At 39.5% G+C, this 144,179-nt stretch overlaps 3 protein-coding genes across 3 annotated transcripts; all 3 read left to right on the top strand.

Annotated features, from left to right (window-relative positions):
* Positions 1-12,947: 12,947 nt before the first annotated feature.
* sema3ab (sema domain, immunoglobulin domain (Ig), short basic domain, secreted, (semaphorin) 3Ab) lies at positions 12,948-35,428 on the top strand. Its single transcript, XM_085412065.1, has 17 exons — positions 12,948-13,736; positions 21,942-22,102; positions 22,545-22,607; positions 24,514-24,633; positions 25,460-25,550; positions 26,328-26,447; positions 27,170-27,312; positions 28,443-28,557; positions 28,654-28,723; positions 28,840-28,984; positions 29,092-29,311; positions 29,437-29,528; positions 29,633-29,674; positions 30,127-30,284; positions 31,706-31,773; positions 32,493-32,638; positions 33,592-35,428. The coding sequence occupies exons 1-17, from the start codon at positions 13,619-13,621 to the stop codon at positions 34,117-34,119; spliced, it is 2,400 nt and encodes a 799-aa protein (XP_085268191.1). The 5' UTR covers positions 12,948-13,618; the 3' UTR covers positions 34,120-35,428.
* A 10,905-nt stretch (positions 35,429-46,333) lies between these two features.
* On the top strand, positions 46,334-66,877 carry sema3e (sema domain, immunoglobulin domain (Ig), short basic domain, secreted, (semaphorin) 3E). The gene is made up of 17 exons (XM_085412067.1): positions 46,334-47,489; positions 55,170-55,330; positions 57,831-57,890; positions 58,172-58,291; positions 59,807-59,900; positions 60,174-60,290; positions 60,938-61,080; positions 61,165-61,279; positions 61,709-61,778; positions 61,856-62,000; positions 62,325-62,550; positions 62,772-62,863; positions 63,281-63,322; positions 63,557-63,726; positions 64,098-64,168; positions 64,447-64,580; positions 64,884-66,877. Exons 1-17 carry the CDS (start codon positions 47,357-47,359, stop codon positions 65,382-65,384), a joined length of 2,394 nt encoding a protein of 797 aa, XP_085268193.1. The 5' UTR covers positions 46,334-47,356; the 3' UTR covers positions 65,385-66,877.
* A 15,766-nt stretch (positions 66,878-82,643) lies between these two features.
* Positions 82,644-142,455, top strand: pclob (piccolo presynaptic cytomatrix protein b). The gene is made up of 39 exons (XM_085411756.1): positions 82,644-83,456; positions 89,419-90,270; positions 91,404-92,234; positions 92,392-92,737; positions 93,529-94,067; positions 94,236-95,213; positions 95,880-96,821; positions 97,128-97,970; positions 98,119-98,973; positions 99,088-99,456; positions 99,550-99,913; positions 99,965-100,311; positions 101,133-102,110; positions 110,205-111,062; positions 111,531-118,269; positions 120,468-122,023; positions 122,114-122,379; positions 122,768-123,578; positions 123,872-124,910; positions 126,215-126,283; positions 126,613-126,639; positions 127,713-127,801; positions 127,933-128,008; positions 128,126-128,251; positions 129,513-129,621; positions 129,845-129,912; positions 130,015-130,247; positions 130,929-130,976; positions 131,098-131,228; positions 132,177-132,203; positions 132,656-132,749; positions 133,541-133,612; positions 133,903-134,197; positions 134,517-134,711; positions 136,712-136,853; positions 136,993-137,051; positions 137,632-137,769; positions 137,872-138,017; positions 139,140-142,455. Exons 1-39 carry the CDS (start codon positions 82,644-82,646, stop codon positions 139,281-139,283), a joined length of 22,614 nt encoding a protein of 7,537 aa, XP_085267882.1. The 3' UTR covers positions 139,284-142,455.
* Positions 142,456-144,179: the final 1,724 nt, after the last annotated feature.

The raw sequence follows: 144,179 nt of genomic DNA, 5'->3' as shown, positions 1-144,179 counted from the left end.
TTACGCTGAAGATAGTTCTTAATCACTTTGGCTGTATGTTTGGGGTCATTGTCCTGCTGCAGAATACATTTGGGGCCAATAAACAATCAATTATATTTCTGAAAGCATTCTTTGTTTACAACGTTTTTCACACCCGCCTAAAACTTTTGCACAGTACTGTATCTTAACTGTTTTTGAAATGTGTTCCACCTTTTAACATACACCACTGTAACATTGTACTGACCTGTAAACATCTCCAAGGTTATCCTGAAAAAAGAAACAACAACCCCACACCAGCTCAAATTTCCTTTAACTCACTTCCCGACTAATGGCTTTACGTTAAACTGTGGGCTACACGGCAGTTCTCTTTAACAGCAGCTTTTAGTACAAACATTTAGTAGTGTGTTGCTGTATTTACTAAACTGCTTTCCTCAGAGGTCCTTTTGTATATTCCTATTTAATCTCCATCAGTTTCTTTCTCATCTTGCTCATCACTACCCTGCCTTTCATTTGTACTGTTGTTTGCTTCATGTTTTGCTCGTAACACTCTTCAAATCTTTTATTCTCTCTCCATCTTCTGTTACACCACTCACTTCTTTTCATGTCAGCCACACACCATCTCTCAAACCAAAATCCTCCTGGTCCTGACACAGATGGACAATTTGCTAGTTCATGCTTCCTGACCCATTAGGCGAACTTCTCTGCGCCACCGGACGCTTCTGTTTGCAAACTGTGACAAAGTATCAGCATTACCCCTTTCTCTAGATGCACACAGCGTGGAAGAACAAGGGATCTCGGTATGTTTATATTACCCATTATACCCCCACCACGCATTATACCCATTTACTGGTGCATGCAGACAAGCCTGCGCATGCTCTCTCACACATTCACCAAACAAACAAAGGAAAACGTGAGTGCTTGTCTTTATCTATAGTAAAACTTAGTCTGTGACAGTGAAGGACACAGCCCTGTTACATTAACTTAAGTGATGACTTAGCACTTGCTAAAGTTCCCTCAAGGCAAATAATTATAAAATGCAGTCTGTTTCAGTCTCACACAGATTTCCTATTAGCTTAATAAGTCATTAATTTTAGTGGAGTGTTATTAAGATAAAGTTAATGAAGGTAAGACTAATTAAGACATGATAAATTGACATGTCGGTTACACCCATTTACATATTATCTATCGCCTCCGACTTATCTGCTTTTACTGCAGAATGCTTCCTAAATTAAAATGACATCCAGCTCATTTATCTTGGAGATTGACATTTGCAGGAAGTTTGCAGTTGGTTTCTTTGGCTGAGCTCAGTACTTTGACAGATCAGCATCTTCGGGCTTCTCCAGAACTGCAGAAATACCAGCGTCTGACTTGCTGTTTGTAATTAGCAATGACATTAGCGACACTAGCCAAGATGATGAGGAAGGAGAAAAAGGCGAGGATGTCTCTGAAGCAGAACAAATGATGAAGTGATCAGAAGATGATTAGTCTACTAGCCTGCTAACTGCTGTGTAGAGCAACGGAGTCAATAAGAAAATACCAGTTCAAATGAGAATAAGGTGTATTATTAATATTCAGATAAAACATTTTGACTTAAAAAAATGTAAATGAGTACAATTAAACAATAGTTAAACTGTTTCGGTTAGTACAAAAGAGGCAGTACAGTGGGATTTGCCTGCAAAGACGATGTAATAATCACCAAAAAATTGCTTGTTACCATAGATAAGCAAGCATGTTCTTTAAACCAAAGAACACTGCATTTCATTTCTCTTTCAGCAGCAGACATGGTGTCAACTGAGTTCAGCTTAATGTGACTCTTTTAAGTTATAATATGTTTGACCCTATGTGACTCCTTAGCCAATGCCTTCGTCAGACATTGTGGAAAACAGGGCCTAAGGGAGTGTCCCTTTTTTAGGAAAGGAAATTGACACGTTGTTTTAACGACTCTGATGTCCTGAGGTGAGCTTCACTTTGGTTGGAGAACCCTTCTTAAGTGTGCCATTAATTTTCACTCCTCCCTCTTATATTGCTCACCTTCTTCCACGTGGAGTGCACACTCAAGGAGAAGGTTAGGGTAATCCTGTCTGTGCAGGTGTGAGTGACAGCAGTCATTTCAAAGAGTTTCACTTACACCTCAGAGAGAAAAGGAAAATGAGAATAGAAGATATAAAGTGTAGGACTTGTTAAAAACATTTTTTTTTTTCATTTGTGGATAATGTCCTGTTTAGCCCAGCTGTACTTTCTCATCTACCCCTGTGTCCGAACTCAAAACAGTATATTATGCAACAACATGGCTCACAGAGGGTGAGCCAAGGATAATTCACTGATGTGTGTTTGGTTAATTGCACAAGTTAACAATTAAGCTAATGTTGTGTTCTCAATTATGCTTTGTTCACTGTGTCCTTTTCCCACTCGATTTGATTATGTCAAACAAACAAGGCAAAATATTAGCAGCGGTAGGATGACTGGCACTGGATTAGCTTGTGATGCATTAAAGGAAAGCATTTCACTATTCCTAGACTGCCAACTTTTATGCAGAGTGTTCATGCACATAAAGATGACTGTATTGTTTCCGGTGAAGGGAATGTTAAAACAGTGAACGCTGTACAGACCACCCAAAGAAAACAAAAAGCTCATTAACCACCATTTAAACCACATTACAATGCTCACAGTATCATATTTATTTACTTTACCACAATAATGAACACAACTTGCATCAATACAACTTTTGCCAGTTGGACAAAAATTGCCCTTTTGTGCCATTAGGCTGGACGCTTCAACCTTGTGTGATCATGGGCAGTGAGGCAGATACACTGGATGTAGGGGCCATAGGGGCACAGGCAGAATTAGGGTGACTGTGCATGTTGGGATGGCTTGCTGGGTTTCTTTGTTTGTGTTTGTATGGAATCAGCAGTATTACCAGAATGTGTTCGCTCACTGTAACAGTGGTTGCCTTCATCTTTGTTCACCCATGGGCCACTTAAAACTATACATCTATGGGAACCATGATGAGGCAACCAAGCAGAACCACATGAGGCTTGGAAGAGGATGAGATAAAGGGATTAGAGAAAGGAAGGGTGGCTAAATGAGATTTTAGACTTGGAGAGTAGTTGCTGTGTTGTGTTTGATGCCTTGGCAAAGACTGGGGCCCGGCTAATGTGGCGTGATACACTGGGTACTGAAAGCAGGGCCAAGGGTTCCTTCCTGGGCATGAGTATCTGGGTTGGAGCATAATTGGACAGCTGGACCCTTTCCTTGCATATTTTTGCAAAAGAGGATGTTGTAAGCTTATCTTACTTTCTCCTCTCTCCTCTTCTCTAATGTACTCTTCTCCCAGTATTGATTTTACTTCAGCACAGAGAGATTGCTTGTGATCAGTGTTGTAATCGAAGATTGAAAAATTGATTTTTTTTCCCTGTTCCCTCCAAGAAACTGTTTCTCACTTGACTGTGACAAGCTCAGTAGTTACTGATACTTTAACGGGGCGTCATACAATAATACCCCCTTCCCTTCCTGCATTTTGTAGAGGTTCTCTTTAGGTAATGAAGAGCAGAAGCTTTTGCTAGACAGTGAGTGCACTATATTAACTTACAGGAATGCTGTCTTTCTACTTAGAAGTGAAACTAAACACACTACCCATTCATAATGACTTGTTTTTGTCTGCAGGGGATTCGTTTTTAAAAAAAAGCCCCCTTTTAACCAGAAATTTGATCTGTTAAAAACACAGTTTGTGTAGTTTGTGTCTACATCAGTTAAATAATAACACAACTGAAAGGCTCTGATTATGGGGAGGCATTCGTAAAGTAGAATCCTTTTTCTAATTGCTCGCCCCATCATAAAACTTATTTACAAGCAGGATGTTGAGAAACCAGTTAAAATTACATTGTTGCAGCTGGAAGAAGTTGAAGGGTGTATGTCCTACAGAATATCAATGGATGAAGGTAAATTTAGGACAAAGAGTGCATGTAGAGTGTGAGTGCAGGTCTTGCACAGAAACATGCAGGATTTGTTTTAGGCAAAGAATCATTTTCCCTTTAATCATAAAGCATAAATAATGGTAAAGGACTTGTTCCATGACACATTTAGAGTCATCACCTGGGCTGACTTGGCAGGGTGACAGTCATTCAGCCATAAGTTAAAATGAGGCGTAATTTCCTCTTGACTAATGAGCTTCTTTGAGCTTCTGACCTGAGTTATAAAATGCCAGAAGGTGTCTGAGGCAATGGCAGTGTGGGCTAGAGGAAAAGCCTTTTCTACATCACTGGCAAAACAGCAACTCATAATAATCTTAGAGAAATTCTTCTCATTGTAGGCAATGTTCAGATTAATAGTGAGTCCTTGACTGAGCCAGGCTTGTAATGGGATGCTTTTTTTTTTGCACAAATCAGGTGAAATCAGTGCTAACTGATGATTTGACAGATTATTCTTTCTTCGGACAAATATAAAGCTGATTTTAGCTTCTAACACCAAGTAAACAAAATGATCAGCGTTGTATTTATTTCATTTCTTTATTTCTTTCTTTATTTATCTTTTGGTGTCTGTTTTGTTCTCTCTTCTTTCTTAGTTCTTGTGTCACCCTCAGTGATTTAAGGTTGATTGTATTCAAGGGCTGAATGGTTCTACGTCCAACAAGAAACACTGAGTTCATGTCAGAGTCAAGGTTCTGACTGAAAATATAAATCTGCGTGGATGGACGGAGGTTCACGGATCCATTTTGTTTGACCTCGGCATAATACCAGGCGCTCCATTAAAGAAGATGCTCCAAATGGATCTATCAAGGGCCTTGCTCCCTGAGATAGTGTTGACTAGGTCAGCTAATTCAGAAATGATGCTGCTGATGTGCACATTGAGGGGTCAACTGCAAAGGCATTTTGATCAAAATGTATAATGCACTACATAATCCATCAACATGTAGACAAACCAAGGTTAATGCAACTATGTAATGTTTGCTTGGTAATGAGTACTTGGATGCTCTATCCATACAAATGACATGTGGACAACCAATCACTCATCAACAATCAGTACATTTTTTTAATAAAAAAGATTACAGAAGAGGTATCTCAAATGAGTTGTTATTTATCCATCAGACAATAAGCATCAGTCTATTCTTTGAGCATAATTTATTTGACAGATTTGCAGTGATCATATTAGTGGAGAATGTTTGCTGCTTACTTTAAAATATTTCAAATGTTTTAACTTCAGTGCTGAGAGATTCTGTCTTCAGACTGCTGGAGCTACAAACATGGATGTTAGACTTAACCCAGAGTGACACGTGTTGTTGACCCCCTTCCCTTTTCACCAAAGATTTAGCAGGGGCATACTCCTGTTCAGTATTGGTTTTTAATGAAATCTGACCTTTAGCGCTAAGTCTCAGCCTCACCACACGATGATAATGGTAGCTGAGTGGTGACTGAATTTGGCTGTCATGTTGAAGCTAGAGTACATTTTCTGAGTAAAAGTAGCTCAATTCTTGTTTTTTTCCCTCATGGAGAATAAAACCCACTGGAGAATATTGAATGTTGATTATTTTTTCTAGACTTTGTGTGAGTTGGCAGAGTTGTGTAAATGTGCTAAGAATAATGTAACAGCAGGTTGGAGGAGAAACAGTAGCTCTTATGTGTTTCACTAACCATTTCGCCACTGGTACTACCCACAATGAGTGGAAAAATGTTTGGGTTTGTCACATGTTAGCTTGGAAGAGGTTATTGTTATGTCTGCTTCCAGAAGGTATACCATTACATGCGGGGCTATTACTTGGGGCCTTATGGCTATTTTTCTTTTTCTCTTTCCTCATTTTCCCTTTCTATACCATAAACTAGATAAGGTTCAGTATGTTAAATACCAGGAGTGTGCCAGAGGCAAAACTTCAAGTGCATATGGGAGTTCAGTTTGCAACGGTGTCAAGGACATGAGCCATGTGATGTTGAAATGACTATCCTTCTGAGTAAAGTCAATAAACCGCACTAGTGATGAGAATCAGCTCGTCTGTCTCCACCATACAAATGCACAGAAACATTCACTGACATTGTAACTCATTCTCCTGCTCTTTCTCTCAACCTACTTCCTTTCTTTATTTGCTGAAGGAAAATGAATGTGACACATCAGGTTTTTAAATGTGGGTGTTTTATGCTCAAGAGTTGTTGTTTTTTGGGGTACAGTAAATCTGCAAAAACACAACCTTTCAAACCTTATATATAATTAATGTGATGAATGATAGGAAATAATTCTGGAAAGTATTTCAAACAACACAAGATACTGTAATGTTTCTAGAAAGTGTAGACTTTATATTTGGAGGTTGTGAAAAAAGAAAGCGTAAATCCAAAACAGACTCGTACTTATACATGGGTTGTTTGTCAGTGCACTATAGCGAAAGGACACCTTGCAAGCATCTTTTCAAGACTTCATCTTACAGTATTTGCAGTATTTGACCACCTAAAATGAGAAACGCTACCATACCGGTGGTTCTCAGCCCACCAGTATTACCTGCACAGGGCTGCTTCTCTAAAAATGTCTCACACACAAAACGTTTTGTAAGTGTTTTCATGCTCGTCCTGCATCTAATAAAATGAACACCCAGTGGATTGCTATTTATGTTGATAGTTACTGCTCACACAACATCATGAATTCATTGTATAAGTATAATGCACGGCTAATGTGGCCACATTACCATTAGCGCTGTATACAAACAGGCCAGAGCTGTGTTAAAATTGTAGCCTAATGATTAAGAACAATCAGAAATTGTGACAATCCTAAAAGATCAATTTGAAACAAGAATGGGATGTGGGTTAGTGTTTTCATTTCACCCTTTGTGCCGTTGTGCAACCTAAATTCAGCTTGCTTTTTTGGATATTTTTTTCTAATGTATTAGTTTTTTTGTTTTTTCTGTGGCACACATCTAGGGGACACAAAGAGCTCATCTTACACCAAGAACAGTTCTCTATTTTGCAATAGAGAGACTGGATCCAAACTGAAATTTAATGGCTTCTTGGTTTGACCTGTTCTCCCTCGTCATTCATGACATTCCACTCAGTAGTTTTTTGGTGATAAAGAGTGTTCAAGTCACACATATGTTGTTTTAAAGTGGATTTTTCGTTAGAGGAAAGGCAGTATTTGTGTACCAGAATCAGTTCTGATCATTATCAGTGATATTTTCAGTAGAAGAACAGTTTACAGTTCCCAAGTTTATTTAAGTATATTTGAAAAAGTATTACTGGATCATAGAGCATGATAATGTTTTTCCTAAGCAATAACACTAACATTATTCTCCAGTTAATGCATTAATAGATAACTAAAACAGAAGTGGTGCATAACTTAAGCTGCACTGTTATGTCTGTTTTTTAATCTCTCAGCTGTAAAAGCTTCGCTGGGAGAAATACAGTTTAGAGATGAAGCTGATTCACAATGATAACAGATCACGGAAAAGGAAGACCAAGAGTGCTAAATATTGGCAAGAAAATGAAACTTGTTTGACATGAGGTGCTGCACAGCCTTGCCAAGGACCTTGGAATTGCTATAGCGTTAAACATCTCACATATGAGAAAAATTTGAATATTTTCTATTAATTGACTTAAGCTGATGCCTCAAAATGTATTAACGCTAAAACATTAAAGAAAAGCAAGCAAAAAAACAAAAAAACACAATCAAATGAACAAACCAAAACAAAAACTAAAAGTCTGCAGTGTGCTAACCCTTGTACTCTAACCTCCTGAAAGCAGGGTAATCAAAAAGTAACACATTACATTAAAATGCTTCTAGGCTATTTGTGAAGAAGTCATGAAAATCCTGCTCACAAATATCACACACCATGCTGCTATTCATTTATCACTGTCTGCTCTCTGTGTGACTACATTATGCATGTTAAATGTAATAGTGCACTCAAAAGATCATGATAAGAAGATTTTAGGCACAAATATATGTTAATGACTTCTGCTGCATATTTTAACCCTCCTCATGTTTACTTATCCGAAAGTGTCAGAAACCAAAAAATCTGAATAAACATTGTTTATATCTCACTATTAACTCCATTACTAACTATTTCAATTAATATTTGGTGTAATGGTGCTCTTTACCTCTCACAGATCATGGTTCAATGAGGATAATTCACTTGCATGCATGCATTTTAAAACTTTTTTAATGTGCGTTTGAAAGACCTACATATAAAACACAATTGTTTTACATGGCATTGATTATTTACATTTTTTTTTAAAATAATTTTAATTTTTTTCTTTTTATGTAGTGATATAGATAACATGTGACATCTCTTCTGTTCTGGGTCAAACTGACCCGCTGACTTAAAATCAAGACTAAGCCTCCTGTTATGATGCGGGTCAAATTGACCCATTTTAAATTTTAAAAATCTAAAAAAAATAATTCAAAGTATTTTTTCAGCATGAAGCTTCTTCTACTTGGCTTAATAAGGGTAATCAACATATAAAATAAAAGCAGTTCCTTTCACATATGTGCAACCCCCTCTGCATGTTTATATTACACAGATACTGTTTGGGTCAATTTGACCCAGCAGTCAAAGTGGAGGTTAAAGAAGCTCAACTAAATAACAGTAAGTTTCATCAGCTTTTGACGAACAACTCAATCAAGACACATCAACGAAAAAACTCCTCAAATAAAAACAATTTGAATCCAGGAAGCACTGCTTCTGAGCGTAAATACAACCACTGTCTTTTTGATTGCAACGTAATTAATTGTGGAAATGTATATTTCAAAGTTCTCTTTCACAGAACGTTGTCTTTCTTTCAGAAGTTTTGTATGAATAGAATTTAATAATGTGCCTTTATCTTTTAAGTGTGCAATCTGAAAGCTGCAACCAGTTTTATGGATCTGCCCCTGCCCCCAGTCCATGTGTGTATTATTGGTGGGTATGTGCATGTGATTTAGAAAGAGACTGTGGGTTTTTTTGTTTGTTTTTTTGTCCCTGTGGACATGCAGGTAGGCCTAAAGGCTGAAATATTGATGGATGATGATAAATTCATGTTTTTGTTAACTAAAAAACAAGTTTTCATTGTAGTGTTTTCGTCATCTGGCAAATTGTCTTTTTCTGCATGCTGAATGTTTCAGATGAATTAGAGATTAAATTCTTGTTATTTTTTGTCAAGTTCTTAAATGCATAAACCTTTTTTTAATATCGCTGCACTCACAAATGCTGTTTATCCCCTACGAGTGAACAAATTCAGTTTTGTCATAGTAGAGCCTCTGCCACCACAAAAAGGGTGTGGTCATCACAGGGATGAAGACAAAACCGTTTCAGTCACTTATTCATACAGTAGCACCAGCTCAGAGTTTTTGTTGCTTTATTTTTTCATCCATATTTTATTAAGAAAGAGTCAGTCACCAACAGCATGTGGTTTATTCCATCATAAATAGTGTATTGCGTACGCTGTCTATTTATGCCATGCTCTCATGAGTCTGCTTACATGGAAGAGTCAAAGAAGAAAATGTTTAAAACTTTTTGTGGTGACAAATATACTGAAGTACAATTGTACTCTGTCCAAACTTGTGTTTTAAATAATACTACTAGTGTTCAGCCGTGGTTCGATCTGTATGTGTTTTTCTTGTCTCCAAGATGCCCCTCGGGTAATTTTGGTGAGGACCTGAACTGATTCCAGTAGCTTCCAGAGCACTGGGATCAGCTTTTTCTTTCATACCAAGACCTGCAGCTCCACACAGCTGGCTTCCATCATTGCATGTTTGTGTATGTGTGTATTATGTCTGCAATAACCGCAGTTTCAATACATCATGCATGAAAAAGGCAGCAACCCAATATCTATGTCAGTGGGGTAAACGGCATCACTGCATTGTCTCATTTCATTTGGAACACGAGAAGACAGTTATTAAATACATTTTAATTTTCCTATGTTAAAATTTAAAGATGTGAAAAACAAATGGTAAATGAATCCTTTTCTAAATCAATACTTTAACTGGCAATAATACTTTTAAAAAGATTTCTTCCTTTATTCTGGATCTCATGTATGCCTTGCAGGCTGCCCATTTATATTGCTTACTTGTATCTGGTGTGAAGGGAGTCTCGAATAAAGCTGGATGCATTGATCTAGGGGTGCAGGCTGTTGTTGTTAAAGGGTTGTTAAAGGATAGGTGGGAGGCAGATGTGGTTGCCTTTTACTTGTGGTTTATTTTGCTGAGCCAAATCCTCTCTTTTGGGATCATGCACTCTCAGGTTCGAAGAGTGGGTGGAGGTCTGAAACGATGAATAGACAGGAATGAAGGAAGTGATTGAAAGGGATTTTTGTGGGCTTGCTTTCATGTCTTCCACCCTACTGCACCTATACACCCATCAAAAACTCTCCCCATCCCTTCTTTCCTGAGTCCATTCATGCTTAATGTATATTCTTGTCCACTTGGGGAGACTGGGGGAGCTCATGCCTAGAGAGAGGCCGAAGAGGAAAGCATTTTGTAAGTGGAAATTTGTGACGATTAGGGGTGTACTGCGTAGGCGGGGGTGTGTGGTGAGAAGGGAAGTCCATTATTTGAAGAGGGTGAAGTGAATTCTGATGGGGGGGGGCAGCTTTCAAAAAGGGTATTGACAGATCTCTTCAACTGCTGTCCCCACTTCACAGCCCTCATCAGCCCCAATTCTAAACATACCAATGCCCCTCCACAAGTTAAAGAAGTCCCCCCTCCCCTGCTGTGCCCACACGTATGAGTTGATGAACTGATGGTCAGGGTACTCTGAAGCTTCTGTCTTACTGAATACAAGTGCTGCTTCAGAACAGGCTCATTCTCCTTGAAGCACACAACTCCTTTGGGGTGTATAAACCTATCAAGGACGAGTCTCTCTTTTTATTGGACCCGTGATATTCAGTGCACTTTTCAATCATAGCTAGATTTTAACAAGTCTATAAAGCTCAATAACATGTCAACACAGATAAAGAAATGAAAAGGGTAAGGGCTAATGTTTGGGAACATGCGTGGAAAGTATGAGAATTGAGAAAGATGAGGAAGATGAAGCTTTAACATGGAATTCTCAAGTCTTCGTGACCATTTTTGGGAAGAATTCATCTGAATTTTAAAAATATTCAGTAACTTTGAGCTTTAAAAAAAGCACTGCTGATGACGCACACTGTATGAGAAAGTTACTGTTACTGTTACTCCTTTAAGAATTAACCATCAAATGCACTAAAATCTTCATCTTATCAACATGCGAGAAGTATGGCCCCCTAAAGTTGGAGTAAAATTCCTAAGAGGGCCATTCCTTGCTATTTCACCCCCAACCATCGCTCTTCCTGGTCTTAGTTATGGCAGATTGGGTTGCATGATCCTTGGAATATTAAACTACTACATCAACACTGCCAATCCCAGTAGAAAAAAGGAGAGAGAGAGAGAGAGAGAATCTGCCTCTTCCAGCTTCTAATCCAGTCTGTTTGCAAAGCACAGGCTTTGGCGTGACACTTGTTCCCCATAGATTCTAGTGTTCTCACTGGAGAACAGCTTACATTAGCATAACCGTGAGGCCCATCCCTTCACTACAGGATTAGTTCAGCTCTCCTCCCACTGTCTGATGGCTCTTTATCCAGATGGATACAGCCTGTTAAAGGTCTTAACCACACTATTGCCACCAAAGTCATTATCATTCACCACGAGAAGGAATCAGCTCACTGAGGGCCTGCTGTTTAGACTGAGAGTGACATCTCATTTGGGATGGTTTGAAAGAAAAGACAGGGAACTCCCCTTCAGTCTCTGATGGAGTGACCAATAAATGAAGTAACTATTTTAGATGGCTAATTTGGCCCTTAAAATTTTCTTTTGAAAAGTGTGTTTATGTACATTAGGCATTGTTTCTGGGGGACGTAAACAGCTTTTCACCAAGACCGCGACGCTATGTTTGCTCATAGTGTCAAAGTTTATTCCCACCTCGGTAAAATCCCTGGATTCCATCCTAGGACCAATAGGTTTTTCAAAGGTTTGTATTTTTTCCATATTTTATTCTATAAGAAAGTCAAAAGTTTAGCTTGATGTTCATTTGGATTCTTGGTTTCTCTTCTTTATTTGTAAAACCTGAGTTGTGACATCACTAATCAGACTGACGTGATACGAGGTATCTGTATCTGTTTGTTCATAGATATTGTTTTTATCTAAACACGGAAACACTGCAATCACATCTTCATCACTAATCAGATCATCATCATCAGACTGAATCATCTGATTCAAATGAAGCTGATGATGTTACATATTACAAATGATCCAGTTAAATGATGTAGGTGGTTTTCTTCTGTGATGTAAATCACAAAGTAAAGAGGATATAAGTATGTAAAAGTGTATTATACAACTGGCTGCCTGCGAAACTGATTATACAATGAACGAATGCTTTTTAACATGTTGTAGATTCTCAGAGAAAGATAGCAAGAACAACGCAAGAGGGTTTGGTTGATTTATACAAAAGAAACAAACAAAAAAAACCCAACAACTTATTCATACATCCATGAGTGATAACTGTAAAAATATAAGTACAGACCTTTTGCAAAAGACAATATAAGTAAAATAAAAAGAGTTAGGGATTATCTAAAATGTAAGTTTGGGCATAAATAATGCCATGTTTGACCAAAAGGGTAATAGATCTACAAACAGTTTTGCGCTCACCTGTATTGAACCAGGGCTTATTTTTGTAAGGTGTTGAAGATGCCATATTATTCTAATCTAAAAGTCTTATCTGTATAAAAATACAGCAGTTAAAAATGAACAAAGCACAAAAAATCATTTTAAAAAATTCTCACAAAGCAGTTTGCTCAAAACACTGCACTGTAATAATCAGCTGTGTTTTGCTATTTTCTCACTCTTCATAACCTCTTGGCTTGCCCTAACCTTTTCTCTACTATCCAACTCACAGTTTTCATTTCTCTCATGCTTTCTTCACTTTCTCCCGCCTACACCACACTCCCCTTATTTCTCAATCTCTCTCCTCTCTCTCTCTCACTCCCTCTCTCGCTGTCTCTCGCTCACTCTGCGCTGTCTGCCTCAGCTGTTCTCAGTTGCACTGTGTGCCTTGTGCTGTGGGGACAGGGCAGAGCTGCGCTGAGTGGGGCTGAACTAGTTTAGAGGAGTCTTAGGTAGAGTGGCAGACAGGATCACAGTGGACAGGAAAAGAGAAAGCCACTAAAGATTATGATTATCCGGCAGACAGGCTTAACAGTTGAAACAAAGTGGAACTGTTTTTCTTTTTTTTAGCTAAAGGTAGCTGTAGAGGTAGATAATGCAGATGGCTGTTTTCACTGGGTTACATACTGGTCAGGTACCAGGGCAGAAAAGTATGGCAGTCATACCTGCTTGCTCTTCCTAGCATTTAGTGTGGGCCTACTTTGGTTAACTTTAGCATTGACTTATCGGTGTGGGAAGCTCACTTGCAGTAACACTGACCCATAACCCCCAACTCTGCTTTGCAGGTCTGAGCTGGACTCTAATTTTGTCTTTTGACCCCTGGAATAGGAAAGGGTTTTGGATCTGGCAGTGAACGAGACCTGCTGTGAATCAGCCTGGACTGACCCGTCAGCATTTTTTCACAATTATTGGAAAACAATTTTTTTCTTCTTCTTACCAGAACTTAAAGCAGATCTGAGACTTTCGGCACTGGAGTTTGGTATTTAAAGGACTCTCTGGCCCCTATAGCCCCAGGATCATGGGCTTTTTCTGGGGCAGCATTATGCTGCTGTGTGGGGTGGCTTTGCTCAATACGGGGGGCAGCGGAGCCCAGCAGACCAAGAACAACGTCCCCCGGCTAAAACTCTCCTATAAAGGTGCGTTTGTGAGTTTTTATTGTCTTCAAATGTTATTATTTTAAGTGATTTGCCCTTAAATTTTTTGTCTGAGGTAGATCTTATGTCTTAGACTCTTACCTCCTTCTTACGCAGGTTCCAATCCTTTCAGCACGTATAGTGTGCTGGTCAAGCGACTGAAAAAAGGCAGTGTCTATAGAAAGTTTCAGTAACTGTGAGTCCCTAGATGTCTGTATGAGGCTTTAGTTATGATTACTTCTGAAAATGCTATATATATAAATTAAACAACAAGTACATAAATTCTTTACAAGGTTGTAAACTTTATGACTTATCAGGTTTAGGCTCTGGCTTTAAGAGGGTTGTGCATATTTGTTTTATATGGTTTCAGTCTTTTTACAGACCTGCATTCATACTATTTGGAGTTTTTTATATCCAATTATGTTTAATTTACCTGTAGCCGGGAAACTCTGGTGTTGTCATGGAAAGCTTTTGCACCATTAAAAATATTTCTGTCTTGACTCAGTAATCAGCTGAGACTAACAAATAGGAATGAGTATAAAACATATTATATGATATAAATCCAGCGAAGAAAACAGTTTAATAAAATTAGGTAAGGTAACTTTGCCAGCTTGTTAGTAAAAGTCCACAAGTCTAATGCACATGCATAAATGAACTGGTTATTAGAGAATGCATTCTTTCTTTCTGCCTCTCTGTCCTTGTTTTGATCAACTGCTGTTGTCAGTTTTGAAATAAAAGTAGTGCCAGATATGGGCTCCCCTGCAACTGAGCTTCATCTATCCTTCTCTTGCTTCCTTTTTTCCTAAATGTCATTTTTCCACTCAATTCTCTCCTGCATGGCAATTATACTAAGGATGAATGGTGCAGGTCTGTTTCAGCAGATGGCTCTCCCAAAGAGAAATGTTTCTCGCTCAGCACTGGGGGATCCATAATTATACACACAAGTATGCACATACATAAACACACACACATGCACACACATGCAACGATGCTCGCACACTTGCGCACATAAATGCATGACCATCTGTAGATAGCAAATGATACCTGTGAGGGTATCAGTCATTTAAAACCGCATGCTGTCAGACTGGTGTAACACGCCCATGTGGCGATATCTCTATTTCAAGTTAGATCCTCAGGTAGCAGTCTGGCAAGCTTGTTTTTTGCAGTCACCTCTATAATTATTATTTCTATTAGTACTAATTTGGATTTTGCACCTCTCCCATATGAGGAGTCAGTGCTTCATTTTTTGTATTTAGTGCTTAGCATGCACTTAATAATAGGAGAGTGAGCAGGTATCATTTTCATGCTTGCACTGTGGTTGAAACATTGCTCCTGTAATACTGCAGAAAAATTTTAACATTATCCACTGTAGGTCCCATTAGGCAAGTGACATGGGATTATTGAATTATGAATAATGTATGCCATAATATAAATTATGTATTACCCCTGTGTAGGTGAAGTACATTTACTCGTGGAGGAAATCAGATTGTTCACTGTGGTGATTAAAGAGCAGTACCTGCCTAAACAGTCTGAGAAGTTGTCCAGTCCTGAGGAAGCAGTGTCAGATCAGTGAGATACTGCTCTGTGAGGTGAAGAAAACCTGACCCCTACAGGTCTCCGGGAACAAGGGGTGAATCTGTTTATGGTCAAATTAGATGCATCTGATTATGCAGGTCTCACATTGGCACGTGTTTTGGGATTTCTTGCAGACTTCATTCATTTGAATGTAGAATGAAAGTTTTATCTTGGAATGGTGTAGCTATACAGCAGCTTGGCCCACCACAGTATGAACCCCCCAGTGGACAAAGTTAATTACTCTGAGACACACCTACCAATTCCTACCACCCACCCCCACCCCAAGACACACACACACACACACAGACACACACATATACACATTGCTGAAACTTCCAACAGATCTTTAAAAGCAAGGGTTCAGGGGCACAAGGGCAATGGAGCAGGGGGAAGATAACAGTGGTACCCCATGGCTACCTAAACATGAGCTGAGGTCCAACTGTATCAACAACTAAGTGACTAGTTGATGATGAAGAAGTAGGAGTAGAAGGCCATGGACCCTACAGTGCTGGCAACACCATAAAGCACCATGAATGTTTTACATATGTTATACTTTGGCATGAATTGATGTTAGATCGATTCACACCCTCTGGGTAAATGGGCCCTTTAGGGATTAAACATATGGCTCTCAAGTTTATGGGTCACAAGCAGCAGAGCACATGTTGTTTACTGTCCAGGGAAAGAAAAAAAGAAGGTACTTGAGTTTTATAGAATGTGGGTGTTCTGCCAAAAGTACTCTTTTTTTTTTTTTTTTCCCCGACCTGTCCACCCCTTTCTTTAGCTGAGCCAACGGCTTGAACAAAAGCACATACACATATCTGCAGCCACACGTACAGGCAAATGCATTCAGAGGAGCACAACAAAGTCCTGCTTTGGATAGCAAGACAGAAAAGGAGCAAAGAACTGAAAAATGATGCTACACTAGAAACCATTTAGTTTCACTAACCACAAAATATCTCTTCAGCATTCATACTTCATCTGTTTTTTTCAAATGGTGTTTTTCTTGTTTTCACTGTGGTGTGACTTTTAATCAGAGTTGGAGAATGGAGAAGTTCTCCTAAAGGCCTTTAATCCATAAGCATGTTAAGAATCTTCGGAGTGGAGTTGGGTTTCTTGGGGTGTGTACAATATAAACTCTGACTGGCCTTGAATGGCCATGGAAGGTATCCCATACATTCAGTTGAATGTTCTCAGTATTCTGTTCTAACTGGATTTGGATGATTTATTCTGCAGTGTTCATTTAGCTTAATCTATATCTGAAAGATTAACTTGGAAGATGTCTGCTTGCAAAATTTCCTGTGTCTACTGACTTACATGTGTCTGTAGTGAGATATAGAGCTACAAAGTAACTACCATCTTAAAAGGGTGTGGAATTATCAGTATGAACATGGAGGGTCTGAAGTTGCTCATATTTTAGTAATTTGGGGTCCTTTTATTTCTAAATTGTAAATACAGAAAACATGCAGAAAACTCAAATTGGGTGACCAAGACAAGCCATTCGTTCAGTTTACTGGGCATGTGTTGAAAGTCTCAGAAACCAAAATGGACTAAGAGAAAGAGGAAGAGCTTGGGTTTTAGTATTCCAGTGATATGAAGGGAGTCACAGAATCAGTTTAGTGGCTGCTAATTCTGTTTAATCAATATTTCTGGATGCAGTTCCAAAACTAAATCATTTATCAGCTAGACCAGAGGTAAGCAACTCCAGGCCTCGAGTGCCGGTGTCCTGCAGGTTTTAGATTTCACCCTGTGTCAACACACCTGAATCAAATGATTAGTTCATTCCCAGGCCTCTGGAGAACTTCAAGACATGTTGGGCAGGTAATTTAGGCTACGTTCACACTGCAGGTCTTAATGCTCAATTCCGATTTTTTGATCAAATCCGTTTTTTTTTGTCTGCTTGTTCACACTACAAATAAAATGCGACAGCAAACGCGCTCTAGTGTGAACCCTCAAAGCGGCCCGCATGCGCAAAAGAAGACGTCACACACAACGCACTCTGTTTAGACCCAGAGCAAACAATATTGTTTGACTGATGGCCCTTAATATAAAGACTTGTTTCGGACTTTACGTTTCCCAATTTTGCTTTAAGTTATAAAGTTATTTTGTTATTTACATGGCCTAATAATTATCATTATTGCTGTTTTAGAGAGGAGCGGTGCTTCAAAGGATAGTTGCAGATTTCTGTCAGAATCTTCAGATTATACAGTACAAATAAAATGTTTACGTTTCTCCAACGTTGTCTTCCCAACAATTTCACTGGATGGCCAGGAAGTGTTCGCGATGTCTTCTCCGGCGCTGATAATTGGCGTCTGTGTTGTGACAGTGACGTAAAAGATAGATTTAATGCGACCTGACCATTCACACAGCAGTCGCTTTCTAAAACATCAGATATGTATCGGATTCAATACCACATACGAAAGTGACCCAGATCGGATTTGAAAATATCGGATTAAACTAAAATTATGTTCTTTTTTCTACAATATGCTACATTCTACAGAATTGCATTTGTTTTCATGTTTACTTGAATGTTTAAATTTAATTTTGCAAAGTTCTAACTACAAAAACAACATATTACTACATTTGATTTTGTTCAGCTCTGAAGAAATCAGTCTTGTCAAGTTTGATAAATAACTTCATTGGCAGTTCAAAACCATTTTTCTTTCAGCCAACAACAATAAAGCAAGACTAAGTGTCTGCCTTCATTTCTGTTTGACACTGAGCAAATTTCTTGACTGAAGCTGTGTTTTTTTACCCTTGGGCATAGGTGAATCAGTAACTGTATACACCTGGAGAGTGTATATGATATGTTGGGATTTGACAGTGTACAACAATACAACAAGTCGTGCGAGTAAGGAACATCAGTGAAGCTACTGAACCGGGGCCAAACATCAGTGTGTTATGCTGCCATGTGTGCGTTATTATTAAGAAGTGTATTTTTCTTAGGAAGCACTTAGATAACACTCTACGTGCCCTCCAGTTGAGAAAGATGGACAGAATGTAGGGTAAAAGAGTTTATTTTTATCAGTCTCACATGGGACTGTTGATTTTTCGCATCTATTCCATCTCTCGCTCTCCCTTTGTGTCTGTTACTTGCTTGCTTTCCAGTTCCCTAACTCATTCTTTTGCACTCCCCGTCCCTGACCCAGAAGAGAATAGTTAGTACATTTGTCTTTTACCAAGCAATGTTAAGGAAGAAAAAGAGAGAGCAGGAGGAAGTAGAAAACTGCTGGAGAAACAAGAATTTATTTTTATTCTTTTTTAACTAATCTATCTGTCAGTTGTAACATAAAATCTCTAATAGGCCACACATTCTAAATAATTTCCCCCAGGGATCAATAAAGTATTCTGATTCTGATTCTCCTTTTTGCATGTCTGTCTCTTTCTCTCTGCTGTTCTATTGTTCTGCATCCAAACATTTTTTGTATAGCACAGTATCAAACTCTAAACAGGAAAGAATAAAAAAAAAAAAAAAAAAAAAAAAAACAAGTGCCGTTTAATGTATACATAAATTTGACCTGAGGGGACACCAGTTCAGACATGTATAGGCTACTATCTCCGGTGTGGCTCGTAAACACATTTTTCTTTCCAATAACACACAGCACAGTATGCTCTATAAACATACATACACACACAGATCCACACACAATACCCACAGAGTATCTGTCTCTGGATGATTAGCTTTTAATAACTTAGCTGTAGTCTCTGTTGAATGGTCTGTTGCCATGGACACGACTCCCATAGACAATTTCCACAAACCAAAGATGTGTGCGTGTGGGTGTCTGTATGTATCTGGTGGGTGGATATTGTGATGCCATTCCCTTTGCTGTCAAACAGTGATGTGGTTTAGGGAAAAGTGAAGAGTAGTTTTCCTACTGCTACTGCTAATTATTAATGACAAATAACACAGACATCCTTTTGTGCTTTTTTACATTGAGAACGAGAATAAGACTTTGTCTTTGTCATCCCCCACACGAATGTGTCTACGGTACAGGTAAAAAAGGGTCAGAGGTAGCAGGCAGATGTTATTGTGCAGTGCAGAGTTTACAGTTGATCAGCTAATGGTTGCTCACCATGGTTACAGAGCGGGCTCGACTGTACTTTTTTATGACTTTAATCTTCTTTCCAACTGTGTTTATGAAATAAATGTCTAATATTTCAAAATAATATGTTCAATAAAATTCAACTAGATCAATCTTGCAACAGAAAACAAATGATTTACAAAGATATGTTTCACAAACTGCAACAAAAAGCATTTATTTAACAAATAATTATGACTGTAAGTTGAACACAGTGGTTTGTATTAAAGCTTTGTGTCATTTGGGTTTAGATTCAGTCGGTTATGCACCAGAAAATATCTGTTCTCTATAATTTAATGGAAACTCATGGGACTGTTAGATCAAGGTTAGATTTTTTTTAATAAGACTGTGGAGTGGGGAGTGGAGTGAAAGATTAGTTTATTATTATTTATGATTTTTCCAAATTTCTCACAGTTTGCATTAAGGAACAGGAAACAAACGAAATTACAGAGACAGCGATAATGACAGGGTGTCAGTCTATTTGTATTACCATCCAATGAGTACTGTTATTTGCATGTGTGTGCATGTGCGCGTCCATGTGTGTGTGTGTGAATTAGGCACATGTTTATAAAAATGCCATGATACATAAACCAAAATCACATAAGGACAAGTAAGTCTTCATGTAACAGGCTACTGGATTGTCTGTTTGTAGCATTTCTTTTTCACAGGTGTCTTTCAGCACCTTTTAATACTATTTTAAATTCTTCAAACCATTCGTCCATTCATTTTCTTCTACTTATCCAGCACGTGTTGGTGGATAGCCTATCCCAACTGGGGTACGGCCTGGACAGGTTTGTCGGTCAGTTTGTCAAACCAATCTATTGTTCCTGTGATGTAGATATTGTTGCCCCCCTATCAAGAGTATACCCATAAATCCACCCCTCCAAACCCCCTTAATGTCAGCCATCTGGCTTCTTCTGTGATACAAAATATTGATTGAATTTGCATTTAGGCAAATATCTCAGACATATACACATATGGTAATGTTTCCATTAAATTTAAACTTCATACTGTACGAACCCATGCAGCCTTGGACTAGGTGAATGGTAAATAATGTATAGATTCCATAGCACAATATTCATGACCATGTAGGTTTTAACCTAAAAAATCTTAATAAAATTAGAATTTATGATTGAGAAAAACACCCTAAAAGCATTTAGTGTAATGCCCTCTATTCTTTGATGTTTTTCTTCTCGTACCAGTTTCCCTCTAGCTTGTGTCTTCTCACTCTCTTGGGTTCTGACACACTTAAGAGAAGGGGCATTCTCCCTGCTAAAGCATTCATGAGAGTTTTTTGTTGTTTGCCTCACCGAGGATGAGAAAGCAAGAGAGAGTGAGAGAGGAAGGCACCATTTCTCCTCTGCTCCCATAACTCTCTGTCCTTTTGTGTAGGTGGTCAATGGGAGGGGGGCCATGGTGTGGTTGGACTTTGTTGGTGAGAACAAAATGTGAGAAGGAGAAAGAATTAATATGTGCATGTGTTTGTGTGTGTATCTACACAGATTACACAAAAGGTGTTACAATACTACAGTCATAGTGCCACCTTTAGAGGTCGTTACAGTAATTAGATCCTCAGTGTTTGTGTCAAGTCTGGCTTTCTGCTGGGAAACCAAATGTCGCTGCTAGACTTGGCAGACCATTGCGTTAAGGTCCAAAACGTGAGCTGTAGCCTGTAATAAAGTCTGCTAATAGTTTATGTGGTTTAGAGTAGTCTTGCAGTTTGGTTTATGAAATATTAGCAGAGTAATATGACATTATAAATGCTCCACAGTTTTCCACTCTGAGTGTACAAAGTTCTGCTTGGCTGCTTTGGTGAAGGTCACTTCTCAGCGCAGACTGTCTGATTATTGGCTCCCAGATTTGGCTTTACCTGCCGAGTTCAATTTGGCTTGGCAAAGGCTCTAAACCAGGGGTGCCCAATCCCGGTCCTCGAGAGCTACCGTCCTGCAGCTTTTAGATGCATCCCTACTCCAACACAGCTGAATCAAATGAATGGCTTGTTATCAGGCCTTTGCCAAACACGATGGCATGCTGAAGAGGTAATCAAACCATTTGATTCAGCTGTGTTGGAGTAGGGATGCATCTAAAAGCTGCAGGACGGTAGCTCTCGAGGACCGGGATTGGGCAGCCCTGCTCTAAACTATCTGTCAGCTAGGCCAAGCTGTATAGTCTCTAGTTATGAGAGCAATTTGTGAAGGAAAAGGGGAAGCAATAACATTTATGTAAAAAATCAAAACATATAAAGAAGTGAAAAAAAGGGGTTGATAAAAATGGAAACAGCATTCTTAGGTGATACAAGCACAAACAACTCAATATCATTTGATTAAATTGGCTCAGTGTAGCTGTGGGGAATAGAGGTATAGCAGCAAGATTTTAAGATATGGAAAGACATGCAAGTGGTCAAGCAAAAAGATACTGAAAATGTAATAGAATTTCAGAAAAATATACTGATCTGGAGAATTAGATTTGACTTTCATGCAACACAAATCCACAAACCCTTTATTTCGATGAATATTTTATGCTGATTCCTGCTTTTCTTTCCATTTTTTCTTTGCAGACATGTTGGAGTCTAACAACCTTGTGACATTTGAAGGCCTACCCAACAGCTCGGCTTACCACACCTTCCTGTTGGATGAGGAGAAAGGAAGACTAGTAGTTGGAGCCAAGGACCACATCTTCTCTTTTAATCTTCTCAATATCAGCAAAGAGTTTGCACAGGTAGCTGAAGCCTATAATTTATAGACTGCATGACTGGTTTCATGCATTCTGCGACAGACTCCATGTGTGTTTGCTGTTTCTGACCGACTTATTACCTCACTCGTATCCGTGCATCTCCATCCAGAGTGCCAGGCAGGGGCGCAGGTGTCTTGGGAATCTCTTTTCTGTTCCTACCGAAAAGTGCCTCATGAATATTTCAGAGCAGGGCTGTTGCACACGATCACACACTGTGCCAGGCATGTAAGCTGCTCTCTGCACACCTGGATGAATAATAGAATAAACCGAAACAAAGTGGATAACAAATCGCAATGTGACCCCTTCAACTCTCATATATACACATCCATGCACACAAGCTGTTCCTCTTTCGACTGACTCTGTAAAATTGATTTTGTGTGGGGGTAATTCTTTTCTAACATGTGCAGGAACTGTGTTTATGTTGCAGATCCCTTGGCCAGCTTCTTCCACCAGAAGAGATGAATGCAAGTGGGCAGGAAAAGATCTCTCGGTAAGAGCTAAAACCATCCACCTTTTAAGTGGGTGTCAGCAGTTTGCCCCTCTACTCCCACTAATTTTTTCAAATGTCTTTGTTCTCTCATACGATGAAAAATGTGCAGTTCTGCAGGTCTCAAAGCAAATCACCCTTGGAGTTACACTGGGGTTATATGAGCTTTTTTTATATGGCATTTTAATCATAGATTATATGAGATTTTTTTCTTTTTTTCAGTTTGTTTATAGCAGTTTGTTGACAATATGTTATATGGACAACTCAAAGACTCGCTATAGATCTGATAATAATCTCAGAGCCATATTTGAGACCATAATAATTTCTCTCCTCCTTAAAAGATCTGTTTTAGCCTATAAAAACGTACTTTTAGGTATAACATTTCTTTGTTATTAATAACTACCGGTACTTCCATATATTCAGGGATCACAGACAGTAGTGTTCCAGTGTTATTGGGCTTTGTTTTTCCTCTGTTTCTGCTTTAATATTTGACAGACTAACCTCAAGGGAGGCCTTTGAAGCTGAAAGACTACTAATTTGCCAAATTTAAATAAGACAAACTAGTGTCACCCAATCCCATTACATTACTAATATAATTTCTGTGGGACTGTTTTTTTTTAAACTAGCACATACAAAACCACAGAAACAATACATTAAATCACATTATTCATATATTGAAACCTACAGTAGCATAGTTGTGGATAAAACACAACATTTCATAATTTTAGATTATAGAGTTCTCTGGATGAAAATACTTTCTAAAATTTTGCTCCCAACTAAAGCTGGTCTTAAACAAATCCAAGTTGTTCTGGCATTTACATTCAGGGCCTTTTTTTTTTTTTTTTTTTTTTTTAACTCTGTACATCTTTCAGAGCTTTGGCAAGTCAAAAATCACATTTCTCTATGTCTGGCCAAGTGCAGTTTTAGAATAGCTTTTGTGATGTGGTGAAACTTTGTGCCCCTGCTCTCTGTAAGCTATGTTATGAATTTTATCTCTAAATGGGCCCTGAAGCAAAAGGCTGGAATGTAAAATCATGGAAATGCTGGATGTGTATCAGCTGTACCTGTGATCATCAGCCCTTCTGTGTGGCTGATTTGAAGTGTACTAAAGTCTTTTGTGTTATTTTATTCTATAAACATTATGTCATGGATATATAGGGTATCCTGAGGGGTGGTCTCTGTGTTATATAGTTGGAGGAGAGTAAGAATTAATGGGAGATGAAGAGTCTGTTCACTAATCTTATTTAATGCAATCAAAACAAACAAGATGAAACGGAGAGTCAATGAGAAGCAGGAAGGTCTGATATGTGTGACAGACAAGTACAAGTTAAAAAGCACAAGTGTTACGAGTTTATCACAGCAAATGTCAGGTCAGTCAGGGTCATAGCAAAACAGTGCTGCTTCCTGCTCGTGACCTAGTATAACCAGATAACTTAGTCATGCATAATTTGTGGCAGTATTCTATTTTTTTACATTTTCTGTTGTGAAAATGTGGTGACACATTCAGCTTTATTTGAGGTCAGGCTCGCTCAGGCATGTGCTGCAAGAACACGAGGAAATGTGGCATATGGCTGCAGAGCAATGCAATATTTCATATACAGTTGTGCAACACAACAACACACACACACTGTTTTCTTCGACTTTTGAGTTCAGTATGTAATAAAAAAAAACAGAATCAGATGACAGTGTTTAGTGGGCTCTTAATTTTATTTCCAGATTTATTACTCGGCACACTGATAGGGTTTATGGGTCACTCTCTCGGGAAATACAGCAGATTACTTTAAGCTTTGCTCTGTTTTTGTCTCCAGTCTTTTTTATGCAGGCACTGGATTTTTCTGAATGACACTCTGTTCTGAATGACACTTTAAAAAAATAATAATTTTACCGTTTTCTGTCTTTGCTACATCAGAGAGAATGCTCAAATTTTGTGAAGGTGCTGCAGCCATTCAACCAGACCCATGTCTATGTGTGTGGGACAGGAGCCTTCCACCCTGTGTGCTCCTACCTGGACGTGGGCAAGAAATCAGAGGTACAGGCACACTCTACACCTCCATTGAAGTTTCCAATTTCAATTTCTATCAAACACATAATCCCTTAGAATATAAAAGCTGAGTTTCCTGACATAACAAGTATAAGTATTTAAAGCTCTCAGTGGCCATGAGGGTTAGAGAATTGTCTTTCTAACAGATGATTATATAAGTGCATAAAAAGTGGTTTTCATTCAGCAAAATGAGGTGGAAACGCAGGGTTTCATAGTCTGACGAATTTCCAGTGCATCAGTCTAATGCGCGCTCTTTTCTCCTCCAAATGTCACTGAGTCTGACTGATGTGAATTTCCAATTCATTAAACAGCTATTTACAGATAATTAGATGCAGGAAATCCATCTATCTCGTGTGTAGAAATCATGAACAAAATATGAAATTCCTCTGTAGGGCGTCCTTTGGTGTCACAGAGTTAGAGAGAAATGAAATTTATTGTTTTAATACTTGTTCTGTAAAAATTTCAAAATGCTTCAATATTTTAAACTGAACCTATTTTACATAATGACTAACATTGATATTATATATTATATCTACAGTCTCTAACATTATCACACAAGTATTTGTCAAAAACAACTTTTGCATCGTGTCGCAATATTTCCAAAATAGTTTGGACTAAAAAACAAAAAAAAAACAAACAAAACATAAATACTATCCTGTGGTCTCTCTAGCTTTGCCGTTCTGGAAGTTGTGAAATGCTGACAGCAAAATGACTTTCCCAGAAAACTTTCACTTAAATGGAAACTACTTTTTCCAAAAGCTGATACTTGATGATATACTGAAGGTTCTGTGCTTGTCTGTTCAACTATGTACAGGACAGTGTTTTCAGACTTGAGCCCCACGTGGAAAATGGGCGTGGGAAGAGTCCCTATGATCCCAAGCTGCTCACTGCATCCATGCTAATTGGTGAGTTTAAGAGCGGATACCCTGCGCTGTCTGTCTGTGTGTGTTAGAGTGAGGTCATATAAAAACAAGTAAGTTAAGATACACCCACTGGTTTGCTCTGTCATTGCAGCAGATATATAGGGTGCAAAGTAAAAGCAAATAACAGAACACAGGCATTCTTCTCATTCATTATAAGTGGACCAGCTTTGTATTTAAGCACTGGGAACCCCTCATTGGCACGATTGTAAACTTCTTTTCACCGTGACTATACATCATTTAAGTAGTGGGTGTGGGGTCAGTGACACTTTATTGAGTTTTTTCTTTGCATAGAATCTCATTTTTTTGGCAAGTGAACTATGTGAGCATGCCTTTTCTCTCTTACTCCAATCATTGCCAGTCACATTGCGTTACATCTGAGTGTTTAACCTAGCAGATGGCCATTTTCCAGCCCATCACCCCTAATCCCTGCTCCCTTTTCTCTTTCCTTTCTCACCAGCTTTATTATGTACTCGTCCTATCTCACACCTCTGTCCTGTCCCTCCTCCTCTGACCTATTCATTCATCCTTCTCTCTCCTCCCTTCTTAGCCCTGCCTACGGTGTTAATGTCAATTTCACACTCCTGATGTTCATCACATCTGTCACTGTCTGTTTTCTCTCAGGACTCCAAGTTTATCTATACTGCCAAGCCCCTGTACAATCCCTCAGTTTTATGCCTTCATCATTGGGGAAAAATCCCTAAAGATTGTTTACTCATCTGACATTACTAAGCTAACTCAGTTTATTCCTCTTAATCTCAGATGGAGAACTGTATGCAGGAACATCAGCTGATTTCATGGGGCGGGACTTTGCCATCTTTCGCACTCTTGGAAAGCATCACCCAATCAGAACAGAGCAGCATGACTCCCGATGGTTAAATGGTGAGAGAGATGAGGAAAATCCCTTCTGATTATACAGTACTTTTCTTGTTTTTAATTTTGCAAGCTGACTCTTTGATCCCAGTTGTGTTTTTGTTTGAGCTCAGCTTCCAATAGATATGATCAGAGTTCATCACTGATCTCCTCGTGGACATGGATCTCAATGTATCATCACCTGATTTACATTTATCACAGTTTGGTACTACAAAAAAAGGGGTTTGACCTTAAAACAACTTTAAATTAAACTACCCTGAGTGCTAATATATAAGAAAAATATAGAAAAATATACAAGAAATACCTATAATAACCGGAACTATCATCTCTGTTGATGGAATGGCATACCTCAAGTTTTCAAATGTAGGTTTTACTTACTGTTTTTCACCAGTTAATATTATTCCAATTCATCATATTCTGCTTCAGCTAAGGTGCTGCAGCTTGTCTGCTCATGGCTCAAAATATTGCAGTCCAGACAAAGAACGAGAAGCACATAATTCATTTAGCTGGCCCGTCTCCAGTGGAGTTGTGAAATTTAATATTAAGTGTTGTTATTGCCTTTCAGGCTCTATAGAGGGAAGTCCCTGAGTACATGTCTGCTATTTCACAGCATCTTTAAACTCTCACACAGTATCTAGCACTTGGTTTAAAACTAGATACAGAGCAGTTTTTTCCAGATTAAGAAACACAAAAACTAACATTGACTTTGTGTGTGTCTTTGTCGCTTGCAGATCCTAGGTTTTTAGGCATTCATCTTATTTCAGAGAGTGACAACCCAGAAGATGACAAAATCTACCTGTTCTTCAGAGAAAATGCTATAGACGGAGAGCATACTGGAAAGGCCACACATGCTCGCGTCGGACAGCTCTGCAAAGTACGCACGCACACAGAGGACATGCAGGATGGCCTTTACAAAGGAAAATCCCAATATACACAATAGCAGAGAGACAAAGGCACACACACGTTCACACCAGCATTATGTGAAATAGCTCCTGTATCTGGAAAAAACACTTGACGGGTGTCTGAGTGGCTTTCATAATGGTAGCTTTCAGGAGCTGTTATCTGTGATTATTTTTAGCCTGGAGAAGAGTGGGCTTTGTTTTGCGTGGTACAACTGCCCCGGAAGACAGAAACCTAAGAGAAATGTCAAATGTCGCCAGAACCTGAGAGGCAAACACACCATCAATGGCAGCACTGTTATCCTAATGCCAAGCTTTGGCACTTTAGCTCCAGGGGATGGTTATGTTAAAGAACTGGCCTCGTATCAAATTTCACAGCCTAAATCCATTTCTTATTCATTTAGCAGGAATTCAGTAAGCTTACTGCAGATCAGTGAGCGATGTCAGCCTCAAACCCCTGTTTAGCTGCACATCATGCCTCCTTCATGACTGCCTGATTATCTAGAATGTCAAGAATCTGCTATCTTCAACACAAGACAAGCCATCCATTATGTAAAATGGGGTATTAACTCCAGCATATGCATGTCTTGGATACACTATAATTTACTGCCATAAATCAACACAAAGTGAAATCCATTTTTATGAGCCAGAGCTTTGTGCGTCTGTGTTTTTGTGCTATGTTCATGAAGACAAACACTACCCTGTAAGGCACAGAGATGCATATTATTAAGAAGTGCACTGGAACAAACAGTTCAATATGTGCTGTCCTCTTTTTGTACAGCATCTAGAATTGCATTATTCACAAAAATATATATAAAAATATACATATAAATATAGAAATACATTTTAAAAACCCAAACATGGATGCTTATTAGACTTGTTTAATATGTTATAGAATTTTTTTGGTAGTTTATTTTGTACAGAGAGTTTACTGTGCATTCACTGAATAAAAAATAGGAAATAGAGAGACTAAATATGATAATAATAATAATAATAACATGAATGCTAGTATTGTGTCTTTAGTATGCTTTAAACAGTGTTAAAAAAGTGAAAATGACAGTATCACTAAGCATAGACAATAAAAAAATTTTGCCATGTCCAACAGAATGACCTGGGAGGTCACAGGAGTCTGGTAAATAAATGGACAACCTTCTTGAAAGCTCGACTTATTTGCTCTGTGCCCGGGAATAATGGAATAGACACACACTTTGATGAATTACGTAAGTGATCGCTCCCAAACCTCCACATATTATTTCCTTAATTTGAAATATTTGCACAATGTCTTTTTACGTCTTGCCTTTTCTTTTGGCTTTCAGAGGATGTTTTTCTCATGAGCACAAAAGATCCCAAGAGCCCAGTTGTGTATGCAGTATTCACTACTTCCAGGTACTGTGGCTCATTTGAAGTAGTTAAATGGTTTTTAGTAGTTCATGTCCATTTAATACACGATTTGTAACTTCAAAATTACATGTGTTTTTCTGTCTCATTCTTTCTTCTATTAGCAACATCTTCAAAGGTTCAGCTGTGTGTATGTACAGCATGACAGACATCAGAAGAGTGTTCCTGGGTCCGTACGCCCACAGAGATGGGCCCAGCTATCAGTGGGTGCCCTTCCAGGGACGTGTTCCCTATCCACGACCTGGCACAGTGAGTACAATATCCTCTTTACAAGAGGATGTACTGAAGCTTGTGAGTTCTTGCTTCTTTACAACCAACAATGTAACAGACACTGTTACCTTTATTTGCCCCCACAGTGCCCGAGCAAGACATTTGGTGGATTTGACACAACAAAGGACCTCCCCGATGAAGTTGTGCAGTTTGCCAGAAGCCATCCAGCCATGTTCAACCCTGTCTACCCCATTAATAATCGACCAATCATAGTCAAAACAGATGTGGACTACCAGTTCACCCAGATAGTGGTGGACAAAGTCGAGGCAGAAGATGGCCTTTACGATGTTATGTTCATAGGCACAGGTAAAACAAATAAAAAGTATAAAGTTTATGTAATTTATAACTAAACATTATCATACTGTAGTAAGGAATCGCTTGGAACTACAAAGCAGTATTGACCTAAAATGTGTACTTTCATTATATCCTAGATGCGGGAACAATTCTGAAAGTGGTGTCCATCCCCAGAGGCTCCTGGCATGACTTAGAGGAAGTCCTATTAGAAGAAATGACCGTTTTCAGAGTAGGCTATTTTCCCATCACCCATATTATTTCGTTTTGGAGAATATCAAATCAGAAAGATCTGTTGTTTGTTTTTAATTATTTTTGTTTTATTATATTTTACAGGAGCCTGCAGCCATTACAGCTATGGAACTATCTACAAAACAGGTAGAGACTGCTTATGATTAAACTTTACACAGCTGTCATATTGTAGACATTCATGACAAACAAGTGACTCTTGTTTATATAAGTGTGTCTGAAAAACCGTCCTGAGAAAGCGTTCTCTTATTGGTGACACATCTTGCTTCAGGGTAAAAAGACAGAACAAAGACATGCTTGTCTGCGCAATTTAAACAACAGCATGTTGCCACAGAAAAATCTTGATTGTTGGGTTTGTTGCAACAGTTGGGTTGTCAACTGAAATTGCAGGATGAGACAAAATGAGCAGGATAATTGATAATTGTAGTAAAATGTATCTATCTTTCTTTTCTTGCTTTACTGAGAAACAACATCTGAGACAAAAGTAGTTAATGAAACCACACTGCCCACCCAGACTTAGTAGCAAAACTAAAGCTCCTAAGACATAAAATAACAAATATTTGAAATTTTTCTGTTTACAGCAACAACTCTACCTGGGTTCAGACATCGGGGTCTCGCAGATGCCTCTGCATCGTTGTGAGGTTTATGGGAAGGCTTGTGCTGAATGCTGCTTGGCAAGAGACCCTTATTGTGCATGGGATGGCACAGAATGCTCCAGATACTTTCCCATGGCTAAGAGGTAGTGAATTTCACAGTCATACTTAACATGTTGCCAGTGTGTTGAAGCTGCTTGAGATCTTTTACGTTGCAGCTAATCAGATCTGTAAGACACAGAGCAAGTTTAGGTTTGCCTACAATGTCCTGGACTGGTACTTATATAGCACTTTTGTACTCTAACTGGGAACTCAAAGTGCTTTTTACTAGCCTCATCCACCCAATCACACACACTCTTTTCCATACTTAAGAGCTTTGTTTAACATTTACATACACAGTCACATGTAGGCATCAGGGGCACTCGGGGTTCAGTATCTGGTCCAAGGATGCTTCAATAGGCAGACTGGAGTGGCCAAGGAATCCATTCACGACCTTCCGATTGGTAAATGGCCTGCTTGACTTTCACCCCAATGGAAATGATGCTCCAACAGCACAATTCACATACATCATTTTATATATTGTCATGCATGTACATAAATACAGCATATTTTATTAGAGCAACTTGCTTTTTTAAAACACAAGTGTTGTCCTGTTAGGGTTTTAATCATGATTGTTTAATAAATTGTGTTGGTTAAATCTATGGTCTATACTTCTTTGAGGTAAAACTTGATTATGTGAATAGACTGAGGACATAGCCGCAATTCAGCACTAGAGCTAGGGTGCACTTTTAGTGCAGGCTTTGCGTATTTGCCAAAATCCCCTGAAGGTACAGGATCCTGTTTCTAGCACAAAACTAGAAATATAAACTGCCTCATGTGTTGACTGCAAATGAGAGCCAGTGTCAGTGATGTCTGGAGGCTGCCTGGGTGAACCAGGGGTGAGGTAGGTTCGGTGGTGGTTTGGTTATGCTGTAGTAGACGTGGACTGATTGATGTGCGCTTGTGTGGTTGTGCTTTTTGTGCAGCCGCCCACTCATAGCTTCATAGGGCTTATTGATTTAAATGCTAGCTCCATCCTGTGTTATATTCGACTCTAATATTTTTTAAGCACCAATATAAAAACTTTGAGTTGGAACATGAGGAAACAAAGGTGAATTATTTTTCCGTTTGCTTTGGTGTCTCCATAGTTGCTTAAATTGTTGTTGGTTGAAATATTCTCATGGTAATGCTTGACAGTAAACATGAAACTCTATCTCTTTTCCATGTGAAACCGACAGAGATGACAGGCTAGAAAGATTTATTAATTTGAATTCCTGTGTCACACACCCTATAATTAAAGCTTTCCTGCTAAGCTTTAAGCTGAATGATGCTTATTTGTTTGTGTTGGCCACCAGTACAGCTGCAAATCTCTGCAAATCTCATTCAGATGCACACACACACATACAAAGTGACTGAACACCTATTTTCTTTAGCACACCCATGCAATCATTGCTTCTTTTGACCTGGGAAAATGTTTATATATATGTGTGTGTGTGTATAAAAAAATTTTGTCTGTGTGTTTTTGCAGGAGAACAAGGAGGCAAGATATCAGGAATGGAGACCCACTCACACAGTGCTCAGATCTGCAACACCATGGTATTTTTTTCGATATATGTACATGTTTTATATCATTCAATTAAGATTTTATGTTGTAATGTAGACAATAACATTTCAATATCCAAAAGAATGTGCTAAAACAAATTATAATCAGATTTAAATGACACTGGCCTTTCCTGACCTGCTCAAAAAGGGTGGAGAAGATAGTAGAGTTGAATGTGTGTGGTGTCGTATCTACGTCTTTTATGTGTTTTCTGGTGGTTTAAAGATTAAGGTCAGTTGACGTGAAGCTTGTAATTAACACATTAAAGAATCCTCCAAGTCTGCTTTCTGTTGCCAAACCCTTCAGTCTAATGCACTGTAATTGTACTTAGTCCAAAAGCAGGACTGGTCTACTATACTTACTCACTATCTTAATTATACATCTCTTTCTTTAATTGAAATAGACAAAAGAAGAAAATGTTAGCAAAAGCTTCCAAGTTGACAAGGTTTAACCAGACACTACAAAAAAAACCTTAATAAAAATTGTGGCGTATATATTTAATTGTATGTACAACCCAGATATTGACTAGTAAATGTCATTGTTGTTGTTGCTGCCTCTTTATATGCTGTTTGTGACTGAGCATGATGAGAAAGGAGAACATTTTGTGAATGTCAGTAACTGAATAACCTTCAGTTAATATTTCTAACTTATTGTCTGTAAATAAATCACATAGCCAAAACCTGCAATACCTAAACAAAATTCATTTCTTTCCCAGATGAGTTAAGTGGGCTGTCAACCCTCCAGGATAAAACTGTGTACGGTGTGGAGAACAGCAGCACTTTCCTGGAGTGTAGTCCAAAGTCCCAGAGAGCTACGACATACTGGCAGTATCAATCCACAACGGATGACCACAAACAAGAGGTGGGCTTCATCACAGCACACATAATGTGTTTCATTTCAGAAAAATAGATTCAGACTGCATCTGGATCAGTTTGACTCGGATACAGTCTGTCTTGATAGAAAGTAAATAAAGAAAAGAAAGAGACACTGCGTTAGGTAACACATAATACAGGTGACAAAAAAAACCCCAATAAAACAACCAGACTAAGTATCTAAGTACTCAGTAAAGTACTGAACTACCATATGCTGTCAAATCAGTGCTGGTATTCCTTGGCTACTGGAACGTTAAAAGGATGGAACATCCTTCTCTTAAAATGTATTTGGTGTTTTGATGTTAACTCTACTTACCATATAGTCACTGTATAGTAAAGGACTCATTCCTTTTCATCACAGATGATTTCTCAAATCTATACTCCATGTGCATTTTCCCCAAAACCTATTATACTGTAAAAAACAAACCAAAAAAACCCCAAAAACTGATGCAGGTATTGACCGTTTTGCAAATACTTTGCACCTACAGAAATGCTTTATGGTTATCAAAAAATCTACTGCAATTTCTGACTGAGGCTCCAGCCCTCCATGTCGTAGTAACTAATTATTTTCCAAAATCACTTACATTGTATCTACATCTATTTGATATCTTGATACAAATTCAGAATCAACTGGGCCTGCTCAGCATTTTAATACATACTGCCAAACTAGACCATTGTTGAATGTTAATTGCATAATTGCAATCATGCAGTGCACCGGTGTAGAAGTACCTGTATCTGTTATATTTCTTATTATCTCAGGTTGTCCTTGAATCACATACCTGTCGCCTACCTTTTTTTTTTTTTTTTAATCAAATACTATAGTTGATTTTTTTGGACAGTATAATATGATAATAGATTTCAGATTCTGAATGCATTTTTTCTGTCTTTTTTCTCTTTGTCCTTCACTCTGCCTCTCTCATCACTGATTCTTTCACTCTTTAGATTAAATCAGAGGAGCGCTTTATCCACACCGAGCAGGGCCTCCTGATTCGCGCACTTAACAAGAAGGATTCAGGCATTTATCTGTGCCAGGCAGTGGAACATGGCTTCATGCAGACAGTTCTAAAAGTTAACTTAGAGGTCATTGACACGGAGCGTCTGGAAGATCTTCTGCATCGTGATGAAGAAGCAGCTAGTGCCCCTGCCCATGAATTTTCCTCTTCTAGAGAAACTCCCAATCAAAGGCTGTGGTACAGGGACTTCCTCTCTTTGGTCAATCACCCAACTCTAAATAGTGTGGACGAGTTCTGCGAGCAAGTTTGGAAACGGGAGAGGAAGCACAAGAGGCAAAAATCTCACTTGGTACAGAAAGTGCAACTACATCAGCAACAGCAGCAGAAGACTGCGACGAGTCCTCGCAACCACATGCATGCTCAAGGGCTGGCAGCCAAGTGGAAACACCTGCAAGAGAGGCAAAAGGGTCGCAACCGCAGGACCCATGAACTGGAGAGGGCTCCCCGCAGTGTGTGACTTACAAACCTTGACTGTTAGCACAGACTTTTAACCACACTCAGTTCTCATTCAGTAAACTCATCCTGTTTTTATCCTCTGTTCTGAGACACAGATTTCTTCCACAAAGAATGGAAACCTCAAAAAGTAGATACTACCCTGAAGTGTCAGCTGGAGTGTTCTGTGCGTGGGAAGCCATGTTTACAGTTCACCAGTATGGAGGACTGCAGGAATCAGGATGTTGTATCACGCAAGACCATTGGAGCATGTTATCGTAGTTGGCTCATGCGGTCTGAATACTGCAGAGTGACATATCCACCCTAAAGACTCTAGTGGAGGTGGATCTGACAGTGGCAGTTACATGGTATGCTTTTAACTGTCAGTGCAGATAAACACCCGATAATTTCTGCTGCAGAAATACAAAACAAAAGTAGCTGAGATTATACGAATAAAGTCTTGAAAATTAAAAGACTCATCATCAACAACAACAACAACATGAAGTTCATCAAAAGGACACGATGCCCGATCACTGCAAGAAATCCAGAGGAGCATTTATCATTCATTAAAAAAAAAAAAAACGAATTAAGTAACTAAAATGTGTAAATACTGTATTCTGTAACATCTGCTCATCTGAAAGGGAATGCTTGTAGTTATCAAGTTGCTTCATGTTGCTTTCCCGTGTAGAAATTTATTTTTAAAAAAATATCTGTCAAAAGCTGTTGTAAACAAGGAGGTTTTGTACATGTCTGTGTCCTACCCCTAGATAATCTTCCAAAACAAAGACTTGTTCTGTTGTTGTTGTTTTTTGTAGTTATCAGATTCCTTCTAGCCTCAACATTTAAAGTTAAGTGTCAGTTCACAGTATATGGATGGCTGCCAACTCTATCGTTTCAGTATGCCAAATCTCATTCTGAGTTCTTCCATATTTATTTAATTATACCTTGTGTACACTTTGTCTCCTTTACTTGTGTATTTATTGATAAACAGTTCTGTACATTGTGTGTTTCCTTTTTTTCATGTGCAGGAGGCTTCCTGGAGGTTAATATTTGGTTTGATTAAGTTGATTTGCAGGACCAATCTAATCAAATAACTGTATTGTCTGCAGTAGAACTAGAAGTACAGTATCACAAGTTTTGTTCAGTGTCAAATGCATTACATATCAAATGTACTGAGCAATAAGCCAGTATCTATACTTTTATTTTTCCCTTTTATTGACTCATATCCATATTCTTCACAGAGCAGTGACAGTCTTTTTTCTGAATATGATGTTAAACGATATCCACGCAAACACAAACCTGGAATGTAGCTGTGAACACCATGTAAATATAAATACTATGGTATATGTTTGAGAAATATGACAGTATGTGCTAGTGCATGTCAGTGCTATTGTAGTGTTGCTGTTTTACTATGGCATTGATAACCAGTCTGATGTTGTAGAGTTCAATTGTTTGCTTATCTAGTGGACGGTAGTTATTATTCGAAAGCTGTACATACTATTTCTGTTAGGACTCTAAATTGTATACTTGATATAAAACAAGAACTAAACATAATCTCTATGGATTGAAATGGCCACAGACCAGTGAACAACAGTAACCAGTTCAACTCTGCAGCACATTAGTATGCCAGATAACATTGTGTGTTTGTGAGCTTCACCTGCTTTTGGAAGCCAAGACAGAGGAAGATGAGAAACAGCTGGGGCCAGCCTCAAGAAATGTGAGGCTCACAAATCAAGTTAAACACCAGTTGTGAATGTGCATATATGATAAGATCATGATTATAAAGAGAAAATGTGGGGGACCTGTAGTGCACATGGAGTGGCTCTGAGGAAATGAAGTGCTGCTCTTGCTGCTTTTTGGCATGATGATGGTGATGCTGATGTATTCTACTGATCTAATAAATGTCTTTTCATAAAATGCTAGCTTCATTAAATCTGTTTTAATATACTATGCCCTGCTGCTTGCATGGTATAGCGAGCTCGTGTAGTGTAGATGATCGGATTAGATCTTGAAATACCTTTTTGGTACATCTGCATAGTAATGAGGAAAACTTTTATTCCCTCATGTAACGTATCCTTAATATTGGGATTCATTTAATGGTGTGCTTGTCTTTTCTCTGTGCAGACAAGAACTGCTGTATGGTACATACAAAACGGACTAATTAATGATTTATAGCTGAAGTAATTAACATAAGAGATATTAAAAATCAATGTTGCTTAAAAAGACAGCCCAAGTGCCTCTTATGGTGTGTATTGAAAAAGTGAAGCTGTGTACTCTTGTGTGCCTCAGGCAGTAGAGTTACTGTAAGTTGATATTAAAACCTTGATGGGTGATGTGCTGTGAATAAAACATTAGACCCCTACAGTCTCTAACTGAAGCCTAGCTGTTGTATTTGCATGCCGACATGAGCTGCAAACATTTCAACTTGGACTCTCGACATATGCAATTCAGACAAAAATTATAAAAAGAAAAAAATGAGGAGGAGAAAAAACAAGTTGCCAAAACTCACCCATGGAGGGTGTGACAGCGTAGCCTGCCACAAAATATTAAGTGTGTTGTACTACCGCCCTCTGGTGGTTATTTTATCACAGCACATATTGTTTTATAAATGGAAAAAAATATCTCTTCTATATGATTGTAAAGCATTTACTGTAGTCATAAAGGTGTTTCTTATACATTTTTGGTCCTGAAGCTGCGTTTGGAAACACAGCAGACTTGTTTTATCACTTTTGAGCATCTGGTGACACCTTTGGCCTGAGGTCAAAGGTCGGTTGGTGTATGTCCCACCTGGGTTATGACCTTGACCTCTGCAGTCAATTCAGCTGAGGCCACGGAAGTTTCAAGCAGACACTTCAAAGGGAGTATTACTATGGCCTGTCTGCTGTATTTCATCTGGAAAATAAATACAGCATATGTATATATATGCTTTTGGACTGTGGAAAGAATATTAGTGCATGTGTGTGTGTGTGTGTGTGTGTGCTATAAATGCTCTTACATTCTCTTTCAGTATTTCAATCACATTTGAACTTGTATTGTTCCATTTGGTCATGTTATCACAGATTCAGCAAAGGGATCAAGAAGCGCTTTCAAAAAAGGCCAAAGAGCCTTGATATAATTGCTTCTGCTATTGTAGTTATACAGCACGTGACTGCCCTCCAGTGGCTGATGAGAGACATCTTTCCACCATTCCAGTCCAGTGGAAAACAGAAACTCCCTCTGACTCGCAGCCAAGGCCATGGTTGAGTGAAAACACCCCTGACACTCACACAAAGGACTACTAAACTCAGTGGAAAAACTGACATAGAAGTGACAAAGTCAGAGAGCAAGAATAAAGAAAACAGAGAAGTTAAAAACTTTCTTGCTGCTGTTTTTACTGCACTGACGATGCTTTTGAACTTCAAAAGAATATTCCAGAGAAGAAATGCATATGTATTATAGAAATGAGATAGCAAGCTAGCTATAATCATGTATAATAGCTATAATCATCTGAAACGGATTTTTCCCATAAAAAACAGATTAGCAATCACCTGGCATACAGCTGAATGCACAGGTAAGAGCACATGTTGCAGAAAACATTATACTCTTTGTAAGACAGACATCAGAAAAGACAGACTGTATTCTCTTCTATCTGGACTCGTGGGAAAACTAAAATGCACCAGAGAGCGCTTATTTTGCACTTATTACAATCTGCTAGACTGATGCTTCACTACACCCAGCAGCTGGAGACATGTAAAAACTTGTATGGATCACAGGTGCTTTCCAGCTGGTCTGTTCTGGATCACTTCAAAATACAACACCTTGGTCTATCTGGAAAATTAACATTTCCAAAAGCAGAAGATTCAGTTAACTTAAGCATAAATGCATGCTTGTCAGTATTTGCAAATCATAAGCCTAACCACACAGAGGCTCCTTGCAATTTATTTTCAAAAACCGAACTGAATATAAGGCAAAGATATTCTGCATAGTTGGAATCTGTGGAGAGAGCCGCATTACCAAAGCATCAGTGCAGCCAAAACCACTCAACCACAGCATGTCTCACATTTACTCAACCAAATGATGGCCCCTGACAGTATCCTGCCTATTAGACAGGCTGCATCAGTTTGACATACCTCAGTTTTGTCACTTCAGTACAAGGTGCTCTCTGAGTGAGGTGATAATCTATTGCTTTCCCTCTGTTACTTATTTGTGGAGTCAAAGACTTTGTAACCCTACTGCTGGGAATAGCACACTTGGAAGTGAAAATGTGAGTGGGATGGTATTTTCCATAAATCTTCCGTTTGCAGGTTGGGTTGAGGGTGGGAAGTTACTAGATCATCGATGGATAGTGCTCTGTAACACGATCGGGTTTTTCTGTCACCATATAGAGTCTGCTTCTCTCGATGAGGATATGGGAGGGTGTTAGATTTTGTAAGCATGTAGGGACATATCCGTTGCCTGGGGTAAAATAGAGGACATAGTTTCTAGCTGTGACAGCTGTGGCAGCTTAGCAACAGTGGTGCCTGGTAGTGCTCTATAAAGTTGGCAGGAATCTTGGGGGCCTTTCTGCTATGAGTGACAGCTTGGCACAAAAAAATTAAACTGGAGATATGACAAGACCTTTAGCTCATTTCCTATGTGGAAAAGACCTGTTCTAATGTTGTAATTATGGTTATTGCACAGGATGCTTATTTTGGAGTCTGCTTACATCTATGGAACTCTTGAGAAACAGGCATCATGATCTTTCCATATATTGACCTTATATCACGGTGTTTATATACTGTTTATTTTAGCACATACATACCAAGTTACTATTTATACATAATAAGTGTTTAGGTTCATATACAGATATAACCTCAAAGCAAAATATACTTTAATTCATTTATATTCATCTATAAATAAAAGAAGCACGCATCATGCGGGTGTACAAACACAACAATCTATGCTAGCTAAGCTGCCATGACATAAAACAGATATTTTGAGATGTTTTATTGGTTTAGTAAATTTGAATGACATTGTAAGCAGTGGATTACCTTCATGATTTGGACGGCTCAAAAGCATAAAACTCAAATCAGACAACGGCTTACAAATAAAGTAAATAAAAGGAGAGTAATGTCTTTTTCATCCTTTAGCATCCACACTTGACTCATAAAGTAATCATCTAAACCTGCAATCACACAAGAATAACTGTCACTAGGGACGGTACATTATACTGAGCCTGTTTGTAAGCACGTTGCATGACATACAAACTCCAGCAAATCAGTGTATCTGTACTCTGTGTAATTCTGTGTAATGTAGTTCCAGACAGTGCTTTTATTGTTTTGAAATGGCATTACTGGCAAAAATGTTTGTGGGTATTATAGAGTTTGTACTGTTGCCAGTGTAAAAATGTGGTGTATTTTTAACAACAACAAAAAAGGGGTAAGAAAAAGAAGAAGAAAAATCTGCAGAGGCTTGAAAGGAAATGCTGTTAAGAAACACTAGAAACTGAAAAAAGTTAATGAAAATAAAAGCATGAAAGCTGAAGATGAGATAGGATTAGACAGTGGGGGAATGAGGCCCATAGCTTGACCTTAGCTGACCCTGAGATGGTTTGAGGGTGCGCCAAGGAGCAAGAGGTTAATTTATCCAGAGAAAAATGTATAGGTACCCTGCTATGTGTTTGACTGTTGCCTGGCTGCTCCCTTGCACACTTCTAATCTGTAACTGATTGAAGTGTGCATAAGCTAGCTTTAGCTCAGACGCCTGCAAAACATTATCCACAAGTGGGACGGTGGGTTCAGCGCTGTGTCATTCTGGCAAGAAACTTAAAAGGAGAATAAAAATATCTGTCTCTTCATAGGAAAGCAACTGAACCTGAAGAGAATATATCAGAAACATAACAGATCTTTGTTCTGAAGTGCACTCAAAAATATTCCAGCGCTTATTCCTCTCCCTGCATAACCCATCACTTAGTCAACACAAATAGCAACCTCAGGCATAATGTTATGCCTACTGTTCCGTGGAATATTTTCTCTTTTATGTTTAGTGGCTTTAATTGTCTTGCTTACATTTTTATTTTAGCCTGGAAAGGAGTTCACACAAGACTGTCAGTGATCAAATGTTGCTCCTTTATTAACTCATTCACTGCCATTGACGTCTATAGCCGTCAATTGCAGTGAATGAGTCAATGGGTTTAACTCATTCACTGCCAATGGCTGGCAGTGAATGAGTTAATGGCCAAACACTTTATTTTGGACTTTGTATGCAAAATTCACTCATGGTTGCATCAAGGTTTTAGTCATACATTTACCAGTAAAACTTAGGGATAAATTTTCCTTCACAGTTAAAAAACGAATTTTTGATCTTGTGCTGTGAAAAAAAAAATCAATCTTTGTGTTTTAACAAAAGTCTATATTTTATCTTGTTACAGCTGTCAAGTCATGCACAGGACAGAGTAAGACAATAGGCATGCCCTAGATGTGACTCACATTAAGCTCACATTCCTGAAGTCCATTAAACTGTTGGGCTGTTTTTTTGTATTATTTGAATTTATTGATTGTGTCGGAATCTGATGGGAAAACAAATTGTGGCATTTGACGGACGCTTCAAACGCAGGTGTGAACTTTGTGATGTTTTCTTGTCTAAATTTAACTATTAGCTAAAGTTTTCATGTGGTGAACATGTGAAAATAACACTTCTGTTTTGTTCTGTTGCCACACTATCCAATTAGTGGTCAAGGGAAGAGATTTTTTCCGCCACCTTATAGTTCATACTGGTTGTGTGAGATGATGCTGATGAGTGTACACTGGTGGCTCAAAATATGTGACCCATAACAAGTGTGTTTTGTTCCAGGAAAAGTGTTTGTCAGTTAACATAAAGTGCAGAAATGAGTGACTTTGAAAAGTCCGGTGTTTATCTCCTGTCCTCCTCTAAGGGCAAAAGCGGATCTTGTGGAATTGTAAGTCCAGTAATTATGGACAGATGAAGTGACAAACAAAGCTGGTGGAGAAACAGCCACGCTGACACAAAACTTACTGGCAGTACTGACACGGTGGCGTCAGCCTGAAACTTATTAATGGATTTATAGCATGAGGGAGTTTATTTTTTATTTGTGAGTATTTCTGTAAAACTTTATTAGTCTGTTAAAACTGTGTGTTTTCTTCTTTGGTTACAGACAGGCGCAAGCTGAAGTTAAAAGACTAGCCTTTTAGGAAGACTGAAGATTGAAAAGATATGTCTAATACCATAGCAAAATCCCTGAAAATGTGTTTATATTATGCTTGTACTTTTGAACACTTAAAGCAAATAAGATAAGATGTGTTCAGTGAGATTTTGTCACACTGGATAGAGCCACTGTAGCATTTTCCACATTTTTAAGTCTTTGTGGTAAGCTTAGAAAACCAGCTGTCTGTGGTAACTTTGGAATGTCTCCATGAATCTCCTCATCTAGCTGGATAAGACACTGAAAATTCCAAAGTATTGCTTTAATGTTAACCCCATTTTTATTTTTCCAAGGTTTTGACGCTGCCTGCCATGTTTCTGTACGTAGGTGTGCGCGTAAAATGTCAACACAATATGTCAGCCTACACTGCATATCTCTGGAATTTGTCTCATAGTGGTCCAAACGACTGCTAACTGTTATTAATCAGTTAGGGAGCAATGTAAACTCAGTGACATCGACAGATGGATTAACAGGAGCTTTTGACACAAATTACCGACAGTGTCTTTTGGAGCAGTCAGTGTGATATAGAGCAGGTTAACAGGTTAACTGATAGTTCTTCCACAATGAACAACACATCTGGAAAAAGCACTAGTGTTCCAACTCACACTTTGGGTCATTTCTGACAGTGACTAATATACACAACTTGTCACTGTGTTTGTTCATTGGGTGCAACTGAAGCACAGTGACCCTGATAGCGCTGAAAGTTCACCTCCCATCTAGTCCCCTTTGATAAGTAAAGCCCCAATTTAGACAACGGTGAGGCGTTGATTTGAAGAGTGCCTGATATTTATAGGTGGCAAAAATGTAGGAAACAGCTAAAACAGTTATTTACTAGAGGAAAGAGGCAAGCCCGAAGATACACACATAGTATGACTCAGACTCTTAAATGCGTGATGTGGATGTGGCATTTGGTCTCAATTAATTTGTTTTCAGTGTTTTTGTCTTTGTATATCAAACAACAGTGGTTGTGCAATTAAAGGAGGGGTTTAAACATAAGAGTTGTGTTTTACTGGTCGCTGACAAAAACTCCAGGAGGACGGTTTTCAGGAACTCTTACTGCTTTTCAGCCATTTCAAAGCACACAGTCAGAAAGTGCTTCTTCTTCGTAGCAACACATGGTGGTCCTGCCCTGGAGCAAGCCTGGGATTACTGATTCAATTAAGGTGTCCCTATTCATATTTCATAAACACTAGGGTTCATGGATAGATGTCCACAGTCATACACACCAAGGAGCAACGATTTTATGCTGAGGGGTTTTCTTTGAGCAAAAGATCTTGTGCATTTTGATGCAGTGCACGGCACTGCCCTGCTGCTTTTCCGCGCATCCCCCTCTGTTTTCGTTTTGCTGCTGACGGAAATGTGTCTGCCATTTCTGTATGCGCTTAAATCACCCACCAGTGAGGTAGAAAAAACAGCAGTAAGTACATGTTGAAGGCAGATGTTTAGTCTGTGCCTCTCACCATTATTATTATATGTATCTGTCAGCCAAAAGCAATCATGGTTAAACATATTTAAAACCAATGGTCAAGGCAGAGAGTATTAAAGAATTTTTTTTCTCAAACGGCCTGATTTAGCCTTATTTTAAACGTGGAGTCATTTTACTGTACAAGGCATTAAACTTTGACTTCACAAACCCATGTAAACAACGCATATGCGTTCACAAAAATTCACCCTCACCCCCTCACCTGTAGGTTATGTTGATGGTTACCATGATGATGGATGAGAATCCAAAAGAGACCAGATGGCAACTTCCACACATCACTCCAGAGGCGTAACCCATTCCTCCTCTTCACAGTCTGTGACCGCAGACCACTGCCTTGGTCTGTATTTCCCATTACTATACCTATAACAAAGAAATATGTCCTGAAAGCTGAATCACAGGAAGAAGAAAATGGTGACCACATAGCATTTTTGATAACTGTTTTGTAACCACCTGAGCTTTGACACATTGTGGTCTTTAGCATTAGTTTTTGCAAAGGGCGAATTCATTTACTACACTTTGGTCCCATAGACATCCATGCAAGATGTACACCCACATAGGGCCTCAGCTGAGGTTTGACAGCACACGGTTGGAGAGAGGTTGAGCACAAATGGGCTGTGACAGAGTATATACAGACTTATTTCCACTTATCTCAAGACTTAGGTTAAAAGTGGTTCCAAGTATAAATTCATATGCATGAAGGTGTGCACAGTAGGTCTTATACTGTAATACTCACACTCAGCAGACACAGCTAAGCCAACCATAACACCCCGGCTTCCCGGTCAGAAAGCGCCCCTGCTTGTCTCTCTTTCTTGGTTCATTTCTCCATGTTACTCCCTTCTCTGCGTGATATCACTCACACTGAAACTTCAGTTCTCTGACGAAATGTAAAAAGTGCATTTATGTGTCTTGCAAAGATTACTCACTCCAGTTATATCATATAGTGTAATGACCGCTGGAGGAAACAAGTACTGATACATGCCTGCAGATTCTAAGTATGTCTTATTGGCCATATGATAACCACCTGTGTAAACGCTTGGAGTGCATCATGGCTCGAAAACACTGGATCCTCAGAGTGTTGCTTCTGTTGCTACGGAAGACCAGAAACATGACCTCTTTGCTCTGCAGGTGGTCAGTAGTAGACATACACATAGGCACAGTTTCATGCATAAATGTATGTATCAATCTATGCATATTTACCCGGTGCTTGATTTTAATATTTTTTATTTCCTTTTGTTTTTCTTAAATTATGACAAAGTGCAGTTCAGTGCGCATTGCTGTACAATACTTAAAAAGACAAAAATGGAGAGTTTGCATGTGTAATTTAGGAGAGCAGTGGGAATGCATGTCAATCTCTGCAGGTCAAACAGGAGGTGCGAGAGGCTCCTGTTGAACAGGGTGCATATTGACACAGCATTATCATGAATGAAAATATTTTCTGTGTTCAGCGGGCATGAAAGGAAAGCCACCAGACATTTTGACATGGCCTGTTCAAACAAACATTAGACACCAGTATTCAATCAAAAACACATTCACCCTCGCAGGCTTCTAAAACAGCAACTAGGAAGGAAGAAGGCATTTAATGATGTGAAAACAGGCAAAAAAAATGTGACCATGAATGTTGCCATCCTTGCAATCTGATGCATTCACAGACTGCAGACATTGCAGACCAAATATCTCTGCAGTGCACTACATACTGAATAAAAATTTCAGGCATTGGTGGAATCCCAGGGACACGTGTAAGAGGACAGAATTTCAATGGAGCTGGTAAGAAAGTAGCTGCTGTTGTTAATATGTGTAGGGGTGCTGCTTTGATGGGCCCTGGGTAAAAAGCTAACAGTGAAACTGGATTCGTACAAATAGCAACATTGAGGGCTGAAATGAAACACACAAATCAAGAAAACGTAAGGGAAGCAGGGACACACTGAATGAGGATAGTACAAAAAATAAAAAAGGAGTGCAGACAGAGGTTATTTGAGCTTTTATTGTTTCTGGATTGAGGCATATTCCTGACTGATTACTGCTGTTAGACAGGGTAGAGGAATTAGATACCCATTCAGTCAATGATGGGATAATGTAAGCAAAAGAATGCATTGCCAGACTATCTACATTAGACTCTTTAAATGGCTATTAATCTTAGGCACTGGCTTAAGAGATCGGAAATGAAAATGTTCTGCAGAAGCTTTCATCTGGAGCGGAGCTAAAATATGTTCTTGCATTAATGCCTGGGTTCAAACTGATGAAACTCTGTGTCACAGTCAATCTGACGGTGCCAGCTCTGGGAACTTTGACGATGAACAGTTGTCTCATGCTCAACAACAGATGAGAGTCTATAATTGCACCAGGCAATGAAATAACAGAGATAGTATATGTTACAAGACCTCCATATACATACAAAGTCCTTCTGTTCTGCAGGGAACAGGTGCAACGTGGGAGTGTAGTCATGATATCCTAGGGTGGTGAAGGGGCGTGGGGTTGCTGGTGCAGCTGCCACGTACAGCCTAATGCAATCATTTCTGTGACTGCATGTCTTTTAATTGCTATTTGTTGATGAGGACATTTTTATAGAATCTGTAATGTTAACACTACTGTATGTGCTGTTTTCAAGCTTTCTTTCTAATTACTAAGTCACATTTGTTTGTTTTGCACTCCCCTTTTTGCTGCTGTTAATTGACTCGGGGATCTCAAATATGAATGAGTACTGTCACTGGGAAATGTACTCATTAAATCCCTGCTTCACAAATTGAAAAGCAATGCAAAGCAGACACAGATTTGAGAATAACAAAACAAATTTATTTTCTTTTTTTCTGTAGTGACTGATGGGTTACTTGGGGTGCTAAGCATGGATCAGCATGACTTAATGTTGATGTCAACACACTGCCATGAGAAAGAACAGAGAAAAACAGATGTATTTCAGAGAGGTTCACAGAAGACAGATATAGATCTGCTCCAGTGGATTGACGTCTATGTTATTTTCTTGAAGGGTATCTGCAGATTCAGTAATGACTCCAATCTCTTCTTGTACTTATTTTTGCGTGTTTCAGTAAGTTTTTGCATGTGTTTGCAAAACATGTTCAGTCAATCTTTTCCACAATGCTGACAAGACCTGGATACCTCAACTTAAACACCGTAACAGATACACAAGGGCTGCGGGAACCTGGGATAGAAATTAACTTTAGACAGACTACAGAAACAAAAGTCCTGGTAGGATAAATCAGAGAAGACGGTGCAGCATACACTAATAACAAGGTTTTAAAGAACTGATGAGTTTGATGGATGGGGAGGAAGATAAAAAGAAAGAGAACCTAAGCAAGAAAGGAAAAATCTTCATGAAAGGAACCTTGTACATGGAAACCCATGGTAACAGTGGTAATGACTATCCACATGGAAACAAGCACAAAGAGGGAAATAATTGAAAATGAAAAGAAGTGCCAGTTAACCTTGGCTGTGGTCCATATTAATGCAGAAGGGGCAGGAGCCAAATGAAGGTAGTGAAGGAGTAGAGCAAGGGTAGAGAAGAAGTGGGGGTAGTCTGTAGAGTGACATTAGAGGAGGGGAAGTCTGCCTGGGAGACACACTGCACTTAATCCAGCTGCCTGGGAGGGAAAGACAGATCCTGAGGCAGTTTAGAGGAAGGAGCAGGCAATTTTCAGCCCTTCTATCTGATACAAACTCAGTCCATTTCTAACCACACACACACAGGCTTTTACTCAAACACACCACACTGTGGCAGGTGGCCTCTGCCCAGATCAGTAGCTGTGGTAGAAACCATCTCAAGTGACTGACAGAGGTTTCAACTGAGGTTTGGAGCCTCCCTGACTGAGCGTGAGCAGAGTTAGGAGCTGGAGCTTTACTTTCTTTCCTAGTGCAGAGAGACCGCACGTCAGGCACGAGGCTCTCCACTCCTCCCCTCTTCTACTCATCCTTTGCTTGGGCTCTCGTCCAGAGAATGACTGGCTCCAGTGGACCCAAGAGGAGGAACACAGACTGAAGACAGAGCACACCAGCTCCAGCTCCAGATCTGCCTGTCTGCCCTCCTACTGGGATAGACTTATACACTGAGGTTTTACAAATTAGCATCTACACCTTTGTGGGATTCATAGATCTGATTTTTCTACCTTCTTTTCATTCATCACATCAGAAAGAGTGGATCTAAGCTGTTCATACAGACAGACAAAAAAAAAAACAGACGGACTGACATATGGACAGAGGACAGTGAGCACTGCGGCGTGAATGTGGCAAGTGGACTTCTCTTCTCCCTGGTTACTAAAACCAAACAAGGATAATACCCAAAGCACTACCCTGTCCACAGAGGTAGTGGGTGGATGCAGCTTTCAGTCGACTGCTATAGGGGAAAGCAGGGGCTATATAGAAGCTGCAGAGATACACTGAGCCAATTCACATTGTTTTGATCATTAGAAAATGGACTGCTACCTCCAAGCAAGCTCTTGTTGGATTGTTATATTAAAGATTGTATCTTACTGAACAGTATTTGCAGAACGCTGCTGAGCAAACACCTGTGGGCAATTTCTTTTTTCCAAAGACCTCGGAGGCTACGTTGAGACTCTGGACTTGCATGGCTTCTAAATAGGCAAATGTAGAATGTTTATGTCAATGATGATGGTAGAGTGCATACGGACTGTGTATCTCTCACTGATGCTGCTGTATATTGCTCTGCTGGGCATGACACACACAGCACACAGCATCAACCCAAGGATACGTCTCTCCAACAAAGGTAAGAAATATCTAATGTGTGTTTCTTTTCATTTATTTTGTCAATAAATATTTATATAGCATGCTTTAAAATGCTTCCTGTGCTTCATTAATATAGAGACAATTTGATTTTTTTGACACTGTCAAAAATTAATCAGCGCACTTTGATTTTTCTGCACAGACTAATAACTGGAAATTGGAAATGAGACAGGTATAATGCAAAATCATTGTCCATACTTAATAGACTTCTGCTCTCTGCCAGTAGTGACTGTAGCATAGTTGATGACTGCACTAAAAATTTAATAGCTAATGTTAGTTTTTATACAGTTTTAAAGCATTATAGTTTCCTGCAGAAAATATGCATAAAGTTATACATAAGCAATGAAATGATGCATCAAATGCTCAGTGAAAAAATAGTGAAGTTAAAAAAAAGTGCTATTCTTTGGACGTGAGTTCAGGATGCTGTTAGTTATCATTACCGTGTAATGAGATGTTTATTGAAGATTTATGTTTTAACCTGGCACTGCGCAGCGTTGGCTCAGGGAAGACTTTGGGAAGTGCACCCTTTTTTTCACCCACTGTTGATATGTAAGGAGCCTCCTTGTAGTTTGTTTTGGTGCCCCAGCCATGGTGGTTGAGAATCTAAAATGTGGCTTTCTCTCATGCTATACTGGTGGTGTGATGGAAACGTTGTTTATTTCTTTTCTTGGTGCACGGGAATGTGCGTGCGTGCACGTGCCAGTTAAAGTGTGTGTGGGAGTTTGCAATGCCCTGGTATGTAGACTGATTTTTGTGTATCTCTTAGACAATAATGAGGGTTTTATCTTTGCAGATAAAACTCTTGAGTAAACACTGGCCTTTTCTCACAGTTTCTTTGATCTCTACAGCAACAGAAGGTGATGATTTCACATAAGCCTGTTAGTCATGGTTGAAAATAGGTGTGGAATTTGGATGGTCAATAACTCAAAAATACGTGTTTGGACTCAGTTATGAAAGCTGACAAGTCTGGTTCATCAGTAAGAGGGTGTGCTGTTTTATGATATGTACTGCACGCGTTATTTTTCTCGTCTTTGCTCATGTGTCAGCAATAGCACAATAACTTACAATGAAAAGTAAGGCAAAGTTCGCACCAAAACAAATGTTAGAAAATCACCACTGATATGCTTAGTCACAAAAAGTAGGTATTAATTATGATTGTTACTTTCGGTTCATTAATTGCCCAAGGGGCGAGCTGAGACACTCACTGACATACCACCTAGCACTCTTTCTTCCTCTCTCTCTCTCTCGCTACATGCTCTGGCTAGCACAGGGGAGCTTGAAATGGCTGCAGTTGGACCCTATCATTATGGAATGAAAAACATCTAAGTCCTAATTTATGCCTCATGGGCTGTTCTGTCAGTGATTTTTTGCACACACCCTAAACTCACACATATGCATAAACAAAGAGAGACACATGTACCGGAGAAAGAAATTCTGTAAATTCTTCACACACTGACAATTTGAATGCAGTTCAGGAAGATGGAAAGAGATGGATGTGGTTTTACTAACCTATTCCTAGAAGTATGACCATATTATCATAACATTTGGTATCAAAGCAGGTTAGAAAAACTAAATTCTTCTATTTAAGAGAAGGTTTAATAATGGGAAAGAAAATATTATAATATCAATAATGAAATACTTGTATTCTGCTTTTGGTTAGATGGGCCGATCCATGATGTGGGATCAATAGAAAGCTCAATAAATGAACAGGTCAAATTTCACACAATCTCACAAAGAGTTTGTGAGATTGAATTCCTCTGGGCCCATTACCATGTGTTTTAAAGATGGCATTACTGCCATACAGTATGGACCTCTCTGCGCTTTTATGTGAGCCATACTTTGCACGTTTTATGGCAGAATTATTCACTATTTCTTTTTTTGATCTTTTCCCAATGTTCTTTTCGAGACTTCTGTTCCAGTGAAGACCTCTTTAAATGCATTTAATTCACTTTAATCCCACTCATTCTTTCATGTGCTTACACATCCAGTTAACTCCGAGCTGTTACCTAAATCATATGGTGTATCGAGTTACAAACACAGACTCTGTGCTGTTTGACCGTAATCTTCTGCTGCAAAGATTTAAAAGACTTTAAAAATAACATAAAGATGTTAATGCATCTCAGTTGCTTGGGCTTTTGCCCAATAAAACCCCCTAAGTCTTGGACTATAGCACAGAAAGCCCCCATTAGCGAGATATGCTGACCATAAAACAAAAATAAAAAGATACTGTTTGTTTTGAAATTTTCGGCCACAGAGCCATGCAGTTTGGATTTGCATCATTCAAGGTGCTTGGCAGCAGGTTGTTTTTTCAGCTCTCCAGGACTGTGAAGTGAAATGAGCTCTTCCTTTAGGACAGCCATCAATTTTGCTGCTAATGAAGCTGTTGCACAGCTAGCATGTTGACAGGCTGCAGATAGGTGGTCAGACTTAGATGTATTCTGCTGCTTCCTCAGCACTTTCACCATACTTGGCCTAAGCTGCTGAGAGTTTGATGCAGCAGATTTCATAGTTTGCATAGTTCTAATGACCCAGCTGGAAAAAAAAAGTCACACCCAGAAACATGTGCATTTAATTTATGAACAAATTGGAACAATAAATTGCTTGTTTAGCAAAGCTAAAACATCACTTTCTCCTGCCACATAATAGATACCTACACAGAACAGTAAAAAAAAAGGAAGAAAAATAATGACCATTTTAAAATAATTAAATTGACCAGGAATTTCCTCAGTCGTCTGCCAAGGACACGTTTTCACTAAAGCTGTAAGCATTTAGTAACAAAAATATTTTAATGCAGCGAGTCAATAAAGGGGAAAAAGGTGTTCTGGCAAGGTTAAAATCATACTGCATACCGCTTATATAAATAAACAGATGCACTTTCTTTATTTTGTCCAATTGGAAACTTCAAGAGAAAGAAAGTTTAAAAAAAACAACAAAAAACAACAACTTGTGAGCTGAATTTCATCATTTACTATTTCTTTCACACGAGTGAGCAAAACATGCTTTTTATTAAAGAAACGTTACAGTGTAGGTATAGATAAGTAAATACACTGGTCGAGAAATACAAAGCTTGTGCTTAGCATTGCCTTTCTTCAGTAGAAACTGTAAAACTGTGTGATTTGAGCAGAGGCAGCAGAGGTGCAAGCATCTGTGAGCACAGGTAGCAATTACTCATGTCCTTTGAAACTATAATTTTAGAGGTGCCACTCCAGACAAGAAAAAGCTTTTTCTGTGTACTTTACAATCTTGAAATGATGAATATGTGGGTGACTTTCATCTGGGGCTAAGATGGAAAACACCAGTGTGACTCTAGATGTGTTTGCCTCAAAAGAAATGGGGATTTTTGCTTCTTGTTTTTTCTACTTACATATAATGTGTTAAGTGAGGAGTCCCATTATGTTTCTTGCCTCTGTGTGTGAAGAGGCCTATAATTAGCATTTACCACACTGCATCGCGGTCACAGCACAAATCATACTGTAGACCTTAAATCAAACAGCTAGAAAATGAAGGGAATGGTGGCGTAAATCACACCTTTTAGGCTAGCACAGGAAAAGGGATCATCTTTCAGCCTTCTCCAGTCGCCTCTACAATCACCCTTCTCATATTCTCATTTTGTGTGTGTACATCTCACCATCATTTTTTTCACCCATTGTGTTATGTATGTGTTCTCTGGTTCATTAATGAGATGTCCAGAGGGGAAGGCAGCTGGTGAAACTCTAATATCCTTTCTGACCTTTTTGCAGTGAAGGGAGCATGAAGACTAGGTGAGTTAAGTTTGTAACAGAGAAGCATAGATAGGACAAAAATGGTGCCTCTGTAGAGTCTAAGCTGCAATGATATTACAAGGGAGGAGGATGAAGGATAGCAAAAGTGATGGATTCATTGTGGATATTGTTTGTTGTAGGCTGGTGCATCAAAGAGAGTAAATAACAGGAAAGGTCTCTCTTATTTCACTCTGCCAGCTTTTGGGGGGAAAATAAGAAGAGAGGAGAACTGTAATAAATGGTTTCACACAATATTGATCCAAAGCGTTTTTAATGTCCCCAGCTAATTATATGCAGCTAATTATGTTCAAAAGAGTGAGTGTCCACAGCCATCTGTAAAGCACATTGGATGCTCTGTCATGGTTTGGGGATGCATTTCAGCCAGTGGTGTTGGAGAGCTTAGCAAATTTTTCAACACAACCTTGAAAAAAGTCTTGAAAAACTCCATATACACCACATATCTAGTATGATTCAATAAATCGCTAGTGTGGCTAAAGACTTGTGGACAGTACTGCATTCACCGTGCTGGAATTGACATTGAAATCAGTTTGTACATTCTGGTCCTTTAACATACAGCGCCGATATACATCAAGTTATCCAGTAAGTCCTTCATTTTTATCTCAGAGGCCACATAGCCTACTTCATATATGACTGAAGGAGTAACAGATGGGGACAGGCTTTAATTACATGTCAGTCAAAGACGGCACAGTGATATATTCACAAACCTTGCAAAGAGATGAAGTACGTATGAGGTGTATGTATCTGCTTGCCTTTTGATGTGGTTTTTATCTTTTATCTTATCTTAATTTATAACTTTATTCAGGAAACATACTTGCACTCTTGTCGTTACAGAGAAGCACACTCTGTCTCACCCTCCACAGACACACCATGTGGGTTTCATTTTGCTCTGTGACATCATTCCCCCTCACACAAGGGAATATAGAAATACAAGGCTGTATACCGATAATGGCATAACACCACAGTTCTTCTGCTCCTGACCCCACCCCCAGGAGTTCTGCAGTCTCACTCAGGCTTTCAGGAGAACAGACCCCCTTCTCATTTTTTTTTTATCCTTTAACAGTTCACTTCAATAATTCTCTTTGTTTCTGTTCCTGCACAAGTCCCATTACTCAGTGTAATACGCGTAAGCTTATTTTGCTGGAAATACGAGCCTGTCTACCTCAAGTTTAGGTTAAATGTGTGCTTAGTCCTTGGCAATATACAAAATTATGATAGATACTTTAATTTGTGTTTTTAAGTTTCCAGGGGAATGTTCTTTTTTTCTCCATGATCTCCTGTGTGCAGTTACCTTGGTTTATGTGGCCATAGATGAAATGCTGCTAAAGTACTGCTGCACACTTGGAGACACACGCATACACATACTGTATCCCCTCATACAGCAAAACAGTATTTCCATACATGGATAAAGAAGAGATGACAAAGTTTATTTTGATTTCATCACATCAAATCTCCTTAAACATCTATCAGCACTCCTCAGACAACCGATGAAAGTGTGCGCCTTGTGGGAGTCCATTTTCTTTGTGTCTGTCATTTGAAGTGGGATCACAGTAGGGCCATGTGTCTCTTTGGCAAAGTTGCTGGTAGAGAAACACCCTCTTCCTCCTTCCAACTACTTAGCTGTTGGCTAAGGAGCTGTCACTGGCTGCAGATGGTGAGAGAGCGAGAGAGAGACAGAGAGAAGTGTGGAGAATTGTGGAAATCCCCCCATTCCTTTATTCAGCCAGTGGGGTGGCATGCACTTATAATAACAGAGGAGAAATCTTTAAACAACTCCTCTGAAACATCCTTCAGTTCATCTGTATAATCAGAAGATCCACTGATTGTATTTTTGTAACTTCAACTGTAATTATAATATTTTTTATATGTGATTATAGGTTTTTAGAACTTGCATTTTTGCATTTCCTTTTCTTTTTCTTTCTTCAAATGAACATTGCTTACTGTAAAAACATTCCAGTTCAAAAGAGGTGAACACCATATATCTACAATGTAACAAACAAATCTACACAATTAAATGTAAGTTTATTTGCAGTTTTTCTTGTGTGTGTGTGAGAGAGAGAGACTCCTACAGGTCTATCTTAGTGCCTTGTTATGTGCATGTGTCCATATAAATCAGCTGCAACTCATCTTTATTGACATAGACAAGTGAAAAGCAGATCGAAAAATGGGTTTGACTTACACACTGTTTATTCCATCATTTTAAATTGCCCTGTAAGTCAGTCATCTAAGTGAGTAGCTGCAAATTTGACATCACAAGAAAAAAGAAAGAGCTGATTGAAAGCCAGTGTTAGAGGATTGTGCTCAATGCAAGTCCAGTTTAGCACAGAGGGATTAAGGAGATAAAAAATCTGCATGTGAGTGACACAAAAACTGAAAGAATTCCGTGTATGTGTGGTGGGGGCTGTCTGTATGTGTATGTGTGTGGATTAGATAATTACAGGAAGCATGTCTGAGCCTTGGCAGAACACCACTGCCACTCTCCGTCTCTGCCACCTAACCACCAAAGATTTAATTCTACTCAAACAAACTGTCACTTGTCTCCAACGCAGAAATCTTAATAGCAACAAAACATACACAATCACCCATTCCTCTGTGGATACCTAATCCTATTTTAAACAAATAAAACTTTCCACGGAGTGGAGTACTGTTGCCAAGAGTGATCTGCAAAATAGGATAAACACTCTCTCCTCCTATCTTGGAGATCGAGTATCACTAAAAATATACAGCGCCTAGAAAAACAAATCATACAATTACCCCCTGCAGCCCTGGCACGTAGAGGCACCTCAGTATTGTTTTAAATAGTCCAAAGGCTGGTACAGTAATATGATTAAGTAGGTTATTTTTTTTTCTCTTCTTTCAAAAGGAGTTTGATGTACAGTGTGAAGATGAACTACCATTTTCATGAAAAGTAGGACGAATAAATGTTTTCGGTTTTTTTCACAAATTCTAGCTTGTCTGGTTGGCTTGACCTAAGGTCTCAAAAAGCACCATTAACACACACCAGATCCTCTTTCTTCCTTTACGAGGGCACCTAGCCCAACCGATCATGTGTTAATGAAAGGTTTTTCAGGCCAGTGGAACCCAGAGGAAGTGCATGCCTCTGGAAGTCTGGGACTTAGTTTAAATCCCTCTCCCCCAGTCTTTCATGAAGATTACAGAGAGCAGGTATGGTGGGGCAGCCTGCCAAGCTCAATCTCAGGTGTGCATGTGCATGGGTGGTATTTGTGATGCAAACCGTGTTTGCTGGTGCGTTTATGTTTATATAAAATGACATGCATGTGATGGTCCACTGCCTCCTTTTTAGAATAAGATTTCAAATCACCTAAAGTAAAACTGACAGGGAGTGGCAGCTCATCTAAACTAATGGCTGATAAGGAGCCAGTTCGCTTTCCTGTCTGACAAAACTGCTTCCTCTCAGTACAAGAAACCATAGCCTAGTGCAACTCAAATGACCCTTCTATTATACAAAAGATTACTTCCTGAATCGTTTCAGCTTTTTTGCATTTTCGAGATGTAGCTAAAAAGAGTCATCTTCTAAGAAATCACTTATTTGTCATTTCTTTCAGATTTAGGGATGATAACCACTGTTGAAGTGAGATATAGGTATCACTGAGAAGGGAGACATAAGATGGAAAGATAACCTTTGCTGTCTGTGATTCTCATGAGGTTGGTATGAATCAAAAACACATGTTGCAATATGACCTTGGCCACTTGAGCAGTTGGACTTTAGGCACAGGTTTCTACAGTTGTTAGAAATCTCTTGAGGAAGGGTGTCTGGCTGAAATTGACTTTCACTACAGTCAAAAAGCTACATACATGTAAAGTATATCTAAATGTGTGCTGTGTTTATTATTGTAATCAATTTATTTGTATTGTCTATATAGAGCTTTGGCAGCTGAACAGGACTTGGGTGTTCCAGAAACATGGAGTGTCACTTCAACCCCAGACCATGCTGCTGGATGAGGGCCACGAGAGGCTTTATGTTGGTGCCAAGAATGCTCTGTTCTCTCTTAGCCTGGACCAGGTTAACACACACCATGCAGAGGTGAGCCTGGTTTCTTTCCTTCCTGTCAGCAACTGCGATATTTAGACCCATAAGTCTATAGACTAGCCAAAATGAATGTAAACACTTCTTTATCCGGCATGGGTTCAAAATGATGAGCTAAATATGGAAATGAATAAATAAAGAGGACGTTTTTTAAAACTTACTGGAGAGCTACATAACAACAGGCACTGTAAGGTTAAGGGGTGAACACAAAAACAGATAAATTATTTAAAAGTTATAGAGACAAGAGGAGAGTGGGAGAAACAGACAAACCAGCAGGACTGACAAGGCCAAATGCTAATTGGGAACATTTGGAAACAATTCGAGAATGACAGAGGCGGCGATAAGAATGAGACAGGATGCAATTAACACATCTCCCCTTTCTCATTTCTGAATTTCTACATCCTCACCTCACATTGTCTGATGAGATGCGAGCAGAGGAGACAAAGAAGAGAGGAAGTGAAACAACAGGCATTTAACATAACGAGACAGCCTTGCTTCAGGGCCTCATTTTAAAGCAATGTCAATTAAATATGACGTTTGGCACAACTGCAATGCTTAGGCATCAATAAATTGTTTTGTTATAACTTAACTTCTGCTAGTTTTAATTATAATCACAGAATGGCACAATATGACAATATAAAGCTCAGTAAGAAGAGATCAATTGGAAGAACTGAACATGATTTACGGAGACAGACAAATGAATGTATTTTGCGATTAGACTCAGATGACCCATGATGGCAGAATGGAATCCCAGCTGTGATAGGATTTAGAACAGGACCCCTGAAGTCTAGTGGTGGTGAAGACTCAGACTCAGACTTGAATAGTGTTCTGGCTGAAGTGTCTGAGGTGGAGGTGGGGAGGAGGTGGGCTGCGCAAAAGACAGTCTGAAAGGGAGAACGATGGAGAGCACAGATTTAAACTATGGCTGGCTCAAAGCGGGCAGGTGAGAAGATGAATGGTAAATGGCCTGCATTTGTATAGCGCTTTACTCAGTCCCTAAGGACCCCAAAGCACTTCACACTACATTCAGTCATTCACCCATTGGCAATGGCACACTACATTGTAGCCACAGCAGCCCTGGGGCGCACTGACAGAGGCAAGGCTGCCAGACACTGGCGCCACCGGGCCCTCTGACCGCCACCAGTAGGCAAACATGGGGTTAGTATCTTGCCCAAGAACATTTGGCATGCAGCCAGGAGGCAGCCTGGGATCGAACCACCAACCTTCTGATTAGTGGCTGACCTGCTCTGCCACCTGAGCTACAGCCACCCCATGGACTAGAGTAACGATGTCAGTTGTAAGACTGGCAGTGTGGGAAAACGGTAGACAGGTAAAAAGAAAAGCAGCCGAACACCCAGCAAAGCAGACACATGAGTGATTACAGCTTCCTTATTCCTTCCTTATTGAACTTACACATAAGCTTCATAAAGTTTAAACATGCAGTGGATCATCACAAATGCTTAATCAACAAATGAATATAAATAGCACTTGAATAGTTGTTTCAAAACTTCTCCTCCCACCTTGGTTTGTATATTCAAGCCATGTGTCATGCCTCTTTTTTACAATGAGGGTGAAAACATTTCTACAGAGAGTACACCTTTTCATCTTTGATTTTTTTCCCTTCTAGCAAGATTGCTCTCTGCTCTGGACTCCAGATGCATTTTAGGAATTAAGACATCTTTCAGCGTGGTGTGCTGAAATTGATTTCAGTCTCAGACAGGTGGACGGTCAACAAAGGAGATGAAAAAAGCGTATTAAGTAACAACAAAGACTCGGTTCCAGTCTTGCTGGCGGAGCTATGAGCAGGGATGGTGAACAGGTGTATCCCTTTCACCCGCAATGTATGACAGAGTCTTGACGTTAAATATATAAATCATGGTAAAAGCAGGAGAGAAGTCACTGGTTATGATATATGATCAAGTGCATGATCAAAGTTTCGACTCTTCATGAATTCTAGGCGTAATAATGAAAAAGAAAGATATTTTTTGACATTCTTACCACATTTCTCTTACAGTCTCCTAAAATTAAAAGCAAATATATATATATATATATATGTTGTCATGGAAACAGTTATGCTCATGAAGACATCATAAAATATAGTGGGGGGTTATTACAAAACAATGGACATATGTTGCAGATGTACCACATGCAGGGTTTAATTGCAAAGTGGTTTAAAATTATAGTTTTGAAGCATGAAATGCTTGCTTTTCCAACTCCTCTTTCACGATTGATCTTCCTTGCTTTCTTCTTTTCTTATATGTCATGTGGGAGGGACTAAGATGAGGGTAGAGAGAGAAGAAGCAAATTTAAGATGTGCAAACCGAGAAATGAGAAAACGGGAGAGAAACTGAAGACACAGGGAAAAAGAACACACTCAGATACATCAATCATTGACAGAAGACAGGAAAAGACACATCAGTGGCCATAACAATTCTTTTGTGTGATATTTAAAGAGTGTAAAGAGTAAATGTGGAGGGACAATTGTGCTGTGTTTCAGATCCAGTGGGCCAGTACAGACTATCAGGTGGAGGAATGTCTCATGAAAGGGAGGGAAAAGGTAAGGCTTCTGCAATAAAATATGACTGAATATACAGATGGTTATGTTCTTTGCTATAACTTGTTGTTATTATTATTGTTAACAGTAGGCACTAATGACCAGCTGAATATTTATTGGCCTGATATGTATATGATTATGAACCTGAACATGCTTTATCAATATTATTAATGATCCAGAAACACCCTGGCATGTTTCCATTGCCCATTTTTCACTGTTTGGTCCCAGTGTAAAAGAACAACTCCCTACCGACTTTACCTTCATCCTTGTAATTCCTCCAACAGCAAGAGTGTGCAAACTACATAAAGGTCTTACAACAGTACAACCAGACCCATCTGTTGGCCTGTGGAACAGGAGCCTTCAACCCTATCTGTGCTGCGGTCAGAGTTGGGCATACATGGCAGGTGAGCCCAGAAGAAAGAACCATACAATGCCATACCATACCACTAGGGCTGACTAAAGTGCTGTACAATCACACCAAACATAAAAGACAAACTCAGGTCAAACGGTAAAAGATACACAAAAAAAAACACAAAAAAAAACAATCATTTTAGGAACCAAAAGTTTAAAAAACTTAATTTCAGACACTTCAAGGTCAAACAGAATTGTGAATTATGATCTTTAGTTCTGTTACATCATTCTAATTATTCACTTTCAATATTTATACTAAAATCATCAAAATGAGCAACTAATCCCAGGTTCTTTACTCTTAATCCTACCCCTTATGATGGATATGAACATGAAGTGTTTTGATAAAGTTTCAGCCCTGGGTCTGCTCTGCTGTAAAAACACTGCACATGCTGCTGTAGATGTAAAGCTTTGGTTTTGGAGAGCATAAGGCTTTGTGCATGTGAGCGTCCATGTGGACACTCTCTGCTTATAAATTTAGTGAGCAGAAGGAATAAGGTTTCCGCCCTGCATTCCAGCACTTGTCCAGTAGGTCAACCAAGCCAGGGATAGCTTCCAGGCAGGAACCACACTCAGTCATCACTCAGGTAATTGGAATGCTCATAGCTGAGCACACAACTCAGATATGGCTGATTTATGTAAGCACAGAAAACTTACATGCCAAATTGCCTCCCGAAATCATACATGTAGTACTTGAGATTGTATTCAGTCTTTAGTTACCTTTAATTTTGATCTTATTAATGTATACACTAGGAAAACCAAGATTAATAGATACTATTGAAATCGATTATGCCAACCAATGGCCAATCAACGTAATATCAGGTGGCTTAGATGTTTCAATAAAAGCACAAATCACATACCAAAATACAGACTGGAAGTAATATTGATTAGATGTATTTTTGCTCTTTTCCATTTAGTTTTGATAGGCCACTTCTTATGATGAATGAGTTTAACCCCAGAACTGGCTTCTGTTACAGTCATGCGTAGGGGGGTAGTCACCTCACAGCAGGGTTCTGTGGCTGCACATAAATCACTGCAGTATATGACATCTCCCCTGGACTGCCATTGACTGTTAAAATCACTGGTGGCCCACAGCATGTGAGCTGTGGTTCTATAGGGAGTTCAGATCTGTATTTGTAAGCATGTGTGGGTCTGTTTGTGTGTGCATACTTCAGCTGTTAGCATCTGAACGGTAAAAGTGGTGATCTCATTATGAAATAAGAGTAGAGAATAGCTGGTTATACCCATCCAGACAGAAGTCCTCCATTTGGTCATCCATCACTTGTTGTCTCATCTATCTTCCTCCCTCATTCTAATCCATCATTTTCTGATCTTTCCTTTCTGCAGTTCTTTTCGATTTATTCCTCTACACATCAGCTTAAGGGATTTGCTTAGGTGCTGTCAAAGCTTTTGCGCAGGAGTAACTCTTTAGTGTGTGTTTGTGGCCCTGTTTTGTGAATCCCTGTGAAAATAACTACACATATATCAAAGTGTTTGCATGTTTTCCTCAGGACAGGCTGTTTGCTCTTGAAGAAGAGAGCATTACAAGTGGCAGAGGACGAAGTCCATATGACCCCAACAGTTCCTGCACATCAGCGTTATCCAGTAAGAACTGCTCAACTTACCACTCAACACCTCCCCATCTGAGGTTAAAAGATAAAGGCTCAGTTGTGAAATGACCATGTTTTCATTTTAGTTCCATGGTAAAGCATGTAAATCTCCTCTGGCCAGTAAACACTGCCACCTTGTGGTCTTTTTATTTAATTTATTTTAATAAATAATTATACTTTATATCATTTTAATCATATTTAAAGAAACTGCTGTTATTTTTTTTTAATAGCACTGTTATTACTTTGTGTCTGTCCATGTGTACATTAGGAGGAGAGCTTTATATTGGCCTCTACACTGACTACTGGGAGAACGATGGTGCTTTGTGTCGACTTAACAACCAGACCTACACACGCACAGAAAGAAACGACAGATCCCAGCTAAATGGTTGGTGTACATTACAGGACTGTAATAACATGTCCTTATTAATGCGAAGGGCAAATATGTCCATACGGCGTGGCAGTGCAAACTGTGACCTCCTACTCGTGTCGAATGTGACGTTAACTATCTGGCACACGTGTTTCTTCTCAAACATAGCTTCAAGGCTTATAATCATGTTAAAAAAGATGCTCATGATTTACACTACATAATTAAAGTCAATATACACTGATTAGCCACAACATCAAAACCAGCTGTCTGGGTGTCCTGTGGTTTTGGCTCATGAGCATTTGCAGCAAATGCACTGGGTCCACTAGTTTGTGTGGTAGGGCCTCTTGATCTGACTTGCGCCGGCATGTGCCACAGGTACTCAATCTCAGTTGGACCTCCAGAGTTTAGGGGCATGCACTCTTTGTTGTATTGTTAGACACTTTTGCTGGGGAGGTGCACTGAAGTCATTTTTATGGTGTGGGAGGGGTTTTATTGTTGTGGCTGATCAGTGTAACTGTGCTAATTAGTACTAGCTTTGAGATTTTTTCATATTTATTATATGTTTTCTTAATAAATCATATATTCACATTTATTTTCCTAAAAAAATGTTCATATAACACTTTTTTTTATGTTTCATTGTATGCAACTAATTCTTCTTCCTACAGAACCCAAATTTGTTGGGTCTGCAGTTATACCTGACAATGATGACAGAGGTGATGATAAAGTTTACTTCTTCTTCACTGAGCGAGAGATGGATGCCGAAGGTGTGACCAAGGCCGTTTATTCCCGTATTGGACGGGTCTGTGCGGTAAGAACACTACAGAAACAAAATCCAACCAAAATGTTTATACTGACCGTGACATTAAAACCTATACATGCCTTTATCTCTCAGAATGACCAAGGAGGACAGAGGATGCTGGTGAACAGATGGACCTCCTTCCTGAAAACTCGTCTGATCTGCTCTGTGGCTGGACCCAATGGCATCGATACGCATTTTGATGAGCTCGGTAAAGAAACAACAAAGCCTTACAAGCCACGTTATCTAATGATTGCTTTTTTCTTCTTCTTCTTTTTATATTGCACCCATCCACATTTACAAGTTTCAGATGTTCATCACATCTTGTGTCAATGTCTCATTCATTACTGCTGCCTTTGCCACACAAACCATCCCATTTAGAGGGAAAAATGTGATTAATGAGACATCATGAGAATAAATGAACAACTCCCACTGCTTTACTGGAGATGTCAAAGATGCATTAAAGGCACATCTAACCATCTGCATGAAAAAAAAACCTTTCTCTAAAACTTTGAACTAAATTTTAATGCCAGCATGCTAACATACTCAGAATGGCAATGATAAGAGACAAAAAAATGTCAGCTTCATGTGTGCTCAACAATATACACACTAAATCTAAATGATACATTTTGTGTTTCAGAGGACGTGTTTGTGCTCAACAACAAGGATGAGAAAAACCCAGAAGTCTTTTGCCTCTTTAGCACAACAAGGTGAGAAATGAGATGTCAGCATTTCATTAAAGAATTTCGCTCTCTATCAAATTTACTGATGAACCCTTTCTTTGTAGTACGGTGTTTAAAGGTTATGCAGTCTGTGTCTATCACATGGATGACATCAGAGCAGCCTTCAATGGGCCTTTCGCCTTCAGAGAGAGACCTGAGCATCACTGGACACCTTATGAGGACAGAGTCCCCTATCCTCGACCTGGATCTGTGAGACCCAAATTTGAAATAAATCACGTTTATGTGATTTAATTAACAGTTTCACCAGCATTGTTTATCGAGGGCACTCTCCTATTCTCACATCCAGTCTGTGTTCAGAGCGGATGTCCTTTAAAATACAGAGTGCTGAAAGAATGCAGAGCAGTGTCAGTGAATGTCAGCACTGTTGTGGCTACCTTAGCAGGTCATGCCAGGGCAGTTTGAGCATGACTAATGCGTGTCAGCTTTTTTCTTTTCAACTTATGCAGTGAGGAAGCAATAAATAGTCTTTGCTTATCTTTGTCCCATCCTCTTCTCTATTTGCTTACATCACAGTGTGCCAGTAAAGTGAACGGTGGTGGCTTCTCCAGCTCTAAGGAGTTCCCTGATGAGGTCCTGCGTTTTTTGCGTTCTCACCCAGTGATGTATAATCCAGTCCTTCCGCAACATCATAGACCAGTCCTATTACAGACAGAACCAGGCAGAAGAAAGTTGACCCAGATTGCAGTTGACAGAGTCCAAGCCCAAGATGGACACTACCACGTTCTTTACATTGGCACAGGTATAGGCACTGTACTGGACTGCATAAATCCATGCAAAACGTGCAAGTAATGAGTATTTCATCAAAAAAGACACCAAAGAAATTTAATAGGTGTTCTGTAAAAACAAATACAAAGTCATTGCATAAATAGTTTTAAAACAACATTTTCTTACCATTTCACACATAACTTGTTTGTTTGCTTTTGTTTGCAGAAGTATAATGTTTATCTCTCCTTCTGTTAGATGACTCAGTGGTGTTGAAATTTATCACCATCTACAACAAAGACACAGATACTATGGAGGAGGTGCTGCTGGAAGAGCTAGAAGTTTTCAGGGTACCATATTTTTTTGCTCCAGAATGTGAAAGCAAAGTAGACTTTGTTCCCAAGTGAATTCTGCATTATAATACGTCCACACCATAATTCAGTTGCTGCAGCGACACCACGAGAGGATAATGATTTGCTGATTTTCTTGCTTTCGATCATCAGAAGAGTACAAGTGTGATTGTTCAACCTGACAGCTGAGAGATCTTCATTATAACATGAATACATTAGCTCTTCTCTACTAAGATCAGTTACATCTGAAAATTACTCAACAAGAAGTGGTTGCTGCTGTTTTCATTAAGAGCTGATTTGGTATGGACAGAAGAATGACAAGAGGCTTTCAGCTATGGTTTTTAATAGCATACAATGAACCAACCACTTATTCAGCTTTATTCTTAAATAACAGTAAAGTTTTTCCCTTTTTTGCAGGTAAAAACACCAGTGACAGAGATCCTAATATCACCTAAAAGGGTAAGACAATAATCTGAATAGTTATTTGTGTTACTAATGCAGTTCTGCAGTTCTCCTGTTTAGCCACAAGATGATAACATTGTGACAGTATGCATAACACTGTATTGACATGATCTGCATGATTGCCTGTGCGTTGTTAAGTAGATCTGAGGAAAAGACATAATGTATATGCAAAGTCTCATTTTAATTAGCCTGCAAATCAATTCTAATGGACCACATTTTTTTGGTTCACAGCAACAGCTGTATGTTGGGTCAGAAGAGGGTTTGGCTCAGGTCAGACTGCATCAGTGTGACCTCTATGGTTCAGAATGTGCTGACTGTTGTCTGGCCAGAGATCCCTACTGTGCCTGGGATGGTATCACCTGCTCCAGATACTACCCTGCTGGAGTCTACCCCAGCAGGAGGTAACAGCATATATACACAGCCTTCAGTACAGGAGTCATTTTCTTTTTATCGCAAATGTCTGCAAGAGCTATCATCTGTTTGCACCTTTAATAGTAGACACCCCCTCGGGTTCCATTTCAGGATCTTGCACTGAAAGTCACAATGCTGTGAAGCTGGTTTCCCAAGTCATTATCACAGACACTGAGAGACATGCCAGCCAGATGTTATGTAATGCCAATCAGTATGCACTTGATCACCCTCTTCCTCTTTCCATCTTTCCTGCTCTCTTTTCCCCACGCTCACGTTCTCTCTGTCTTTCTTTTCACCCATCGCTTGCACTTTCATCACATGTTCAAAATTACTCTCTTTTTGCTTCTCTCTCACTTTTTAGCCGACGATTCAGGCGGCAGGATGTGCGCCATGGCAACGCTGTCCAGCTGTGCAATGGGCTGCAAATTGATGGTTAGTGTATAAAAGAACTGTGGGATGTGCATGTTTGTGTGGGTGTGCATGGCCACTTGCCTGTATTTACTAGAATATTAAAAATGTTGTCAGACAAATATGGTTACATGTTGCAAAAACCGTTTTTAAAAAAAACTATGTGATTGGTGCACTTGTGCTATAGCAAAAGAACAATGAACAATTCAATGTACATTTACCAACTAATGAAAGGTCAAAGCAGCTCAATGTCATTTTTCTTGCCTCACTATGTTTTATGATGTGTGCGTATTGGTGTGTAGATGAAAAATGGCACAGAGCTAAAGACAGGCTGGTGTACGGGGTGGAGAGCAATAGCACTTTATTGGAATGTGTCCCGCGATCACTTCAAGCCAAGGTCCTTTGGTTCTTCCAGAAAGGAGGGGAGAACCATCAGGTAAGTCTGATGCATGTTTAAAATACAACGAACATACTTGTATTAAGTATGTTATTGTGATAAACAAGTTGTCACATTTACTTAGATGACAAGGTCCATAGATTGTTACAGATTTAAATGCGTATATCTTACATTCCATCTAATTCAGTAGTGTAGAGAAAGTCAGAAAGGTTATATTCCTAAAAATCTTTTTAAAAAAGTCACTGAGTTAAGCATATTATTAAAATACTAACATTCTGTCAACCTAATTCATAAAATGACATCAGTGGCATAAAAAGTTGTTTTATCTCTTGCTTCATGTAGGTTCAAGGTGATGAACGAGTTGTTGTGACCTCACATGGGCTGCTGTTCTTACGTGTAAGAGGTTCAGATGCTGGTGTGTACGTATGTCAGACGGTGGAACACGGATATGTGCACACATTGCTACGTATCACTCTACATGTGCTCAGAGGAGAGAAGGTGGAATCAGCAATCCACATGGTCAATGATGGAGATGGGGCAAAAGCAGCGGCTTTGTGTCACTCTTCCATGGGTCCCCCACCACGCCCCAGCATCAGCCCCAAATCTCTGGCACCATCCCTGGCATCAGGCTCCCACTCCAGGCTGTGGTACAAGGAATTCCTCCAGCTGATTGGCTATGGGGATGCTCAAAAAGTGGAAGAGTACTGTGAGAGAGTGTGGTGCTCTGATAAGAAACGTAAAAAGACTAAAAAAAAGTATGTTCCTCTGGCTGGTGAGAAGAGAGTGAAAGGAAAGGGAGGGGAGAACTCCCACAGAGCTCCCAGGCACACCTTGGACACCTGAGGAGAGCAGAGACTCACTGCACATACATACATGCACTCATACACAGTCTAAAGGTCAGACTCGCTCAGTGTTTGCACCATGTAAAAGGTTTTCACTTTGCTTTCGACAAGAGCAGTACAAAAAAAAAGAGAGAAAAAGAACAGTAGCAAGCTGCCTCGCTGTTGTAGCTACATTCATTACTGAGTAGTTTGACTGTGTTGTTTCCTCTTGTTTAAAAAACACTGCCTTTTTTTTTTGTCGTATAAACTTATTTTTGGCGCCAATCAACATTACAAACTTAAGTGTCAGTATGGAGAAAGTGACCTGGAAGCATATGGACAACAGCAACATTGCTTCAAATCTGAAGAGACATGTGTTAATATCCGCTCCCTTGGATTGATCCAGCCTACCCCATCCCAGCTGTCAATTGAAGTGCACACAGAGGCTGCTTTACTTCTAATACAACGGTAAAATCCAGCAAACTCTTACGGCACCTACAGTGCCATGAGAGGGAACAACTGCCTTTTTACCTTATTTGTTACTACGGTAACTTATTTTCGGGTTTTTTTTTTTCTCTGAGTACTTTAGCTTTTTAGGTGTCATTAACTGGAGAATATGTTGTTTTTGAACAATGAAAAATAATTTGAGCATTATAATATTGCTATTTTGATTAGACTGCAGTCATGGCTTTGGGGTGTGTAGTTACAATGACCACAATACAAGGCGTGTTGTGATGCCACTGTTATTGATATTTGAGGCATGTTTCTGTTACAGTTGCACCCTTGATGAAAATAATTATTATCTAAGCACTTCTAAAAGTTTATACATTGGATGAAATGTGATCTTAGTAGTGGATCTCATTGTTGCTCTGTGTCTGCATTTATTATGTGTCTACTATTGTGATCAAATGTACCAACAGTATTGTGTGTATTGTATGCTGTATTTATCTAAAATTCAGGGTGGTCCTTATGTGCATATCTGATAATTATAACTGTGTATTCCAAAAATGATTTATCCTTCTCCGCTTCCTGACCTGTTCGCCTTCTGTTTTCTCTCGTACTGTTTCTCTTTCCTCCTTTTGACACTCTTTAAAGCCACGTTATGATTTTGTTTCTCATGAGTGATGCTGTAGATGGGCTTTACCACAAACAGTAATGTACATCACCAAATTTCTCTGTGAAGAAAAACACCAAATAAAGGATAGGGTCACTAGCCAAGCATATCATTAGCAAAACTGATGAGTCGGTATGTATATTCAATTTATCCTGGAATGACAAGAAAAGAAATGATCTTACAGTGAAGTAGTCGTGTGGTAATTACTCCAGAGGACCATATTTCTTCTTTATTATTTATTTCTTTTCTTTTTTACATTGTTTTGATCTTTATGGTATGTGATAAAAAAAAAATCCACTTTTCTATGTCAGGCCTTAATGTCACTTATCATTCACCTTGAGTATTCTTGATAAAATGTTGTGTCTGCTATACCCCCTATAAATTTTTGTCATTAAAAAAAGATGGACCATCCTTCCCTGGTGTCACCTCTGTGGTTAAGCAATCAATAATGGCAACGCATACTCCGAGTGTGTGTAACAGCATACACACACAAACAGATGGAGAAAGTGGTTATGCAGTAGTAGTGATTAAAAAGACAAAACATATATATATATATATATATATATATATATATATATATATATATATATATATATATATATACATATATATATATATATATATATATATATATATATACATATATATATATATATATATATATATATATATACATATATATATATATATATATATATATATATATATATATATATATATATATATATATATATATATATATATATATATATATAGGCCTGAACCCCCTCAGTGAGATCATTAACAAGACTGGCTACGGATACCGACTACGGAACAGAGCAGTTGTCAGCCACCTCCTGTACATGGATGACATCAAGCTGTATGCCAAGAGTGAACGAGACATCGATTCACTGATCCACACTACCAGGCTATACAGCAATGACATTGGAATGTCGTTCGGACTGGAGAAGTGTAGTCGGATGGTAACAAAGAGAGGGAAGGTAGTCAGAACTGAGGGGATTGAACTACCAGAAGGCAACATTGCAGACATAGAGGACAGTTACAAGTACTTGGGGATCCCGCAGGCGAATGGGAACCATGAAGAGGCCGCTAGAAAAGCTGCAACCACCAAGTACCTGCAGAGGGTCAGGCAAGTCCTGAGGAGTCAGCTGAATGGTAAGAACAAGATCCGGGCCATCAACACGTACGCCCTGCCCGTGATCAGGTACCCTGCTGGGGTAATAGGCTGGCCAAAGGAGGAGATAGAAGCCACTGACATAAAGACAAGAAAGCTCCTTACCATGCATGGAGGGTTTCACCCCAAGTCCAGCACCCTGAGGCTGTACGCTAAGCGGAAGGAAGGGGGCCGGGGACTGGTGAGTGTCAGCACCACAGTCCAGGATGAGACAACGAACATCCAAGAATACATTGGGAAGATGGCCCCAACTGACCGAGTGCTCAGTGAATACCTCAGGCAGCAGAAACCCAAGAAAGAGGAGGGAGACGAGGAACCATCATGGAAGGACAGAGCCCTGCACGGTATGTACCACCGGCAGATAGAGGAGGTGGCTGATATCCAGAAATCCTACCAGTGGCTGGACAAAGCTGGACTGAAAGACAGCACAGAGGCACTAATCATGGCAGCACAAGAACAAGCTCTGAGTACAAGATCCATAGAGGCTGGGGTCTATCACACCAGGCAAGACCCCAGGTGCAGGCTGTGTAAAGATGCCCCAGAGACAATCCAGCACATAACAGCAGGGTGCAAGATGCTAGCAGGCAAGGCATACATGGAACGCCATAACCAAGTGGCCGGCATAGTGTACAGGAACATCTGTGCGGAGTATAACCTGGAAGTCCCGAGGTCAAAATGGGAGATGCCCCCAAGGGTGGTGGAGAATGACCGAGCTAAGATCCTGTGGGACTTCCAGATACAGACGGACAAAATGGTGGTGGCTAACCAACCGGACATAGTGGTGGTAGACAAACAGAAGAAGACGGCCGTAGTGATCGATGTAGCGGTTCCGAATGACAGCAATATCAGGAAGAAGGAACACGAGAAGCTGGAGAAATACCAAGGGCTCAGAGAAGAGCTCGAGAGGATGTGGAGGGTGAAGGTAACGGTGGTCCCCGTGGTAATCGGAGCACTAGGTGCGGTGACTCCCAAGATAGGCGAGTGGCTCCAGCAGATCCCGGGAACAACATCGGAGATCTCTGTCCAGAAGAGCGCAGTCCTGGGAACAGCTAAGATACTGCGCAGGACCCTCAAGCTCCCAGGCCTCTGGTAGAGGATCCGAGCTTGAAGGATAAACCGCCCGCAGGGGCGTGCTGGGTGTTTTTTTTTTTTATATGTATAATTTTTATAATAATCTACTATAATATAATATATGTTTATATTTATTTTACCTCTATTATTTCTCAGCAAATAGAACTTCTTTGTTTTAATATCAACATTAAAACAACTGAAATGATCACAGCAAGATTTTCCTATATTTTATTAAAAAGAAAGCACACCAAATGTACCGACAGTATTATGTGTATTGTATGCTGTATGTATATTGTATACTATTGTATGGTAGCACACCATCTGTCAGTTCTAAGGTTTTACATATCAGGGCATCATAAAAATCACCTGGTCCATAGCAGCATAGTAGGTCTTAAAATTTGGTAAGCAACACATGGCATATTACACTGTGCAATTATTTAATAAAAATTAAGCCAACATGCAGAAGAAGTGTGTGAAAAATTAGTACACCCTTACTGCTTCCGTAAAAATTGAGAGTAAGTAGCAGCCTGGTGCTTATGATCAAATGCACTTGATTGTCCTTAAGTGTGGGCACCTCTAGGAAAGCAGTTCTGACAGTTTGTTGGTCTGGAGCTTTTAGATTTACAAACATAATCAAAAGAAGGAAAGGGAATGGAAAGCAATGACCTTAAAGGAGCAACTATTGCCTCTGATCAATCTGGGAAGGGCTATGAGACCATTTCCAAGCTATCTGAAGTCCATCATTCTACAGTGAGAAAGACTGTTCACTAGCGGAAAACATTCAAGACGGGTGTCAATCTTCCCAGAGTGGACATCCCAGCAAATTCATCAGAAAGCAAGACTGAGGATGCTCAGAGAAACTGCAAAAAAGAACTACATGTCAGACTCTGTAAGCAGCAATCAAAATATCAAACGTTAAAGTTCAGAAAAGTGCCATTTGCACTGGACAACTATGGCTTGTTTTGAAGTTTTGCCAAGAGAAGGTTGCTTCCCGATTAAAAGAAGGTGGTAGCATAGTTCAGGTTTGCCGAGCTGCACCTGAAGAAAGTACAAAACTTCTGGAACTTGATGTCCTTAAGACCAAAGTGGAGATGGCTGGCCATGAACCACAGCCCCAATTTTTTTTCTTTTCTTTTTTTTGCATTTATATTATAGTCAGTGTTGGGAAGGTTACTTTTAAAATATATTGCACTATGGATTACAGAATACATGACCCAAAATGTATTTTGTAACGTATTCCGTTACATATTCCAAAGTAACTGTATTCTGAATACCACCTTTTTAAACGGTAACTGTAACAGAATACAGTTACTCATATTTTGTATTTTAAATACGTAACGGCGGTACATGTATTCCGTTACCCCCCAACACTGATTATAGTGCAGTATGTATTTACCTGTATAAAATGTCACCGTCACCGAAAAATACATCTAGGGCAACCAATAACATCTGTTCAGGGTTCTTTTTATTCTCCAGAGTGAAATACATACTGGGACATCAGACTCATTCACATTCCGCCTGGGTCTACCTGAGTCAGTGGGGTGCTGAAGGCATTTCAGAATGGAATTCATGCTGCTGATTTATTCCACATGGCTACCATAGCAACAGACTCAGTTCAGCTCACCTCCTCATCAAAGAATCCTTTTCTCTCTTTCGGTCAAGTTTTTAACACTGTTTCTTGGGCCCCTGTAACCAGTAGTCCCTGTGGTCACTCATAAATCATACTCTACTACATGAAACTTGTTCTCTTAGTTAAGCTCCAAAGTGCCTTCCTTTCTTATGGAATTAAACCCTTAATTCACCTCCTAAATTTGTCTTCTGATCCAACACATGGATTCCATCTGAGTAGATGAAAACAGATGGAAAAGAAAAAAATAAATCTGGAACAACTCATATTAATTATGCATTTTAGGATTGAGAGGCAAATTAATTGTGCTCAAAACTCTGTAAACCAACAAAGACCCCAACAGTCAAAGGGCTCTGTAATAAAAACAGTACCCTTCCTTGGCTTTGTTGAGGATAATGCTCAGTCTTTTCCTCTGTTTGCAATTTTCCCATTTTTGTCCCCTGTTGTCTTTGTTGTTGCCACACAGCACTGCTTCCATCAGAATCCACTGTATTTGATTACAAGTGAAAATGCCACAGAAAAAAGGGGGAGGTTATCAGGCAGTGGAAAATGAACAAATGGTAAATGATCTGCTACAAGTACTAACACTCTTTAACGTTGTGTCCCTGTGCATTTTTGCAACAACTGATTGTGCTGTGCCCAGCAAATATGAACAGATAGCTCTCATAGTTTTCTCTCTTGTATAATATTTTTTAGTATATTTTGGTTTGGTTTTGTATTTTATAGCATCTGTCAACGTATGGGAATGAATTATTAGCTATGGAAGTGAAAGCTTGTACATCTGGAAAGGCAACATCAGTGCTGAAAGGTATATGCATGTATATTATAACGACACAGTTTTGTGTTAGGAGAGTCCAGGGGCTGAACCGGCCTGCCTGCGGACCTTTCCAACTAAAAAGATTTGTTTCACAAATGAAAAATACTATAAACCTGGACTGTTGACAGTTAGAATTGTATATCAGACGAGAGTGGAACATTTCTGCGAATCCAAAAGTCCAGATATTTGCTCCATTCACAGATGTTTACAGACCGTTCTTCAAAGAAAACAGGGATGCTACACAGTGGTAAACAAGACTCTGTCCCAGCTTTTTTGTGACAGGTTGTTCCTATAAAACTTTAAATTACATTATTTTTCTTCTTATAATAATAATTTTAAAATGTGATGTTTTCTATTTTCTGTTGTGAATGAAATATGGGTTTATAAAATTTTCAAATCATTCTGTCTTATTTGAATTTTTCATATTGTGACAACTTTTCAGGAAATGAGGTTGTATGATGGATGATAATACAAAAAATGTCATACACAAAAACACTGTACACACAGCAACAGGACAACATGTGCTATGCTGCCCAGTGTTATCTCAATGACAAAGCTGTCATAGAAGTATATTTCCCCAGCAGCCACTACATTAGATAACCAAAGTGAGAGAGCTTGTACTGACCCCTGAGTGGGCTTTGTTTTTGTATATTGCTTGCAATAGCACATGTGTCACCTATACAAGACATGAAAACTCAAATTACACATTCAAGAGGATTCACTCTGATTCATGTGTCAGTGTGCTTTTCTCTGATCCCAGGAATGACTTTGTGAATAATAAAGATCCCTACCAGCCATCAATGTGATGGCTGGTAGGCATCTACCAGCCATCAGTATGGGAGCTGCGATGTTTCCCACAGTGCCCATACTTCAGAAGACACGAGAGGCTTAGAAAGGACAGCTGAGCGAGTGAGAAAGATGGGAAGTGTAGATCATCTGGCTTTTCCGACTGATAGGCAAGGGAAAGCAGAGAAAGCAGAATGAGTCAAAGAGAGATAGGGAAATTGTGAAGAGAATAAAGCAAAGAAAAGAGGGCACAGAGTAACGTATACCCACTGAGGTGTGTGATGGGGAGCTCTGTGCTCCCGTCACCTTTGGGGTTTGCCTCTCCAGGGATAACAAACTTTGAATTATATTACTGCCTCATCTGGAAACCTGAACTCGAAATCTTCCAAGAGAGGTACCGGATGCAAGTGAAAAACTTGGTTGCCCTAAAATGTCGTGCATGACAGACAGGTAAAAATTTGTAATGCTGCTCAGCACAACTCATTATTTTTTGGCATTTATTTGTATATTTTACCAACAGAATGCCTACATACTAATATGAAATGAAATTTCTTTTTGAAGAGAGAAGAAAAAAAGTTTAAAACAACAACACAGTCAGGAGATAGGAAAACAAAGCAATAAACAAAAAATCAATAAAAAAAAATGCATCTGTGCAGCTTTATTTAACATCTCTATTCAGTAAAGTGCACTGTTTAGCGAAAGTAATGCATGAATACTGCGTCATGAATCTCAGTGTAATCACTACATTTATGTCCCTGTGGGGGCTGCTCTCTCCTCTAATCCATCTCTTTATCCCAGCGTCTTGCTCATTACATAACTCTGACCTTTGTACCATGTCAGCTCCAACAGCTGGCCAAGGCTGTTAAACACCAAACAACATAAGATAAGATAAGATAAGATAAGATAACCTTTATTAGTCCCACACGTGGGAAATTTGTTTTGTCACAGCAGGAAGTGGACAGTGCAAAAGTTATGACGCAAAAATTAGCAAAAATTAACATGCACTGAGAAGCAGCAAATATTGGTCGTATTGGCTTTTATATGCAGGAGTAATACAATGAAAAGTCTTGATTTACATATAAATGTAGAGATTATTATTTGGTTACAGAGAAGTGAAACAGTCTCAGACATACTATGGAGCTGCAAGAATTCATCTATATTTATTGTTGATCCCAGCTACAGAAATGCATGTACTCAAGGATTTGCATCCTGTTAAGTAAGCATATACAGTAGGCATTCAGCCTGCTTGTCCGTTGAAGCCTCTCAGCCATTCATCTAATCAATATGCACAGAAAGAGAGAGAGAGAGGGAGGGAGCAAAGGAAAATAATGATGACGTTTGGACATTATTATTTGCATTATGTGATTTTCTTCTAGCCTGTTTGTGAAATATACTTAGGAAAACAAACATAAAATGAAAAAAATAGTTACGGTATAAGAGACCAAATGTAACTAAACCTAAGTGTGGTGTTTTAGTAAAGACAAATATAAAGCATCCTCTGCTGCAGACAGGTGATAAAAGATGAAGAAACCAATGAGGACAAAGATATTTTACCCAATGCTAAATGATCCCAGGGCCCCTGAGTGAAAACAGAAAGTGCTTAAGGCTGTAAGGTACCAGCATCTGTTAGTTTCATCCACAGAAAATACACGGATTTGTATGAGTGATCAAATTAGTAGTCTTAAGCAGATTGTTCAGCACTTCATGACACTTTCAGAGATATTCTTCAAAGCGTCGTGTTGTACACTAATACTTTGGAAGTGATCACAGCTTTTCTTTTGCCACACTCCAGTTCTTTCATGAACCACACATTTAAATGCAGTTTAACTTTCCAAATTTGCCTCAACAGTTCAACAGTCTGAGCTTTGAAACTAACATTGTCTAGTTGAAACATATAAAACCAATAGCGTTACTATATTTCTTCATTAATACGCATTAGTTTATTAAAGTATAGGAAGGCAGAACCCAGTATTATTCTTTCAGCTAAGAGTTACCCAGTTATATTTTTTAGTATAAATTAAACATCCTGAATGTTAGCATTAAAATACATGAACTGCTTTTAAAGCATAGTTTAATGATCTGTTTTTCATGAAAATGCCACACATTGTTGATTTGATCTATGGTTGTGAATAAATTTTAAACATGTGATTTATGTGTACACTTCCAGGGGAGCTGCAGACACTGAAAACTGATTCTCAAAATGGACTGTTCAAACATTTTACGAGGCACTTTTTTTCAGTTGACAGCTGAATGTTCGTCAAGCACTGAATAACATAGCAATATGTGTGCATTATAGCAGCAGGCAGCTGGGAGCCTGTGGTTGCTGGTGAATATTTGATGAGAGAATAGATCCTCTCCCTGGGCAGGTTGAGTACAGTGTGCATACTCAGTCACACAGACGCGTACTCACAGACACACACATACAGATATACCCTGGTGCACACACATACACCAGGTGGTACAGTTTCTCTGCTGTTCAGCAACTAAGCGAGTGCCAGTGAAGGTGATATAAGAGTATACTGCAAAACTCCCTGATGAAAAATACACCAGAAAGTGATGCCTCTCACTCTTCATGGTGTCCATCTTAGAAATCATCAGGACACACACTACGCACACATGCAAGGTCATCGTCTCTTTTTCACTAGAGGCTTTCAAGCCGCAAGAGTTGAATACTAAGAGAGCCACACAAATAGAAAACAAGCAACTAATGCAAGAAGTGCACATCTCCATTGGTTCATATTAGTCAGAAATAATATTTATTTTAAAACACATTTTGCAGCATGCAGTATATAAATACCATATACACTGAAAACATTTGAGAATAAAGTGCAATTTGAAAATACTAATACTAATAATAAAAAATGCTCTTTTTGCAAACATTTGGTAGCAATGCTATTGAATTTGATTTGGATTTCTTTGCAAAAGAAATATACATTTTAGTTAAAGTGCCTGCATGCAAGCTGAAGAAAGGCTACCCCTGACACTGTACACTGTTAGTGCAGGACTCTCCTTGTAGTCTAAAACCCCATCTTCTTTTACACCTCTTCAATTATATACAGCTGGCTGTCTGGACCTTATCACAGAACCTGTACAAACATTCTGATGCCATTCAGGCACCGACACCATTATAGATTGGCCGTTTCAGGGCTTGTATGATTACATGCTACATAGACTGAGGTGCACAAAGGTTTATGCTGTCACATGGTTGAAATGCGGATTTCAGAGATTTGCCAAGTATGATATTGTAAGATCTGGAAACACAAAGCAAATGCACACACTCTCCATGCCTTTTATAATTAAAGCTTAATAATGTCAGCAAGACATGCCTGAGAAAGACAGCAAAATGTTTTACTTAAGGCTTTTGCCAATTCCATTAGCAATTCCATTAGCATTAAAGCTGATGTGAGTCTTTTCAGCCAAATTGGGTTTTCTAGATGCACAATTCATACTGCCTGGTCCTACATCTGCTAAACCTGTCATTGACTTTTTTCCTCTCGGCTGTAAGATATTCATTAAGGTAGTGCTTATTTCCTGTCAGACTAGAAAATAAAGACTCATTTTTATTCTCGTCCATCCTTTTCACCTATGCCAGTCTGACTCTATCAGCAGTGATTTTGTGCTCACTGATTTGGAGGATTTGGGGGCGTGAACTGGGTAATCCTCAAATTTCTCCCGTGACATGGCAGCAGAGGGAGGGGCTGGTGTGAAAAGCAAGATAAGAGTAGTAGGGGCAGTGATAAGCCCATACAGATGTCTTGTCGGTGCTGTCTCTTTAAGAGTATTTTTAGTACGGGAGATAGCAGTGGTCACTCATCAGGAAAAAGGACTGAGTGGCTTTAGAGGCTTGCTCAGTGTTCTAGCACAATGCTGAGTGAGGAAGGCACAAAGCACAAACCATTCTCCCAAGTGACACACATCAGACTGCCAGTGCTTGGTAACTCTTTATTTTTTAACTTTTTATTTTTATTTTTATTCCTATTTATTCTATTTATCCCCTTCGTATATTTTATTTATATTGTCTCTGTATTTATATATATGTGTGTGTGTATAACTCTGTAACTTCTGTCGGTGCTGTGCTTTTTTGGAAATCGAATTTCCCAGAGGAACCCACCCGAGGGATTAATAAAGTTCTATCTAATCTAATCTCTACCTGTGTCTCATGTACATTCGAACACAATCAAGTTAACGGTCAGTCAGTTGCATTGTTTGGAACATATTTTATGTGTGACACAGTTTGTACTTGAGTCGAACTGTAAACAACACATTCAACAGGAAAAACAACTCATGACAGAGTGTGCAATTTTTGTGTATTTTTCCTGTCCACTGTTGAGCCAGTCCCTTCAGGGATGTAAGGATCTATATTCTGGCAATTAATAACATGTTGCAACGAATAACAGCCTGCATTAGATCGAATTACACACAGAACTAGATTCCTGAAATACAGAACCTGTAAAAACCTTCATCTGCTGTTAATATTATATTATTGATTTTTGCTCTTTCCACATGTGTTTCGGTTCTGTTCAGAGAGTATTATTGCAAGTCCATATTTTCCCCTCCCAGGGGCAGATATGTAAATTTAATGATGCTGGCAAAGTGTGTGTGATCAGGTTACTGTATAGATTACATTGTGAACCTGCCAGATACTCAGGCACAGAGACCTAGAGACCTACAGAGGACAGCAATACACCTCGATGCAGGTTACCACTCCACCTTGCTCCGGCTCTGCTCCCAAGAAAACCATGCCGGGAAAAAACTGCTTTGAATTCCTCAAGGGTCAACGTCAGAGGTGTGTGTTTTTGTAAACTTATTCCAACATTATCAAAAAAAGTGAATGTTTGACTGTTGTTCTTGTTGCGGAAGTAGCAGTCTCATATGTGAGAATTGCAGCTAGGGAAGTTAGAAACTGCTAGGCAGCATAATGCTCCACAGTGTCTGCTTAATTAAAATGAGAGAGAGATAAGTACTGCCTCTCAAATCTGTTTGAGTTTGTTTGTGTACACAGCCTGATAGAGAAACAGTGAGAGAGAAATAGGGACGGGTGTGTGGGTGTTGGTATCAACTGTGGAGAGAAGAATACAAGTGTAGAATACAAGAGCGTTACTACATGAGCGAGAACTACAGATGTGTTTGGTCAACTCTTCTTAGTCACGCCATCATGTTTATTTTCTTATTTAAAATTCCTATAAAAGACACATTTATGGTTTTTATTACTGGGCTAGTAACAGATAAGCAAAGTAGCAAGAAGCTCTTCTGTCCCCGTGCAAGCAGGTCTGAAGTTCAAACTGCCATATAAAACATATTTTATTCACAATACAAAATAGAAAACATATCAAATGTTTAAACTACAAAATCTTCATATTTCACAAAAAACTATCACCTCATTTTGAATGTGATGGCATTAACGTGGGAAAACTAAAATCTGGAAAAGTAAGTGGTACCAAAAAAACAAAAAACAAAAAAACACCTGGAGGAACATTTAGCAAAAAAACAAAACAAAACATCCCAAATAGGTTAATTGGCTACAGGTCAGTAACGTAGCTGAATATAAAAACCGCATAAGAGGTTTGTAAAAATGGACAAAAAGCTACATTGTGGAACAATTTCAGGATAATGTTCCTCAACATAAAATTGTCTTCTCATCATTTACAGTACATCATATCATCAAATGACAAATTGGAGAAATCGGTATTGAATGCCTGTGATCTTTGGCAGCGCTGCATTAAAACCAGGCATGATTCTGTCATAGAAACGGGCTTGGGCCTAAGAACACTTCTGTGTTTGTGAACACAGTTCACCATGGCATCCACAAACAAAGGTTAAAGCTCTATCATGCAAAGAAGAACCAATATGTGAACAAGATTCAGAAACACGGCTGTGTTTTCGGGTCAAAAGTTCATTTAAGATTGAAAACAGTGGAAAATGTTTCTTTGGTCAGACTAATTTTCATTTTGGAAAACATGGATGTTGCATCCTTTGGACTAAAGAGGAGAGGGACCATCTGACTTGTTATCAGTGCTCATTCAAAAGCCTGCGTCTCTGATGATGTGGGAGCGACTTAATGCCTATTAAATCGGCAGCTTGCACAGCTGGAAAGGCAGCAGCAAAGCTGAAAGGTATATACAGGTTTTAAATCAACATGTGCTCCCATGCAGGCAGAATCTTTTTTCAGTGAAAGCCTTTCAACAAGAAAATGGTAAACTGCTTACTGCCAACTATTGTAACAGTGTGGTTTGTGCTAGAAGAGTCTCGGTGCTGAACCAATCTGCCTACAGTCTAGACCGTTCACCTATTTGATTTTTTAAAAAAAAGACCCAGGACTGTTGAGGACTGGGATTCTATATCAGACAAGAATGGGACAGTCCTGGAATTGGTCTCCTCAGTTCCCAGATGTTTCCCAGGATTGTTGTTAAGATAGATGTTACAGTGGTAAACATGCATTTTCAACTTTTTTTAAGCTGTGTTGTCATCACCATATCATCATTAAAGTCACCTTATTTTTTCTTAAAATGTTACATTTTCTCAGCTTAAACATTAGATATGCTTTCCACATTCTGCTGCGAATAAAACATAGGTTTATGAGATTTGCAAATCATTGCATTGTGTTTTTTATTTAAATTTTATGTCCCAACTTGTTAGTAATTGGGGTTGTACTTTCTATACATGTGAAGCCACTGAAAAGAAGTGAGCTTTCAAAGCTTCCCATCAGCAACTTGGTTTTTGTTTCGTTCCTGGATACACGTGACAGACTCTAATTCACTTTGAGGTCAGCTGGTAAACATGTGAGTGATGCAGTTAAAAATCTGCGATGTCTTAGTTGTGTGAGAGCAAAGTCTGGTCTGCCCTTATCAAAGAGTATGTGGGGGAAAAAAGGATGGTGACAGTGGAGATTTTGGTTATTGTATTTAAACTGACAAGTAGGGAGGGAACAAAAGAAAAGAACATGCTCATCCCACATCTGGTGATTTCCTGCTGTCTTACATAATATTGACTGACAAACAAATCTGTTGTGAGGAAGAGTGTAAACTGTTTAATGATAAACACTAAATTATAGACAGCCTGTTTACTGTAATGTGCTTTAAATATCAAAGCTAATCATATTATTTATCTCGTAATCATTGTCAGAAGAAAATATGAAACCTAAAGCTCACGATACAACAATGACCTAAGACATTACCTAATGGCACATAAAGGTATTAGTGTGCATTAACATAATTTTAGCTCTACTCTTTTTCTGTTCTAAAACTTTACAAAAACAAAAAGAGGAAACAGAAGGAAGCGGCAGATTGTGAGGATGAGGTAGAGATAAGCAGTTTTGAGATTACTTAATGGATTTTCAGCCCAGGTAGGAGGACACGGAAAAGTTACAGCCTATATCCCCAGATGGAGATTGTGCTACATGTTTCCTGTGTGCGTATCTGTTTGTGTATGTGTACATGTCTGCAGTGAAGCCAGATTTGGCGCTTTCCAAAGAGAGATCATAGCGATTCTGCTGCTCACACATCACACATGACGTAACTCTTCCACACGCCCACACAACACTTGCTCTCTATCCTTCCCACAGAGCTTCCTCAGGCTTACCAGACACTGAGTAGGAAATTATTGACTGTACGACTGAGTAAACATGCATGCCATGGTGGATCTATATTAGTGCTCAAAAATGATGAACTGTGGTGGTGAGTAATCGCTGAGGGTGAATTTCCTCTTTTATGGTAGCAGGATGCTACAGAAGTGATAAATAATAGAGCAAAAGTTTTGCTAAACTTTGTGATATATTCCATATCATCAGTTCACCAGGAAGAAAACTACATATTTGAATATTTTAGTAGTATACACATTTTTGCATTTACATGGTTATCTGTTTCGAATATAATTATAAATTCTGCAGAGCTGCCAAAAGCTGTGATCATGATATGCAACCTCCTTGAACTGGAAAAGTTTTCCAAAGCAGGACCAGATATGATTGTCCAAATTGTCTCTTCTCCTCACATCTGCTCTTTCAGTTGTGACAGAAATAAGAAAGTTAGTACAAGGGGAAAAAACGAGATTATGCAGTCAAAATCTTGACAGGTGTCCAGGTCTGAACCATGGAAGAACTGATATACAGTGGCAGTTGGTGTGAATTTCTTTTGTATGAGCTAAATAAAACAACACGAGCTGCTTGTGCACAGAGTTACTCATGCATTTTGCTTCACTAAGCATGTTTATTTGTTAATGAAACTAAATGAACTGATACTCTATAATGGAGGCTGTGTGGATTATATCTAGCCCATTATTACTGTGGAAGAGATCCGGAACCAAGGCTGGTTGGAACATTTACCTTAACTAAATTGACAGAGAGCACTATAAGAAGAAAACTTAGAGGCAGGTCAGATGAACTAATTTCTTCTAAGACAGAGTCTAAAGCTGAACTTTACAATATATAAGCCGGGGAAAGCGCTCTCATTCTGTCTTTCAGACAACAGAGGGTCATAGCTTGCTCACTTTCTTAATGGTGCTCGGGCATGCTCACACTGCAAATCCAAAAGAGGACCTAGCACATACATAAAGCAGATGAGGCATTATTTGCCTTTCTTGTGCTCAGTGTTGATTTAAATCCACTGTGCTTTCAGGAACAAGAGAAATAAGTGAACGTGACAGGGGAGCGTCATTTGTCTAGAAAATGCAATTAATCGGGTATAACATTTAAAGTGATGTGAAATTATCCAGTGCTGCTCTTTTTTTTTTTATTATTATTATCCAGCTATACTGCAACTCACGATCACAGCAATGACATATCAAATCTGTCAGCGGCCACTGAGAAGACGTTCAGCATAAGGGTAAATTTTCAGGTCTGATCACACGTGACTCCAGGGGAAATAAATCGCTTGTCCCCTTTAATTTCAATTTCCGTGCGTGATATATATTGTGATCACCTGTCAGATGTGGCGCATGCGCGCAAAAGTGGGAGGCGGAGTGGATGCTGATCGCTCTCTATCCGCTGCCCTGTGCTCTCTATCCCCCGGCGATCAGACAGACACGGATAGGGGATATCTCAGGAAGGTTGGGCAGGATGGGGAGACAGATCAGCTGTTGATGAAGGTACTGTTTCTCTTCGGTTTCTCTTGAATTCTGCGCTTCAGTGTTTGACATTGTGACCGTGGAGGGTGAAGGATGCTTGGTTGCATGCAGGATGGGAGGAGGTGAGCGGGGGGCGCAGAGTGGATAACAGATGGTATTTCGGGAAATCACAGGGATGACAGAGCTGTTACTGGGTTTCGTCACAGTTTTACGCTGGTTTACAATAATCTAGAACAGTATACTACACATTAAGTATAAAAAATATTCGTTAAGATACCTGGTCAAGGACACAAGAAAAAGGTGAGAATGTGTTTTCCATTTTTTCGCTCACCCGTGGGCTTGGGCTGTTATCACCTCGTACCCTCTGCGGACTAAGATGTTGTCCGGTTTAGAATGGTTGGTGGTTATGCATGATGCCTTTTCATATCGGTAAAGCGCCGTGGATACGTCAGATCCACCGCGTATGAGTGAACCTGAGCTGCAAGTGAGCATTGCGTAGTAAACGCCGAACGCAGCTGTAATTGCCTATTTAGAAAGATAATTGGTCATCACAGACTTGTATTGTCCTTGATGTTGCTTTTGTCCAAGAAACTATCAGTATTTACTTCCCATTATTTGCTGGGCCGCTACCCGGATGTGCCTGCAGTTTCTCCAGTGAAAGCGCTAGATTTCCTGTGTTTACTCGTCTGGCTGCTGTAAAACACGTCTTGCGTGACATTTTTCACTCCGTGACAATCGGTGCCATTCGGATAATGAAAATCGAATTCTGTCACCGTGAAAAAAAATGGTGTTCTGGACCCGCGAGTCCACCTTCAATAGTCATTTGAATAGGATTTGTAGTAGCCCGGTCAATTGAGAGCAACATCCCCCTCCTGTATTGCACATTAGGCTGTATCGTAGGCTTTAACTGGCTGACAAGGATCTCTCTGATTTGTATAGGCTGCAAGCAGCAGAGCGGTTCTGGTCCCGTCCATGGTACTGAAAGCAACAGTCGGTGTGGAGTAAATCAAAGAGAATGAATCTTTAATGGCTTTAATGACAAATAATAATAGTTCTAACCAGAATGGAAATAAATATAATTTATCAAACACCGGTGTGTCTAATACACAGATTCTTACAGAATATTTATATGAAAATTTCTCTATTGAAAACCATGCAGTTAATAGGTTCAGATAAGGATACACTTGTCTAAATCGAGTTAAGTACATATTGTGTAATGCATTGATGGTCTTCAAAGTTGAGTTATTAGATTAAGCCAACTTTATGTTAATGTTGAGTGGATGGGTGAAACTACGTTATCCCTTCTTCTACATACTTGTGGTCCGCAAATGTTACTCTCTTTCATTATCCCTCCCTTGTTTCTGTCACCTCACACATCCTCTCTTTGTCTGTCATGTATGTAGGAAGTCTGACGTAGATGCTGAGCCAGAGGAGAGCCCAGGGAGCAGCAGCAGTAGCAGCAGCAGCAGCAGCAGGAGTGGGGCTGTAGATGCCCTCTCCACCGGTCCAGCCCCCCCTCAGGCATCTGTGGGAGAGCCGGGTCAAAGTGGAGACAGTTCCTGCTCTGACTCTGACAGTCCTGTAGATTCCAGCTCCTGCAAGGAGGAAGAGGGGGAGGACGAGGAAGACCCAACAATGTTCTCCTCCAAATTCCTTAGTGGGGCAAACCCCCTCAATGCCGTGTCCTCTGCTGTAAATAAGTTTGGTTTGTTTGGAGATGATGGTGAGGGGGATAAAAAATCACCTCCCCAGCAGGGGCAAAAGCAATCTGGAGAACAGAAGCCAACAGCAGGCTCTGGAAAAGACCATCAACAGCAACCGCATCCCCATAAACCAGGCCAATCTCCCCCTATGCAAAAGACGCAACAACCTCCCAAGCAAGGTTCACCACAGCTACATGGAAATGGACAAACTGGCCCCTCAAACAAACCTGCTGGGCAACAAACAACTTCAAAGACAGGGGCTCAACCTGAAGTCCAGCCTAAAGGAGAACCCCCCAAAAACCAACCTATACAGCAAAGTTCTCCTAAACCTGGAGCTCAACAACAGACAAGGATGCAGCAACAAAACCCCACTAAGACTGGTGCACAAGGGTCAACAAAGGTTGGGTCTGAGGTTGGAAAACAACAGCAGGCATCACCAAAAATTGGGCAGCAACAGCATGACTCGTCTAAGGCAGGACCAGAGCAGAAAGGCATCAGGGCCACATCCCAACAGCAGTCCTCTGATAAGCAAGGGAGTAAGGGACCTGGTCCAACTGGCATGACACAAGCAGGGTCTTCATCACCTGGAACAGCCAAAGCAAGATCAGGGTCAACAGCAGTAGCAAAGCTTTGCCCAGTGTGTAAAACAACACAACTTACAAAAGAACCAGCTAACCATAAAACCTGTACACAGTGTAAAATGGATGTGTGCAGCTTGTGTGGCTTCAGCCCTCCAGACTCTAATGTAAGTAGTGGTTTAATTTAGTCTTAATGTGATCTATTTTATGCTTTCTCGTAATTTTGCTTCAATGCAAATGTTCTTTTATTTGATACTACAAATTTCAAGCAGTTTTCTTTGGTTGGATACTTTTGCTATACACTACACTTACAGAATTAATACATATGTAATTAAAAATATTAATGCAGTGTAGTTTTAATTGATATCATGAGACAATGAGGGCAAATGGCCAGGAGTTGAATGGTTATTCATTTGCATCTATCAATGCATCTTAAAAGTTCAGAATATCATAAAAAATGCATTTTGTCATTTAATTAAAAAAGGTAATATTTAATGCACATTTAAATATTTCAAGCCTTTTTGTTTTCATTTTGACAATCACAGCTCATAGCTCACAAAAATACAAAAATCAGTGTCTCACATTATTCAAATATTTCAGTTTGAGATTAAAACTTCTACTCAAACAGTATAAATACCGTGTATGCCTCAGTCTAATTCAGTGCACGCAACCTCAGTCACGGGGAAGACTGCTGACTTGACTGCTGTTCAGGTGGTGATCTTCGACACCCTCTACAAGGAGAGTAAGCCACAGAAGATCATTGCTGAAACGGCTGCCTGTTTGCAGAGTGCTGTATCATAGAATATTCATGGAAATTTGACTGGAAGGAAAAAGTGTGGTAGGAAGAGGTGCACAAGCAACATGTATAAGTGCAGCCTTGAGAGGACTGTTAAGACCAATCGATTGAAGAACTCTGAAGAGCTTTGCATAGAATGAAGTAACATGTTAGTACAATACTGTGAACAAATCTTGAGCCACCCCTCATTTCTTTATATTTTGCTATGAAAATGTGAGATATGTTCAGCTGTTTACTGAAGCTGTTGCAAAACTACATGGAAATGCAATGTAGAATGCAAAAATCGTGTTTGTATAATTCTGACAAGCATGGAAGTCGGTCTTTGGTATGACCACCTTTATTCACCAACACAGCTTGAAATCTATTAGGCAGGTTTTCTTGTAATTTCTTTAAGTAGTCTTCAGCAATAGTTTTCCAGTCTTTCTGAAGGACGTTCAGCCTCTTCTTTGGATGTTGGTTGCCTTTTATTCCATTTTATCCCAAGATGATCACACACTGTTTCAGTAATGTTAAATGCTAGATTCTCAAGTGACCAATCTATGACTAACAGTCTTCCACTGTGTTTTTCTATCCAGGTATGCTTTAGGCAGTATATTTGAGATCATTTTCATGCTGAAAATGAAGCTGTTGCCAATCAGCCATTTTCGAGTTGGTATTGCTTGGTGGAAAATCTGATGGTAGATTTCTATGTGCCAGAGGCTGAAATGCAGCCCCAAAACATGACAGAGTGTCCAGCGTGTTCTACAGATACCTGTAGACACAGTACTCACTGTTGTACTTCTCTTCTGACATCCTTTGTATGTACTGATGATGATTTGAACTAAAATTTGGTTTTGCCACTGATTTTCTGGAGTAGTTTGGCATACTTCCTTGTTTTCCTTCCTTAAGATTAACTCATTTACAGCTACCCTTCTACTGAGACCATTTCAAGATTCACTGAATAGTACATGGATCAACTTAAGGACCAGTGTCAGGTGTTTTCTTGATTTTTTTCCTATTTCTCAAGAACATGACTGTCAGATACTACTCATATCTTATTGATGGTCTAAGGAGCTTGGAAAGAAAAGCGTCTCGAATTCTTTAAGTTGCTTGAAAACGTTTCACCTCTCATCTGAGAAGCTTCTTCAGTTCTAAGGTCAAATGATGGAGAGTCCCAGATTTAAGCCCTATGGGAGTCCCCCAAGAGGGACAATGGACCCCCTAATGATCCTCTACCTAATCACCAAGGTGTGAAAATGGGTGTAGGCCACAATCAGCCAACCATCTGTCTTCTCTGTCCAAAATGTGAACATTGGTGTCCTCGATGGAGTGACCTTTGTACTTTAGATGCAGAGTCTTGTCCCGTCGAGGTGGCTCTTCTATGTTGTGCCATGCGTTTATGAAGTGGCTGTTTGCTCTCTCCAATGTAGAGGTCTGAGCATTCCCTGCTCCACTGTACAGCAGTGTTCCTCGCTACACTGTACAGCAACAGTGCTGTACAGTGTAGCAAGGAACAGTCTACATTAAACAACGATGACCTGGATGACTGAGAACCTTCACAGACATCCTATTGATGGTTTTCTTTAGTCCTGACACATTTTCTTTTTTCTCCACTTGTCAAATTTCTGCAAAATTTTAAGTAAACTCTGTACAACATGTTAAGAAATGGAGAGTTTTCAGCTAGTAGCTCTTTGGGAATCTATTTCTATAACAATTTATAACTATAGCAATTTATAACTATAGCTAGTTATAAATAAAGTATCTAAAACTTGTATTAACTATTTTATGCCTTTGAAACTGTGTTATTTTTGGACTTTTCATTGATTTAATTTCAGAAGAAATTATATAATTTTGCGATGTGCTGCTGGTAACAAACGTGCCTAAATATATAATTTAAAATTGGTTCTTGGCTAACTTGTCTGTTATGTGTATGTATATGACACTAGTTCATTCATTGAGTTAGGTGCCTTTTTATGCTTGATTGAGTCATAGGCCAGTGTTAAGTGGCTTAACAAACAAGCAAAAGCATTCCATTCATAATTGCTAGGTACAAGGACTGTATTGAAAATGGGAAAATTTAGTCAATATCTAATATCCAAAGAAAATCCTTGAAAGACCTTCACAAAGCTTGAGGAACTCTTGCTCTACTACTTTAAAATTACAAGAAGGAAATAAAATAAAGAGAAATGAGGGCTCGCTCTAGAGTTTTGCACAGCACTTAACTTCAAGAACCACTACACACAAACAGCTTCAGGAAAGGGTCTACAACTATCTAATTTCTATTATCAATCATACCAAACAATCAATACTCAGAGACAATGTCAGAATCGTCTTATCTTGGCTAAGGAGAAAGATATTTCCATTTTCAGCAGGATTTAGCTCATGCACACAGTGCCAAAACTACTAACAAATAATTCGCTGACTATCTTGTCACTGTCCTTGATTGGTCAGCCACCTCACCTGACCTGAACCTCATTAAAAATCTGTAGGGTATTGTCAAGAGGAAGATGAGAAACACCTGACCTGAGAATGTATACAAGATGAAGGTTGCTGTTAAAGCAACTTGATCTTCAAGAACACCTTAGCAAGCTGGTCTGCTGTATGTCACAACACAGCATATTAACAATAATAATAATAATAATAATAATAATACATTTTATTTGAGGGCGCCTTTCAAAAACCCAAGATCACCTTACAAAAGAACAAAATTAATAAAAGAAGCAATAGTCATAAAATAAGTTAAAATTGCAAAGCAGAACTTGACAACAGATAAAATCAGCACTAAAGCGAATAAGCCAGTTTGAACAGATGTGTTTTGAGCTGTGACTTAAATGTGGGAAGAGAGTTTATATTTCTTATGGCTGGAGGAAGAGAGTTCCAGAGTCGAGGAGCAGAGCGACTGAAGGCTCTGTTCCCCATAGTGGTAAGACGTGCGGACGGAACAGTAAGATGAATAGCAGATGAGGATCGGAGAGGGCGGGAAACAGTGGTGATATGGAGCAGGTCACACAAATAGGAAGGAGCAGATTTATGGATACATTTGAACGTGAGAAGTAAGATTTTAAAGTTTATCCTGACTTCTATGGGCAACCAGTGAAGCTGCTGAAGAACTGGCCTAATATGAGCTCTTGAAGGAGTACGCGTTATGACCCGAGCTGTGGAATTTTGAAGAAGTTGGAGTTTATGAAGGGACCTTTTAGGGAGACCAAATAAGAGGGAATTGCAGTAATCAATGCGGGACGTAATAAGACTATGGACAAGGATGGCAGCAGCATGGGGAGTAAGGAAGGGGCGTAAGTGGAAATATGCAGACCAGGTTATGTAATTAATGTGGGACTGGAATGAAAGAGTATTATCAAGTATGACACCCAAACTCTTAACCTGAGGGGAGGAAAGGGTGGGAGAACTTTCAATGTCAATGGAAAAACTGTGGCATTTGGATAAGATAGAGGCTGTACCAACAAGTAAAACGTCTGTTTTATTACTGTTTAGTTTAAGAAAATTGGAGGAGAACCAGGATCTAATCTCGATAAGACAGTTTGAGAGGGAGGTAGGTGGGAGGGATGAATTGGGTTTAGAAGAAATATAGAGCTGGGTGTCATCGGCATAACAGTGAAAATTTATATGATATTTTCGGAATATATGACCAAGAGGGAGCATGTAAATAATGAATAAAAGAGGCCCTAATACTGAACCCTGGGGCACACCAGCAGAAACAGGATGGAGACTTGAAGAATGGAATTTAAATTGGATAAACTGAGTGCTGTCTGAGAGATAGGAGGTGAACCAGGCAAGGGCCGTATGACTAATGCCAATGGATGCTAGCCGGTTCAGGAGGATATTGTGAGAAATGGTATCAAACGCCGCACTAAGATCAAGAAGGATGAGGATGGATAGGAGACCAGAATCAGCTGCCATCAGAAGGTCATTGATAATCCTTAACAAAGCAGTTTCTGTGCTATGACTGGGGCGGAAACCAGATTGAAATTGTTCATAGAGATTATGTTTATTGAGGTGTAAGTGAACTGGGAGGTGACAATTTTTTCAAGAATTTTTGAAATAAAGGGTAGATTTGATATAGGGCAAAGATTATCAAAGTTATGGGGGTCTGCACCAGGCTTTTTGAGAGTTGGAATAAAAGAAGCCTTTTTCAGAGATGAAGGAACGATTCCAGTGTTAAGGGAGGAATGTATAATACTGGTTATGAGAGGAGCTAATGAGGGAAGACAGGCTTTAACTAACACAGTGGGAAGAGGGTCAAGGTGACAGGTGGATGATTTAGATTTTATAATAAGATTAGATACATCAGTTATGGAGGGAAGAGGAAAGCTTGAAAAAAGTGAGGGGAAACAGGAAGTCTACTTCAGAGTTGGAAGCTCCTGCAGAGTTAAGTTGACGGTGGATATCTGAGATTTTACGGGTGAACAAAGACATAAGAGAATTACAAAAGTCAGCAGAATACATATGGGAGGGTAATATGTCTGGAGGTTTTGTAATTTTACTGAACATTGAAAAGAGAGACCTTGAGCTACCTTCATTAGAACTGATTAAACCAGAGTAGTATGTGGATTTGGCTGAAGCAGTGCAGTCCTTATAGAACAAAACATAAACATTATACATTTCTTTATGTAGTCCATTTTGATCCAATAGTATGTTTTCAAGGAGCTCCAATCAAGTATTGAGTGTATAAATGAACATATTTTTCAGAGGTTTGATATTTTGTGTTGTAAATCCTTTTTTGATTGATATTCTTATAATCTGAGATAGAGATTTCAGATTTTCCTGAGATATAAGCTATAATCAAAATTGCTATCTTTTATCTAACAATTAAAGCAACAAAGACTTGAAATATTTCACTTAATGTGTTTTAGCACATTAGCACATACTCTGAACAAAGTATATTGTTCAAAGTACTTTGCAATGTCTTTTCACATTCACACACAAGGGGTTTTACAATTTTGGGTTCAATGTCTTACCAAAGGACACGGAACCCTTACCGTGCTAGTAGTGGGCAAGCTACTTGGTGACACCAAAGTTCTTACAAGATGAAATATTGTACTATCGCAAGTATTGTACATTTTATGTCATGTATTTGAAAACTGCTGTTAGATTGTGTTTAATTAGTATTGAATTAACACGGGTTTAGCACTGGTAGAGCTAAATCAATCTGGTACCATTATTGAATCACTAGTTTTTACATTTTTTTTATTTTCAAAAGTTTCAAAACTCAGTTGTGATGTCCCTTGAATAATTTGGGGAAATGTACTTTTTTTCTTCTTTCACCTTATTACATTATGTGCATCTATCTGCACATATCTTTTAATAAATTTATTTGTCTTTGTTTTTTTGTACAGGCACACGAGTGGCTTTGTCTTACTTGCCAAATACAGAGAGCTCAAGGATCTTCTGAACTGCCAGGACCTCCCATGAAAAACCCCACACCTAACAAAATGTCTGGTCCCCAAAAACAGACACCATCAGCTGCTGAGCCTGTCAAAAAGGAAATATCAGCACCAGGTTCACCGCAGAAAATCCAGTCTAAATCAACAAAAGTGCCAGAAAAGGCAGAAGCTGCTAAAGGACCGGAGGCTCAAAAAAAAGGCAGTCCAGCACCTGTTCAGAAAATGACACCTGAGGCCCAGAGAGCATCAGGATCTCCTAAGCCACACCAAACTAATCAGACTGAACGCAAGCAAAGCAGTGCCACCTCAGCACCCCAGCAGCAGTCAGGAGGTTTATTTGGCTTTGGAGGTACTAAAACTGAAACTGCAAAGACAGAAGATTCAGTGACTGGAAAGATGTTTGGCTTTGGTTCGTCTATTTTTAGTTCTGCATCTAATTTGATAGCTTCTGCTGTTCAAGATGAGGCTAAAACAACTCCACCGGTTTCTCCTAAAATGCAATCTTCCAAGGAGACCAAACCGCCTTCTATCCAAAAGTCAGAACAAGACAAGAAACAAGAACAACCTCAACAAGCAAAGGTTCATCCAGCTGGACAGGCAAAAGCAGAAAAATCCCTGCCAGTCACTCCAAAGACAGCAACAACTTCCCACACTGCTCCGACTACAAGCCAATCCACTTGTCCTCTCTGTAAAATAGTGCTTAACATGGGCTCGAAGGATCCTCCCAACTACAACACATGCACTGAATGCAAAACCGTTGTCTGCAATCAATGTGGTTTTAACCCCATGCCAAACGTTAATGAGGTAAGAGGTGCAGTTTACTGAAGTAACTTAGGAAAATTAAAATAAAATGTATATCTTTTTAATTTTGGAGTTTTAAAGGGTCAGTACATTTGTTTGCTGTAATATTTTACAGATTTCTCAGAAGTGTCTTTTACTTGGACTTCTGAGGCATGCTTAAGAATTAAGCTTGTTGAAGCTGTTAAGATCCTTTTTTATGTTATTTCATAGATTGGAGAGCTATTATCAAAGAACCATTACATGTTAGATGATATACAAAATTTTGTTACATTTGAGCGTTTTTCACAAAGTTTTATGAACACAGAAGTTACCCGAGAAAGCTATTTTGTTTTTGTTTGTTTTTGTTTTCATGTGCAGTCCTGTTGAACGTCTGATACTTTGACTAAGAGTCACACTGAGAATGCTATTTGTCAGATCCTTTAATCATGCTGAGCAGGGGAAGGCTCACACTCCTGCAAACAGCTGTCTTTTCCATTAGACCTAGATCTCTTTTCAAGTAAAAGGGAGTGGCATTTTATTTCTTTCAATAATTTTACCACTCTTATATGGTTATATAACAGAAACAAGAAATAAAAATGCTCAGTAATGCTTGAACAGTGTTGTTGCTTTTTCACATTCATACTGTGCAAGTTCCTGTTCTTGGATTTTGGACAAAGACATTTACTTTTAAAGGTGTTTTCAAAATACATCACTGCTCAAAGTAAAGCCTTTGAGGGTAAATGACAAAGTACCTACTGTGTTGTGATACTGCCTTAAACTAAAATAATACTATCATTATTGCTCTCAGTTTTTTAATTTGTAAGTTAAACAAATAGTTATTGGCGATTAATCCTTCTTTAAGCTTTTGTTTTGCTGCACTATTTTTAGTTGGAAAACCAAATTTATTTGGATACAGTTAAAATACATTACATTGTCTCATGTAGATATTTGGTGCTACAAATAGCACCATAAAGTACTATCCCAATCTTAAGCTGATTTTTGGACCACCACAGTTCTTGCTTACTGTAGTTATAACATTTTTTGTGCATTTGTATTTCTATGGTTCTTTTCTCTTTTTGTGGTTTTTTTTCCATAAGACTGTTTTTGTGTTTTTAGGATTAATACATTTATAATGTATTTTATGCTGTTCTTTTAAGGGGAAGGAGTGGCTATGTCTAAACTGCCAGGTGAAACGGGCTGCTGGAGGAATTGAACCTCAAATTGATACATCTTTGGGAAAATCTTTCAAAAAGACTACTCCCACACAGCCTACACCACAGAAGACTAATGCACCAGGCTCTCCCCAGAGAAAAGTACCAACATCAGCACCACAGCCAGCAAAGACTAAAGAACCAGACAGTCAAAAGGCAGTCAGCCCAGCTCCTGGTCAGACAGCATCTCAGGAGAACAAGAAGACACAACCGCAGCAGACAAATCAAACTGTAGGAAAGCAGGAAAGCACCACTAAAGCTGCACAGCAAGAGTCCGGAGGCCTCTTTGGTTTTGGTGGTGCTAAAACTCAGCCTGATGCTACAAAGCCTGCAGATTCAGTGACAGGGAAAATGTTTGGTTTTGGTTCCTCCATTTTCAACTCTGCATCTACTTTGATTACCACAGCTGTTCAAGATGAACCTAAAAGTACACCACCTGTTTCTCCCAAGATGTCTGCTGCAAAGGATTCTAAACCCCCCACTTCGAAATCTCCTCTTCCAGTCAAGAAGCTGGAAGAGGCCAAAAAAACAGAGGAACTACAGAAAGCCAAGGGCTCACCACCAGTACAGCCAAAAGCAGACAAGCCATCATCAGAGCAACCAAAGAAAGCATCAGCTCCACCAGTTGTTTCCAAGGCAGGCCAGTCTACCTGCTCTCTCTGTAAACTGGAACTTAATGTGGGCTCTAAAGATCCTCCCAACTATAATACTTGTACTGAGTGCAAAAACACTGTCTGCAACCAGTGTGGATTTAATCCTATGCCAAATGTTAAGGAGGTAAGTTAAGGAGAATTGTGTTGAATATAACAATTTATTTGAACAATAACTGTGACATTATGTCTTTTTTATTGTTGTCACTTTAAAATGTCTTAACATTAAAATGTATTCCGCAGCACGACTGATTGAATTTTTAAATATTGTTGCTCCATTGTAGGTGAAGGAGTGGCTATGTCTCAACTGTCAGATGCAGAGAGCACTGGGAGCATCAGAACCTCCAGGAACTCCCATGATGAAAATACAGGCTTCACCGAGTAAAGTCACTGCACAAGACAGTGCCCTAAAGAAGGAAACTCCCCCAGTGGATAAACTTCAAAAGAAAGAGAATGTGACATCTGCTGAATCTAAATTAAAGGAGCCCTCTCCATCAAGCTCACCTCAGCGGAAAGTGCAAAAGCCAGGAGAACAGCTGGCAAAGACTGAAGATGTGAAAGGATCTGAAAGTCATAGGCAGGCCAGTCCAGCTTCTGGTCAGAAAAATGCACAGCAAAGCTTGAAGACAGGTCCTCAGAAGCCAACAGATCAGATAAATCAACCAGGATCTAAAAGGGGTAGTACAGCATCGACACAAGGGGAATCTGGATCGTTCTTTGGCTTTGGCAGTTCTACAACTCAACCTGATTCTGCAAAGACCCCTGAATCACTAGGTGGAAAAATGTTTGGCTTTGGTAGCTCCATCTTCAGTTCTGCATCGACTTTAATAAACTCAGCTGTCCAAGATGAATCCAAAAAGACACCACCAGTGTCTCCTAAGATGTCTTCTGCACGTGACTCCAAGTCTCCCACTGTCAAGAAACTGGTACAGGAGAAAACATCAGAGCAAACACAAAAAGACAAAGGTTCACCATCAGTACAGACAAAAGCAGGCAAACCTCCTGAAGAGGCATCCAAGACAGCACCTGCATTGCCTGTCGTTTCTAAGACAGGCCAGTCAACTTGTCCTATCTGTAAACTGGAACTCAATATGGGTTCTAAAGACCCTCCCAACTACAACACCTGTACTGAGTGCAAAAACACTGTCTGCAACCAATGTGGATTTGATCCTATGCCAAATGTTAAGGAGGTAAGAAAATACTTGAACAATCACCTATACATATTACATATATAAATGTTTGTCAATGAACTTATTACAGTCTTTTAATAGTAAAATATTCTATTGCATTAAAACTACCCTGACTATATTTTAATTAATTTTTCCTTGCTTTAATATAGGGGAAGGTGTGGTTATGTCTCAACTGTCAGATGAAAAAACCAGCAGAGCAACCAGAAAAGCCACCGCAGAGCCAAAAGACAGGACCTCAAAAACCACCTGAACAGAGAAATCCAACTGAAATCAAAAAGAGTAGTATTACATCCACTACACAAGAGGAGTCTGGAGCTGTCTTTGGATTTGGCCGTTCCACACCTCCCTCAGATTCTACAAAGCTTGGTGAATCACGGGGTGGAAAAATGTTTGGCTTTGGTACCTCCATCTTCAGTTCGGCTTCGACTTTAATAAACTCAGCTGTCCAAGATGAATCCAAAAAGACACCACCAGTTTCTCCTAAGCTTCCTGTCTCAAAGGCGAGTGAATCACCATTTGTTCAGAAGCAGGAGCAGGAGAAGAAGGCTGTGCAAGTTCAAGAAGCCAAGACCTCTCCCCTGATACAAGCCAAAGTAGAGAAAGAGCCAGCTTCACCAGCTCTTCCAAAGGCAGGCCAATCTACCTGTCCACTCTGTAAGATGAAACTCAACTTTGGCTCAAAGGAACCGCCAAACTACAGCAAATGCACTGAATGCAAGAACACTGTGTGTAACCAGTGTGGATTCAATCCAATGCCAAATGTGTCAGAGGTAGGAGAAGCAATAATTACTCATTTTACTTTAATAAAACTTCAATAAAATGCACGGCATAAATTACATATATAGACCTGTAATTGAATTGTTATTACAACATTAATTTAGATGTTAATATTATTTTAAATGTTTCATATTTTAATAAAATATACTTTGTTTTTGCAGGTTGGTTATGCAGAATGGTTATGTCTGAACTGTCAGATGCAGAGAGCTCTTAGTGCAGCTGAACCCACAGGGCCTCCTGTGAAACACCTCCATGGAGATAAAAAAATTTCTCCATCTGCTGTACATCATAAAGCAATAGTTACTGATCAAGTGGAAACTAAAAAGGAAATAAAATCAGATGCAGCTCCTAAGATGGAGACTCCAGGGGCTTGCATACTTCAAAAGAAGGACACAGCCACACTAGGCTCTCCTCAGAAGACACGGTCCACAGCAGTAGCACCTTCATCTAAGGAGGCTAAAGGACCCGAAAGTGAAGGACATCCTAGCCCAACTCCTGGTGAGAAAAAGCCTCTTGATATTTCAGTTGCATCAGGCCCTGAGAAACCAACTGACCAGGGAAGTCAACCGGGATTAAAACAGAGTAAGGTCACCACAGTCACACAAGAGGAGTCTGGAAACCCACTAGGTTTGGGTGGTAAAATCGTAACTGATACTTCAAAAACAACAGAATCCATCAGTGGAAAGATGTTTGGCTTTGGATCTTCCATTTTCAGCTCAGCATCCACTTTGATATCATCTGCAGTTCAAGACGAATCACGGACCACACCACCAAGCTCTCGAAAAATGTCTGCGCCAGCACAAGTCTCGCCGAAGATGTCTGCTGCAACCAAGAGTTCTCCAAAAAGTACACCAACAGTTTCTCCCAAGATGTCACCGGCAAGGGAGCCTAAAACTCTTCCTCAGAAGCCAGAACAAAAGAAGAAACCAGAAGAATCCCACCAAAGCAAAGATGATAAAGCTCTACCACAAGTAGCAAAAGTGTCTCATATGGCTCCTAATGCAGGCCAGACAACCTGTCCACTGTGTAAGGCTGAGCTTAACATAGGCTCCAAGGACCCACCTAACTATAACACCTGCACTGAGTGCAAGAACATTGTCTGCAACCAATGTGGATTTAATCCCATGCCAGTAGGAGAGGTAAGTACATGAATACAAGATTTAAAAAATATTGTCTGTTTTCCACATTGCCTGTAGTGTCAAAACAATCAAATACCACCATGCTGGCAGCAGTTATAGTCTCAGGCATGTTTTTGTGGTCATCTGTGTCCATGTCTGTGCATCTCAGACTTGAAAACATCTCAAACACACCATGTGATTTTTTAAAAATTTTTTTAGCCAAACACTGTAGTGTACTCAGAATTTAGTTATCAAAAGTCAATGCCACTGTGAGCTGAAAATATGCCTTTTGTCATAATTAATAAATCAGATGATAATTCTTATAAAATTTAATATAAATGGCTAATAGGATTAAAAGATATAGTGATGATGTCTTATAAAGAGAAGTTAAAACATTTTTCAAGCCATTATCCAATGCTCTATCTCAAGAGCAGAGGTAATATAATAATCCTATTTCACTTTGGGCCAGATACTGTGTAGGTGACTTTAATCTTTGGTACCGGCCTTTTGAATTCAATCATTAAAAGTTGCTTTTTAAAGTAATTTATTTGTAGATGTATCATCTGTGGTATTAAACTATATTTAAGTAGAGATTTGATGAATTTGTTTTGATGCATAATGTATACATTTGATGATATAATCTGTAGTTATAAAGGATCACTTAACCAAGTGTCTATTATATTTTAGGTAAAAGAGTGGCTGTGTCTTAATTGTCAGATGAAAAGAGCAGTAGGAGCTTCTGAGCTTACTGGACCTCCATCACTAAAGTCACAAATGTCACCCAATAAAGTTTCTTTACCTGCTACAGTCCAGTCCAAGGAATCTTCCAAACTGACTACTCCTCAAACAAAGGACAGTCCAGACACAGCTGTACAAAAGCAAACCTCAGAAGCAGTCTCCCCACAAAGAAAACAATCAACAGCATCTGTGAAACAGGCTAGCCCAGCACCTGAACGTAAAACATCGGAAGAAAAAGCGAAAACAGCTCCTGAAAAAGTCCCAGATCAGGCAACCCAACCTGGTCGTAAGCAAACTAATGCCAAAGCAGCAACACAGCAAGAGTCAGGAGGCTTCTTTGGCTTTGCTGGTCCTAAGCCTCAACCTGAAGCTGCAAAGTCTGCAGAGTCAGTGAGTGGAAAAATGTTAGGCTTTAGTTCTTCAATCTTCAGTTCTGCATCTACTTTGATAACCTCAGCAGTTCGGGACCAGCCAAAAACTACTCCACCAGTTTCACCTAAGATGTCTCCTGCAAGGGAAACCAAATCTTCCACTGTAAAGAAACCAGAACAGGAGACGAAATCTGATCAACCAGAGCAGATAAAGGGTCCACCATCAATCCAGTCAAAAGCAGAAGAGATGAAGCCCCCTGCTTCCCAGAAGCTGGAGCAGCAGAAGTTAACTGAGCCATCCCTGCAGACCAAAACACCAGCATCAAGACAGGTGCCATTAGAATCTCCAAAGGCAGCAGCTTCCCAAGCAGCTGTCAAACCAGATCAGTCTACCTGCCCACTCTGTAAGGTCAAACTTAACACTGGTTCCAAGGATCTGCCCAACTACAATACCTGCACTGAATGCAAAAACACTGTGTGCAACCAGTGTGGATTTAACCCTATGCCAGACGGAACTGGGGTAAGACTAAGAAGAAAACAAAACATGTTATTATTGACACTTTGTATTTAACTAATATCAGCAGACTTATACTTTTGAAATGTCTCTTGTTGACCTAGATTTCAGGATTTCAAGGAATATTCATCCAGGATTTAGGAATATTAAATAATGAAAAAATACTACGTATTACTAGATGTATTACAGCATTGGAAAAGTAAACTAAAATAAAAATAACTAGTTTAATAAACAATCAGTATTTGTAAATAGATCACCTAACAGTATGTGTGTGTGTATATAACTTTTAATTTTATTTAATTTTTCTTTCAGGCAAAGGAGTGGTTATGTCTTACCTGCCAGATGCAGCGGGCTCTAGGAGTAACAGAGCCTCCATCAGTAATTTCAGTGAATGCTCAGACACCTGCAAAACCCCAAAAGAAAGATGTCACCAGCCCAGCTGAACCTGAAAAGAAGGTGTATTCAGCACAGCAGTCACCTCAGAGGAAACTATCCGTAACGGCACAGCCTGCTACATCTGAGACTAAAGTCAAGCCAGAGGTTCACAAACAGGCCACCCCGGTTTCTTCTCAGAAAATACAACAGAAGCCCCAGAAAACATCAGCTCCTAACAAATCACCAGACCAAATCAGGCAGCCTGAACGTAAGCTGAGTACTGCCACTCCACCACCACGAAAAGAATCGGGAGGCTTCCTTGGATTTGGCAGTGGTAAATCTCAACCTGATGCTGAAAAGCAGGCAGAGTCTGTGACGGGGAAAATGTTTGGCTTTGGTTCTTCTATTTTCAGTTCTGCATCCACTTTGATTACCTCAGCTGTTCAGGACCAGCCTAAGACTCCACCAGTTTCTCCCAAGTTATCCCCTGCAAAAGAGATCAAATCCCCTGCTACCCAGGAGAAAACCAAGGCTGAACAACCCCAGCTGATCCAGACACCACCATTAGTCTCAGCCAAAGTTGACAAGGCTCCATCAGAACCTCCAAAAACAGGTGAAGCCTCCCAAACCACCGTCAAACAAGGCCCGTCCACCTGTCCACTTTGTAAGGCTGGGCTCAACATAGGGTCTAAGGATCTGCCTAACTACAATGTCTGTACTGAATGCAAGAAAACTGTCTGTAACCAGTGTGGATTTAACCCAACACCAAATGAAACGGAGGTAAATAAACCAAAAATGTAGTTATTAAAATGTATGTTATGTATAATATATACGTTATGTTTTCTTAACTGTGGCGATTTATGCTTTTATTTTAAAAATTTAGTTGTTAAAGACACACTTACTCAAAATAATATGCTTTTCCTTGTAGATGAAGGAGTGGTTGTGTCTGACTTGCCAGATGCAACGAGCCCTCACAGCAGCTGAATCAGTACAGCCTCCACTGATGAAACCTCAGGCATCACCCAGCAAAGCATCCGCACCTGCCGCTGAGCAAAAAGATGTCTCTGAGACTAAAACGAAAGATATTATTCCCACACAGAAAACAGACGTATTAGAGAAAAAGCAGAAAGAAAGTCCAAAACCAGAGGCACCAGCAGAGAAAATGGATATCGTACATCGAACTCCAGATATCGTTCCACCTGCAAAAGACACCACAGCTACTGTTTCAGCTGAAGCAAAAGAGGAGAAAGTTAGTTCACTGCCTGCCAAGGATGTTCAAGCCATCACTGCACCTCCAAGCGAAGAAAGACAACTGCCTTCCCAAGGTGCACCTGTTATCACTAATGCTGAAACTTCAGCTATGAAGAAAAGTGATCTCACACCAAGTTTTCCTCTGCCTAAAGAAGATTCAGAAAAGGAAAACAATAAAGTTGAAACACTTCAGAAAACAGCTGAACAGCTGATTATATCCTCTGATCAAATACAGGAAAAACAACCCCTAAGCAAAGAATCACACCAAGTTGTTGCTCAGAAACCACAACTGGAAAAGAAGCAACCTCAGCCAGTCAAGGCTCCTCTATCAGAGCAGACAACAGTGGATAAAACACCAATAGAGTCTGAAAAACCAGAAGCTGCTCCCAAAGGGGCTCACTCTACTTGTCCACTCTGTAAAGCAGAACTCAACATGGACTCCAAAAATGTTCCAAACTACAACACCTGCACTGACTGCAAGACCACTGTGTGCAACAAGTGTGGATTTAGTCCTATGCCAAATGTAACAGAGGTAATTAAATGTTTTATCAGTGTAGAATGCCTATTTAGACATAGTTCTAGTATTGGTTTGAATTTGCTTGTGTGAGAGAGAGATTGACAGAGCTCATGTGTGTTTTTCATACAGGTAAAGGAATGGCTATGTCTCAACTGTCAGATGCAGAGAGCACTTGGAGCCTCTGAACCTCCAGGCCTACCAATGATAAAACCACAACCTTCACCAAGCAAAGAGGTCCCTGCCAGCACACAGAAGACAGACATCTTGACAGCTTCTAAGAAAGATGTTTCTAAGCCAGATGTACCCAAAGGTGACCTTGTTAGCATTCCTGCAGCCAAAGAAACTGTCTCCCCTGTCAATATTGACCTAACTAAGGAGGTTGCTCCAAAAGTTGCTTCATTGCCTGACAAAATGATTTCATCCACTATCATAAAGACGGATGTTTCGCAAAAGCCTTCTGCAGAGACTCCCAAGGGACAGCCAGACACACCCCAGCAACAAACTCCAAAAATTCAGCCTGCCGCTCCCCCTGATTCAAAGACAGAAAAGGCACCCCCTCAACAGGCTCCAAAAGCTGCATCTTCTTTAGCTAAGTCTGCTCTTCCATCAGACCAAGAAGCAAGAAAGGCACCCCTTCAACAGCCTCCAAAAGCTGCGACCCCTCCAGCTAAATCTGCTCCATCACCTGTTCAGCCTGCAAAACAGGAATCAGGAGGCTTTTTTGGTTTTGGCAGTCCTAAAACACAGCCTGCTGCTGCAAAATCCGCTGAGTCAGTGACAGGAAAGATGTTTGGCTTTGGGTCATCGTTCTTAAGCTCTGCATCCAATTTAATAACATCAGCTGTTCAAGATGAGCCTAAAACTACACCACCAACGCCACGTAAAATGTCCACCACAGCCAGTGTCACTCCTAAAACTACACCACCAACGCCACGTAAAATGTCCACCACAGCCAGTGTCACTCCTAAAACTACACCACCAGCACCACGTAAAATGTCCACCACAGCCAGTGTCACTCCTAAAACTACACCACCAGCCTCTCCTAAAACATTACCTGCAAAGGACACCAAACCACCGCCTGTCCAGAAAACAGAGGAGAAGAAACCAGAGAAACCACAGCAGGATAAGACTCCTTCAACAGTTCAAGCCAAAGTGGACAAAGTTCCATCAGAGCCCCCTAAGGTGCCAGTAGACACCCAAGGTGCTTCAAAAGCAGATCAGTCTGTCTGCCCACTCTGTAAGGTGAAACTTACAGTGGGCCCCACAGATCCTCCTAACTACAACACTTGCACAGAATGCAAGACAACTGTCTGCAATCAGTGTGGCTTTAATCCAGTACCAGATGATTTAAAGGTATGCAACTTTCTGTTTATTGTTGCCCTTTTTGTAGTTTTCATATTTTTGTCACTCAATTATTGTGGGTCCTACTAAATCAAGTATTACTTGATTTACAAAACAATCCAGCCATAACAGCTTTATGAATATTTAACTGATGTTAATCTGAATTTAATCTAAATCTAAAGACTTAATCTAAATTATTTGTAATAAATTGCCTGAATTGGCTTAATTTTTGCCATTTATCTCCAGTAAAATGCACAAATTATAGGAAGAATTTGAATACCAAATTTGAGAAATAATTTGTTAAAATATAGATGTTTTATTTTTCAAGAGACATCGAAAGCATGTTGCATACCCCAATTTGAGACTGTAACTTTTGAAACTTACATTTGGAGAAGAATTATCAGATTGAGTTGATAAAAGCTACGCTACTCTGAGTCAAAAATATAAAAAATAAAAGTAACAAAGCTGGGCATTATAGAAAAGCTTTTAAAACAATACAGGAGCTCTCACAGTTCCTATTGTTTGAAAAAAAAGTTCGCCTCTGATTTTTTTTTATAATTATGCCTTATTAAAATTGCATTAAAAGAAAATAAAAACTACATTACACTGGTAAAACAGTTTGAGAAATTAAACACATTTTATTTTTCAATGATCATGATTTGTTTGTATGAATGAATCCCCTTTGAATATATGCACGTTACATTAGTAACCTTGATATCATTGGATATTCTTTGTGCTTTAAAATCATTGCACCTTCATCTGATTTCAGAACACTGTTATTGTTTTTTTATTTATTGGACAGTGATTTATGCTTTCCATTACACTTGTTCCAGGTAAAGGAATGGCTTTGTTTAAACTGCCAGATGCAGAGAGCCCTTGGAGTATCTGAAGCCATTGAACCTACTGTGGTGAAACCCCAGCCCATGCCAAGCAAGGTTTCTACACCTCCTCGCTCTGAACAGAAGGACACACCGACATTAGTCCAGAAGGAGAAAGCTGCAGAGTATGCAGATGTCCAAAAAGAGGCTACTCAAATAGTTCAACCCAGAAAAGAAATTCTCAAAGGTGAGGCTCCAGTGCCAACTGCAGTCCAAAGGATGGACAAAGCACAGCAAGATTCTAAGGAAAAGGCACAAGGACATGCTCAGGATGTGGCCAGCCAGCCAAAGCTTGTGGAAAAACCCCCACAAGGACAGATTTCACAACCTACAAAGCCAGAAGTAAAGTCAGGTTTCGCAAAACAAGAAGCTGGCAAACTACCACAACAGCCATCAAAGCCATTGACCCAATCTCCCAAGCCTGCCCCACCACCAGCTCAACCAGCGAAACAGGAGTCTGGTGGTTTCTTTGGCTTTGGTGCCCCTAAACCTACTGTTCCAAAGCCTGCTGAGTCAGTGACTGGGAAGATGTTTGGTTTTGGTTCATCAATTTTAAGTTCGGCATCTACATTGATAACCTCGGCAGTTCAGGATGAACCTAAAGTTACACCACCTACTCCACGGAAGATGTCCACTACAACAAGTGTCAGCCCTAAACCTACACCTCCGGTTTCTCCTAAGATGCCCCCAGTAAAGGATAGTAAACCACCGGCAACACAGACACCTGATCCACTTCAACAGGCCAAGGCTACACCATTAGCACAGGACAAAGTGCTTCAGGTTGCTCCTAAAGAAAGTCTGTCTACCTGTCTGCTCTGTAAGGTCAAACTCAATGTGGGAACGAAGGAGCCACCCAATTACAACACCTGTACTGAATGCAAGAACATTGTCTGCAATCTTTGTGGATTTAACCCCATGCCTCATACATTAGTGGTAAGTACAAAAATACTCTTGAATACACATATTAATGTTTCAGTTACAATTTACAGAAAAAAGGGAGTTTTTTTCATCAGCTGATATGCCTTGTGTTCAACTGGCAGGAGTGATCCTTATCATGATCATGTCTTTTTGCATTAATGTGACAAAAGCACCTTATTTTAATATTCAGTGTTTCCATTGGGGAGCCAAACATGAGTAAGAGCACCACAGAGTGATAGTGAAGTGGCCATGTTGCTCCATTTGCACACTTTTCAACATAATTTATTTCAGTGGCTTCTTATTTTATATAAAACAAATTGTTCCAGTACAAAAGTTTTGGTCAGGCACATTGTTGGCTTTCATGTAAAAGTTGCATAAAATCTAATATAAGAACACTCACGTTTTGGCAATGCACCTGAGACATGTTAATGAGCATGTTAATGACTTTACAAGTGTTTGGTAGTCCTAATGCTGCTATTTATCAGTACAGTAAGTTTGTATCCTTACTACACTTTCTGTTTATGTGGTGTTTCTTGTGCTATTAAATATTGGTTTGGAGTGTTCAGGCTGCACCAACATATTTTAGCACATTTTTACTCTGAGGAATATTCCTTTCTGTTGCAAAGGGTGGAAAAACATAGACTGACTGTCATAAAGCTTTTTATTCCTTCTGAAAATAGAGCACACCCGAGGCAGCATTTTGCTCTGTTGTTTGATTTTCTTGACAAAGAAAATAAAATACAAGTGGAGTAGAATATTAGATGAAGGTGCCACAGCAGCTAGAATCTGATGAGAACTTCAATTTATATGTATTTTCAGACTTTGATTTTGAAGAGCTGTCTGTGTCCATTCAGTTTATTATGTCTTAGTGTTTGGAATAATTACAATGTAAAACAAATCATACCAAAACTACACTCTCTCTAACTGCTGTGGTTCTCTCTCCACGGAAGATGCCAGGGTTATTACATAACTGCTCATGAGGAGAGTGCTTCAGCTGGCCAGGAGCACTGAAAATGTATTAAAGTGATTGACGGTTGCGCAACCGCATTAGCGAGATGGGATCTACTGCCATAGGAGACCCGGGTCAAGGGAATCTCCATCCCCCATAAGAGATTTGAGATGGCAAAGCCCTGTGATATGCCAATAAGTAGAGTTGAAACAGATTAAGTCCAGCAAAACAGTGCAGTACATTAGAAGAGCAGACATTTCTTATCAGGCCATCTGCTCTCACACGCAGCAGTGGCTCCATGTAATTCAACAATTTCCTCTTCGTTTTGGTGACATGAATATACACGTGTACCTGCTTTGTGACTTACCCACGCACATACAACGTGTAGCTGAATGAAATGTGCAGTGCTGTCTACTCTTTCTTTGTGAAATCCTAGACTTTACTATAATTAAGTGAACAAATACCACAACGCTTTTTTAAATCTCCTGAGATGTGGATTTAAGAGTTGATGCTGTAATTTGTTCTGGCACACTCAGACCTGAATCTTTTTTTCTTTCATTTTCCCAGTGACAGATAACCTAGAATGACATGTGCCATTTATGCAATTGACACTTGTCACTTTTTTCGTTGACACAACAAAATGGTAATAACCTGGAGCTTGAATTTGGATTGTGTTCTGGGGGCTGGGGGGATGTGAGTCAGAGTTTGCTGCTTTGGGTGTACAATGCACATGTTTTTTCTAAATATGTGATGAAAACAGAAAAAGCTTCAGTATGACTGGATAGCACGATAGGATGCCATATTTGCTGCTGTCCTATGACCTGCTTTGTCCAAAATGGGTGTGTTCACCAGTTTACTATCTGGGTTTTTTTAGCACCCTTTTAAAATATCAAAAAGTAATGTTTGAAAGAAGAGGAGGTAAAGTGAGTGCCATCAGCAAGTCTATTCATTTTTTTCCGTTTGCCTGTTCTGCTTCAGCTGATGCCATCAAAAGCCTGGGAGTGACTGTTGTCTGACAAGTAGGGCACACGTGTGTTGTGCTTTGCTAGCTAAAGCTTAGAGTGTGACAGCTGTGACAGTATGAATGATGATTCCTCTATTTTCTGTGTTACCACTGGTTTAAAATAGAATATTTGTTCAGCTTTACCAGTACAAAAGCCCCACATTATTACTGTCCATTTAAATTGGTTTACTATGAGACCCAGTAGTTGCCTCAAGGTAAGACAGTACTGTCAAGGTACAGAGGAGTACCTTGACATTGCTATGTTAAGTTGCTACATTTCAGCTAATAGGAAGAAAAAAATTAATCGTTCTAGAAAGAGCTGTGTGATATATAGCTAATTTTGCATGATTTCACAATTTTATGGTGTTAAAAAGTAATCAGTCAGCAGGCTAATTAATGTTTTTTAAATTATTATTTTTTGCGGGGTAGTTCAATATTATGGTAAATGGTCTGATTCTCATATAGCACTTTTCTACTCTCCCAAAGTACTCAACGCACTATATACAACATGCCTCATTCACCCATTCACACAAGCACTTCTAAACTAAACTCAAGTGCAAACTAATCTACACACACACTACATTCACACTCCGATGAACGCATCAGAGGGCAACTTGGTTCTTGCCCAAGAATATTTGACATGCAGACTGGGGAAGCCAAGGATCAAACCACCAACCTTCCAATCAGTAGCTAATCTGCTCTACCTGAGCTACAGTCACCGCTATGTGAGCATAATATCATGTATGAAAATCTCACATGCATAAGCTTAATGATGCGGTCCAGCATTAAAGAGGTGACAACAACAAGTCTGTAAACGCTGAAGCTGTTGAATGTTCTTTAAGAATTTCCCAGTTTAAATTCATGAAAGTTGAAGCAATGGAAATTAGTCACAAGATCCAACATTTATCAAAGAAGGCCACCTTTGGAGTGCATGTGCCACCCTTGGCAACCATCAAAAAATTGTCTTAACTTAAATTTGAACTTAAATGGAAATTTAAACTTCTGGAGGCGTGATGGCTGTTTCTGGTTTATGTCAGGTGTCGAGAGTAATCGCTGGTGGGCGTATTGAATTAGTCACTGAATGTCACATTGCAAAGTAAATGCATCTCAGTTGCACCTTCACATTTCTTTTGCATTTCACTGACAATCAGAAGACCAACTATTAGAAAAAAAACATCCACCAACTCTCGGTGAGCAGCCATGATATGTTAGAGCAGGTAAACTGATGATGTTGTTTACTATTGTGTTAGCTGGTATGTTATTCACTAACACACAGTGAAACAGAGAGCAGATGTAAGCATTTTTTTTTTTGCTCTGACTTGCAAATTATAGGGAAGGACTTTCACTAAATTTGTAAAAGTAGCTATGAAAACACCGAACAGGAAAGGCTTGGTTTACAAAACATAGAGGGAGTTTAACTCCTTGGTGCTATGTTACAAAGCAAATACTCAAAATTGTACTTACATAACCTGTTATTACTTCATTTTACAGAGTTAGTTAATAATTAAAAATTGTATTAATGCTTAAAGTATCTAAATATAAATATAGAAATGAATAATAAGTAACATGAATGAAATGCTTGTAAATTCCACATCATCTCAAGATGCGTTCTCTCTCCTGTACTGACAGTGATTAGGGGTTATATGTTAATACATGATCATTTCTAAGAGCTTCTTTAGTTCAAATGCTTTAATTCTTTTCTATAAACAAGAATCGTAGAAAATATATTTGGAATTTGGAAACACTGATGTTTCTGTAATTTGTTTCAGTAATTCTGTGCCTGCATTTATTCATTGCTTTAAAAAATATTATTCTATTCATCTATTTGTGTTTGTAGCTTATAGCTTTAATTTGTAACATTTCCTTCTAATGCTGGAACACCCTCTTACCACTGGTCCCACAACAGTCTTTATCCCCACTGCACTCTGCCATCAAATGAAACTTTGCTGATGCACCAGTTGTCACAATGGAAAAAGCATGGGCATATTTCATTGTCTTTAGAGTGAGTCACTGTGGTTATTACAGATTAGTAGGTCAACATTCTGTATTATCAGAGTGCGTGATTTATGAGAAACCCTGCTCTGTGGGGGCTGCTGGAAGCCAAGTATATTAGCAAGCTACAGCCTTTGCTAAAGGTGCTTGCCAGAAAATCAATAAGAGCCTTACTAGATCCGACACATCAGCAGGAAAGCACAGAAGAAAGGCTGAGAAATAGTGAGTCCTTGAATCTAGCTATGTTAAGATAAATTTCAGCACCACCACGATAAGTTATGATAGGTGTCTAAGAAGTGACAAATAATATTCATTATTAAAACAATATAAAAAAATTGTTTCATTCGTCTAAAAATGCAAGACTAAAACATTTTTGGTCTTTGGAGCACTTTGATTAATGTGTCTTTGCTGAACCAGTCACTTTTCATCCCAAACACTACGACGACCTAAGAGTACTGAGGATCCATTGAGAGTTATCAGAAGAGATCTGGCAAATGTTTTTATTTAACATACATAAATAACAGTAAAAGTATTTTAACATCTCACATTTTGAATGACATATATAATTTATTTGTCTTTTTGTTTAAGTGATTTGAACAGGGAAATGATTTCATAAGCTCAGCAGATCTAGCTTAATGCAGCATACCTGTGTGTCAAGAGCCTATTTTCCTTACTGCTGTCATTGTCAAGGTCTGATAATCCAGCTCAGAGGCTAATCGTGTGGAGCAGTCTCTCCCACAGCTCTCTGCTATAAGCTCCTGCTCTTTGCTCATAAAATAGATTTAATTAAACAAAAGAACGATGGCAACTTTCCAAGCCCTGTGGCTCTGATGCATGACTCTGAAGCAGTGACTGGCGCTAGTGGGGGATGTGAAGGGTCTTTTTTGTTGACGGAAGTTCTTTTTTTTCTGCCTTGCTGTCAGATTTTGCATTAGGAGGTTAAATGACTTATCAGGTTCTAGACTGGTGCAGTGAGGGGTGTACTTGTTTATCACAGCTGCCTTGTCCACCATTTAATACGCAATGCAAAAGTGAGTTGCTTTGTTTACGTTCTTCCTGCAATTTGTCAGTACATGCATTCATCACTTCGGTTGAAAAAGATCAATTAATACGATTCAGACCAGTGTAATACTATTACCTGAAGATGGCGTGAACCATATTAGATTGTCGGCAAGTAGCTTTGTCACAACCTCTGTGTTGTGAATATGTTTTAATTTCAGTTTGCAGTTATCTTTACTAAAGACAATCCATAGAGGGTAACTAATAAATTGATGCTGACTAATAGAATATCAGAAATATTACAACTGTAAACATCTCCTGTAATCAATGATTGTAAAATGTATCTGATTTTATATCCATCTTCGAACTAAAGTTAAGATTGCTTATGACTACTTGCGATTTCATCTCCTTGAAAATGACAAATGGCACAGGTGTTTATACACAGGAAAAATTGTATTCATTTTAGTATACATTAGTTATAAAGATAATCAGCTGCCTCCCATCAGACCATATTGTAATGGGTCTACAAGATGATCAAACAAACAGGAAGAGCAGACGTTTATGATTATTAATTTATCCTCTGAATGGCCTTGGTAGTGACATGAAATTGCTGATTAGCATACACAGGCAAGAAGAGCATCTTACACCTTACCTGTGATTACATCTTGTAAGCAAGACAGAGAAGAATATGGAGCATGGAAGGACATGTTGGGATTATATTAGAATACTTGAACTAACCCTAACCTTTAGACTTAAAAGGTTTTTCAGCACATATTCTGTATTCTTGATGAATTGTTCTCAGCAAATATGGGTTTTAGATGAACCTCCTGGTAATTAGTGTTTGATCAACTTCAAAGGTAAACATCACTGATGCTGAACTCGCATCAGATCACACGAAACTGAGACTCAAATCATTTTGTGTTTAACACAATTATCAGCATCATACACTCTGCTGATGAGGTATTATTTGTTACTGTTGGTAACAAATAGGATTATCATCCTCCTGACTGAATCACGACTCACTGAACAAAAACATCTCACTGTCAGGCAAACTGAATGCATCAGTATCAGATTTTCCTCTAAGTCTAGCATTTTTTCCCCATTTTTTATGGCGTTATTTATCAAAGATTATGTTAATGTGTTCTCACTGGCTGTAATTTTGTTTTCAATTAATATTTCTCAGTTAGAAACAAAACACGCTCATGCAGTTTATCATATTCATCTTGCAGTGTTACTGCTGCCTACACTTTCTGAATATAAACACTTCCTTGCATGCTCTATTTGCAGTAGATGTACGCTATCAGTCTTCAGTGGTAGTTCTGGAAAGTTACAAGCAATAATTATACAATTTAGTGGGACAAAATATACAAACAAGAGGGGTATTTTAAAAGCTCAGTTTCACAAGTAAAATGAAAGAGAAAAAAACAAAGTAACTGTGTTACTAGTTTATGAATTACATGGGCATTGTTATGCATATATGACCACTGTATTAGCATAATTATGATATTCTAAATGTATATACACTAAACAGTATAAGTAGTATGGGTCTAATACATTAAACCATGGATGAAGTAATTAAAACTTTGTGGTGTTTCACAGGATATGTGTGTGTTATAAACTCCCCCTCTGTCCTATATGAGAGCAGCTCTCCCTGACTCTGCAGAGGCAGGCGCATTGCTGTGATTTGGTCTGCTAGGTTGCTAGTACAGACACAGTGCTTAATGTATTGGCAGCTTATGGCTTTTGTCCTCTTTAGCTGTCCATTAATGGAGCTTAGATGTGATAGGAAATGTCTTCAGAGGAGTACATTTTGAAGTAATAGCATTCCTTATAAAATGAGATTAGCTTTTTTGCAAGGTAAGCATTCTATTGCTGTTTCATGTGTAATGTACGGTCTACTGTAACAGTACTGAGCATGTTTATATTATTTTATTAAGAAGTTTAAAAATCTAAGTCTGTTTTTCAGCATTGATAGCTGATTACTGAATTTAGATCACTTAGAGTGCTATGGTATTACTCAGCATCCAAAACTGTATTGTATTGACTATAATATTTGTCTATGTGAAAACCATCAGGAATTATCATGTCTTAGTCTAAAACACATAATTTGGAACTTTTATTACTTGCAAACGTACTTAACAGGAAAAAGTCTAGACATCACACGACTGAGTTCTTCAAGTATGTTTGCTTTTTGTTGTTTTGTGCTTGTTGTTTTTCTTCAGTGTTTTTCTTTGTTTTTGCTTTTCCTTTCAGTAAAGACATAAAGCAGCCTCATTCAAGTAATTTGGCACTATTTTCAGCAAATTGTCTTTGATGAAAAATAACCTTTCTGTCTAATTCAGCCTGGCCAGGTTACTTTTGACCGTGGACTCTTTTTTTTTGAATGTGTATGGATGAAATGACATATAAAACACAAGATTCTGTATCATCATAACAGAAAGCAGAAAAAATGCATGCACAAGAAAACTGAGTTCTGCACACAGTGGGGTAATTTACTGTGATCTTAATGCAGGATTTTAATGAGCACCTGACATGTAACAAAGTTTAGTGTTGTCAGTGCTCAGATTTAGTCTGTTGTTATTTGAGCCGATATAATTCCCTTTCTTAAACAGTGAAGGTAATGGGCTAATAATTAGTTAGGCACAGTTATATATATTACAGAATAGATATCCTTTTTTTGTGTAATGTCTCAATGGGCTAGCCAAACAATTACTCAACAATTTCTTTGTTCTGCTAGCTTGGTTTTAGAGCGCTGTTTTTCTGTGGCATTGGTACACACATGGAGACATCCCACCTAAATACCAAGTACTAATTTAGTCATAAATTCCAGACAGTTTCATTTTAATTATTACTAATAATTTAAGGTATAATACTTTATTTAAGTAGGCTCTAAGTCAAGATTTTAAATCATTATGCAGGGCCATCCATATACATATCATCAGGTACTAGTCCAGAAGCTAATGAAAAAGCAGTGGTGTGAAGCATGACAAAGAAGCTAATTCATTCATGACTTTACAACTCTGGCATAACGCTTCAGTTATCTTTTTGAACAAATAAATTCTTTGGATAAGGACCATAATTAGCCTGATTACAATAGCTCTCATTTGGTATTGTGACTTTTTATCTTAATGTGTTTCCTAATTATGTTGTTTTTGTTTGATTACAGAAGGAATGGCTGTGTTTAAACTGCCAAACTCAGAGGGCTTTGTCAGGACAGCTGGGAGACTCAGGAAAAATGCCTCAACCTTCACCTCCACCTGCCAAGTCAGAGACCCAGGCCACACCAGTAACCACAAAGGCAGAGCCCAAAACCACCTCAACGAAGTCAGAGACCAGGCCTGGACCCACAAAATCACAACCCACCCCCGTGCCTGTTGAGACAGCACCAACAGTTTCAACCATAAAAGCAAATGTAGACTCAACATCTCTCAAAATGGAAACAATGCTTACAGCAGCGTCTACACATATTGAGCTTGAGACGACACCTTTACCCACCAAAGAAGAGGTTTTAAAGCAACCTTTGACAGAGGTAACACCAACGATTGACGTTCTAGATACAGATGTTACCAAGAAAGAAGAGGTACCAAAAACAGATTTCAGCACGACAAAATTACGCAAAACTGAAGAGTCTAAAACGGATCTTCATAAAGTTGAATTTGAAGCAGGAGTAGCTGAACCTTCTTCAGTTCCAGTTCCTGACGCTTCAGTTGTCTCTGCGTCCCCTGTCACTCCAGAGGTTGCAGTAGCTCAAGTTATTCCAGAGGCTCAGACAAAACAAGACCTGTCTGTTGCAGAGAGGATTATTAAGGTGGTAGACACTGATGATCGCACCATCCTGACAGACTCATCAAAATCTTTGCAGCAAATTATGGTGCAACCAGAGTCAAAAGAACAGCAGCAGGTGGTTATGGAAGGAGATGCAGTCACAGTAACTGACAGCAAAGAATTTGCTGATGACTCTGCTGACAAAATTACCAACATCCTCTCAACCATTGAGTCGCAACCAGTCTCTCCAAAAAGAAAAGTAAGAGTTTATCCTGTTTGTTGAAAAAAAATCTAGATTATCTAAAAGAGATAAAAAATTAAACAACAAGAGCTTTTCTCTCTGTTCTTTAGTCTTGGCTATACTTTACCTGTATAAGATTAGATGTATTTTTATATTCAAAGCACATCAGATTCCAAACTCTTGTTTTGCTAATCTTGAAAACTTTGACTTTTATCTTTCAAATTATAAGAACGTTAAAGTTGTTCACATCAGTGATGGCATTTTCATGAGTATATGGAGTAATATGGAAATTTGTACATTACAGCTCCATTTGGTTACACTGATTAACTCAAAAGGGGACAGAATCTTGTTAAGCTTGTTGGTGTGTCTTCTGCAGTAAGTTAGCTCATGACAGATCTTGGGTTCCACAGCATTAAGAGTCAACTTCATTTATTAAAGAAATGTAATCACAGCCACACTGATATGTCTTCCTTTTCACAATTTTAGGATGAAGATGAAGACAAAGAGCTCAGTAAGAAACGAAAAGACTCTCTTTCCACTGCGGAGGTGCCTACAGATGTCCCTGTAACAGCTACTAAGCCCAAATCCAAACCAGAGGGTCATGATGAAGAGCAACCTCAGATTTTACCCATATTACATGAATTGAATGATGAAATAGTGAGTGGTGCAAGCAAAGATGGTGCAGATTCTTCTATACCAGCAAAGGAGCAGATAAATGCTAAAAGAAGGCGTCTGAGTTTCCAAGCAATGGATGAAAGCAGTGAAAGTGAACTCACACCCTCACCATCACCTAAAGTCCAGAGAAGGAAACTAAAGGTGAGCAATATTTCATCCAGCAGTGAGGACATCAAAACTGAGAGTGCTGACTCCTCTGTGGAAGACGAAGAGTTCATCCGCAAGCAGATAATGGGTATGGGTGATGAAGAAGAAATGTCTGTATCAGAAGATGAGAAAGAAAAGAATTTGGAGAATGTACAAGCTATAAAGGATACTGACCTTGATAATACATTGGTGACAGTCAAACCACTTTCTAGAAAAGGTAGCACAGATAATGAAGACAGCCCAGCCAGGAACAAAGCAGTCCCAAAAACTGACAGCATGACTGCTCAAAGCGTGCCTGAAACATTACCCAGAACTACTTTCAAGAAAGCAATTCCAGTCATGAGACAAAGACAAAGCACAGATGAAGAAATAGAAAGCATCACAGAATCTGTGTCAAAGGGTTCATCTAGTGTTCAAGCATCCAGTTTTACTCCAGAATCTTCACCTACATCAGCCTCCTCCCTGGAAGAGGATAGTGATAGCAGCCCTAGTCGCAGGAAACCCAGTGGGGACAAACAGTATCGCAAAGGTAAGCACAGGCAACCAACTCAGCCTCTTCCTACCATCGAAGACTCCTCTGAGGAAGAGAAGATGGGACCCCATGGACAACTACTGTCCCCACACAAAGATTCTTCCTCCACAGAGGATCTGAAAGAAGTCACAGTTATAAAGGAAACTCATAGAACATCTGGCTCGGAGTATTCTGCCAGTATAGAATCAGAATCAGAAGCCACTCAAGCTGTACAGAGAGGACGTAAACCTTCACCAACAGTCATACCATACACCCTTTCTGATCCATTTATAGAAAAGGACAGTGTGACAAAATCATTAAAGAGTGCAGAAGAAGCATACGAGGAAATTATTCAGAAGACTAAAGCTATTCCAGGAGACAGTCCACCTGATATTGAGCCACTCTATGGGGGGATGGCAATAGAGGACTATCTTTATGAATCCTTAGTTGAGGAACCTGAAATTAAAATGAGTGAATCTCGGGAAGAACCCAAAAATGATACTGGCTCTGATTCTCTCAAAAAACTCAGGTCTCCTGAGGAGGTTTATGAGGAGATGATGCAAAAGAAGAGAGAGTTAATGATGATAGAGCATGAATTTCAGCAGGCACAAAATGCCATGGAATCTTCTGCCTCAAGCGCTTCACAGGTCACTTGCCCTCCCTCATTTGCTGAAACTTGTGTAGTGACTATAGAAGAGACATACCCAACTGAAAAACTTGAAATGCCTCTTACAGAAACTGAAACTTTAAGTGACATGTCAGCAAAGAAAAAGAAGCGACCAGCCCCTCCACGCCCTTCTGAGCCCCCAAAGCGTCCTGACATAACTGTTGTCCCTAGTACTCCTAGTGGGGCTATAAGTTTTGTTAGGCCTATGATTCAACAAGATCCTGCATTAAGGAAAGCATTGTTCCCTATACCAGACCTCAAGATTACTCAGTGTTCATCTGGGGAAGAAGAGGATGACAGTCTTGCAGATGACTATGGCATTGGTATTTCCTCTGACATTACCCCCAGTGATGACTCTGAGACCAAAGAAGAACCATGCATAAGCCCATCTTTGTCTGAAACTGTTGAGATGGATCCTATATGTGTAGTCTGTGAAATTCCAGAGCCAAAACCTATTCCAACTCCAATATCAGCTCCAGAACTAACTACAACACCTTCTCCTGTATCACCAGTGTCACCTCCAACCTCACCAGCTAGTGCAGATTCCAGTTTGGCCTCTAATGCTACATCTTCATCTCCATTCCAGGCTCAAACACCTCTTTCATCAGATTCAACTCCACTGTCTACACCAACACCTTCTGCTTCATTTAAAACACAATCACCTCCAGAGATCTCCTCACCACTGCCTGCCACAGATGCAGGAGTACAATCTAATGAAAACTCAGTCTCTTCTTCTCCAGTTACAGTTATAGTTACAATACCAGATGTTGTGTCTGATCCATCCAAAGTGCAAACAGCTACAGCCATTCAAGTTCAGACTTCTACAGTAGAAGCCATAACTGCATCACCTGTTGTGGTACAAATGCCAGACTTGGTTTCATCTCCATCTCAGGTTCCTGACAACATTCCAGCTATTTCACAGGTCTCAGCACCAAGTCCAGCACCTTCTGTTGTCTCCATTCATTCTACAACCCTAGTAGCAGCCCGACCTGTTGCAGTCTCGGCTCCAACATCTGCCAGTCTTTCCACTTCTGTCACTCTAGTTTCATGTCCTGAACCAGTCATAGTGCAGATGCCTGACCTGGTTTCAACCACAGCTCCCATACCAACACATCCCCCATTACCAGTCTCAGCACTTGTTACTACCCCAGCTCAAGCTGAAACTAAAGTGGTACACTCAGTCCCTGTACAATCAGCCATCCCATCAGTCAGTCCAGTGGTAGTCCCACCTCTGGCTCAAACCGCCCAGATGCCTTCAGCAGCAACAGCTTCAACTACTATAGTCAAAAAGAAGGTCCCGCCTCCTCCTCCCCCTCGATCTACTTCGGTATCATTACCTGAAACTAATAAAGATGTTCCTTTTGTAAAACCTGTTGAGCATGCCACTCGGACTACATCACCTATGGGAACCACAGCTGTTGGACAGCCAATGCAATCTGTTGTTGTGGATATCCAACCAAGAATGGAAGCCATGAAATCAGATGGTGGAGTTGTACCTCAGTTAGTAACACCAAATAGACAGGGGCATGTAGTTATCATTGTCCCCAGTGTAGAGAACAAAGCTTTGATTGAACAAGCCAGAAACCAAGGTATACCTAGCAAAGGGCCAATATCTTTCATTGCTTCTGCTCCATATGGTAGCCAAGTAGCCCCACATTCTGCTTCAGATGTGTGCAGTACAGATATATCTTCACTTCCTACTAAGGTGGCAACAGTGCAGGAAGTTGTAGCTCCACCCATTTCACCTAAAGTTATAGACACAGTAGAAGTACCCATTACAGTTTCTAGTCCAACACCTCCATCCACTTTACCCAAACCAACTGTTCCAAAGCAATCAGTTCCCACTCCAGTGACAACTGCTAAAGCAAATTTCACACCAGTTCTTTCTGCAGCTTCTATTCCTAGTCAGACTACCAAGCCTCCTCCACCCATACCACCTAAACCTGTATCAATTCCAGCTGGAATGGTTTTCAGTCATAAACCAGGAGAGAGTGTCAAGCCACCTCCTGTAGCTCCCAAAGCGGCAACCCTCCCCAGGACAAAAGAACCTCCAAAGGCTCTATCACTTAGTCTGACAAGACCTGTGGAGTCTAAGTTGGGTGCAACATCTCCTAAATCACCTGTATCTCCTAGACATGCGAAATGTTTACAAACCTATGTAGTGATAACGCTTCCATCAGAACCTGGTTCACCAACAGAGTCCATAACTGTCCAAGCACCTGTAAGAAGAGGGTCCATCCCTTCCACAAAAGTGTCAGGAATACGGACAACACCATCAGAGCAGAAAGCACCCATTGAAGTATTCTCAGCACAGGCTACAGTAAGGAGAGCCTCGGTCCCTACTGTAAGGCATCCACCTCCAATATCTGTAGCTTCAGCTGTCCCTGAACAAATGACAACTTCTGAGGTAGTAGTTTCTGAAGTCCAAGCTAAAACAGACACTATGCCATCTGTAATGCTGTCATCGCTTCCTGTAGTTGATATCGTAACATTGCCATTAGCCCAGGAAACTTCTGTCCAAGCACATACTGTGCCTTTTCCAATTAAGAAACCATTTGTGCACCAGGAGCAATCAATGACTCCACCACTGTCACAACCTAAAACACTGTCTGAGGTCATCACAGTGTCCCCAGAGCCAAAAATTCTCATTCATCCAGTCCAAGCCACAATTACAGAGATCATAACAGTTCCATCAGAAAGTTTAAGTGAAGCACTGGTTCCTCAGGCTCCCAAACCAACCATACCTGTCCAGCCAGAGCCTCTGATTGAAGTTTTTTCTACTTCATTGCAGCCTGGAGTATCTTTTGACAAACCTGTAGCCCAAGATAGACCATCTGCAACTGTTTTTGATGCACAAGCTGCAGCCCAAATTGAAATGCCACATACAGACGAGGATGTACCTACTGATGTCGTTGTTGCAGAAGCAATTTCATTAAGATCACTGATACCAGGTGTTCAGCAAATCCCTGTTGAGCATCCACTTACAGTATCTGAAGCAATGACTCATTCGAAAGATCAAGAATTGGCCACAGGTCTTAACTATAGCTGGACCATTTCTGAACCCTCACCTGTTCTACAAACTATTCAACCTTCAGAAGTTCTGCCTGCAGTGACAGAACATCTGCCTACTCAGCAACCACTTCTTGTAGCTGAAGGGGTTTTCCTCCCTACCAAGTCTGATGTACTCACAGAAGTTATTACAACTGATGCAGCTGTTAGAATACCAGAGATAGCAATGGTACATCCATTACCGCATCATCAACCTGTGGTAAGTGAAATTACCCCTGTTGAGTTAATGCCATTAACTATAGACGATAAGAAGATATCTCCTACAGCTGCTGAGGAAACACCATCACCTCTTATCATGGAAGTTGAACACATAGTTACACATCCAAATATACCTCCTCATATATATATTCCAAAGGTCTGTGAAGGAATAACATCCTCAGTTATGACACATTCAGTGCCACCACTGGCATTGCAACCTCAATTTGAGCCTCCTTCACAAATTATAACTAAGGATGCTGATCTCATAGCTTCTTCAATATCATCATCCATGATACAACCTCAGGCTGGGCCTGGAATGCCAGTTATGACAACTGAGGAAACCACCCATAAGAGGAGGACATCCATATCTTCCATAGTACAGCCAACATATGCCACAACTGAAAGATTTACTTGTCCTACAGAGTATGAAATGCCCAGACAAGTGGTTACAGCTGAAGCCTTTGCTGCCACCAGAAGAGAATCCATAACCATGCAGCAACCATACCAATTAGCACAGGTAGTAAACCTGCCAGCTGAAAAAGATGTTTCTAATGATGGTTATGCTGTTCAGCTCCCCTACAGAAGAGAATCTATTCCAGAACGCCAACCACATGCATTGACTTATTCATCAGAATATGATCACCCTGTGGAGCTAATAACCACTGAGGAATACACCGCGAGGACCTCACGGCCCACAGTGCAAGACATTCCACAGAATGTTTCTCCAGTCACCATCACTAAAATTCAGCAAGAGTCTATTGAAAGCCAGGAGATAAGAGGAGCAGAAAAGGTGGTCTCTAGTATGAGCCATATGTATTCAGCTTCAATTTCCACCTCAGGCCAGCCACCTGAAAGCCTTCCTAGCCTAGTTACTCAAGTAGTTACCACTGAGGTCCAGAGGACCACTGTTTCTGTTGTCCATGAAAGACTTCCACAGGTCCCTCCACCTAGTGTAGCAATAACTATACAACCAGACATTGCTAAAGTCCAACCTGTACCCAAACAGAATGGTAAAATATATCCTGGTGATGTTATTGATTTACGTACAATGAAGGTTGGTATAAAGATGACTGCGCAAGGCATGGACCTGACTCCGCCTGAATCAAGTCGACAGTCTTTTTCAAGTGACTCTAGTGGCCGTCAAATTACAGCAGTACAGCCGGAGATAGTAAATCTTAGTCCAGCAATTACCCCAGCAACCACACTGTCTGTTGTCACTGACAGCATCACAATTGTCACATGCACAGCTACTATTGCTTCATATAGCAACACTCCAGCAGAGAAACCGCTTGATTTGCAAGGCCCCGTTACATCATTGCCACTATCCCTCACAACATACAAACCATTTGAGCCCTTAGCACAGATCGTATACAGACCTGTTAGCACCCAACCCATGCTGAGTGCTGTAGCATCCACAGCTCAAGATATACCAATTAATCTTTCCTTTGAAGCTCTTGTGTCCTCTGGAGCAAAACAGCCATTGACGTCAGTCCCCACACTTCTCAGCAATGGAGGGCCTGTCCTTTCTCTAGAGGCCACAGAGGCCATGGATCTGACAAACTACAAACCAATGAGAGCTGTGGTAGCATTGTCTGGTACAAGTCCAGGAGTGGTGACCACTGTTGTAGAGGATGAAGGGACCCCAATGGACCTTACAGCAGGAAGGCATAGTGTTTGCTGTGATGTAATTTACAAGCTACCATTCACGGGATCATGCAGAACACAGCCTCCAGTTACAAGCCAACCTGATAACCGTTTTGGCTACAGAGATGACCACTATCAATATGATAATGCTGGACTGTATAGTATCAAAGGAACTAATGGCATAAAAGCATCAGTGTCTGAAACCAACTTGACAGAGGCAGGACTGTTTTCCATGGTTCCTAAAAGTGACTATGACTACCTCAGTGGCTCTTCAGATGGCGCTATAGACCTCACTGCAGCTAAACTTTCTGCTGGTGAGTATGAGAGTACTTCTGCATGATTTGTCTTTTTTACTTCCGTGTTTTCTTTTTTTGAGAGGGGGGAGTGGGCTTCCATTGGCTTGAATCAAGCTTTTAAAATGCCTCTGCATGACATATAGTATGTTTTTACAGTTCAGTTCTTTCTGAAGATAAACATACTTATTTTTCCTGGAAGTTTATTATTTCATGTTTGCTTGCATACTGTTTCCAAAAAAGTTAGGACACTAGCTTTACTTTGTTGTCTGGGTCAACTTTGTTAGTGAGAGACAGAGGGAGGCGCTGAAAGGTTGCTCCAATGGAGAAAAACACAAACACAGTTTACAGTTAATAGCTTACTTACAACTGGGCTACACTGCCCATGAGGCTACATTCTTTAGGGCTATGCCTGTAACACTCTGCCTATTGCCTTCACATTATATAACTTTTTAAAATATTTCGCCGCATCATTATACGGGCTGCAAGTAGGGGTGACATGGGCTGCGAGATTGAGACAGAGGAATTAGAGCCTCTTAATACGTGTTTCGTTTGGGTTTCCACCAGGGTGGAATTACCACAAATAGAGAGGGGACAACATAACGTATGAAACAGGAAAAGATCGCCGTGTAATCCCTTTAATTCAACAAAGTAACTGTATTCTGAATACCACCTTTTTAAACGGTAACTGTAACAGAATACAGTTACTCATATTTTGTATTTTAAATACGTAACGCCGGTACATGTATTCCGTTACTCACCAGCACTGCATATATGCCAATTTTAAATTTAATGCCAGCAACATGCTTTATAAAAGCTGGAAGGACATAGTTTGAGGAATATCTCATAACAAATTAGGAAAATTATTATTCAATCAGGGTAAAAAAGATAACTCTACCAACTGTGGTATATAATATCATTAGAAGATTCTGATAATTTGAGAAAAATTGACAATAAATGCCCTTTATCTTTAAGACAGAAATAGACAAAGAACATACAAAGATGTGTTCTGTAATTTCACAAATTAAAAAAATATTTTGATTCATAGATTCAGTTCCATTTTATTATACTTATATAGCGCCAAATCACAATAGTTACCTCCAAGTGCTTTATATTGTAAGGTAAAGACAATAATACAGAGAAAACAGAGAAAACCCAAACAATTATATGAATATCTATAAGCAAGCGCGTCAGTGGGAAGGAAAAACTGTCTTTTAACAGGAAGAAATCTGCAGCAGAACCAGGTTGAGGGAGAGGCAGCCATCTATCCTGATCACTGGGGGGTCAAGCGAGAAAGAGATTAATAATAACTAATGTGTATAGACACATGGTGAGTAAAAAGATGAGTAAAGAAAGACACTCAATGCATCATGGGAAGCCCCTAGCAGCCTAGACATTGCACCGTAACTAAGGGAAGATTCAGCCCTAACTATATGCTTTATCAAAAAGAAAAGTAAGCCTAATCTTAAAAGTAGAGAGTGTTTCTGTCTCCTGAAGATGTTGTGTACTCTAGGCTAAAGCAGCCATTGACCACCTGGCTTGTTTTCAGCAGACACATGACAATCTGAATAGTTATAGGTTCCACTGATGCACATAGCATGGAAAACTTAATTTCTTCGAGGCACCATTAATGCTGAACAATGATTCTGTCAGTGAGAAGCTTGGTTATATCAGCAAGATAATGGAAAATTCTGTACATATTACAAAGAGTCCAAGCCTGCTGCCTGAAGGCAAGACCCGTCACCCTTTAGCACATAATAAAATTAACATAAAATTCCCTGAAGTGATTACCAACTAAAATTCGATTTCAAGCAAAGAAGCATTTTGGAAACATTTTGTTTGAAAAAAAAATCACCAGTATTTTATATATTTTCTACACTTCTCTAATAAAATCTTTTATATGATTAAATCTTCTGTTTTTTATTTATAGGTTGCATGATCTCCTTAACTTTTTTGGAAATTATTTAATTTGCTTTGCTGTTTAATATGCATGATTTCCTTAAATATTAACCTGTTTTTCTTTTCTTTTCCGTTTTTTCATACAGATGCATGTGTTTGCCTACGTGTGCTCCCTCAGTATTTTGGTTTTGCATCTTGCTAGCCAAAATGACTTCAGATATGCATGTGCAGTTTTTTTTTATCCAAATTGCATGACTCATTTGGGGTTTTTTTTAATAAAAGTTTTTTAGAAGAATAAAATATATATTTTATTACAACAGGTAAAGCACTAGACTACACTAGCAAAACGACTGGAGTCTACCCTTTGATGACTACTGCTCAATACTCCCAGATCCCTGCAGCTGGGTTTGGTGTAAATAGTGCTCTAAGGACATCAGATGGAATAGTTTACTCCTCTGTTGCTGCCCCAGTTCCATCCACATATGCAATTACAACTCAGCCAGGTTCTGTCTTTAGCACAACCTTAACACCCACATCAATAGTCCACAGCCAGCCATTACCACACCCATATGGCTTTATCCCCACTACAGACCCTGGACAGATAATTCCTTTTGACTCTGGGCTATCTAAAGATTTTCTACCTACAGCTTTGGCTGACATCATAACTGGCTATCCAGAGATGTACTCTGATGCCACCCTGGAAGCTATTGCTGCTTCTCTGGATGCCCTAGCTTCTTCTCCAATATTCCCTGGCTTAGATAACACCAAAATGGCCCAGTATCAGATGGAGAGGGAATTTCTAGAGCTAGAGAAGCTTAAGCAACTATGTCTTGCAGAAGAGCTGGAATGGGAAAGGCAAGAAATCCAGCGATATCGAGAACAGGAACAGCTTATGGTCCAAAGGGAGCTTGAGGAACTTCAGGCTCTGAAACAGCAGCTTCTCCTTCAGCAAGAAGAGGAGCATCATGCCCACATGGTGGCTCAACAGGAGACCTATGCACAGCAGAAAGAGCAGTTGCAGCAAATTCAGCAGCTCCAACTGCAACTCCAGCGGCAGCTAGACGAGCACTATGGTAGTACTGGTCCCACTGGAAATCTTCTAGATGCTAAATATGCAGGTGTAGGAGACAGTGGCCAGTACTGGCCAGTCAGAGATGAGTCTACGACTCCATCTGCTGGGACACACATAGAGGAAAGTCAAGATTTAGTAAAGCTTCAAGCTGATCAGGACATAGGGAAAAAAATAATTGATAGTGGGGTGCAGACAGATGATGAAGACTCAGCAGAGAAACAACACGTTGGAAGGAGAAAGAAAAATAAAAGAAACATTGATAGCTCAGCTCAGACTGACGATGAAGACCAAGATGAATGGGATGCTCCAACAAAAGCTCGGCGACGCTCTCGAAAGCATAGCAGTGATGGAAAACATGGCTCCAAGGTCTCTAGCATTGCTATCCAGACAGTGGCAGAGATATCTGTCCAGACTGATCACTCTGGAACTATCAAGCGACCTAATGTCCAGATGGACACAAAAGTAGAAATCATTAAACATATATCAGCTCCAGAGAACTCTCAGAGAGGTGGAAGTCTGAGCTGTCAGACAGACTCAGACAGAAGACATGCTCCCACTGAGGTGGGCTACAGCACACACCTCTCAGCAGACATCCCCGCTAAGTCCAAAACCTTCTATACTACAGTTTCCCCACTGTCCCCAGAAAAGTCACTTGGAGGACAGAGAATGTTGACTGCAGACCCAACCAGATTTTCTTCTGGTCCTCGGATATTGAAGGCTGGTCAAAAATCTCTATCTGACCCTAAGTCCCTTAGTCCTTCCACAGAAGACAGGATGGGTGGATACTATGCAGACAGCTATTCTGTAAGTCATATCACATATGAATGGAAAAATATGAGCCGTCATATAGTAGTCTGAATTGACAAACTGATTGTTTGATTGTTTTTATTCTAGAGCCGAGGCTCTCCCTCTAGTACAGGTAAGAAGGTAAAGAGAACACTGCCAGATCCCCCTCCTGAAGATGACTCCCTCTCAGGACGGTCAGGCTACAGCACCAACTCTGCTCGACGCCGTCTAGCTCGTAGTACAACTATGGCCCGGGCAAAGATCCTGCAGGACATTGACAAGGAGCTTGATCTAGTGGAGAGAGAATCTTCTAAACTTCGAAAGAAACAGGCTGAGTTAGATGAAGAAGAAAAAGAGATTGATGCCAAGCTACGGTGAGACACATTTAATTTTTTTAAAATCATCGCAGTTTAGGATATAAAGTTACCTATACTTGTATTACTGTATTAAATTAATAAATAACTAATACCTCAGAAAATGATTCAAGCTAACTCCACTGCATCAGTCATTGCATCTCATGCCATCAATCTTCCTAATTCGTCTGCATGATTCCCTTCTTACCTTGATAGCTTATGGGCAAAAAGGCTGCCTTGACATCTCTCAATGAGACTTCTCAACACTCACACATAGTAACAGGTATTAATGTGTGAGAAAACAGAATATTGTTTGCCACCTCCCCTGGTTTTTATTAGAACTTTTGAGTACTAAAATTGTAAAAAAAAAAATATATATATATATATTTATTTCATTTATTTATTCAAGGTACTTGGAGATGGGTATCAACCGTCGTAAGGAGGCCTTGCTGAAAGAAAGAGAGAAGAGAGAAAGAGCCTATCTTCAGGGTGTGGCAGAGGAGCGAGACTACATGTCTGACAGTGAGGTCAGCAACATCAGAGAGACCAGAGGTGATGGTCTTGAGAGACCACGGACAGCTCCCCAGTCGGAATTTGAGCAATTCATCCCCCCACAGACAGAAGCTGATTCCCAGTACAACACACTAACTAGTCCCTACTCTCACTATGGCCAGTATGTTCCCCAGACCCAAACCACTAGCCACTACACCCAACAGAACATGTATCAGCAACAATCACTTTACCACCAACAGGTGTCTCCTTACCCAACCATGTCCCTCTCCCATGCCCAGACTCAGCCAGGCAGCTACCAACATGCTCTGCTCTTGCAGCAGGGGAAGCAGCGACAAACAAACCTGTCTGATTTAGAGCCCAAAATCACCACTAACTATGAGGTGATACGCAACCAGCCACTGCTCATTGTGCCAACTTCCACAGAAAGTGGATATGGAGTGGCTCACCTAGGGGGCAAGTATGGAAGCTTGGACTTGAGGTTAGGACTTGAGGAGAGGAGCATGGCCTCTAGTCCCATGTCTAGCATTTCTGCTGATTCTTTCTATGCTGATATTGACCACCATAATGCCAGGAATTATGTGCTGATAGAAGACATAGGGGAGCTCACCAAGGCGTCAACAGGGCTGAGCAATACTGGCTTGGGTTCTGGATTCAACTTGCCTGATAAGGAGATGTCCAAGGCAGACAGACTCAGGCGCACAGCAGAGGTAAATCCCATACTGTTAACTTAGTTTCTAGTTTTTGCTACCTTTTTCTCCTCAGACAAATGCTAATAGCTCAGAATGTTAGTGTTTCTTAGTGTTGGCTCTTTCATTTAAAAAAGCGATTCAACAATTTGAAGTGCTGATTCTCCAGTTTTATTTTATTAGGCTTGCATGAATGTAGAAAACAGTGTGACTGATATAGCCCTTTTAATTGTTCAAAACACTTCAGTGTTTTGAACAATTACACAATAACACTTAACATGTGGCGTATAATTTTATCTATTTTTTCCGTTTAGGTGGCAGAATTTTTAGGCTCATCTCGGCTTCAGAGTTATGGCAAAGGAGAAGATGATACTATGGAAGAACCTTATGAGCTGAAGCTACTGAAGCAGCAGATCAAGCAAGAATTCCGACGAGGAACTGAGGGACTCGAACACTTGACTGGTCTGGGCTTACCACAATATCTCCCCAGTGACAGCAATTTTCGCCATTTCCCTAAAGGAGAGAAATATAGCATTGGCAGGCTCACCCTTGAAAAACAGGCTGCAAAACAACTCCCAGCGGCTATGCTTTACCAGAAACAGATGAAGAACAAAAAGGCCCTTATAGACCCTAAGGCCATCACAAAATTTTCCCCAATTCAGGAGAGTAGGGACCTTGAGCCTGAATATGGTAGCTACATGGGATCTGGAGCGTCCTCTGTGTCCAGTCTGGCTGCTAGAGCTAGGCTACTTCAGGATGAGATTACATTTGGGCTAAGAAAAAACTTGTCTGAGCAACAAAAATATTTAGGCTCCTCCTTAGGGGCCAACCTGTCTGGTTCTCTTAATCTTGGTCAGTCTCTTGGACTTGGCTCTACTATCAGGGCAACTGCCCATGATGATGGCACCTACCCAAGTGGTACCCGTTCTCGCCCCTCCTCCCGACCCTCTTCAGTCTATGGTTTGGATCTATCTATTAAACGGGATCTGTCCAGTTCTTCATTAAGACTTAAATCAGAGGGAGAGGTTCTAGATGCAGCGTTTGCCCCTGGGGTAGCCAGAGCAAAACCCACTAGTTTACCTATAAGCCAAAGCCGTGGACGCATCCCCATTGTTGCTCAGAACTCAGAGGAGGAAAGTCCTCTGAGTCCAGTGGGGCAACCAATGGGTATGGCTAGAGCTTCAGCTGGTCCTCTCCCTCCCATTTCTGCTGACTCCAGGGACCAATTTGGGTCAAGCCATTCCCTCCCAGAGGTACAGCAACATATGAGAGAGGAATCTCGGACTCGTGGCTATGATCGAGACATCGCATTCATCATGGATGACTTGCAAGGTGCCATGTCTGACAGTGAAGGTAAATGGAGCCTAAGACTGCTTCAACAATTTGACCATATCGACGTGCTTATCATGCATGCTAATACTGAGTGGTCATATTGACTTTCTGGATTAACTGTTTCTTTCTCAGTTATCAGTGCTCCAGATAATTATTGTTGTCTGTTACAATATTTCCCTCTGTCACGATAAATGTAAAGTCACAATTTTGCATGATTTTTCCTTTCTTTTAATTATTGTGGTCAGCGATACATAACACTCTTTGTTTATGTATGCCACGTCTATCCATGCTTTTCTGTGTCATTTCATCAGCTTGATGTTTGTTTGTTTTTTTCAGTTTAATTTATTCAATGTCCTTACTTATTCTTAGACCCAAACAGTTCTAAAAATGTTAAATTAGATCCTCTCTAGAATCTATGTTATCTGTTTATGAACTACAAAGAGATATGCTAAGCAAACATACTGCTCACAATGCAGCTGCCTTATTTTTTGTATAAATTTCATTAAAAATCTGAGCAATATTGAACAGCCTACACTGGAGCCCTTTTTCAGTGGCACAGAAAACTTATAGAAAAAGAAATACATACATTTTTAAGGTTCTTCCTTTAGTTTTGCTCGAAAACAACAGCAGTAAGTTTAAAAGAGTACTGCTGAATCATGGTGATATACATGTTCTGCAGATTCTACAGGTATTTTTGTTTCATTCTAACTAAATTGCTAAGCCAGTGCCAGGCCAATTTAGACATTTCCAAATGGATGGTTTATATAGATCAAAAAAGATGTAATGCAGTAGCTTTCTATAAAGCCGATGTTGTTGTGTATACTTAAAGAAAATTGTGTCAACTGTGTTAAGCGTTGATTCTGTAATCTTTCAGTTTCTAATCTGGTCTTATTTTCATCCTTGCATGTACATCTGTTTTCCATTTTCATCTTAATAAAATTAATGTTTTCTGCTTGTTGGTTGTTGCTGTGGATGTCTCCTTGTGGTGTGAGATGTCTGTGTTCCCCGGTGATTCACAGCAGATATTGACATGCACTGTTTCCATTTCCATAAGAATGGGACTGGTAGTGTTCCATTAGTTTAGGTAAATCCAGTGCCTTTATAATTATTTATCTTTTATTTGGTAAGTATCTTGTATATGAAGTAGCATTAAAAAGCACAGGGTCTGATGTAATTGTCAGATAGTGCCAACGAACAAGAATATCTTCCGCAACTTTAGCTTTGTTTCAAGGCCAATTTTGAGGAATCAATGTAAATACATTCTTGTTGAGACAGAAGCATTTGTCTTGACCTTACATAAAAGTGTTCATCTGCCTCAATTGCAGCACAAAGTGAGTCCATGTTGGCTTTGAACAGAGATGATGCCAGAATCTTTCATGAAAGTATCAGACACGGTAGAGTATCTTACAGCATAGTTAAAGTTACTGCCTCTCATGATAATGTGGCTCAATCTTGATATGGCTTTCCCTCCTAAAGAAACATCTTATATGTTTTGTTTGGGGGGTTTTTTCATAGTGCTTCTGCTTAAATTTGTGATCTGTCTGTCAGGCTAGTAAATGCAGTAAAGCATGCATCTCTTACTATTGCTTTTAGTGCATGTGCTGAATTTTAGCCTACTTGCAGTACAAATCTTAGTCTTAGCACTCTACTTCCTGTAGCTTGATAGAAGAATGAACATATGTTGAACAAATTTCTTAAAAACATATATAACTTTGTACCACAGCTGGAGGCCCAAACTGGAATATAGAAGGTGAGACGGCATCGCAATTCTCATGTAGTTACTTAGAGACTGTATGCCTCCATGCCGCATATCATGAATGGTTCACTTCTCTGGCTGAGTTTGTAAACATACCAGATTCATTCTGGAATGACCCACCTCACAATCGTATACAATACATATCATTTAGTGACTCTTGTAGTTGACATGTCAGTTCCATGCTGGTATGAACCCCATCTTAATGACACTCGATATCTTTTATGTGTTATACACTGCAGAGACTTAATTTATGTGTCATTCAGGAATGTTTGCACTGTGGTTTTGTAAACATATCAGACCCATTTCCAATATTCATGTCCATGCACTAAAATAAATGTGTGTTGTGCATAAGTGTTACCAAAAACATGCAGATTCACAGCACAAAGTATTTTAAGATCTTCTATAGAATTCTGAAAACCAATGCTGCCATCATATACCGATTTGTTCAAGATCTAATGCTTTCAAGATATTTACAAGATATGTAGCAGTCTATTTTCTGTTTGTGGGCTTGGCTCGCCAATACATAGAAAATTCTATCTTTGTTTGGATTCTTTTACATTTAACACCAAAACAGTATTTCAAAGTTGAGATATTACTATAGCTTTCAATATTTTGATTATTTTTGCTCTTAAAGGTATGATTTAGAATTGTGATGGTAAAATAGAGCACGAGACTGTCAGTATCTTCCAGTCGTTACTTATAAATGAAGATGGTTTGGGGGAGACTTCCAGTACACAGTGCTGTAAAATAATACATAGAAAATAAAACGTTCCAAACATTTAAAGCATATCAATTTTTATCAAACTTGAAATTATTCATACACCATTTAGTATTTTTAGTAGCCATCTGATCTCACACTTGTGGATAGGATGGAGCAGAGTTTCTGTTTCTTTGCTTTCACCTATCCAGTCAGGACAGATCAGAGATCTTCCTGCCTTTTAGAAAATCTGGGTGGATGTGTGACAATTATTCTTAAATACAAAAAAAGAGATTGCTTGATTCTATGCTGAAAGCTTCTAGTCCCTATTTTCATGCATAGATTTTAATGCGATCCTTTCCTTGTCTAGCCTACCACCTGAGAAGAGAGGACACAGATTGGTTTGATAAGCCAAGAGAAGGGCATCCTCAGAGCGGGAGTGTTTCAGACAGGAGACAGGTGCGATTCAAGCTAATAATATTCAGCTTGGTCCTTTTTTTTCCACTCCATGTTTATTTTTGGTTTTAATATGTAAACCCGGAATGTTTTCTGCTTACAAACATGCTTCTTTTAATCCTGTGAATTTTCAGATGAAACTCATGCCTTATGCCTTCCCTCACACTCGCATCAAGCTTAAGAGAGACATGAAGGACTCCAGTGTGTCAGGTATAAAACTATTACAAAATGCAGACATACAGTTATCGTACAACCATAAAAAAATCACAAAGATTGTCTATTTCTGTTTTTGTAATTAGGATTTGTATCCCTATTTTTACCGTTTAGGTAATGGACTTGGCATCCGTGTGGTAGGTGGTAAGGAGATTCCAGGGAGTCGTGGAGAGATCGGAGCGTACATTGCCAAGGTCATCCCTGGTGGGGTGGCAGAACAAACGGGGAAAGTTGTGGAGGGTAAGAGCAGAATGAAAAAGATTCTCAAGGCTCAGGAGAGTCATGATCACAGTGCTTTTTAAGTGTTGATGATTTTAGGGCCGTTTACGCCTTCAGTAAAAATTCATGCCTAAATCACTCCAGATGGAGTTGTGACAGGCGGCTGTAGCCTACTGTGTGTTGGTTTGTCATGTGTCTTTCCTCAACACATCACGCGCAAACACACCCTCCACATCAGTGGGCTGTGTTAGTCATTAGACTATATTTAGCATCCCTGTAAACATACAGATACAGATAGACAGGCAAGCACAGATAAACACACGCACACACACACACAGTGAATTACCATGCAACAATCCCTGCTCAATTTGTTCTTGTAGTTTCTGGAATTTCAAATAATTGATGCTCTAATCTTTGTTTAGAAAGAGAAGCGCCTGAGTACTGATTGCAGTTCCACCAGTAGTTTTAATGAGATAATTGGTTCTAGCTTCTTATTCCATTTAATTCTGATATAGCTTACTCCCTTTTTGTCTTGCTGAACAAGAAAAAAAAATTTTTTTTAAAAAGGCAAGACAGTAGGTTGGCTGGTTTACTTTCAAGCGTGTGCTGTATGCTATGCATATGTTTATGTTCTGTTGAAAGAAACTGGCAGCAGAACATGCCTTTAGGTGCAGTGTGAAATAAAGTGGGGGAGGATACAGATTATACACAGAGAACAGAGGGAATAATCTAAGAAGAAATACTGGCTCATGCATGAGGATACGCACTTATTAATGTGAGCCTTTATTGTCACAGCAGCTGGTGAGTTGCTTCGTAAGCAGAAGTCTAATCTGAAGACCAGGTTTCAGTTGTGTAAGTGAGGCCTCATATTTCTTTGGCCCTGGGTGGAAAAATTGAGTTTGCTGTGATTTGTTTTGTGTATTACATCATAAATATGCAAATATTAGTGGTTATTTCTTGTGCTGTTGCTGTGTTTTTACTTCTAATATGCTATTTTTTCTACATTATTCTTTGTGAGAAACAAAACATCTAATATAATCATCGGCAAAACTCTTCTTTCTTGCTTTTGTGCTGGGTGTTGTTCCAACAATGGAACAAAGCCAATGCATAAACCCAACTGAGAATAAAGAAGAATGAAGACAGAGTTAATTCAGTTGAAGAGCTGTTTGCTATTACTATTGTTCTGTGAGCATGAAAACTGCACTCTCTGTTCTAACACGTTTCATGTATAGAGATGAGGGGTAGTCACTCATTTTGCATGCTGGCCTTCATCGTATTACAGGAATGCAGGTGTTGGAGTGGAATGGAGTCCCTCTAACGGGAAAGACTTATGAGGAAGTGCAGTCTATTATGGGCCAGACATGTGCAGAGGCGGAGCTTTGTGTGAGACTGTGAGTAACATCTGTCACCATTTATCCCTCTATCCCACTGAAACTCCTACATGTTTAGTCACAAAATGGTGACTCTGCAGCCATGAACACCTTCTCTCGTCTTTCCTTCCCCTTCTGTTCGTCCCACACCCCTTCATCTGCCAAATATCCACTCTGTGACTGATTACTCCTACAACGCACTGGTTGTTATTCCATTATAAATTCCCTGTATGGATCCAAACAGCGACCTAAACATGCTGTCTGACCCTGAGCACCCACAAGCCCTGGAGCACCATGTCCAGCTTAAGGCTGGTATGTACGAGAATTTGTTGCTACGTCTGCATGCGTGCATGCGCCTGCGTACATGTTTGACATAAATAAAATGTGAGTCACTATATACACTCGTCTCTGTAGGTGGACAGCGTTCCCCCGGTGTGGATCCTAAGCAGTTAGCTGCAGAATTGCAGAAGGTGTCCCAGCAGCAAGCACCTTGTATGGCTGGAGTAGGAGCTGGGGGATTGGGGGTCCTGTCTGCACTAGAGCGCTCTGCCCTCCTCCACTCTGGTACTGGATCGGCTGCCTCCAGTGGGGTGCCAAGCCCTGGCCAGCCTGCATCCCCTGCAATAAGCAAGAAGCAGCGACACAAGGTAATGGATTTCATCCATTAAAATTCTTTTTAGTGGCTTACCTCACACACATTCTTATTCAAATTAGTCTTTTGTTGACATTTCTGTGAAATGTGTTTGCTTTAAATAAATGAAGTGAAGACCGCAGGCAAGTTCAGCCAGGCAACTCGAGCTGCACTGCATCAGACAAATGAAACATTCTCCTTAAATCATATACCAAACACAACCTCTCATCTGGGCATTCTATTTAAGAGTCTGGGTTTCTCGTCTCTCCCTCTGCACAGAGCAGCTGGCTGCTTCGACCATCCTAGCATCCGCATGTAGGGTCAAGGGGGATAATTACCTATCAAACCCCAAATTCGCAGTCTGATGCTGCAATAAAGAACTCATTTTGAACACGAGATGTCTGACTAAACTAACTAATGGTGTCACACTACACCGACAGACTTTCCTTTCTAACACACCGATCAGATAGTCAGTGTCCCCCACAACGTGCATACGTTCAATGAAAAATGTTAATATCTATTCTACAAGGGCACCTCTTTCACCAGTACTCTATTAATATATACTTCAACTTAATCCCAGGTTAATGGCTAAAGTCTGTTATTGTGGGCCAGACAAATTTGTTTGCCAAATCATTAAACTATCAATCTAGAACCACTCCACCTCCTGACCTCTCTGTTTTTGTTCTATTTTTTTTAGCAAACAGAGATGATGAAGATGCCTCATCCCATCACAGGAGAAATTCAGGTTAAAACACACACACATGCAAACAAACATTAAGAAAATATCACTATTTACCCCCAACAACATAAAGATGGACCCCTGTAGTTTCTCTCATAGAGCCTCCTCTACACTCTGTTTCAAACAGCTCCAGATCAACTATGACAGAAATCTAGGAAATCTTATTGTCCACGTCCTGCAAGCTAGAAACCTGGCCCCAAGGGATAATGATGGCTACTCTGACCCTTTTGTGAAGGTCTACCTTTTACCTGGGAGAGGGTGAGCTTTTAGCATTTTAGTGCTAACTAATATGTGTTCTGTGTCTGCTTTTCTGCCTTTGTGTCTGTTTTGTTTTCTCTCTCCCTGTTTTTTTTTCCTGACTTTGTACTGACTTTGCTGTATCCCACTGACTAACGTCTTAAGTTTGTGTGAGAAAATGGTATAGGACATGATGATATGAGGCAGTCATTTCTGCAGTAATTTGATTCGATTTGCTTTAGTCTATAAATAAATAAAGTGAGTTGTGTTAGACTTTACATAAAGCTGTAAGAGGCGGCCTTTTTCCAAATTGCTGCATTATAATGTATCAAATTAGCTGGCAACAGAGAGTCCACATGGTCAACCTCATCTTCTTACTCTTTCTACTTTTGGCTAAAGTGAGTGCTTTGGTTTTGTCCCTAGGTGAGACTCCTTCTTATCGGTGTCGACTCCACTGTCTTCCTAAGAGCTTGTGAATAGCAAGAGAGAGGATCGATGCAGCCATTATCTCCCTTGTAACAATATCTGCTCTTAGATAATGCCTCCATCAGGCCTGTTTATTAGATTATGCGCTCTCTCCCTCAACCTACACGCTGTATAGGTTAAAAATGTAAGCTCGTTGGGAGCACCTTTGTACTGCTGCTTTATTGCAAGAATATATTTGAAATGCATCTGTCTGACATTAGCAAAAGAGTTCACAGCCGCAGTGTCTCAACAAAAGGTCAGAGTAGTGAATTTCTCATTCACCTGTGAGCCAGTAATCACTGTGAGGCTTTTTGGTCTTGAGTCATATCTACTGTGTAGGCACAAAAACAGTGATTTACCCTCAAGAGAATATTGATTGCCTCAGCTCTCTATCCTTTACTGCCTTTTCTTTGAGCTCTTTGAGCTTCTCTGACTGTTATTTTGTATTTTTGCTTTTCTTGTTTGTGATATATGCCCTCCTCTTCCTCTTCTGGACTCCCTCAGCCAAGTCATGGTTGTCCAGAATGCAAGGTAGTGTGGTGCTAATCTTTGTTTTTAGTTGGTGTTATGTTTTTATTTGTGTAATTTACCCATCCAAAGTGGTTTTCCATCCTTTTATTGTGGCCTTTGTTGTTCGTCCAATTATCTGCTCTATTTCACAATGTTTAAGAGCACTTCTGCCATTACATTTTCTCTCCATGCCTCTGACTTTGAACTCTCCTCAGCTTCTATCTCTGTACTCATTTGAAAAAAAAATTAAAAGCATCTTACTCAGAGCAGACAATTAACAAAAATATTTCAGTTTGTTTGCAATCTTTCTGGTGCCTCCAAATAAGGATATTGACCATTTTCCAAGCAGCATCTATTCAGCCCATTTACTGAGCATTGCAGTTTTGTGAATGTTGCCATGGGATCAAGCAGTGGAGAGATTTTTAATAATGTATTATTAACAACCAATCATTCTGAATGTCATGAATTATCAGTGCTGATAACAAGAGAAGGACCAAGTATGCCCAGAAGACCATGAACCCAGAATGGAATCAGACTGTCATCTACAAGAACATTCATCTGGAGCAGGTACTGTGCAGACCCTCTCTTCCTGTCCCACACTAAAACGCACATGCACACAAACATCTTCCCACAGTCACTCTTGTGTAGTTACTGTATTTGTTGTGATCCACTTTGGGCAATGTGGAAGCCTCAGCGTCTTATACGACACTTAGAATTCCGTCCTCATGCTCTCTCCCTCGGGCTGTTTTCAGTATCCTCCATGCAGCCTCTTATCAGCACTAGCAAACCTCAAGTTAACAACCGACATTCTTGCTCTTACAGTGTCAATACAGACACTTTAACTGCATGCCTTTTTAGCAAAAAGAGTAATAGAAGAGTGTTAGGTAATCATGCCCATGTGTGCTCATCTGTGACTGCTAGAGGTATATATGGTTGCTTGTGTTTATTCTTAGCCATCTGTGTTTGCTTGTGTTGTTTGTGACAGACACCACCATCGTCTTACCACAGCCTTAAAAAAAAAATCTGCAGCGCATACTTATATAAGTATATCTGTATATGTTATGTCCTCCAACATGCTTCCGAGTGTTTCTATACACGTCCACGTATTTGCACACATGCATTTAACAACTCGTGATTTCCTTGCTGATTAAATTACCCCCTCATTAGCATTCATGGCTGCACTCATTTAGGCACGACTCATTCAGTGTACACGAGCTCGTTTCTTTTGTCCTTCATCCACCCACATTCGCACAGACAAACAAGCTCACACCTCACACATTTTGTTCCCTCGCACGATCGCCTCAACGCCTCACCATAATCTGTGACCCTCTCTTTACTTATTTTTTCTTTCTTTGAAGCTGAAGAAAAAAACGCTGGAGGTGACAGTGTGGGACTATGACAGGTCCTCCTCCAATGACTTCCTTGGAGAAGTAAGTGACTTGTGAAGCCGAGTCTGCCATCTGACAATGTGAAATTTAGCTCACTTTTTCTTTTTCTTTTTTACCAATTTACCTCATTAAAGTGGTTTTTGCTATTTTATTTTATTTTATGTTGGTTTATTTTTATTGTTTTATTGGTGGACCTGCGTTTCTTAACTTAACTCTCTGGTCAGACAAACACCAAATTTAAACTTGGCTTCTATAACTATATATATTAAATTCCTATTTATTTTGTACTGTCTCACTCTTTCTCTCTTTTATTTTCTCTTATTGTCACTCAGGTACTGATTGACTTGTCAAATACCACCCAGCTGGACAACACTCCTCGCTGGCTGCCTTTGAAAGAGCAGAGTGAAAGCATTGAACACAGCAGAGCCCACCATGCTGCCCAAGGTCCGTCAGGGTCTGGGTCAAGTCAGGGACATGGCCAGGGCCAGGGCCACATTTCAGGTTCTGGACAGGGGTATGGAATGGGTCAGAGTCTAGCACCAGGGCAGGGAGATGGGAGTCATGATTCACCTAAAAACTCTGTAATCAAGAGCAGAAGCCATGGAATCTTTCCTGATCCAGCTAAAGGTAAAGAATCACCTCATTCTTACAGTTAATGATTGCTAAATATCAATTAATTCCATATAAGTAGTTTTAAGCAATAAATAATATTAATATTCTTGGCAGGTATTCATAACCATACCTTGAACACTGTAAATACATACATATCAGTACTGCATGGAACAATCAGATGACTGTGAAATATTATTTGCACCTGAGAGGGGTTGGTTTATTTACAGTGTCTTGCAAAAGTATCCGGCCCCCTTGAACCGAATACTCTTGCAAGCCACTGTATTTTGCAGTTTTCTCTTTGGCACTTGTAACCATTCATTTAATATTCCTTTAGACATGCAAATGATGCCTTTGGAAAAGTCACACAGTAGCCCAGGCAGTTCCAAGTCTTCCTCCGACGGCCAACTACGTTCCCATGGCCCTTCCCGAAGCCAAAGCAAGAGCAGTGTCACTCAGGCCCACCTTGAGGATGCTGGAATAGCAATTGCTGCTGCTGAAGCTGCCGTGCAACAATCCTGCCTGCAACCAAGTAAATCCTTCCCCTACCCCTGATAAACCACCTTCGAAATGCACCTTTTCCCCTTGCATGCAAGCTTTGTAGAGATTGTTTGATAAAGCCTTGAATTGCTCTGCATTCATCTCCTTAACAGTTTACCTTGCCTTCTGCTCATCTCATCTTGCTTTTCTGCCAGCACAAAGTCACAGTGATCTATCTCATTAATATAACTGTTAAGCAAAAAGCAAGGCAGATAAAGAATCAAATAAGTACACAAATAAAAATAAACTTGCTGTGAAATCCTATTTAATACACTATGTAATTCTAAAATCTTATTTTTAGAGATGGGGCTCATTCAGTTTACTAAATTGTTATGTGTTGTTTCTGATATTTTTCACCAGTTTAATATTTTGGCTTTCTCTTTGGGCATCTTAAATAGTTAATTAAATGGGATAATAGTTTAAGAAACTACAAACATAATTAATGGATTATTTTAACTTGTAGTATTAGTATTATTAGCTAAATTAGAAATCCAGACCCCTCTGTTTCTACATGGAGTGTGCATGTGCCAATCCCAAGCATATGGTTTCTACAGAACCCCGGTGTGGAGATCTCCAACCCCAGTACAGAAACCAAGCTAGGATGGCAATCCCTTACATGTTGTATGTTCTACTGTGTTAACATGACTTAAACAACATCCATTACCTGTGTATAATCCTCAATGTGATATCCTCAAAATGAACTCTAATGGTCTACTTCTTTACAAAGGAAAGTAAACTCATTGTTGGAGGTTTTTATACGCATGCAACTGTAGATTCCCTAGCTATTATTTCCTGGCCACAGAATATTTTGTGGAGCTGCAATATTGCTGTGTATGTGCATGTGTGTGTCACAAGAATTAACCCCTAGAAAAGCACACACAGAGGCAGACACAGGTATGGCACACAGTCTTCTCGCCCTGCACAGTCCTTCCCTATTCCTCCCACCTAAAACAAAGGGGGCACAAATGACCCAGTCAAACCTGGAAACACAGAAACACCAAGAGGTTTCAAAAGTCAACAGGAGGTTCACGCTGCACTCACCAGCCAGTGAGTGTAAAGCGGTCAGCTAACCATGAGGGAAGCAGAAATGTCAAGGGAAGGTGAGGCAACATAGGAAAAATGTACTCTATAAATATATAAATAAATCATATTAATCAACAACTAAAAAAACTACTACTAATAATAATTATTATAATTAAATAATTAAAACTAAGCCTTCCAAATAAATGAATGTGTAAATATTGATATTTCTGTTGTAATTATTTTCTGTATGTAGCACTATGAATGTCTGGAAATGCACATATTCATTTTATATATTATTTCATTATTTATATATTTATTTTGTGTCGCTTTTATTATCGAATGATTTTGTTTTCATTAGGAACAGAATGAGTAATTATTGCATTTCAGTAACAGACTGTGCTTCAAACACATTGTGGTCACACATCATCTTTCAAAAATACACCGAAAGTCACCGAATGTGTTTCAACAGTAATCTTCACATATTTTCCCAAGTTCTTTCTTACTGCAAAAGCATAACAGAAACCAGCCAGAGCCAAGAAAGAATATTTAATTGTATGAACAAACTGCCATGCCATGTCCTACAGTGAATTAATCTTATTTTTTTCTCATTAAATTTAGTGACCTTCATTTAGTTCTAATGTAGGGATTTGCTTCGTATTACAGAGATTTTACACAGCACTGTTACGTAAATGCAAGGAGATGCTGACATTTACAGTGATGCCCTGTTATGTGATGCTTAGTCAAAGTTGTCAAAGTTATGTGTGATGGAGAGTGCCTCTGTCAATGAGTGATAGCTGGGTGTGTGTTTTGTTACATACAGCACATGTCTTGGGCACCCATGCATGTGTGGTAAAAGCTGGGTCGTTTAACATTCTCTGTTTGTTTGTTTTTTATGCAAGTCATTTATTTTGAAGGAAAAAACTGAGTGATTGATTTCCTCAGTATCACACTCAGTATTGCCACCCACAGGACCAGGACACCGGCTGAGTGATGTTTCAGGGTCAGTGGTACTATCTGCCCCGAGCCTGGTTGGAGACGCTTATGGAGGTCTGGATAGTGAAGATGGAGCAGGCACAGGAGTGGACAGTGCCATTTTCCAAGTGCCACGGATGTAAGACTGTTTGTAGCTCCATGCAAGCATATTATGCATTAACGGTTGTTAATGTATATGTCATGTTATACTCTTTTAAATGTATAAAACAGTGTTCATAAATTCATTTGTTCTGTTTTTTTTTTGTTTTTTCTCACAGCGGTAAGACTATTCCTAATGGCACAGACAAAAACCAACTTGAGACTGCAGAAAATGAAGGCAAGCTCTAGAAATGTCACGTTTTCAAATGTTTGCTTTCTTGGTCAGAGGGCTCCCCCTGTTGAGTGTTTTGTGCAATGGTGGTTTTGTTGTATTTTTTTTTTCAATTTCTTTGTAACCAAGCCACCTAATTAACTGCCTCTAAATGGTGTTGCTAATGTCATTATTAAGTTGCGAGGTCAAATTGTCAGCTAAGTGCTTATTGTCAATGAACAATATTAACCCGAATAATAACTTACTGCACGGCTTGAGAGAAGTGGTTGCCATGCTGTCCCACAACTGCTGTTATATCTACATTTCATGTAGCTCAGGTGTCACGATGCCTCCCTTCCCTCTCTAGTTTCAATTTGTTACAAAGAGCAGAGGGTCATTTTAGGGTATAGCCTGGCAGCTGTTACAATGATGAAGGTCGGGAGGTCATTTCCATGGTGCCTGACAACTAATTTACCAAGTTTAAATCAGCTTGTCTTGTAAAATTCTTAATTATTTCAGGACATGTAGAACTGGTGAGATACACGTGAAACTTTGGCGATATATTCCCTGATGTGATTTTGATTTTGCTCTTTCTGTTTCGTGTTAGCTGGTAAAACACAAGTAATGGGGGAGATCAAGGTTGCTCTCAAGAAGGAGGTGAAAACAGAAGGGGACCAACTGGTCTTGGAGATCCTTCAGTGCAGAAACATCACTTACAAGTTCAAAAGCCCAGACCACCTGCCAGGTGTGGAACCAATCAGTACTGATGTACATGCATTTTGATTTTTTAATCTCAATAGTCCTCTTTTTATGAATTCATATTATTATTTATCCAACTTGCATCCAGATCTGTATGTGAAGTTGTATGTGGTGAATGTGGCCACCCAGAAGAGGATCATTAAGAAGAAGACGAGAATTTGTCGACATGATAGAGAGCCTTCTTTCAATGAGACCTTCAGATTCCCCCTAAACCCAACTGGACACTCCATACAGGTAGTGTACAACAGGCACCTAAATAACTTTCAGACCCCTGCTAATTGTCAAATACGATGAGTCAATAAAACTTAATAAATCATGATTGTGTTAGAGTCTGGACAATAAAGGCTATTTATGACTGATACCAATATTTGGTGATTTAAAAATCCAATATACTTGGCAATATTCTGTTGGGGTTTTTTTCTTTCAGACACACAAAACATAAATAGATTTCCCTAATATTTGTTATGCGTATTGACAAGGAGTCACAAATATCCCATAATATGAGAGTGTTGTTTAAAAATAATCTTATTTTATTATTACAACCAGTTGTGGATGACTAGTTTACACTCTTCCCAACTTTTTTTGTTGCGATGAGTGAGAGACTAGGCTGGTTAAGCACGAGGACACAGTGAGTATTTAGAAAAAAGTGGGTTTACCCCCCAAAATTGTAAAAAAAAATAAAAAATACAAAAATACAAAATGAACTAATAATACAGGGCCTTTAAAAGAAGTCAAATGAATAGAAAAAAACTTAATCCAAAAACAGCAACTTGACATATCTCCAGATTAACTACTCAGCAAACAAAACTGAGCTAACTGCAAGAACCAAAGGGGACTTAAATACTGGCTGATCAGGCCAAGTTGATACATAAGGGGAACACAAATCCTAACAAATTATCTAACACCAAACAAACAAAGCAACACTTAGTTTAATAATTACTTCAAATCAAAAATACCCAGCAGAAGGCTAAACAAGTCACTTATGCACATCTATGGGTGGCAAGAGCTGCACTTGGTATGGCCCAATCAGCACTTCAATATATAACACAGCCCAACTGCAGAGGTGTGTGGCTGCAGGTGCGGCCATAAGGCCGTGTTTGTAGTGTTCCAAACATAGGGAAGTTGCAGAGTTTCCTCTGGTACTTACAACGTGGTTAAAAGCTGTAAATAGCTCATATGGGCTCTAAAATTTCCAGGTCTATAAAATGCATTAAATTTTAGACTTATAGATATACTTGTAACAATCTGCTTGCAACTATTAATAATCATACTGAATAACATGCACTTTTTGAGCTGGCAAAGCACATATAGATAACTTACTGACAAATTCTCTTTGTCTTTCTCATGCATTCCCAGCTTTTCTTGGTGTCTAATGGAGGGAAGTTCATGAAGAAAACCTTGATAGGTGAAGCCTACATCTGGCTTGACAAGGTGGACATGAGGAAGAGAGTGGTCAGCTGGCACAAGCTGTTCGTCAGTTCCACTCAGACCAACCCCTGAACACCACACCAAAAAGATCCAGATGCAGCAGATCAGCCAACACTAAATGCAAAGTGCATAGTTCAGAGATGTGACAAAAAAAATGAATAAGAGAATGAGAATAAGAGCAAAGAAAAAAGATTCCTTTAATTCGTTGCTTCGGTTTATAAATCATAAAATAAAGGTTTATTATGTGCTACTAACATTGCAATTATATCAGTCCAACACTGCCAGCACATTTCCACCTCTTCCCATTTCAAGTCTCTGCTGGTTTTGGATTTAACATGCAAACATAAAAAGCTGGCACTGATAGACACTCAGCAGCAATATGGCTTTGAGGGCAGTGACGTCTTTCTTACCACAGTTCTATTTCCATAATCCACATGAGACGCCGAGATGTGATTCTGCACTACTGAACAAACATATCTAACAAAGGGAAAGATGAAAAACAGAATCATGGAATTCATTTTATTTCCTTCATATGAGAGACGTGGTTGTGCTACGATCGTGATGTGTGTGGATTTAAGTGGTCTTGGAATATTAACTGATGAAGAAATGCATACATTTTTTGTACAATATTCTTTCAGTTTCATTGAAAAAGGAAAAAAAAAAACACAATAAAGAGCTTATGTAGGCCTGAGTCAGACAGTTGACCTTTGCTGTGGGATGAGGATTAAATGTACAGCACTTCTGATTGTAGATATCCCACATGCAAATATAAGAGCATATCAGAGAATCACATTGTACAGTGTGACGTTTATATAGTATACACAGATATCAGATGCAGAATATATCTAAATATAATATACAGTATAAGAGTTGTTCTCTTGTCACTAGATTATATATACAAATATATATAATATGGGACAGATACACAGACTTGTTAGATTGAGGCTGTGAGTGGCGCACTGACAATCCAGTAATCTATGGTGTAGGCAGTCACAATAACTATTATGTGAATGTGGACCTATGTGAGCTCAAGGATGTTAATAATCATGTTCAGTAGCTCCCTTGGTTCTCTGATCACACTAATGCACCACTATATCGAACAGGGCTGTGACAGAATAAAAATAAAATCCAAGGTCAATGACAACCTCTAGTGGCTGATTACTATTTTACTAGCATGATATTGTTAGGAAAGATTAGAATTAAAATTTAAATTAACAATGAACAGCATCTGCTGTGTTGAATGTTACAACTGTGGAAGGTGAGTTTCACACATCCGTCTCAAGTGTACAACATTTTGCTTTAAGATTGTTATAGTGGCTCAGATTTTGCTAATATTTCCTTCTGTGTAGTCCATCGTCAGACATGTAATTCATACAATATGTGTCAAAATCCTCTGTAGATCTGCAACTGTCATTACTTCAGTATGACAGCCCTGCTGTCTCTGTGTTAGTAAGTCCCTCTGGTCTGAGTTTTCCCTGAAAATTATTTCAAAAGGAAGAAAAAAAAATGCTTTACCATTCAAACGTCAAGGTTCTTTTGTGTGTCTGGCTGTACTGTAAAACACTTAACTATTTTGTGTCAGTGACTCCCATTACAACACATTGAACCAGCCTCTTTCACTGCCTGCAACCAAAACACTCAGGCCCACTGGCGTATAGTGATGTATAGGATCAAATGAAAGCATGGGGCCTAGTCTCAGTACTAAGGTGTGAGTAGGTGACCCATGTATTTATCTGTATTCGTCTTACAATGTTTTGTCACCTTTACCTGTACAGAATGAAAAATTGACCCTCAGAACTACTGTTAGTGTGTTTAGGCACATCACAAAGCCAATGCAACTATTTATAATATATCACTGGAGACTACAAACATAGAGCAAGATGTCACTTATCGCCTATAATAATTACAAAGTAAAACAAACAAGCAAACAAAAAAGAGAGTATAGTGAGGAAGAAAACAAGGTTAATTTTTCAATGCTGACAATTATTTTGTTGTGCCAACCGTGATTTATGTTTAAATTCTTAACAGTTATATTTCTTTTTTACATTCCAGATCCATTGTTTCATTTGAAGTAATTCTATGCAACATATACGTTTGAATGCATTTGTGTTTTTGGAATTAAAATGTTTTAACTGTGAACATATGTTCTCAAAATAACTGTAAGAAAATAACTTTAATTTGTACATCGATGAAAGAAAATATGAAATACTCTGATTTTTTTACTGATTTTAATATATATTGACGTTAACGGCTGTTAACATCTACATGGATCTTGTGCACTTTATTATTGCGTTGTCTCATTTGTTCCATCATGACATGCGGGATTACGTGTTTTGTGTTTATGCACTGAAATGAACTGAGTCATGGTGTATGTGATGGCAGGAAATATTGTGGTGTGCATTTTGTATCTATGTGGAAAAAGAAAAAACATGCAGACACACTGGGGTTCCTAAACGTAATGCACAATGTGGGGGGGGATAAATATCACTCTAAACTGCATCATGCTCTCAGTGTACTTAAAAAAGTTTGTGTACACAGTACAGTAAATTAGACATATTATCTCAATGCTCAGCCTTGACTGTTCAACCCCTGTGTTTCATTAGACTTCACCCGAGCTAAATACTGTTTGTTTAGATCAGCTGTTGCCTGTAATCGTGAATCCATTCATTTGTTGTTGTTCTGAGGGGTGTGAATGTGACTCAAGTTGTTTGACATGTGTACATAAAGTGTTTATTTTCTACAAAGATTGAATGTTTATATTGTTCAAAGTCTGAGCATGTGAGTGTTGAAAAAAAAAATCACAAAAGACATATAATTGTACAGCAGTTCATGTCTATAGCTGTAAAAGGGGAGTTGACTGTGTAATCAAAACCTGTGCTGTCAACCAATGACTATGTGTGCAACTACGTCCCGTAAACTGCTGAAACAACACAAAGGGGGAAAAAAAAATCTACTCAACTTCAATAGTTGTCTAAAACTTTATGTTTTGGATGTTGCATGTTTTGTTGATGGTTTGTCGGTATATTTTGCCTAAAGATTACGTTTAAAAAGAGAGAGAATATGTATAGATTTATCTGTATGCTGAGTGTAAAGAAATATGCTTGTAAAATTGTCTTGTTTTTCACTCAGTGTAAAAACAAAACATATACTGTTATGGTTTTGTGGTTGTACACAGGATGTGTTGAGATATGCAAATCGTGCTGTAAAAAAAATCAGCGTTTCCCCTGAGTCTAAAAGAATAAATATTAAGAAGAGTTATATTGCACATTTGGAGTTGAGCTTTGTTTTGTTAACAGCTTTCTTTATTATTACTTAAAAAATAACTTTTTAAAGTGATAATAGACCTTGCTCTGTTAATTATTTTAAGGAACAAACTCGTTTTCTGTGTTTGGAGCAGCTTAATCATTATTTGTTAATTAGACGTGCCTACGGACACGTGAATTCAACTTCTGACCGTCTGCTCCATGTGGACACTGCAAACTTGGTCTTGAAAGAAAAACCTACATTAAGTATGCACAAACTGACATCCTAGTGCCAAAAACAATTTAAAAAAGGCACCGTGATTCTTTAAAAATTGTTTAGTAGAAGTGAGTTTGGAGTGGAACACATAATCGCTGTACCAATTTGCCGTGCTTGTGATTATGATGTAGACCTATTTTCAACCCATTGTGGTTTATTCTCATCAAACAGATACGAGTTTTGTGTCTATTTTTTCGTTTGTTAAATTTATTTATTTAAATTCTCTCTTTTCTTAGGAGTTGAAAATATTATCACCATCTACACAGCTTTAACATTAGCTAAATATTTGGTGATTGCATATTTTACATAACTTATTACTATGTCAGCAGAAGCTGGAACTGGGATGATGAATGGCTTTGGTAGAGCCTCCTATCCTTTATTTGGCTGTAATTTCAAGGCATGGTCACTGTGAGGCAGAATTGACTCACGTTAACATCTGGGGATGAGCCACTTGGTATCATAGACTGCAGCTCTAAAATTGGAATACTTTATGAATCCCTTAGGAAATGATGTGGTTGCAGCTGCTCCAAGACAGTACAGTAACTGATTAAATTAAATAAAACAGTATAATAAAGTTACAAAAAAAGATAAATATATGATGGACATTTTACTCTAAACTGTATACTGTAAAACTTTATCATTTGTTATTTCTCATTTTCACTCTACATGTGCAAAAGGGTGTGACTATTGCACTGTGTATTATGCATTAGACGGAGGAGTTGTAGCCACATCAGGCAGCACTGATTTCCTGTGTGGTTCAGTTATGGATTTGGGTATTCTCCATCTCTCACTGAACGTGCTTCTGTGATTGGCCAGCACGTCATGGAGTGGGTGGGAGGTACTGTCCAGCATTGACCTTATGACCTTATGACTCATTGAGAGATGCTACTGACCAGCCAATTGGTGGCACGCAGTCTGACGATGTCACATTTTAGTACCTGCTCGGATTGCTTTGAAACTCAGGCAAGCAGGTACTAAAAAAGTACCTGGTACCAGGTACTATGACCTAATGGAAAACCCTGAAAACCATGCTGAGTCAATTGAGTAGGTACTAATGGAAAAGGGGCTATAGTGCTTGCCAGCTGGTCCAGATGTGCATAGACAGAACTGAGCTGGTAGATGATGGCATCCTCAGCTCTGAGGCAAGGCTGGTATGAGACCTGAAAGGTATCCTGACGTGGCCTGACAATAGGTTGGGGACGGGAAAGGATGAGTCTTTCCAGGGTTTTCATGACATGGAAGGTCAGTGCCACAGGCCTGTAACCTTGGGGGCCATTGGGACATGGTGTCTTTGGTACAGGAATGAGACATGACATCGTCCACACCACTGGGACCCTCCAAAGACTTAGATTCATCCTGAACAGTTTATGAAAGACTCCACAAACCTGGGGGCACAGGCCATGAGGACATAGGGCCACACCCTGTCTGGACCAGCAAACTTGCCTGAGC

Source organism: Rhamphochromis longiceps, linkage group LG7, assembly GCF_057381845.1.
Source record: "Rhamphochromis longiceps isolate RC_006_pf linkage group LG7, R_longiceps_female_GT1.1, whole genome shotgun sequence".
Taxonomy (NCBI): Eukaryota; Metazoa; Chordata; class Actinopteri; order Cichliformes; family Cichlidae; genus Rhamphochromis; species Rhamphochromis longiceps.
Note: the sequence above shows the minus strand (reverse complement) of the source record. Positions and strands in the feature narration are given on the sequence as shown.

Bases quoted from the DNA above. Each gene is read 5' to 3' on its own strand.
- sema3ab (XM_085412065.1), top strand. From the start codon at position 13,619: ATGGGCTTTTTCTGGGGCAGCATTATGCTGCTGTGTGGGGTGGCTTTG. The intron at 29,312-29,436 runs GTAAAACAAATA...ATTATATCCTAG, and splicing joins TGTTATGTTCATAGGCACAG to ATGCGGGAACAATTCTGAAA. The intron at 31,774-32,492 runs GTATTTTTTTCG...TTTCTTTCCCAG, and splicing joins CTCAGATCTGCAACACCATG to ATGAGTTAAGTGGGCTGTCA.
- sema3e (XM_085412067.1), top strand. From the start codon at position 47,357: ATGTTTATGTCAATGATGATGGTAGAGTGCATACGGACTGTGTATCTC. The intron at 58,292-59,806 runs GTGAGCCCAGAA...TGTTTTCCTCAG, and splicing joins GAGTTGGGCATACATGGCAG to GACAGGCTGTTTGCTCTTGA. The intron at 62,551-62,771 runs GTATAGGCACTG...TCCTTCTGTTAG, and splicing joins CGTTCTTTACATTGGCACAG to ATGACTCAGTGGTGTTGAAA.
- pclob (XM_085411756.1), top strand. From the start codon at position 82,644: ATGTTCTCCTCCAAATTCCTTAGTGGGGCAAACCCCCTCAATGCCGTG. The intron at 90,271-91,403 runs GTAAGAGGTGCA...TGTTCTTTTAAG, and splicing joins CCATGCCAAACGTTAATGAG to GGGAAGGAGTGGCTATGTCT. The intron at 94,068-94,235 runs GTAGGAGAAGCA...TTGTTTTTGCAG, and splicing joins CAATGCCAAATGTGTCAGAG to GTTGGTTATGCAGAATGGTT.